General features: G+C 46.1%; 2 protein-coding genes across 2 annotated transcripts; one reads left to right on the top strand and one right to left on the bottom strand.

Annotated features, from left to right (window-relative positions):
* Nucleotides 1–32637: 32637 nt before the first annotated feature.
* Nucleotides 32638–78566, bottom strand: CYB5R3 (cytochrome b5 reductase 3). The gene is made up of 9 exons (XM_082256150.1): nt 78432–78566; nt 55958–56089; nt 51551–51623; nt 48351–48457; nt 35832–35961; nt 35466–35549; nt 34914–34999; nt 34525–34624; nt 32638–32955 (listed from the first exon to the last, which is right to left on the bottom strand). Exons 1-9 carry the CDS (start codon nt 78450–78452, stop codon nt 32783–32785), a joined length of 906 nt encoding a protein of 301 aa, XP_082112276.1. The 5' UTR covers nt 78453–78566; the 3' UTR covers nt 32638–32782.
* Nucleotides 78567–78696: 130 nt separating this feature from the next.
* On the top strand, nt 78697–121250 carry LOC309554430 (poly(U)-specific endoribonuclease-A-like). Its single transcript, XM_082256151.1, has 7 exons — nt 78697–78816; nt 91774–91873; nt 91968–92079; nt 109388–109509; nt 109596–109708; nt 111136–111289; nt 120837–121250. The coding sequence occupies exons 1-7, from the start codon at nt 78797–78799 to the stop codon at nt 121098–121100; spliced, it is 885 nt and encodes a 294-aa protein (XP_082112277.1). The 5' UTR covers nt 78697–78796; the 3' UTR covers nt 121101–121250.
* The last annotated feature ends 22929 nt before the right edge of the window (nt 121251–144179 follow it).

Raw genomic sequence — 144179 nt, 5'->3', positions numbered from 1 at the left:
TGATTTGAATCTGCCACTACTAGGAGGTCATCCAGGTAGGGGATGATCAGAATCGACTTCTGTCTTAGCGGGGCTAAAGCTTCCCCTAAGACTTTGGTGAAGATGCGTGGGGCTGAGGATAACCCGAAGGGCAGCACCTGAAATTTAAAATTTCGGACTTCCAACCCTAGCTTTACCGCCAGTCGTAAAAACTTTTGGAAAGCTAGGAGAATGGGGATGTGAAAATAGGCATCCTTTAGGTCCAGTGTTGCCATGAAACATTCCGGGTATAGTAGATTTCTTATGAAATTAACCGATTCCATGCGAAAATGCTTGTATTTTATCGAGCGGTTTAGAGTGCGTAGATTCAGTATCAAACGATAACTCCCTGAGGGCTTTTTTACCACAAAAAAGTGGGAGTAAAACCCCCTGCCCTGTTCTGCTTTAGGAACCGGGACCAATACTTTCTGATCTACTCTCTGATTTGGAGACTTAAGGTAGCTGCTTTCACTCAATCTTTGGGCAGACTGGTAATTAAAATTCTTTCTCAAGGCCAGAAGTTGAATTCCAGTCTGTGACCCTTGGACACCAAGTATAAAAAAAAAAGGGGCTTGACGTAATTTCCCTCCACTGTGGTAGGAAGACCCTTAATCTTCCTCCCACCCTGCGAAGGGAGTCATTGCAGCTTGGCGGGGTGCTGAGGAGGGTTAAACAAGATGTCCCCCCCCCTACCCCTGCCTTTGTGGCCAGTCCAATGCTTCTTGGGTCCGGTGTCACGCGGATCCTGCTGTCTGCCCATCCCTTGAAAAAACCTCCGGGGATATGAGGCTTTTCTTTTATCTGGAAACTTCTTTTTGTCAGCAGGACATTCCAGTGCTTCTGCTAATCCAGGACCAAATAGATGGTCACCTGTAAAAGGAAGACCGCACAGGCGAAATTTGGAGGTAAAGTCTCCTGACCATGTCTTAAGCCAGAGACTTCTTCTGGCTGAATTTACCAAGGCCAAGGTTCTGGCCGTCATTATAACTGATTCAGCAGAAGTATCAGCCAAATACCCTACTGCCGGAAATAAAAGAGGGAAATATTTAATAATCTAATCCCTTGGAGTCCCGGCAGAAAAGTGATACTGAATTTGTGAAAGCCATAACTCAAGATGTCTGGCTAGACAAGTAGAGGCTAAGGCTTGTTTTAGACTCGTGACTGAGGCTTCCCAGGCTCTATGCAGCAAAAAATCTCCTCTCTTGTCCATTGGGTCTTTAAGTGTACCCATATCATCAAAGACTAAATCCGTATTTTTGGAAATCTTTGAAAGAGGGGCATCTAATTTAAGAATCTTGTTTCATGGTTGTGCTGCATCTTCATCAAAAGGAAACCTCCTTTTCAAATTGTTTGAAAAAAATGGTTTCCTTTCAGGATTCTCCTATTCTAATTTTATTGCATCTAGAAGGAAACTGTGCACAGGAAAAACCCTGGCCTTCTTCTTATGCGTTGCATACATAAGGTCATGTTTAGATAATTGAACCTTCTCCTCAATTTCTAAAGTGACATAGACGGCTTTAATTTATCCACATCTTCGAGTGACAATTTAAAACTGGAGCCTCAGCTAGATTCCTTATCCTTAGGCTCTTCCCCTGAACCTGATTTCTCAAATGAGGAATGGGGGACTCCGGCTCCTCCCTCTTGTCATCACTACACACACTCTGTGTTGGAACTTTGTACAGGAGTCTGCAATTTATCTATGAGGGTTTTAAAGGAGCTAAAAGGTAGAGGTTAACTCATCCCTAACGGAAGACAGCATCCTCTGGGAGGATATAGCTGGATCACCCTTAACCAAGCTGTCTATGAATGTGCGGCACACTGTTTTGCTCCATGTGAAACTTAGCTTTGTTCCGCAAATGGCACATTTCTTTTTGGAGGGCTGTGTCTGGACCTTGTCCTGAGACATGGTCTATAATAACAAAGAGAAATCATTTTTCTGATTAAGACCCCCTGTAAAACAGGCCCCCAAAATAAACACCCCTGTGTTAAAGAGTGAAAAAAGTTCCCCCCTTTACCGTCCCCCCAAACAGTCTATGGAGGAAAAGGAAATAAGGAAACCCCTACAGGCTTTGCAAGAGGGAAGACTCCCCAGGCTTACCTGAGAGGTGCCGGTGCCAGAGCCCGCTTCCACCGCCTGAGCGGTTACTGCAGAGGGATCCATCCCGCTCTGTTGGTGTCCTGCAGCCTCCGCTGGGTTTCACCTGAACACTGGCTGCCCAGTAAATCTCCTGTTCGTGCCTCTGGAAACCGGAACCAGCGTTTCCGGTGCCGGATGTCACTGCAACCAGAAGTGACCCTGTCACAACCTTAGGCCAGAGTGGAACGCAGGAGTTCCGCCCCTTCCGCCCTGCGTGGCGCTAATTTTAATCAGGAGCGATCACGGGAACACAGCCTGTGCTGCTCCAAGGACGCTGCCACTGAGGTGGAAAGGACACCTCCTGCCTTCCTGACATCAGCAACGGTTGTAACCCTCCCTGGGCTTTAAGGACAGGAGAAAAGCGCCCCCCCCCCCCCCCCCGCCTGACTTGTAAAGCAGAGGTACCACACATGGGCGAGGAGAGGTAAGTAAATTCTTTCCCAAGTCTTCAAAAGGACAGACCATGAGACCTGGAAAAAGGTTACCCCCTGTCCGGAGGAAACACTAATACTGAAGTGTGAAGACTGGGGGACCGCCTTATACCTGATTGGTTTTTAACGTGTTTCTTGTCCTGGTAGGAGGAGCCCTAGGTCTCATGGGCTGTCCTGTAAAACGACTTGAGAAAAAATGTTTTTTAAATGGAACCCGCCAGTACATGAAGATGGCGGGAAAGGGATTCCACCCGCCTCTCCACTGAATCCGTAAAAATTGGGGAATCCTCCACAGGCACCAGGGTAGATTTGTTCAATCTGGAAGCTAGATGGTCCACCCTAGGTGGCACCGTCCAACGGTTGGAGACCTTTTCAGTAAAAGGATACCGGCGTTAAAAGGGTTTAGGCACCACTAACACGTGCTTAAAGCGCCACCACTGGTCATTCACAATATCTTGAAAGGAGTGTGGACAAGGGAAAACCCTGCCAGATTTCTGAGACTTTTGGGAGCCAAAAGCGAACCGTGTCCCTGCCGGCGTAGGCTCATCAGCCAATTTTAAAGTTTCCCGCACTGAAATAAGCAGGGCTTACACTTATGTTCCCGCCCTGCAGCTGAAGACGACAGGTCCTCTTCACCTTCTGACTGCGAGGACAGCGACCCCTCAGGTAGGGGGGCGGCCAGGGCAACCCCATCAGCCTCTGAATCAGAAGACACCTCCATAGAAGGAGAAGGCAGCGGCCGTTTTCAGCTATCAACTTTTTTCATGACTAAATCAACTTTAGTCGCCAGGCTTTCCAGGGCAGCTGAAATAGCGGCCAGAGACTACGATACGGACTGTCTGGGAGTTGCACAGAGTGGATCTGAGGGCGATTTTCCAGTTTGGGACTCCATAGTGCTGTCGCTTTAAAAGCGCCGATCACAGCGGTCTCCAGGGAACCCGCTTTAAGCCAAACTGATAGCAGAAAGTGAAAGGATATGCCCGCAGAGACTCCCAATACATTACCATCTCAGACACACTTCCTCCTGAATCTATCCCAGCATGGAGAAAGGCAGGAAGTGACCTCTGCACAGCAACAGGAAATGACTACACAGGAAGTGATGTCGTCCGCCAGAGAAACACTGCCAAGTATAGCACCAGGGCTACACAAAGATGGACACCCATAGAAAGCAATAGGAAGCTGCAGGAAAATGGCTGCCCCAAACAAGTCTATAGGGAAAAAAAAAATCTCATTGCCCACATCTAAGACGGCGGCCCCCCACCATGCAGCTAGGGACTGACACATGAATGCCTCAGGAACCACAACAGGGACCAGCAAGCCCAAGGTACCATGTCACCCGCCCTCCCCCATAGCGCCAGAGCACACCCACAAGGACAGGGAAGGATACACAGACCAGGCAGGCCAGGGGGGGATCTCTTGGGAGGCACAAATTCCCATTATCCCCAGGCAAGCAGGGGCAAACAGGGGGGGGATATTTACTCACCATACCATGGCCTGGGTGGGCTCCACTCTGGGCAGACTGCCTCCGACCCGAAGTGGGGGTGCTGCCAGCCAATGGGCACGCTGTGACACAGGGCATGCCAGGTCGATGAGTCTCGGCAAGGCATCCGCTTGCAGGCTCTTCCCCCTCCGGACCAGGGGGCACCGTCGTGGCTAGGCCTAGGTCGGAACTATAACCTGCTCACGCTCGTAGGCCAGACTGGGGGAACCATAAGGATCTAGATAATCCAGTACGAAGCCCCAGCCGGCATCGTTGCTTGCAGATCGCCAGGAAATTCTTCAATGAACACTAGCTAGCAAGTGAGTAAAGATAAATAATAGAAAATAAACGGAGACAGCAGGAAACCTAGGTCCTACTCCTTCTCCAGGCAGAAACAAACTGATGTGCTGAATAGTGCAGTGGGGGTTTATGCCTAGAGGGACAGCCCCCTGGGTGTGTGTATTCAAATTTTACTGCGTAGACTACTCCTGATAGGAAGAGCATAAACCACTCAGCTCATGGAGATGAGGCTTTGTCTGTCAAAAGACAATAGAGAAAAGTAAATTTCCCGAAACTTGTGGAAAAATATAAAATATTCCATGAACTCATACCTCTCAGCAAATAGCGTGGAGTGTATACCTTGCAAAATGGGGTCCTTTTGGGGGGTTTTATGCTATCTTGACATTTCAGAGCCTCCGAAACTGTGATAGGTAGTAAGTAAAATGAGCAATTTGCAACCTTAGAAAGCCTGAAGGCGGTGATTGGTTTTCAGGGTCCTGTACAAGGCTGGGCTCCCAAAAAGTCTCACACGTGTGATGTCCCTGTACTCAGGAGAAGGAGCAGAATGTATTTTGAGGTGTAACTCCACATATGTCCATGGCATGTGAGCAATATATCATTTAGTGACAACTTTGTGTTTAAAAAAAAAAATAATTGTAATTTTCCCAAAACTTGTGGCAAAATATAGAATATTCCATGGACTCCCAAATAGTGATGAACGAACATCAGCCGGGGGCAGTTCGAACGTTAACCGCAAACTTTCTCAAATGTCCGCGAACAGCAAGTTTGCGGCGGGCCCCATTGACTTTAATGGGAGGCAAACTTTAAAAACCTTTAGGTCATATTTGCTGCCACAAAGGACTTACTAGCTGTGCACAAATAGTCCCACATGGACAATGTCATAACAGAAGTATTGCAATTGGAAAAGCTGCCCTAAAAAAAAATATTTTTTTGTTTTACAGCAAAAATTTTTTTTTTCCTAAATCAGCCAGAACTGACAGCAACCGGTAAATACATGTCAAATACATATAGGGTCCATTCACACATCTGTAAAATGGGTCTGCATCCATTCCACAATTTGGCGGAACGTTTACAGACCCATTGATTTTCAATTCCAGTCTGAAAAATTAGGCATTCACAGGATAAAAAAGTGTCGGCCATTCCAGGCCCCAAAAATTAGCCCACATGCGTTTACCTGACAGCTAAGAACGTAGTATTCTGTGGCTGAAGGTACATTAGGCATTCACAGGATAAATAAGTGTCGGCCAGTATAGGCCCCAAAAATTAGCCCACATGGGTTAACCTGAAAGCTAAGAACGTTGTATTCTGTGGCTGAAGGCACATTAGGCATACACAGGATACAGAAGTTAGTGTCGGCCATAAAAGGCCCCAAAAATTAGGCATTCAGTGGACATGAAATGCCTTTTATGCCGCTGTATTTGTCGAAGACAAGGACCATGAATTGTTGTGGGTGGATGGCAGTCTGGCGGATATTTGTGGCCTGTCATGAGGAATTTAAATGAAACATGGTCTACTGGTCACATGTGTTGAATTCCTCAGAGATCCATGCTTCATTCATTTTTATAAATGTGAGGTAGTCTACACTGTCATGAGCTAGGCGAGTTCGCTTATCGGTCACGATCCCCCCTGCTGCGCTGAACGCCCTTTCGGACAGGACACTGGACGGGGGGCAAGCCAACAGTTCCATTGCAAAATGTGTAAGCTCTGGCTAGAGGTCAAGCCTGTCCACCCAGTAGTTCAGGGGTTCATCACTCCTCAGAGCGTCCACATCGGCCGTTAACCCGATGTAGTCGGACACCTGTCGGTCTAGGCATTCCCTGATGCTGGATTCAGAGTACAGCTGTCGATGGGTCGGCTGAAAGAAGGATCTCATATCTGAAGTGACCAAGACCTCTTCAAACCGCCCTCTTCTTGCAGGCGCTGTTGGATTGCTAACCACAACTGTCTCTCTGTGACTGGAAATTCCTCTGCCAGCGCACGCAAAAGCAGAATGCAGCATTTCTCGCAGCAAGGCCTGGAAGTGATGCATTCCGACTGCCCTCTGTGATGGTGGTAACATTTCCGCCATTTTTTGTTTGTACCGGGGGTCGAAGTACGTTGCCACCCAGTACTGGTCCTTGCCCTTTATGCTTTTTTAAGCGGGGGTCCCCCATGCGCATGAAGGCCCCCATTCACACTAAACTGGACGCGGTGTAGTGGCCTGGCTCCAGCTCATCATCCAGGATAATCTCGTCCTCGTTCTCCTCTCCCCATCCACGGACAACACCAGGGATCCCGGACAGGTTTAAAGCATGCTCTTCTTGCTCCTCCTCATCTGCCCCGCCACCATCCTCCTCTGACTGCTCTTCAGACTCCTGTTGTTGACTTGCCTCAGATGGAGTAGCACCCCCTGGGAATTCATCCAACATTGCGACTTCCTCATCTTCCTGCTCCTCGATGGCTTGATCAATGACACGACGCAATGCACGCTCCAGAAAGAAGGTACGATGTCACTGATGGCGCCCTGGCCGTGACTGACCAGTTTGGTGATCTCATCAAATGGCCGCAAAAGTTTGCATGCGTTGCGCATGAGCAGCCACTGGTGAGGTGAAAAAAAGCCAAGCTCCCCAGAACCTGTCCTGCCGCAGAGTTCGTACAGGTAGTCGTTAACTGCACGTTTCTGCTGGAGCAGCCTATCAAGCATATGCAACTTTGAGTTCCATTGCGTTGGGCAGTCACAAATAAGACGCCTGATGGGCAGGTTGTGTCAGCATGTCAGCAAGGCGAGCCATGGCTGTGTAAGATCTTCTGAAATGGCTCGAGATTTTCCTGGCCTGCCGCAAGACGTCCTGGACCCCAGAGTATTTGGCAACGAATCGCTGTACGGCCAAGTTTAGGACATGTGCCATGCATGGCATGTGTTATTTTGCCCTGTTCCAGTGCACTTAGCAGATTGGCACCGTTGTCGCACACCACTTTACCAACTATCAAATTGTGCGGTGTCAGCCACTGATCTGCCTGTAAACACAAAGCTGAAAGGAGTGCAGGGCCAGTGTGGCTCTTGGCTTCCAGGCACAACAGACGCAGCACAGCATGGCAACGTTTCACGTGGCATGTGGAATAGGTTCTGGGGATCTTGGGCGGCGCAGCAGAAGAGATGGTAGCAGCGGAAAAGAAGGAGTCAGCTGAGGAGGAGAGGGAGGATGGAGTAGTAGGAGGAGAAGAAGAGGCAGGCCTGCATGCAATCCGTGGCGGTAAAACCAAATCTACACGGGTGCCACAATTTACATGCTTGACGGCCATCAGAAGGTTCACCCAGTGGGCAGTAAAAGTGATATACCTTCCCTGCTCGTGTTTGCTAGACCACGTGTCTGTGGTCAGATGCATCTTGGCACCAACACTGTGTGCCAGAGATACATTCACTTGCCATACAGTTCTGTAATGCCCTTCTGCGAGAATTTTTTCCTGCCTGGGACCTTCCATTGTGGTGTTCCAATGACCACAAATTTCTCGAAAGGCCTCCGAGTCCACCAGCTGATATGGCAGTAGTTGGCGGGCTATCAGTTATGACAAGCCAGCAGTCAAACGTTGGGCAAGAGGGTTATCTGGCATCATTTTTTTTTACGCTCCAACATTTGGACCATGAAAGCCTGACTTTTTCCAGAACAACGTGAGGACGGCATGATGGAAGGTGGAGTGGAGGACAATTGTGAGGAAAGAGGAGAAAAGGCTGGACGGTGAGAGCCTGGAGTGTGGCTTTGTGGGTTCTGACGGCGTTGCTCCCACTGGGGTCAGAGATGGGAGTTCAGGTGCCTTAAGGCGGTCGTCCCTAGGCGAGCGTTGGGCTTACCGCGACTCACGCGTTGACTGCAAAGGCTGCAGATGGCAACACTGTTGTCAGCAGCGGACACATTAAAAAAAAAGCCCACACTGCGGAGCCATGTGCTGGCATCCTAGGAGCGCCAGATGTGGCTATACATGATTGATGGCTCGCTCCTGATAGATTTAGTCTGCTTTGTCCCTCCTATGCAATGCAAGTTCCGCCTGCTTCTCCTCCCAATCTGCTGGTCCGTCTCTCCCTCTGAACTCCCCTCCTCTTCCTCTCTTGTGGGCACCCATGTGACGTCCATAGACACGTCATCATCCACGTCACCTTCCCCACCACTAACATTCGAGATCTTGGAGTAGGCAGCAACAGTGGGGACCAACCTCCTTGGGCTGATCTGGGTACTGTCCGTCAGACTGCTGAGTGGCGGCTGTTGCTACCTCCTCTTCCTGATCCGATGCCAACAATGGCTGCGCATCATAAATGTCTTGTGATGGATCGGAAAATAATTCCAGTGACTCAAGCGGAGGGTATATGGTAGTGGTGTCTTTGGGGGTGCACACAGCAGAGAGTGAAGAGGGTGCACATAGAGAGGATGAGGAGGGTGCAGAAGAGGAAGGCTGAGTGAGCCACTCAACCAAGTCTGGTGCGTCCTTTGACGTAATCGAACGCACCTTCTGAAACTTCACACTTTGGCTCCGGCCTACTGCTCCTGCCCTACCCCTACCACCCCTGCGGAAGGGCCTGCCTCTTCCTCTGCCTGTTATTTTTTAAATTACCCTGTGACAAAAGTCTCTAGAGAAGCGCAGTATATGTGGAACAAGGTATATAACACCCGCTTCAATCTGTGGTATTGGGGGGGCCACAGGTTTATCACACCAGTTATACAAATAATTGGCCAGTAACTTGTCACTGTGTGTAGCACATTTAACGCAGCAAAAGAGGCCACATTTTTGCAGGACTAAAATATACTGTTAAATTTAACACCCCACTTCAATATGTGGTATTGGGGGGCCACTGATCTATCACACCAGTTGTACAAAAAATGGCCAGTGAGTTTGGCACTGTGTGTAGCAGAGTAAACTCAGCAAAAGAGGCAATATTGTTGCAGGACACAAATACACTTATACAAGTATACTCAGATAACACCCCAGTTCAATATGTGGTATTGGGGGGCCACTGGTCTATCACACCAGGTAGAATACTTTAAAAGTGCTTTTGTCACTGTTTGTAGTATTGCTGCAGAAACGCTCAACACACCAGTCACAATGCTGCACAGTGCACAATACTAATCCACTATCATATGCTTTCCATATTACAAAGTATATTATAAGTGGATTACACCCCTATATAGTGCACTGCACACCTATAACAAATACCAGTCCTTAAAATTACTTTTGTGGACCTTAACAGAGCGATTTGTGTCACTGACGAATCTGTCCCTGGTGCACACAGCAGACCTCTCCCTACACTGACAAAAAGGACTGTACATCTATACCAAATAACAGCCCTTAACCACCGGAAGATTTTTACCCCCTTCCTGACTAGGGCCTATTTTGCGATTCGGCACTGCGTGACTTTAATGGACAATTGCGCGGCCGTGCAACGCTGTACCTAAACGAATTTGACGTCCTTTTTTTCCCACAAACAGAGCTTTCTTTTGGTGGTATTTGATCACCTGTGCGATTTTTTGATCATGCGCTATAAACAAAAAAAGTGTAAATTTTGCAAAAATAACAATATTTTTCAAATTTTTTTATATGAAATTCCCCCCCCCAAAAAAAAAAGTAAAAATCAAAATTTTTCAACATTTTAGGCCAATTTGTTTTATGCTACATATGTTTCGTTTTTTTGCCGGACTGCGACATTGCGGCTGACAGATCGGACCCTTGACTGAAATTTGACACTTTTGGGGTTACCAGTGACATTGCTACAGTAATCAGTGCTATACATATGCACTGTTACTGTAAAAATGACACTGGCAGTGAAGGGGTTAACTTTTTTTGAGAGGGAGGGGTTAAGTGTGTCCCTAGGGGCGTGTTTCTAACTGTGATTGGATGTGGCTTGATGTGTAAGAACAGAGATCAACAGTCCTACATAGCAGAACCAAATGATCTCCATTCTTACACAGGGAAGAATGACAGGCGGCTTTGTTTGCATTAGCCGCCTGCCTTTCTCCCGGTGTAACGGACGATCACGAGTGCCTGGCGGACGTCGGGTCCGCCGGGCACACGCGGGGGGGGGGGTCCGTGACCAAGCGGGAGCGCTTGCTCCCTAGAGCCTCACAGGCTAGCGACGTAGCCCTACGTCGCTTTGCCTGTGAGGGGCTGACCGCAGCCGTAAATAGTCGTGTGGCGGTCGGCAAGTGGTTAAAATTACTTTTGTGGACTTTAACAGAGCGATTTGTGTCACTGAAGTTCTGTCCCTGGTGCACACAGCAAACCTCTCCCTACACTGACAAAAGAGACAGTACACCTATACCAAATACCAGCCCTTAAAAAGGACTTTTGTGGACTTTAACAGAGCGATTTGTGTCACTAAAGTTCTGTCCCTGGTGCACACAGCAAACCTCTCCCTACACTGACAAAAGAGACAGTACACCTATACCAAATACCAGCCCTTAAAAAGGACTTTTGTGGACTTTAACAGAGCGATTTGTGTCACTAAAGTTCTGTCCCTGGTGCACACAGCAAACCTCTCCCTACACTGACAAAAGAGACAGTACACCTATACCAAATACCAGCCCTTAAAAAGGACTTTTGTGGACTTTAACAGAGCGATTTGTGTCACTGATGTTCTGTCCCTGGTGCACACAGCAGACCTCTCCCTACACTGACAAAAAGCAGAATGTGAAATGGCCACCCGCTCAGGTCGATTTATAGGGTAGGGGGTATGTGCATGTGCTGCAATGTTTCAATTGGCTGTCCCGTTCCACCTGATGGCTGTGTCATGGGTCAAAGTTCTCCCCAATGTAAACTAATATGGCCGCCACGAACAACGGCATGTGTTCGCAAAATCGGCAGGCTGTGAACAAGCAAAGTTTGCTGCGAACCGCAAGGCCATCCCTACTCCCAAATAGCTCAGGTGTCTACTTTCCAAAAAAGGAATTTTGAGAGGGAGATTTTGAACTGTTCTGGCATTTTATGCCAAATATTAGAAGCTTACGCCACACATCACCCACTCTTCTAACCAATTGAATCCCAAGACTTTTCAAACACTTTTTGTTTACATGAAAAACTGATTTTTTGTAAAATCTTACCTGTAATTCCTTTCTCTGAGTCCTCCGACAGTCGCCGCCTCCTCTAAGTCATCACTGTTGGGTATTGACTTCCACTCCGCAGGAGTAGCTAGGCATAAAGACTTAGTCAAAAGAACAAAGGCATTTGCATATACACACCCATGGGGGCTGTCCCATCTGGTCAATACCCCCCTGCAGTGACCACTCCCAACTCAGTTTGGTAGCATAGCAGTAGGTAATAAGAACCCCAAAAGAGGGGCGGGGGGCGGCGACTGTCTGAGGACTCAGAGAAAGGAATTTTACAGGTAAGATTTTACAAAAATTCAGTTTTCTCTTACATCCTCCGAAGTCGCCGCCTCCTCCAAGTCATCACTGTTGGGATGTCCCAAAGCAGTATAGACATGAGGGGTGGGAGACGCAACCGTAGAAAAGGCAACGCAGTACCCGCATCAGAGAAAGGAACCTTACATGCACACTAAGAGAACCTCTGGGCAACAGAAAACAATGCTCAACAGGAGCAACAGCCCAGGAAAGAAAATACCAACAGCCAGGGACCCAGAAAACAAGGAGGCCAGAACATCTACCTTGTAGAATTTGGAAAAAGTGTGCACCGACGACCAAGTCGCAGTCTTGCACACCTGGGCCACCGAGGCCCGATGCCAATAGGCCCAGGACGCACTCACCAATCTGGTAGAGTGCGCCTTAACAGGGAAGAGTGGAACCCGTTCCTTCAAAGCATAAGCCTGTTCAATGGTCTGTCTGATCCATTTGGCAATAGTCGCTGAGGATGCAGCCATGCCCTTCCGAGGTCCCTCGGGAAGGACAAAGAGGGAATCTGTTTTTCGAAAAGATTCCGTAGACAGGTAAACCCTGATCGCCCTGACAACATCCAAGGAATGCAGAGCAACCTCCTTAGGATGCTTAGGCTTCGTACAAAGCGAAGGCAGGACAATGTCCTCATTAATGTGGAACTCAGAGACCACCTTAGGAAGAAAGGAGGGATGCGGACGCAAAACCACCTTATCCCGGTGAATCACCAAGTACGGAGAACGGCAATATACGCTGCCAGTTCTGACACCCTGCGAGCCGAAGTGATCGCCACCAAAAAGGCAACCTTCTTAGACAGCAGAGGCAACGATATTTCCCGAATGTTTTCAAAGGGAGCATGCTGTAACACGGACAGAACCAAGTTCAAGTCCCATGGAGGTAAGGGCTCCTTCCTGGGAGGAGCCAAATGTCGCACACCTTGAATGAAGGTGCGAACCAGGGAATGAGACGCCACAGGGCGTTGGAAAAGAATAGCCAGTGCGGACACCTGGCCCTTGATCGTGGCCAGCGCCAGGCGCTGGTCCACACCAGACTGGAGGAAGGCCAACACTCTCGACACCGAGTATGAGCGAGGGGAGAACCGCTTGGACTCACACCAGGCGAAATAAGCCTTCCAGGTACGGTAATAGATTTTACCAGAGGAGGTTTTCCTAGCCTTGACAAGTAGGGTTGAGCGAACACGGACTGTATTATTCGTGTTCGTACCGAATAATTGGATTTTTGCTACCCGAACACGGACCCGAAAACTTTACTGTATATTCGGGTAAAAATCCGTGTTCGGTCGTTTTATTTCCGGGTTTTGCATGCTTTGGCGCGCTTTTCATGGCGGGCTTTCAACAGCCAATCAACAAGCGTTTAACTGGTGTGCCTAAGCCATCCCAGCCATGCCTACAAATGTATCAGTAGCTGTGATTGGCCGTCTGAAGCATGTGACCAAGTCTTTATAAGTTCGAGGCAGCGCTGCTGCGGCGTCATTCTGCTGTTTAGTTCAGGGAGAGAGCACACATCAACGTGCTGGCTGCTGATTAGGGACAGACAGGAAAAAAAAAACATTTGTGTCCGGATAGAATTGAGGGACAGGTCGGAGTGTGTTAGGCAGGGCGAGTTGTAGGCATTTTAGGGAGAGAGTCTGCTGATTTTTAGGGTCAGTGTGTTCTACAAACTACAATCCATATTGCTGTGTGGGGTGGGGTTTGCAGTGACCGATCTACGATCTTAGCAATCCTTTTAGGGACAGAGTCTGCTGATTTTTAGGGTCAGACAGTGCGTTCTACAAACTACAATCAATATTGCTGTGTGGGGTGGGGTTTGCAGTGACCGATCTACGATCTTAGCAATCCTTTTAGGGACAGAGTCTGCTGATTTTTAGGGTCAGACAGTGTGTTCTACAAACTACAATCTATATTGCTTTGTGGGGTGGGGTTTGCAGTGACCGATCTACGATCTTAGCAATCCTTTTAGGGACAGAGTCTGCTGATTTTTAGGGTCAGTGTGTTCTACAAACTACAATCGATATTGCTGTGTGGGGTGGGATAGGAGATAGGCAGGTGTCAGTGGTCCACATCCATTTTGCTGTGTGTGGGCTGCAGTGAACACAATCTTTTTTGGGCTGCAGTAAACACAATCTTTTTGGGGTGTACTGAACACAATTTTTTTGGGGTACAGTGAACACAATCTTTTTGGGGTGCTGGCTGCTAATTAGGGACAGACAGGAAAAAAAAAACATTTGTGTCCGGATAGAATTGAGGGACAGGTCGGAGTGTGTTAGGCAGGGCGAGTTGTAGGCATTTTAGGGAGAGAGTCTGCTGATTTTTAGGGTCAGTGTGTTCTACAAACTACAATCGATATTGCTGTGTGGGGTGGGGTTTGCAGTCACCCGATCTACGATCTTATCAATCCTTTTAGGGACAGAGTCTGCTGATTTTTTAGGGTCAGACAGTGTGTTCTACAAACTACAATCAATATTGCTGTGTGGTGTGGGATAGGAGATAGGCAGGTGTCAGTGGTCCACATCCATTTTGCTGTGTGTGGGCTGCAGTGAACACAATCTTTTTGGGGTGCAGTGAACACAATCTTTTTTGCCCACTGAGGAGGAGGGAGAAAAGTATTTTTCTATCAGGCACTGTGTGCAGCATTTTTCCTTCAGCTGTGCTGTGCTGAGTGACTGATCATACACTGCTGTGTTCAGTTCACATGTGCTAATATTGAGAGGTTTCAGAAATCATACACTTTTTTTCTATTCCACTATTCAATATACAGCCTTGGGTTAAAAAAAAATAAATTGTGGCCTGCAGCAGAGCTGAATGATATTTGGGGTTTTTGGGGTTCATCTCATACTTCTGAAGATTTGAGGGTGCTGCCTGTTCCATACTCCTCCTACTCCTCATTCAGCCTTTTAGGGGTACAAACAATAGTAATTGGGGCCTAGTGTGCTTTTGTACGTGTGAGATACATACACTTTTTTTGATCATATTTTCTATTCCGCTATTTAATCAAAACCTTTGGGTATAAACAATTAAATTGCGGGATAGTCTGTGTCGGTACGTGTGAGATACACCTTTCCAATTTTTGGGGCGCATCTCATACTGCCGAGGATTTGAGGGTGCTTCAGTCTGCCTCCTGCCTGTTCTGAACTCCTCCTACTCCTCATCCTGCCTTTAGGGTACAAAAAATTGTAATCGGGGCCTAGATTGTGTTTGTACGTGTGAGATACACCATTTTGTAAAATTTGTCCTATTCCGCTATTCAATATAGACCCTGTTTGAGTGTAAAAAATTAAATTGCGGGATAGTCTGTACCGGTACATGTGAGATACACCTTTTTAAATTTGTTTGGCGCATCTCCTTCTACCGCCGAGGATTGCAGGGCGCTTCAGTTTGGCTCCTGTTCCCAACTCCTCCTACTCCTCTTCCTCATCCTGCCTTTAGGGTACAAAAAAATGTAATCGGGGCCTAGTCTGTGTTTGTACGTGTGAGATACACCGTATTATAACATTTTTCCTATTCCCCCATTCAATATACGCCCTTTTGGAGTGTAAGAAAATTAAATTACGGCATAGTCTGTATCGGTACGTGTGAGATACACCGTTTTTTATCCTTTTTCCTATTCCGCTATTCAATATACACCCTTTTGGGGTAAAAAACATTAAATTGCGGCATAGTTTGCATATTTGACTGTCAGATACACCCGTGCGATACTGTTGTTGTTTTGTTCCGCTATTCAATAAACACCTTTCTAGGGCAAGATCATAAATTACAGAAATATGAGGAGACCGTCAAATAGGGGCCGTGGCCTGGGTCGTGGTGGTGCTGCTGGTAGAGCTCCTGTTGCAAGGAGAGGACGTGGTCGATCTGTGCCAGCTACAGGCACAAGTGAAACACCTTCCACAAGTGTGAGTAGGCGACAGAACCTGCAGCAGTATTTGGTAGGGCATAATGCGCCTCTAGACGTGATGAGGCCTGAAGTAGTACAGGCGATAGTAGATTAGGTTGCTGACAGTGCCTCCAGTTCCTTCACATTGTCTCCCACCCAGTCTACTGCAGAAAGGTCAGAGTTGGCACCTGCAGCCAATGTCCAACCGTCTTTCACCTCACCCCCTTGGAAATCAGGCAAGCAGTCTGAGCCCCAATCCATACAGCAGTCTCTTGTTCTTTTTGAGGACTCTGTCAGCAGGGTTTCCCAGGACCATCCACCTAGCCCTGCCCCAGAAATTGAAGAGATTGAGTGCAGCAATGCCCAACCACTTATTTCTCAAGATGAGTACATGCAAGGACCATCGCAGCACGTCTCCGATGATGACGAAACGCAGGTGCCAACTGCTGCGGTGTTCAGCATTGTGGAGACCGACAAGGAGGGCAGGGGTGAAGACTGGGTGGAAGATGATGTGGAGGACGATGAGGTCCTCGACCCCACATGGAATGAACGTCATGCAGGTGACCTGAGTAGTTTGAAGGAAGAGGCGGTGGTCGCACAGAGCCACCAGCATAGCAGAAGAGGGAGCAGGGTGCAGCAGCGGAGCGGCCGTGCCCTAGACACTACGCCCGCTACTGCCCAATGCAGCAAGGGAACGAGCGCACCAAAGTCAGCTCAAAGGAGTTCTCTAGCGTGGAAGTTCTTTAGAAAATGTGCTGAAGACAGGACACGAGTGGTTTGCACCCTGTGCAATCAGAGCCTGAAGCGAGGCATAAACCTTCTCAACCTGAGCACAACCTGCATGATCAGGCATCTAAGTGCAAAGCACGAGCTGCAGTGGAGTAGACACCTTCAAAACCAAGAAATGTCTCTGGCTCATCCTGCTTCCTCTTCTGCTGCAGTCTCGGCCGCTCCAGCCACATCTGTAGTGATACCGGCACCTGCCACCCCGCAAACAGAGGATCTGTCAGCAACACCACCACCTGGGTCACCAACCATCTCCACAATGTCCCGTGGAAGCGTTCAGCTTTCCATCTCCCAAACACTTGAGAGGAAGAGGAAGTACCCCCCTACCCACCCGCGATCCCTGGCCCTGAATGCCAGCATTTCAAAATTCTTGGCCCTTGAAATGCTGTCATTCCGTCTGGTGGAGACGCACAGTTTTAAAAACCTTATGTCGGTGGCTGTCCCACAGTACGTCGTGCCCAGCCACCACTACTTTTCCAGGCAAGCCATCCCTTCCCTGCACAACCAAGTGAGGGAAAAAAATCAGGTGTGCACTGCGCAACGCCATCTCTGGCAAGGTCCACCTAACTACCGATACGTGGACCAGTAAGCACGGTCAGGGGCGTTATATCTCCCTAACGGCACACTGGGTAAATGCAGTGGCGGATGGGCCTGAGGCGGATAGCAATTTGGCGCATGTCCTTCCACCACCGAGGATTGCAGGGCACTTCAGTTTGCCTCCTGTTCCTAACTCCTCCTACTCCGCTTCCTCATCCTCTACCGCCTCCTCATCCGGACAGCGTAACACCTTCACCACCAACTTCAGCACGGCCAGGGGTAAACGACAGCAGGCAGTTTTAAAACTTGCCTGTTTGGGGGACAAACCACACACCGCGCAGGAGTTGTGGAGGAGCATGGAACAGCAGACAAATGAGTGGTTGCTGCCAGCGAGCCTCAAGCCCGGCCTGGTGGTGTGCGATAACGGGCGAAATCTCATAGCAGCTCTGGGCCTAGCCGGTTTGACGCACATCCCTTGCCTGGCGCATGTGCTGAATTTGGTGGTGCAGAGGTTCCTTAAAAACTACCCGATATGTCAGAGCTGCTGCAGAAAGTGCGGACCGTCTGTGCGCACTTTCGGCGTTCTCACCCTGCTGCTGCTCGCCTGTCAGCGCTGCAGCGTAACTTCGGCCTTCCCGCTCACCGCCTCATATGGGACGTGCCCACAAGGTGGAACTCCACCTTGCACATGCTGCAAAGACTGTGCGAGCAGCAGCAGGCCATAGTGGAGTTTCAGCTGCAGCACGCACGCGTGAGTCGCTCTGCGGAACAGCACCACTTCACCACCAAGAACTGGGCCTCCATGCGAGACCTGTATGCCTTGTTGCGCTGTTTTAAATACTCCACCAACATGGCCAGTGCCGATGACGCTGTTCTCAGCTTAACTATCCCACTTCTATGCCTCCTTGAAAAAACAATTCGGGCGATGATGGAAGAGGATGTGGCACAGGATGAGGAGGAGAAGGAGGATGAAGAGGTAACATTTCCAAGGCTTTCAGGGCAGTCATTTGCAAGGGGCTTCGAAGGGTGGGTTCCTGCACACACAAACGCCAGGGACACAATTGTCCAGCAGGGGCACAGTTCTGGAGGAGGAGATGGAAGCATGTTCACAGCAGGGTGGCACCCAGGCCAGCTCATGGCCATCACTGGTGCGTGGCTGGGGGGATACAGAGGACACGGACGATACACCTCCCACAGAGGACAGCCTTTCTTTGCCTCTGGGCAGCCTGGCACACATGAGCGATTACATGCTGCAGTGTCTCCACAACGACCGCCGAGTTGCCCACATTCTAACTTGTGCTGATTACTAGGTGGCCACACTGCTGGATCCCCGTTACAAGGACAATGTACCATCCTTAATTCACTCACTGGAGCGCGATCGCAAGATGCGCGCGTACAAGCGCACGCTGGTAGACGCCATGCTGCTGGCATTCCCACCTGACAGCAGGGCCACAGTGGAAGCACAAGGCGAAGGAGGAAGAGGTCGCTAACGCAACCAGGGCACCGCCAGTACCTCAGAAGGCAGGGTTAGCATGGCCGAAATGTGGAAAAGCTTTGTCAGCACGCCACAACAAACAGCAGCACCAGCAGCTCATATGGAACGTCTTAGCAGGAGGCAGCATTTCACCAACATGGTGGAGCAGTATGTGTGCACATGCCTAGACGTACTGAATGAGGGGTCTGCCCCCTTCAACTTCTGGGTCTCCAAGTTGGACACATGGCCTGAGCTTGCCCTTTACGCCTTGGAGGTGCTGGCGTGCCCTGCAGCCAGTGTATTATCTGAACGGGTATTTAGCACGGCTGGGGGCGTTATCACAGACAAGCGCAGCCGCCTGTCCAGAGACAATGTGGACAAGCTCACGTTCATTAAAATGAACCAGGCATGGATCCCACGGGACTTTTCTGTACCTTGTGCAGAATAGCGATGGATACCGACCTTACCCAGCCATTGTTCCATTTTTGCTCTTATTTCACTCTTTTGGGGTGTACCCTCATTTAAAATTTGTGAAAAGTAGCAGTGTTGGCTACCTCGTCCTCCTCAGGGCCAGATTAACGTAGGGGCTATTGGAGCTGCAGCTCCAGGCCCCTACCTTTATATAGGCCCCAGGTTGGCCATATTCACTGTTACCACTCTTCTGTCACTTGTAAACACAGAAGTCTGGCTTCTATGCTCGGTTCCCCAGGCAGCTCCCTCAGAACCTCCCCACACAGCACGAAGGCCGGACAAGGAGGGACAGTTGCCGATGCATGGATGTGTTTATGGGCTTCAGAGACAGCATCCCATGTGGAATTAGGCATGCATGGCTGCACCCTTCCTCCTCTGGGTGCATGCCAAGGCACGGCCCTTAAGGCCCTTCAAAATCCTCAGCACCAAGCCCATGATGCTCTTAATCCGGCCCTGGTCCTCCTCCACCGCCGCTTCCACCTACACCGCCCATAGGTGTGCGCAGCCTATTGCATTAGGGTGTGCACCCCAAAGTCCTGCATGTGTTTGCCTACATGTACATGGCCCCGATACATTACTCTCCCTGCTGGCAAAGTGAAAGAGCAGAGCAGGTCCGAGGGAGATCTTTCCCATCTCCTCACTGGCAAACAGAGCGATAATGCTATGTGCCCTAAGTGATTAGGGTGTGCCCAGGCACATCCGGCACACCCTGTGCGCACACCTATGACACCGCCACATCCACCACCACCTCAACCTCCCTCCTACTCCATAGGGGCCTCGTCCTTCAGAGATGAAGAAGAACATTGTTTTATTTTTCTGTTTTTTTTTTTTTTGTTGTTTTAAGTTATTTCCCTATCCACATTTGTTTGCAGAGCACTTGCCATGCTCTTAACTACGTTTTGCTGCCATTTGCAGCACTCTAGCCCTTTCCATTGGTGTTTTAGAGCCATTTTAGTGCCTGAAAGTTCAGGTCCCCATTGACTTCAATGGGGTTCGGTGTCCGGGAAAAGTTCGGCAGCAAAAGTCTGGGACACGGACCCGGACTTTTTTTTAAAGTTTGGCCGAACCCGCCGAACACGGACATCCAGGTGTCCGCTCAACTCTATTGACAAGGCTAGGGATGACCTCAGAGGAGAGACCCCTGTCCTTCAGGACCTGGGTCTCAACAGCCAGGCTGTTAAAGCCAGCGACTGTAAAGCAGGATGGAAGATCGGACCCTGAGACAGGAGATCTTCCCGCAGAGGCAGACGCCACTGCCAGGTGAACAACGTCGGCGTACCAGGACCGGCGTGGCCAGTCCGGAGCCACCAGAATCACCAGGTGCGGTTCCGAGGTTAACCTGCGGAGGAACCTGGATAGCAACTGAATCGGGGGAAAGGCATACATCAGACGATACTGATGCCAAGGGGCTACCAACGCATCCGAGGCGTCCGCCAGCGAATCGCACGTTCTTGCCACATAACTTTCCACCTTTTGATTTAGCCGGGATGCGAACAGATCCACGTCCGGGGATCCCCACCTCGCACACAGCATTTGGAAGACCTCCGGGTGCAGGGACCATCCCCCCTGGTCCAGGGTCTGGCGGCTCAGAGTCTGCCTGCCAATGCTCCACACCTGGAATGTGAACTGCCGAGATCGCTGGGACATGAGTCTCGGCCCAAGATAGAATGTCGGTCACCTCCCGGGCCCTCCTGGTGCCCCCTTGGTGGTTGATGTAAACCACCGCGGTAGCATTGTCCGTCTGTACCCAGACAGGACGGCCCCGAAGACGGTCCGACCACTGGAAGCAACAGGGTTTTTTTTCGCTCGCAATTCCAGCACATTTATAGGGAGGGAGGACTCCTCCTCCGACCAAGTGCCCTGGGCAGACAGGTTGCCCAGGACTCCACCTCAGCCCGACAGGCTGGCATCCGTGGTAATCACCGTCCACACCAACGGACGGAAGAACTTGCCTTCCACCACCGATGGGGACTGGAGCCACCACAGAAGAGCCAATCTGGTGTGACGACTCAAGGAGACACTCAGATCCAGGGACTGAGGTAGTCTGTCCCACCTGTGCAGGATCTCCGCTTGGAGAGCCCGCGTGTGAAACTGAGCAAAAAGGTATCGCCTCGAAGGCCGAAACCATCAGCCCCAGGCCCTGAGTGACGAGGACGGGCTGTCCCTGAGGGACCCGATCTCGTCCCGCAAAGTCTGGAGCTTGTCCTCCGGCAAGAACACCTTTGCCTGAGCAGAGTCCAGAATCATTCCCAGGTAGGGAAGACGAAGCAACGGAGATGTCGATTTCTGAACGTTGATGGTCCATCCGAACTCCTGGAGCGCCTGTACCGTGGTGACAGATCGCGCACTAGGTCCTGGCTGGCACGCAATCTCAGAAGTAGATCGTCCAGGTAACCCAAGACCGCAATGCCCTGAGCACTCAGCAGGCCCAGAACCAGCACCAACACTTTGGTAAACACCCTTGGTGCCGAAGCAAGACCGAAAGGTAACGCCACAAACTGGTAGTGCTCCTCTGCGATAGCAAAACGAAGGTACCGCTGATGACCCTCGAAAATGGGGATGTGCAGGTATGCATCTTTCAGATCTATCGAGGCCAGGAATTCTCCTGGACTCAAGGAGTCCACTACCGAACGGAGAGACTCCATACGGAACTTCCGAACACGCACGAAGCGGTTCAGTGCTTTCAGGTCCAGAATAGGACGTACCTTGCCCTCCTTTCTGGGCACAGTGAACAGATTTGAATAAAATCCCCGAAACTTGTCCCGATGAGACACCAGGACAATCCCCCCCCTGAACAAGAAGGTCCTGCACCGCTTGATGCAGGTCCTGCAGACGCCCCGGAGGCAAATGAAGATTTGAGGGAAAGAATCTGTCCGCCGGCTGGGAAAGGAATTCGATCTTGTATCCCGATGGAACAATTTCCAGAACCCACCTGTCCGATATCCGGAGCCAAGGTTGGAGCAAACATCCCTCCACCCCTGAAATGGGTGAGGGCGCCCCTTCAGGCAGAGGTGGATTGACCCACTAAGCCGGCATTGCCGGACTCCTGCTTACCCGCCCAGGGCTTCTTCTGACTGCCCTGGGCCTTGAAGGGCTTGCCCTTGGATTGGTTCCGAAAGGACCCCTGAGTGGATCTGGGCGCAGAACCCTGCTTGCCTCAAAAGGACTTGTTCTTCGGGTTCTGGGGCAGCATGGTGCTCTTGCCCCGTGACGCCTTTTACCAGGGTATCCAACGCCTCGCCAAAAAGGCGAGAGCCAGCATAGGGAAAATCAGCAACTGTTTTCCGCGAGGACTGGTCAGCCGACCAGCTCTTCAGCCATATCAGTCGCCGGTTAAGTACTGAAACACTAGAGAGGCGTGCTACTAAAGGGACCTCAATTTGATCCACCATTTCCAGCCGGGCAGGCGGAACATCATCAGACACGAGGTTGCTCCTAAGCACCTTAGTCCAATCAGCCACCGCCTGAGCCACCAAAATGGACGCGAAAACAGGTCTGAGCAACGAGCCTGCCACCGTATAGGAATGGCGGGCTAGAGACTCCAACCGCTGGTCCGTGGGATCCCGGAAAAACCAGGGCATCCTCAGAAGGAACCAAGGTAGCCTTGTTTAACATGGCCACAGTGTGATCTACCTGTGGAGGCACACACCATCGCTATTCCGTAGCCGGTGCAAAAGGATAAAGCAATTTGAACCGACTAGGTACCAGGAATGGACGTTTTAACGTGCGCCACATTTAATTAACCGTGTAATAAAACTCAGGTGGGCAGGGAAAAACCTGCGCCGACTTGCGGGTCCTGTGCGTCCCAAATGAGGACACAACGCCCGGAGGACTGGGCTCATCCTCCAATGTAGTGTTTCCTTAACAGAAACAATTCATCCATGGTCGCCCACTCTTCAGGCGACCCCGGGGAAGAGGTATCAACCCCTTCCACCTCTGCCTCCCCCTCAGACCCCAGCAGGTCCAAGGATGAGCGAGACCCTGAAAAGGGCACGCTCGCAGCAGCAGCCATATCACCATCTGAATCAGAGGAGAGAGACAATCTGGGCCTCTTTAGCAGCACGTTCAGCCATCAGCATTTCTATGTTGGACACCAAGGTCACCTCTACAGCGGCCAAATCAGGTCTCAGAGGGGCCACAGGAGAGCTGGGGGGAATTTGCTGTTCGGAGAATCCATTGCTCAAGGTGACAAAAAATAACAGTGCAATAAGATAGTACTGTCCCTTTAAGAGCGCCGCGGAGTGCGCAGCCCACCGCTTCAGCTACAGTGACAAAGACCCCCCCAACAGGAGAGAACAAAACTGAGCCAGAAATGACAATACAGAAAGATATTGAGAGCAACAACCTGCAGAGCCCCGCAGAGTGTTGCCACCGAGTGTCCTGCTTCAGAGGAAAAGGAAGTGCTGTTAAAGTAGGCTGAACTTATAGGCTGCATGACCCAGGGAAAATGGCTGTCCCATAGGATTGCATGGGAGGCTCCGCCAAAATGGCCACCGGACATGCAGTCGGAACGGTCATTAGGCTACCGCAAAATGGCAGCGGATGGCGCCAAAAACAGCATGTAGATTGCCCATAGAGAAGCCAAACATGCCTGCCCATACCTAAAATGGCGGACTCACCCCGCTGCGGCTGCCACACACAGTTTGTGCCCCCAACAAGCACCGAAGTGACAGGGAAGGGGACCCCCAAAAACATATAGCACCGCAGCGCATGCACAAGCGATCCCCGCAGGGACCGCATCAGGGAGTCACACAGGCAGAGACATGGGGGACACACAGCAACACAGGACTGCCACCCCAGACAGAGGCCCCACACAGAAGTACTTACCTGTACCAGATGGCGTGGGGTGCCTCTATGAACGGAAAGCCGCTGTCCTCTCTGACAGGGAGTGCCGTTTGCCAGGGACATGACACTACAGCATCGCAGATGTGTCCTGTGAGGTAGCCACCTCACGGCTGCATCCCTGCTGCGAACAGGGATGGGTCGTTCATAGTGCCAGGGCGAACCATAGCTGAACGCTCGATGGCGGGCTGGGGGTCCATCTGACCCTCTGCCCTGGAGAACCAGGGCGGTCAGTCCGAATCCCAGCACCGCATGATCCATCTTCATCCGAAGAAACTACTAAAACTAAAGCTGACAAAATAAACAGCTAGTAAAGTAAGAGAAAACTGACATTTTCAAAAGAAAATCAAATAAAAGAAAAAAAAAAAAATTAGATAAGCTGAGACTGTAGCCCCAGCACAGGGAAGCCTAACTACTCCTGACGCTAGGCAGATTAAACTGAGTTGGGAGTGGTCACTGCAGGGGGGTATTGACCAGATGGGACAGCCCCCATGGGTGTGTATATGCAAATGCCTTTGTTCTTTTGACTAAGTCTTAATGCCTAGCTACTCCTGCGGAGCGGAAGTCAATACCCAACAGTGATGACTTAGGAGGCGGCGACTGTCGGAGGACGTAAGAGAAAAGTTTTTTTTTTTTTAACTAGAAAATTAACTTGAACCTCCAAACATTATATATTTATTTTAACGCAGAGGCCCTACAGATTAAGATGGTGGGTGTTGCAATTTTTTTTTTCCATCACAGTATTTGCGCAACGGTTTTTTAAACGCAATTGCTTTGGAAAAAAAAAAAAACACTTTTTTGAAATTTAACGCACAAAACACTATGTTGCCCAAATGTTTGGTAAAATATAAATGATCTTATCCCGAGTACATAGATACATGCTTTAAAAAACTGTGCATGCCCATGCAGCGGCAACAAACTACATACATTTTTAAAAACCTTTACAGGTTACCACTTTAGATTTACAGAGGAGGTCTACGGCTAAAATGTTGCCGTTTGTGGGGATACCTCACATGCAAGGTGCAATTGCTGTTTACATGACACGAGACTGATGCTTGTGTTTGACCTTTGCGTGTGAGTTGGGGGGACAAGAGTGCTTTAATTCTTTGTTATTTATTTGGCATTAAAAAAATGAAAGATACAGTGCAAAAATAAAATAGCAATCACAGGAAATGTAAACATCCCCTATGATAGCAATAGGTAGTGACAGGTAATCTTTTTTTGAAAAATTTGTGGTCTATCAGACTAAAGATTCCTCCTCTGCCCTTAAAGCATTTGACCACACCAAGATCGGTGTGATAAGATGCTTTCCCAATGGCACGGTTTATATCTGGCAAAACGGAAGTCACGAAATGCTCATAGTTTCCGGTTACTTAGGCCATAGAGATGGTTGGAGCCATTCTGGTCTCCGCTCTATGGTCAGCTGGCAGAACCACAGCTGCATTCTCGGGTCCCCCGTGGGACAGGAGAGCCCAGGAAAACCATGAAAGGCAGGGGGTGTCCCCTCCCACTGCTTGTAAAAGCCATTTAGCAGCTACTTAACTGCTAGGATTGCTTTTACATGAAAGCCGAGAGCTAGCTGCAAAAACACGATACCAAAATGATGTCTAAACCTGCAGGCATCATTCCAGTATAACCACTAAAAATCCAGCAACATACTGGTACTTTGCTGGTCCTTGTTTGGCATATATTGTAATGCTCTTTTTTGTAATGCAGCCTGTGGGCTGAATAAAAAAAAAAAAGACCAACAGATTCCTCCATTCACATCGATCCGTGGTATGCCCACCATTAGAATACCACCCCGCACCCACCCACTTCTAATGATGGACATACATGCACTGTTTTTTTTCATTCAGCCCAGAACATATTCACATTGATCAATATGATATGAAGAAACCTCTGCCAAGAAAAGTGAATAAAAATATATTCGAAAGCATAGGGGAGATCCACCCTCTGTGTCCACCCCATTCCCTATGCTTCGGCATGTGTTTGTTTTTTGTTTTTTTAACTGTGGTGGTAAAATGAACTCCTTGTTCTGTTCTCACTACACGTATGCCCCAGGCGTGTGCAGCTCAACATACAGCTAAACCTTTAATCCTATAATAACCAGTCCTTTTGTAACTTAAGGCTTTATTCCAGTGAAAGAATGGTGGTCACATGAAACAGGTTACAAGTCAGATGGATATGCAAATAGGATTGTTATGTCAGGTGAAACTGTAAATAAACAGATAAAGGCATATAATCAGTATACAAATATAAACAATATATGCACTGAGTATATAACTAACAGTTCTGAGCATACCAGCGATGCTTCCAAGAGGAGTTCAGGAATCTTCCCACAGGAACCTCAGATGCTGTCTGGCTGTGTCCATGAGGTAAATCTAAAATGGAGATTTTCTCAGAGAGGGGTGGAACTAATATCCAGCAATAGAGAGCAGGAAATACAATAAAGTGCTGTCCAACAACAGTCTATGTCACAGTGGCATCTTGTGGACAATATTGGTATTGCAAGTTCCACTAAATTATTTCTAAGCTGAAGGCATGACACTCCTACAGTGCTGAAGGCGCTGATTTTACCCATTGTGAGTGAAGGCGCTGATTTTACCCATTGTGAGAGCAAACCCTTTTGCTGTCAAAATAAACAAATGAGTGCTGCAGCTAAATGGCGTATCTGCAAAGCAGACAATGGTTAACAATAAAACACAATAACAGTACAGCAAAACCGTAGAATGACATACCTGCAAAGCAAATAATGGTTAACAAAAAAAAAAAAAAAAAACGCATTACAGTATAGCATAAAAAACAGTAAACAATAAAACAACTATTTTTGCCTTTAGGTTTGGTCTTTTTTTACACTTTTATTGTAAATATAAACGTTACAGGTTAGGGTCTCATAATGTGATAGCCATCTAACATCTTCCGAGACCCTGTGAGAAAGTGCGCCCTAGACTTTGCCATGTCATACCCTATACTAATACTCCACTAGTGTGTGGTAGCGGTGGAAATAGTCACCGATGCAGAGACCACGTTCGCCGGGAAAGGAGGGACAAAAATAGTGGGTGTCATGCCTATATCCGTACTTTCGACAGACCTGGGAGGACATCTGTAAAATGCCTCTCGTGCAGCCGGCTCACTGCAGCTTGATTGGGAAATGGAGCCACAGCACCTTCTGGATACAGAAGGGCTGTAATGATTTCTTCCTGGAATTTTAGGAAGGATTCACTTCTTCATGATGCTTTGTCTAGTACATAAGCGTTGACAAGAGCCAGTTGGATACAGACACACTTGTACCAGCGTCTGGCCTTACGGGCAACTAAGTACAGCCCCATCTGGTCGTTGAAGCCACCCTTCCTATTTTACAGTTGTAGTCGTGGACAGAGGGCTTCAACAACACCAGTCGCCGATGTAATTTGAACTGAAGTAGCTGTGTGAATGGAAGACGGAACTAAAAATGTTCAGTCTGTCCTTCCACCTCAAGCAATTCGTTGCACCTCAAGCAGGCTCTTGCTCCCTATGTGGGACATTTACAAGCTGTTGGGGGGGAGCCGCGGCGATTAGATCACATGGTGCCACATGCGGCAATTCCCAATTGAAAGATGGGTCTAAAAAGCAGGATGCTTGTAGAGAAATGGTCCATGTATAAATGGTACCACTTTCTGAATAAGGGTGACACCGAGTCCCAAACAATCTTTCATGCTGCACACGGCTAGCTTTTCCCTTGTAAACCAGGAAAGGACATGTGTAGCCTGTTGCCCTATCACAGAGTTTATAAATCTTGACCCCATAGCTGGCATGCTTGCTGGGGAAAAACGGATTGAAAGCAAGGCGGCCAGAAAACTTAATCAGGGACTTGTCACACACATCTTGTTGTTGGATAAACAAGGCTGCAAATTTTTGGTTGAAGTGGTTTACGAGAGGCCGAATTTTGTGGAGCTGGTCATATTAACAGTCACCCCGAGGAGTTCATTGTCGAAGTGCATGAACAGCAATATTTGCACCTCTCTAGCCCTGGCAGCAGAGAACACAGGCATGATGAATTGGGTCAGTGGACCAATATGACTGCAACTCACTTTTTTGTATTGCCCATGTTGGGGAATAGGCCCAAAATGTCAAAATTCAGGAACCCTTAAAAGGGTTCCAGCCAAATTATCTGGCAAGGGTCAAATTTGGGTTTGCAGCAACAAATTGATTAGCATACAAGTTGTTTGGTCCACAAGAGATCCGTACAGATATGTGAAAAACCGCAAAAAAAAAAAAAAAAAAAAAAAAAAAAAAAAAAAAAATCAATGGCAGTAATATTGTCCGTTTCCATCTTAAATCCAGGTTGGCTAGTGAATGGGGGGGGGGGGGGGGGTAATCGGAGTCACTGACTTACAGGTTCATATACTGATCCTGATAGTGAAGACTCCCCATTGCCCTCATCTGTCATGCCCAGTATCATGTAGGCCTCTTCACTAGTGTACCTTTCGTTTGACATTTTGGCCACAAAACTTACAGGTACCTAGTGTGACTCACAGGTAAAAAAAGCACCTGGTTGTCGAGGACTGTTTGAACCACTACAAAAAAAAAAAAAAATGAACTGCCAGTGCTAGCAGAGATTAGGCCTGACTGCCTGACTTGAACGCTGCAGTTTTGTGTGCTGTGTATTGGAAGTGACAGTGATCTGTTGATACTGCACTTGTTTGTTTCTGGGCAGAGGGGCTAAACGCAGGAGCTGGCAGGTGTCAAGGCGGATTCCTGCTAATACTGTGTTTTTTGGGGAACACTAAACTATTGGGGACCAAATAGATCAAAGATATTGGTCTGTTCAGACACTATACTAGTAACGGAGGTATTGTGTGTGTGTGTGTGTGTGTGTGTGTGTGTGTGTGTGTGTTAGTGTTACTGGCAAAGGGTTAAAATCTGATGGTGTCTGGGATTGACCCAGACGCTGATCAGAAAAAAAGGTCTGTACACTTTACTAGGGACACTGACAGGGAGAGAAAGGGTTACCTGGGGGCGATCAGGAGGTTAAAACTAGTTTTGAAAATGTGGTGGGACCTTGACGGTATATCAAGACTGACGCTAACTAGCGTCACCCGTGACACTAATACAGTGATCAGAAAAATAAATCTGTACACCGCTAATGAAACTGACAGAGAGTGAAAGGGGTAACTGGGGGGTGATCAGGGGGTTAAACCTTCATTAGCAAATATATGGCCTTTATTAGCAAATATATGGGGCAGATGCAAACTTTGGCTGGTGCTCACTGGCATCACCAGTGACACCAATACAGTGATCAGTAAATGATCTGTACACTGTATATAGTGACAGACAGGGAGTGAGAGGGTTAACGGGGGGGGGGGGGTGTGAAATGTGTGCCTATGTAAACTGGTTTCAGTTTAGTGCTTGTGTACTCTGATGCTCTCCTCTCATGCTTGAACTGATAAGGGCTCCAGGAGGGGAGATTACATTACACAGGCACAGGAGGTTCTTCCATTGGTCAGAACCGATCACCAGGTCCATTGGCCTGGACCTGATGACTGATTGTTTCTGAACCGAATCAGACTGCCACGGCGACGGCGGGCGAAAATCAAGTACCTGCACATGATTTCGCGCAGCCAGGCCGCCCTGCTGCAGTAAATGTACGCGAGGTGGTTCGGAACTGGTTAACTTTATAGAATTTACTTTCCTTCCCAAGTTCCTTTATATTTTCTGACACTTCCTGTTTAGATTGCTAAAACATTCTGTAATAAAATGGAGCAGATTGTGATCTCTTTATTTACATCTAGGATTGCCAAGACTACTCTTCAATTGCCGCTTACCATTGGGAGCTTGGTCCTCCAGTGTTTTCAGAAATATTATTGGGCTGTAGTGCTGGTTACCATTTGTTGGTGGTTCTCCCAGGTGAATGACAATTCGGCAGTTACCCTGGTGGTTACTCTGGTCAGTTCCTACTCCAAACAATGTAACTTGGATACAGATTTACGAAGGCTGGTACACTCAGAATGCAGCTGTGCATAGTAGCCAATCTGCTTTTAACCTTAGCTTGTTCAACCCAACTTTGTGGGAACTACTGGACCCAATCATGGCATCAAAACACTACACGATTATTTCTCAAGGACAACTACTAACGTCTGATAGGCTTTGATACTTTTACCACCTGCCAAACAAGATATGCTTCCGATAAAACCCCAAATTAGGGTTCTTACGGTATTAGCCTGTGGTTGAACACCTTCTGATAGCAGAGAAAGTGGATAAACCCATTTCTTCTGCATACCATGGCCTAGCTCAAATTGATACCTCTAAAAGGTTACCCAATGGTTTCCAGACATGGTACCCTAACAGAGGGTGACTGGGAAGAAGGTATCCCAACAATATTTATGATAATCGGCTAGAGATCGATGGATACAACTAAAATTCCTACACAGAGCTGCTGGGGTACCGCCTGACTGCCTAACAACCAATCACCTGCAAGTTACTGTGGACAGTTAACTCCATCCAGTGCAGCTGCGCCTCTTGCTCTCCATACATTGCCATCCTGCCTCCTGCTCTTCACACTGCCTTGAGAATGACAGCAGCAGAGACCAGGGGGGGAAAAAAAAAAAAAAAAAAACCCTAAATGGCACAACTGTGGGTCTGGATAGGACGGTGGCTCTGTCTGGAATAATCCCCAGCTTGTCTGGTCCGAATAATCTGTCCTCAGGCCAAACCTTCACTCCCCCCTCCCTTACCCTTCATCCTCCTTTCTCCCGACCCCATTTTTTTCCTCCCCTGGTGGATTGCGGAATCTGGATTCTACCCAGTTTTTAATTGGCTGATTTTATAATTAACCTGTAGAGCTGTATGTTTATCCCACTATATCAGTGTTGTATAATAAATTTTAATTTCTTTGTCCTATGAATATGTATGCCACCTTCAAATTATTGTATTTGTACAACTTCAAAAAAAAAAAAAAAAAAAATATATGAGGGAAGGAGACTACAACCTGTTAAGTATATCAGTCCTCACTTCCTGCATCAATAATACAGGTCACTGACAGGAAGTGAAGGAAACTCTTCCACAGGGGTCCCATGTGGCTGTGACACACCTCCCCCTCTTGTAGGGCAGACAAAATTGGTCACATGATGCAACTGTTGGAGCTTAGAGAATTCAATATTCAAGGGGCAGTGAGCCTACATGTCTGTACTCCCTCTAAGGTCTATAGCAGCCTCTTGCACTATGAGATAACCCTGAATGGATAGAATGTGAATAGATGGTTTAGTCCTTCACTCCATACAACTGTTAGTCAATTGTTTATCTGTGAAATTAGCCCGAATTTCCTGTTTGGTCAGCTTAATTTCTTGATTCTCACAGCCACTGCAAACTAAAAAGAACCACAAGACTCAAATTAAATCTCAAAACAGGTTTATATTTATGAGAAGATAAAAAAATACATTGTACACAGGCTTCCAGAAAGACAAAGTTATACTGCAAAGAGGATGTCCAAGGGGGCCGCAAGCTGGACAGGAGAAATTTCATAGTGCAAATAGAAAGACGGCTTCTTAGTGCTGAGAGATCTGACCTCAGGTTTGTTAAATATGAACGGTTTGTGTTACCCACAGCTTTAAACATTCAGATATCAATAGCTGGAATGTAGTTGATGAAGCCCGATTAGTGGCTCTGGGTAAGACAGACCGTTGAGAATTGAATAAAGGAGGCCAAGCGTAGTGTACACTTTGGGGTACACAGCAAAAAACACCACCACAATAAAAAGGTAAAAATTTCCTGCCTGAACAGGGAAACCCACTAAATTAACTCTGACCCCAAAAAATTTCAGCTATTTCAGAACCATCGCTAGTGTTAACACTTTAGAGAATAGACTGTCAGTAAGATCCAACACATTTAGACAATGTCAGTAAGATCCAACACATTTAGACAATTCCAGAATATAGGTGCAGCCTAGATCTCTCCTAGGGTGGAATTACAAGTCCCAGCATGCCATGCTGCCTGCCTGATAAAGCATGCAAGCCTAATTAATTCTGAGAGAAAAAGAGCACACTATGAAGGAACCCAAACTTTGCGACTCAAACAATTTGTATGCGTTCAAAAATAGAACTTTAAACCAAAATTGTGACTAAAAAACAAGTGTAAGAAAACCCAAAATGTATTTTGGAGTTTACCATCATGTCTCACTGTGTACAGTTTTTCTAAGCAAATATTTTTTTTGTGATTCTGTTGCAACGTTTCTTACTTGAGATTCTGCCAGTAACAACACTTCCCGTAGCAACCTAATAATGCTAAGCCAAGGTCTCGCAATTAGCAGTGTTGTCAGTTTGTGCTCCTTCAGCGGTTTGGGTTGCTTATTAGAGTTATCAGATAGATAGCCCAATTGCCAACTGAAGGCCCTTGTACAACAGGCTGACAACGCTGCTGCAAATTTCAAGGCAGTGACTCAGCATTGTCGGTCTAAAACAGGAAATCCTGGAATTGACAGATCTCCAGGTAAGAAATTGATAGATTCACAAAAAATAAAAATATTTGCTAAAGGGTTTGTGAGGCCTGCCGCCAAACATACTGAAAAGTAAATTTAGGGTTCACATACACTTTAAGATCCCAAACTGACTAGGGGTTGAAATGTAACATGAAACTGAAATTGTGACTTCAATACAAGATTTCACAAACCTTTACCCTTTTAGTTCATTCCAACTCATTACATAGCTCACATTGAGTTGTTTTAACCCACCAAAATGACAAAAAAAGGTAGTCTAGACTTGCCAATCCGTGCTTAAAACCTGGACATGTATCCAAACTGATGCCCAACCTCTCCCTTGTGCCTCCCATAAAATTTACCCCTTCTTTTTTTCACCATGTTACCATCTGGGATCAGACTGCTAACTTTGCCCTGGTGTCTGTGTTTCATACCAAGAAGAAAAAATAATAATAAGCAATACAAACAACGTTGAATACGCAGATACAATGACAAGGCAGAAGATTGCAAAAGGCTTCTGATGAAACACTTGCTCTTTGCTCCAGGTCTGACGCTGGCGTTGCCTTTCCCATATATTTCTCAGAGTAGCAACCTCAGGGCTGGACATTGAAGGGCTAATAGGCAAACCTCCTGTCCTGGGGGTAGCCCAGCTTGTCCAGGCTAGGGTTAATGGCATACTGGACCATTGGCGGGGGACCGCACATCAAGATCAGAACATCGTCCCCAGGAGGTGGCATAAAGGACTTAATCATGTCCTCATTTACGAATCCCTGGCTGTAATCCCATTCTGAAACAAGAAGCAATAGCAGTGATGTTACACTAAAGAAGACCCCGGTCACCAACCTAAAAAGATTACTGGTAACAAAAAAAAAAAAAAAACCATCACAGAAATCAAGTCTTCTAAAATTATGACTTGCAGGTGCAGGGTTTTCCCTTTCAATAAATCATACATACATACATACATACATACATGGGTTTCATTATGGTAAGCCTAACAGCTCCATTTACACTGAATAGGGTTATCCTTATATTCCAAAAGCCAGTCTCAAGTGAAATGATAAAATGAAAAAAAAAATAAAAAAATGGAACACACACACACGGGGCCAATCAAAAAGGTAACTGCAGACCTAACGTGTGCATTCGATCTAGAAAAAAACAAAAAAAACAAACACATTTATAAAAGTGTAATCAGGAGTAGGCAACCTTGCAGATGAGGAGATCTAGCTGAACAACAAAGAAAACATTTAAAAAATCACCAAAGGTAATAGGTCTGTAGTAATACAGGGTTCTGAGGTTCATAGTACTGCAGAGTGTAGGGGTCAGTAGTAATAACACAGAGTTCCAATGGTGACAGGGTGTGCAGGGGTCAATTGCATGTAATACAAAAGGCTTGTGCAAGGGTCATAAATAATGCAGAGTGCAGAAGCAAGTAAAGCAGTGTTCAGAAATATGTAATGCAGAGTACAGAGGTCAGTAGTAACGTGGAGTGCAAAGATCGGTTTGCACTCCACGTTACTAATGTGCAGTGCACTGGTCAGTAGTGAGCAACAAAGAGTTCAGAGATCAGCATCAAATAACTAATTTTGCAGGGTTTAGGAGTAATGCAGAGTCCAAAATGTCAATAATATGAGAATCACAGTGCAGGAGCCAGTAGTAAGAGTTCAGAGGTCCGCAATAACACAAAGTTCAAAAGTAAGTAGTAACTAACAGTTCAGAAGTCAGTAGTGAGAGTGCAGGGGTCGGCAGGGCCGGCGCTACTTGTAAGGCGACCTAGGCACCCGCCTATGGCGCAACTTAGCAGGGGGTGCCGGCATCCTGCACCCGGAAACAGGATGAGGAACGCCAGCATCACCGGAATCCCCATAGGAAAGCATTGAAATATATGCACGCGGCCATTTCCGCGCATGTGCATTCGGTTGGCGGGGGAGGAGAGTAGGCGGAGCCTGACCCAGCACCGAGGCAAGTCACTGAAGGAGATTTAACCCCTACAGCAACTTGGGATGGGGGGGGGGGCACTTACAGGGTCCTGCAGTGCCAGAAAAACGAATAGGTTTTCCAGGGGGCGGCAATTTTTTTGCCTAGAGCGGCAAAAAATCCATGCACCGGCCCTGGGGGCCGGTAGTATATGATGCAGATTTCAGATCTTCCATTGACTGTCATATGACATGTCAGATACAAGAAGGAGCCTAGAAAGAGCCTAGAAATTCCCAACAACTCTGCATTCACATTGCTGCTCCATCCCAAGATCTGAGCAGGATCGGTCCCGATCTACCCATTACTTGGCAAGGATTGATGAGTTTCCAACCTTTGGTGTATACAGTATACATAGAGAGTATATGAGGTGAAGGAGTCTTACTCTCAGGAGCGCGGTCCAGTGTGTACCATAATTTGAAGCGGGAGCCGTGATTGACCCGGATTTCTTCTAACTCATCCCGTAACAGGATATCCTTCTCAGTCTGCAAAACAACACAAAACGTAGTCAGACAAAATTATAATTACTATAAAAAAAAAAAATCAGTGCTTATACCAAAGCCAGAATAGCACAAACTCAGCAAGCATAAGGTGAACTATAAGGACTTTCCAAAAGTCAGACAGTCTCCCCATAATTCACCCGGGGGCCAGGTGGCACGCATTGTGGGATATAATGTGGGTGTGTCTATACGCTGGATGCTTTCAGGAAGTCATCTAATGCACAGGACTGACAGCTAGTCACTGATGGGGGCCCAAATCATGTACTTTACAAACCTGGTTAGCAAAAAGCAGATAGCACACTGTAGGGTCTGCTTTGTCCTTCATGATGGCACGGACGAGCTGTAACATTGGAGTTATTCCTGAGAACAAAAAATGAGAGATCAGAGAGAAATTGAAAAGGAAAAAAGTCAGGAGGATAGAAAGGGAAAGGATATGTCCAAATATGGAAAGGAAAAGTATAGGAAGAGGTCAGAGACTAAGCTAAGAGAAAAAGAGGTAGGTCAGAAGAAAGAAAAGACAGATGAGGGCCAATAAGATAAATGGAGAGAACAGGGAAGGTGGCAGTAAAATAATGAAGGGATGACCAGAGCAGAGGATGATCAGATGAGAGGAGAGGACAGTCAGGGAAACCCTTACACAGAACTTGGCTCCCAGCACTGAATAAAGCACAGTAGTCACAGGTCTCATGTAAAAATATATATAAAAAAAAAAAAAAAAAAAAAAAAAAAAAAAAAAAACATAATTGGCTATTCCACATAATTGGCTATTCGTTTCAATGGGAATACATGAAATTCAGGTACTGAATGTAAACCCCCCTGGGTGTACCTGTTCCCCCAGCGATCATTCCCAGGTGTTTTGCTTTCTTTGTAACTGGTGCAGATTTCTTGTCCGCTCGGATGTGGAAGCTTCCTGAAAAATTCCAAATCATCATATTTTTTTAAAAAGAAATGATCAGCATTCCCAAATAGAAGGCCATTGACAAAACCTTACATGACAGCTAAACCAAATAAAAAATGTATAAGATGCAATAGGGGGGATTTTTTTTAATGACAAAAACACAGGCTGGAAATGTGTATATGGTTTACTGTGAAAGGCACAAAAAAACAGTTTTAGTGTCCAAGATGAAAAAAGAAAAAGAAAAAGAAAAAAAAAAAAAAAAAAAAAAAAAAAAAGCAACGAAATGCATTTTACCTTTCTCTCCATAGGTCAGAAGACCACTGGGTCCGCGGAAGTCAATGGTGTCCCCTATTTGCAACGACTCCAAATACTGTGACATTTTACCTCCTTCAGGGAATTTGGGGTGGACATTTTTGAAGTAGATCTGGAATATAAAAGAACTTAATTTATAGATTGAAAAGCGTGCGCACACACACACACACACACACACACACACGCACACGCTCCTGCATCTAAGAGTTAAATAGTTTCCAAACTTTTTGACAGATTGATAATGGGCTTGCAACTGTTCAATAGGGTGCCGATTACATGATCTGCAAAACCCTTAGGATTTCAACATCTGTTCCTAGCGGAAACCATGCTGCCAGCTTCAGGGAGGATATAGGGACAGCAAATCCAGTCTCATTGGTAACATGAATGGCGGAAACGAGGAAAGAGAGAATGGAGATGTGAAAACAAACGGTCTCTTGGCCCAGTAATGAGTCACTAGAATGAAATTCATTATTTCCTGAACAAACTTCTTTAGAACCTCCGGCAGAAGCCTGATCGGGGGAAAGGCATACCGGAGCTTGTAGGTCCATGGCTTGGCCAGAGCATCCACTGCTATTGCCAGGTCCGGAGGGATTAGTGAGAACGCTCCATATTTTTACTTTCCTGCGAAGGAAACCAGTATGTCTCCAATTGATCTCAGAAAGCGTTATGGCAGAAATAAAATTAAACAAAAAAAAAAAAACCAAACAAAAAACACAAACATTCCCAATTCAATAACTTCTCCTGCCTTATCTGTCGACTGGGTGGGGGAAAAAAAAATCTGGCTAAGGAATTCTGAGTCCCCTTCAGATGTACTACTGATCTTGAGGCCAGATTGCCCTCTGCCCAAGAGGAAATCTGCCGCTGTACTCTGCAAAGCTGACTCCTTGTGCCTACCTGCTTATATCAGCCACGGTTGTGATATTGTTGGAGAGAACCTGAAGATGGTGGCCTCTGACATTCCTCAAAGACTCCCAGTGCTCGGTTCACAGCCATAAGTTCTCTCCAGTTCGTGGAGGCTCTGGCCTCCAGCTTAGACCACTGACCCTGGGCAACGAGGTCCCCTAGATGGAGCTCCGTAACCCCAGGACCTTGCATCTGTGGTCATCCTCAGAAACTGGCCAGGCCTGACCCTGTGTCAGGCGAACCTGGGACCGCCGCCACTGGAGGGAATGTCTCACCCTGGTCGGAAACCGAACCAGGCCATCTAAAAAGTCTTGAAGTCGTCCCAAATTCTCAGCAGGAATTACTGAAGAGGCCTCTGGTGAAAGTGTGCCCAGGGCACGGCTGGGATGCATGAAGTTATGAGGCCCACAACTGACAGGATCTTCTTTATTGAGAGCAAACTGTTGCAGAGCTGCTGTCTCCTGGGCTACCTTGCATATCTTTCTCTGGAAAAAAGGACCTTCTATACAGTGGAATTTATGGTATAGCCCAGAAACTTCATCACTTGGGATGGGACCAGGATTGATTTTTTCAGATCTATAAGCCAGCCCAGGCTGCAAAGCCAATCCTGGGTGACCTGAATGTCCACAAAGAGCCAATCCCTGGAAGGTGCGAACAAGAGGAGATCGTCGAGGTAAGATACGATAAAAAGGTTCTTCGGCTGCAATGGAGCCAATGCTTCCCCCAAAACCTTTAAAAGATTCTTGGGACAGAGTAAAGCAATAAGGAAAGTGCTCTGCAATGGAAGTGCTGAACTCCTGACTCCCATCTCCTCTGCTATTCACAAAAATTTTCTAAAAACCTGTTGATCAGGACATGCAGGTATCCTTCCCTTAGATCCAGCCAGAGTAGCCATAAAACACTGAAATTGAATTTTTGTAAGAACTTACCGTAAAAAATTCTATTTTCTCTTACGTCCTCTGACAGTCGCCGCCCGATGGTATTAGCCTTCACTAATGGGACGTCCCAAAGCAGCGCAGGTATGAGGGGTGGGAAAACAAACGCAACCAACTCAGAATGTAACACAAACAGCCGGGCCAGTAACCACCTGAGCCCACAGGAAAAAACTGGAAACAAACCCAGAACATCTCCCCCCCCCCGCCCCCAAGGAGGGACAGTAAAAAAATAACGTCCCCTGAAAACAACCGCCGCACTTAATCGGCCAAAAGAAGCATCCGAAGATGCCAAAAACATCACGTTTGCAAAAACTTTGTGAAAGCGAGCACGGGCGATCAAGTCGCCGCCTTGCACACCTGAGCCACAGAAGCCTGATGGCGAAAAGCCCAAGAGGCACTAACGGCTCGAGTATAACGGGCCTTTTTACCGGAAAAGGAGAAATCCTACCCTTCATGGCATAGGAACAATCGTCTGTCTGATCCACTTAGAAAAGGTTGCCGCGGGAGGCAGCTGATCCCTTCCGAGGTCCATCAGGAAAAAAAAAAAAAAAATTGGGAATCAGACTGTCAAACAGACTCCGTGGTGGACAGGTAAATCTTGACCACCCCGGCCACATCCAAGGAATGCAAGGCAAATCCCTTAGGATGCTTGGGCCGTGCACACAGCAAAGGCAACACAATAGCTTCAGTGAGGTTGAACGAAGAAACCACCTTGGGAAGAAAAGACTGGTTCGGTCGCAGAACCACATCTCTATGAAATACCAGAGACGGAGAGCGGCAGGGCAAGGCCGCCAACTCATACACTCTGCAAACCGACATGGCCACCGAAAAAAGGCAACATTTGGGACAACACAGACAGAGGAATCTATCTGATGTTCTGGAAGGGAGGTTAATGTAACACAGACTCCAAATTCAGATCCTAGAGAGGTAAGGGAGCTCTCCTCGGGAGAGCCAAATGCCGCACCCCTTGAATAAAGGTGAGGACCAAGGAATGCAACGCCAAAGGTCGTAGAAAAATAGACGGCCAAGGCCGACAACTGACCCTTGACCACAGTCAGCGCCAGACGCTGATCCACGCCCTTCTGCAGGAAGGCCAAGACCTTCGCCACCGAGAAGGAGCGAGGATGAAAACCATGCGCTTTGCACCAATCGATATACGCGTTCCAGGTGCGGTGATAAAAACTTCCTAGAAGTCGCTTTTCGAGCCTCTAACAAGTTAGGGATAACCACCTGTGGAAGACCTCTATCCCTCAAGACCCGGCTTTTATCCACCTTACTGTTGAGACTGGACGCAAACAGATCCACGTCCGGGGTCCCCCACCGGGGCGCACAGGAGGCAAAAAAAACCTCCGGATGCAGGGACCATTCCCTTTGGTCCAAGGTCTGGCGACTCAGATAGGCCGCCTGCCAGTTGCTCACACCCGGAATGTGAACAGCTGAGATCGCCGTACATGCGATTCGGCCCATGATAGAATCTCGGCCACTTCCTTGGCCACCCAGGCACTCCTGGTGCCCCCTTGGTAATTGATACAAGCCACAGCTGTGGCATTGTCAGTCTGTACCCAGACCGGACACCCCTGAAGTAGAGCTGACCACCAGGACAGACAAAGTATGATCGCTTGGAGCTCTAAGACATTTATAGGCAGCGAAGTCTCCGCCGACCACGTCCCCTGGGCACAAAGTGCGCCCAGAACTTCGCCCCAGCCTGACAGGCTGGCAAACGTGGTGAGAATTGACCGCAACAGAGGCCGGAAGGTCTGGCCCTGCTCCAAGGACGGTGACCGGAGCCACCACAAGAGAGCCGACCACACCGGGCGACTCAATGACATCCGCCTCTCCAAGGACTGAGGCGTCCTGTTCCACCTGTCCAGGGTCTCTGCTTGCAGAGTCCTGGGTGAAATTGAACAAATAAAACTGTTTTGAAGGCCGAAACCATCAGGCCCAGAACCTGCATGCAGGACCGTTGTCCCTGAGAGAACTGATCTCATCCCCCAGAGTCCCGAGTTTGTCCTCCAGAAGGAAGACCCAAGCTTGAGCAGAGTCCAGGACCATCCCTAGGTACTGAAGACGAGTTGAGGGAGTCAGAGCCAACTGCTGAAAATTGATGGTCCACCCGAACTCCTGGAGTGTCTGAACTAACACGGCCAGAGCGCTCTCCAAGGTAAATGCCGCAATGCCCCGTAAACTCAGCAAGGCTAGAACAGGAGCCAATACCTTGGTAAAAAACCTGGGAACCGAAGCGAGACCGAAAGTTAACGCCACGAACTTGAAGTGCTCCCCAGCCAGCACCGTAAAGCGGAGATATCACTGATGACCCCCAAAAATAGGGATGAGTAGATGCGCATCCTGCAAGGCGATGGAAGCCAGGAAGACCACGGGCCTCAACGATGCCACCACCGACCGGATGGAGTCCATCCTGAACTTCTGTACCTGCAGAAAGCGGTTCAGAGACATCAAATCCAGAATCGGACGCACCGTGCCTTCTTTTCTGGGCACCGTGAACAGGTTGGAGTAAAAACTTGCAAAAACTTATCCCGTGGAGGAACGGGTACAAAGACGCCTTGGGCAAGCATATCCTGCACTGCTCCCATAAGATCCCCCAGACAATGGTTTCGGGGAACAGCTGGAGATTGGACGAAAAAAACCTGTCTGCGGGGCGAGATCGAACTTGATCTTGTACCCTGAACGAATCCGCTCGGGAACCCACCTGTCCTGAATGCTGGACAATGAGGGCTCCCAAAAGCAACGCAGACGTCCCCCCTACCCCCACAAAGGGGGTGGCCGTCCCTTCAGGAAGAGGTAGACTGGGCAGCCGAGCCAGACTGACCGGCTTTTGGCTTACTCGTCCACGGCTTCTTGTGGCCACCGGGAGGTCGGCAGGGTCTACCCTTCTGCTGCGTCCCAAGGCACGAAAGGAATTACGTTGAGTCTTAAAGGAGGGCCCCTGCTGCATGCGGGCGGGGGGGGGGGGGGCCTTACCCTTCGAGACCTGAGGCAACAGAGTACTCTTACCTACCAGTGAGCCCCTTAATTAACTCATCTAGAGTTCTCCCAAAAAGACGACCCCCCCACATAGGGGACCTCAGAAACCGTCTTTTTGGACGTGTGGTCAGCCGACCAGCTCTTCAACCAGGTAATGCAGCGGAGCACGGCCCCTACCGCGGACAACCGGGTGACCAACGGGGCCTTGTCCAAGGACATCCCAGTCTGGGTGCAATCCACCATAGCAAGGGCAGGCGGAAAGGTCGACTCCGCCACCAGAGTGCTGCGAAGCACCTTGGATCATGCCGCGAGAGCCTGATAGGCCATCACCGAGGCCAAAAAACAGGGTTTAACCACTTTACCACCGGAGGATTTTGCTGTCTTATGTCCAGGCCACTTATTGCGATTCGGCACTGTGCGAATTTAACTGACAATTGCGCAGTCTTGCGACGCTGTACCCAAACAAAATTTTTACTTTTTACGCTATAAACAAAAAAAAAAAAAAAAAAAAAAAAAAACACACAATAAGCGTATTTTGATTGGTTTGCACAAAAGTTATTGCGTTTACTAAGGGAAAGATTTGTCGTTTTTGGTGTTTTTTTTTTTTTTAACGAGTAATGGCGGCGATCTGCGATTTTTTTTTGCGGGACTGCGACATTGCAGCGGACAGATCGGACCCTTGACTGACATTTTTGACACTTTTGGGGGTACCAGTGACATTACTACAGTAATCAGTGCTATAAATATGCACTGTTACTGTAAAAATTACACTGGCAGGGAAGGGGTTAATGTATGCCTGGTGCTTACTAACGTGTGTGGGGGGAGGTGACTGAGTGACACAGGGACAGATCGCAGGTTCAGCTACGCTGAACCCTGCAATCTGTCACTGCCTGTCACTTAGGAGATCCGCCCGCTTTGTTTACACAAGCGGGCGGATCTCCAAATTCGATTCCCCGACGTTCGGGGAAGAGCGGCGGTGATCACTGCCGCTCCTCCCCTGGCCCGACTCCCGCTGTGACTGAATACAGCGGGAGAGAGCCTCCGGCGGCGCGCATGCGCCGCCCAAAAGGGGAGGAGTCCAGCGACGTAGGTCTACGCCGCTGGACGGGAACTAACCACTTTGCCGCAGTAGAGCTCGAGTGAGCGGTCGGCAAGTGGTTAACAGGGAAACCTCCACCAGAGAAAGGTGGCGGGTGAGTGCTTGCACACGCCCATCTGCCTGGATCCCTGAATATAGAGGAATCCTCTACTGGCATCAAAGTGGACTTATACAGCGTGATCCACATTTTTGGGGACACCGTTCAACATTTGTCCCCCGCCCCAAAAATTGGATAGGGGAAAAAAAAAAAAACGCTTAGGCACCACCAACATGTGCCTATGCACCACCACTGGTCATTCACACTCCAGTGAAATTCCACAGGGCAGGGGAAAAAACCTGACTTCTGAGCCCTTCGGAACCCCAAAAGTGGACCGCTGACTTGACTGAGACGGCTAATCGTCAAGATAGCAACGTTAAAAATAAACTCTAAAGGGGAACAGCCATCGTAGCGCGTGTACCCTCGCTACCGAGGAGGAAGATGCCGCCTCCTCCTCCTCTCCCTCATAAGCAGAGGCCCGGGACCCCTCAGGGGGACCATTGTCCGTGGCAACCAATTTTTGGCTCAGAGTCCGAGGACTGGGAGGGCACAGGTCGTTTTTTGGAGGAGCGTTCCAACATCAGCAGATCCACCTGGGACACCAAAGTCGCAAGTACAGCAGATATAGAGGTCATGGAAGAGGCTTCAGGGTGGACCCGGAACCCCCACCAGGCCTGCAGGGGATTTGCCCCCACCAGGCTTGCAGGGGATTTTTGCCATAAAAATTAAAAAAGGGACGCTGGCCCTTTAAATCGGCGGTTCCCTCGCCACCCCCGCCCGCAATCTGCACTAACTGAAAGTGCCCCCTCAGAAAACACACCAGCAACAAGTAAAAAACATTTTGGTTGAAAAAGGACAGGATTAACAAAAATCCCCCAGCCTGTCAGCACATTTTTACACAGATGTGTGAAGGAGGAAGTGACCTCATACCGCTAGAGGCCCAGACACAAAAGGTGCCTATTGAAACTCAATGTAAAAAAAGTCACAGGGAAAATGGCCGCTTGCCCTTACTAGGCATTTGCCCACACCCAAGATGGCGCCGGATCGGGAGCATGTGCAGAATCCCAAGATGGCTGCTGTCCTCACAGAGCTTAGAATCTGCTCACCATAAAACGGCGGTCGCTCCAAACGGTGGCAAAAAAAAAAAAAAAAAAGTGTACAAACACATTCTGACTATCATCGTGGACCCCAGGGAGACCCCTACAGCACCCCACACAGCACCCCCAGCGAGAACAGGGAGGAAGGGAGGACCAACAACCTGGCCAGAAGACAGAGACGACCAGCCCTGCTATCCCGAGTGGGCCCACAACCCCCCCAACGTCCCCAGGGACAAGGGGGTAACAGTACTCACCAGTCTAGGAAGCGGGCACCGCTCAGAGACCTCCCACCCTAAATGGGGATGCAGTCAGCCAAGAAGGGATGCTTGCAACACGTGGGCCATCCAGGTTGAGACACCCTCAGCGAAGGCGCAGCTCCGCAGGCTCATCCCCTATCGGAGGGGCACTGTCGTTGCAAGGCCTGGGCGTACCAGTAACCTGCAACGCTCGTTGGCAGGCTGGGACTCCATAAGGATCTATAATACCCAGTCCGAGGCCCAGCTCTGCAGTCACTTGTAATCCTTCAGGAAAGGAATCCCTGACTAACTAGTGATAGCGAGAAGAAAAAAAAAAAAAAAAAAAAAAAACCACACAGAACTGAGACCCAAAGTCCCAGTCAGAAAACACCTAACCAGCTCCTGAGCTAGGCAGCGTAAAACTGAGGTAATATCAGATTGGGTTCAGGATAATGGCTGAGGGATGGCCCCCTAGTGGCGTGCCGAGGTATAAAAGTTTTTAGTATTAACCCGATTATCAATCTGCCTAGCCTTGCTCCTGCAGAGGGCGCCATTACCCATTAGTGAAGGCTAATACCATCGGGTGGCGACTGTCAGAGGACGTAAGAGAAATGTTTATTTTATGGCCCTGTTGAAAGGTCAGAGATTCAAGATCAGGTGCAGTTTCCGAGGGCTTCTTCACCAAGACAACATGGGGAAAAAAAATCCCTGTCTCTGCTCCAGGACTGGAACTAAGACATTCTGATTGACTAATTGGCCTACCAAGAGACATAAGGTTATGGCCTTTAAAGGATCCCTGGGAAACCTTGTGACTAAGGTGGTTGAAGACAGAGGGGATAAAAACTCCAGCCTGTAACCGCTCTTGATCAGCTCTAAGATGTAACTGTTAGTCCATTCCCATTGTAGAAGGAACCCTCCTAGCCTTCCTCCCACTGGGGTTAAGAAGTCATCGGGACTCGATGGGCTGCTGAGGAAGGTTAATCAGGATACCCCCCTTGCATCCGCTCCAGTTCTTATTCCAGCTTGTCAAGCTACTCCAGACAAAAAAAAAAAAAAAAAAAAAAAATGGTAGCACTGCATTTATCAGACCTTTCCAATGTAGTAGGGAAGGCAATGCGATGGGGTATAGGTACAGCGCCCGCACTCCACAGATAAAGGACTGGTAGGCCACTTTAGCTGGTGTAAAGTATGTGTGGTAGAGGAACTTTTATGAATCTATCCTTGGCTGACACCAATTGCTGAAATGGATAGTCCCATAGGTCCTCCTAGTCATCCCCTTGTAGGTCCAGAACATGAGCAATCCACCTTTCTACAACGCTCCAAAACTGACATAAAAGGATGTCGAAATTGCAGGTACTGAAATGGGTACCAGCTGGAAGGGCATACTTAGTTCAGAGCTCATCATAAGTCATAAATTTGTCTGCCGAGACTAGGAGGTTTATTTACTACAACTGGAGAGTGCATAATCTGCTGCAGCTCTGCATAGAAACCAATCCACTTCCAGGTTTTTTTTTTTTGTCAAAGCTTAATTGAACAAGCTGAAAGTTAAAAGCAGATTGGCTACCATGCACAGCTGCACCAGTTTTAGTAAATAAACCTTTAGGTCTCCAAAAATTTTGACCCCTTTATTGGCCCATATGGCCAGGTCCAGAAGCTTGAGAAGTGGGGCAGTTGCGGATTCAGCCAAAGTGGAGAACTAGGCAATACATAGGTTCCCCTTGAATAGAGTATTTTCAGGGTTTGCCCCCATGCTCTCATTGTCAGTTTCATGGTACCAGTAATGTGATAGGGTGTTTGGGGACCTCTAAAAAGCAGATCTCACACCCTCATATAAACCTACCATGGCTGTATCCTCATCATCCCCCAGTAACCACCTGTGGGCAAAGACATTTGTCCAGCGAAGAAGTACTTCAAGAAATCAGGCAGTGTCAGGCTGCCCTGACTCAGGGGTTCCTGCAGTGCTGAGTCTGATTCTAGGGTGCAAGATGACCAGATAAAGAAGCGGACTAACCCATTAAGTATTTTGAAGTATCCATACTGTGGATATGATGCAGGAAGTAGAGGAAAACTGGGACAACCTTCATTTTTTGTATATTTATTTTACCAATTAAAGAGCAGGCCCCTTCCAAGAATCTATCTTTTGTTTCACCATGTTAAGCAAAGGCATCAAGTTTAGGGCCCTATAATCTGAGACATTAGCCAATATATGAACCTCCCAGATAGGTGACTGAGCTGACCCATTTCAAAAGCAGATTAGGGTCCACTGCTATATGCAAATCGGGGTCTAATGGGAGAAAAGGTGACCTAGCCCAATTCACCTTTAACCCAGAGTAGCTAGTGAAATGATCAAAAATTATGGAGCTGCATATGCAGAAATCGGCCGATGTCACTTAAGTGCAGGTTTCCTTTTTTCTTATTGCGAATCCCTATGAGCTGTTAGTATCTACCAATCTTTTCTGCCCTCTGAAAAGTGCACCATTTCAGTTAAAATAGCGTAACTACCTGTGGGAGGGGCTACAGACTTTACTGGAGTGTCATACCGACAATGGGGGTCTGGATCCACCCCCTTCCTTCTCTGAGGTCCTCAGCTCCAGGCTCTCTGCTTGCTCCAGATACTTCACACAACACAAAGCTGCTCTCCTCCTCCCCCTTCCTCCTCCCTGTTGCAGGCAGAATGATCTAAGCACACATTCGGTAAAGCAGAAGACTTCAATGACTGAAGAAGTCACTGAAAGAGCTCTTTAAAAATTATATTCTACTTTCCTGGTAAAAGAATGCAAAGAATACATTTTTTTTTTTTTTTTTTTTTTAAGTAGAATACAACACTGATTTTTGTAAGCATTGCCTACATTTACTGTAATAAAAATTAGAGCCAATATTGTGAATTTAGCATTTTATTGGCTATTCAGATTGTTTTGAGGCCATGGAGCCTTCCATGCACATATGCATATGGGATTTGGAAGACACCAGAACATCAAAGCGCAGAGGATAAGGGGAGGAGAGGGGAAGAGAACAGCCAGGGAAAGATCGGCCAGAACACAAGACAAGCAGAGCTGCAGGAGGCGAGGAGACTGCACTGCTTGTGTCACACTGCCTCTGCTTCCGGGTTTTAGCTGGAGACATGCTGCCATAGAAAGGAGATAGGAGCTAGTGTGTCTCTTTACTAAGCGTGGCCATATGTCCAAGAGAGGGAGGGACTGAAAGAGGGGCTGGATTGTGGAGCTGTATCCACTACATGTAAACTTTTAAACAGAGAACCCTTAGAGGCTGCTTCTTGACAGTTCAAAAGCCTATACTGCAAAAACCTAAAGAACTGAGGAAAGAAATGTAACGGAAGTATGAGGGTAATGTGTGAATACAAATTCACTCGCGCCAAGCAGTGAAATAAAATAAGATTAGAACTGCTGCTGCTTCAAATCAAAGGGCATAAGGTATGTATATAAAAAAAATTTAACCGCAATAGATTTTGCAATCAGCAGCGCATGCTCAAAAAAACATCAATAATTAAAATGCCACATCATAAAAAATATATTGATAAATATGATAATATAATAAAGTGCTCTGTGCAAATAAACAAAATGAATAGTATGCGAGTATCAAAATTGTGCAACTTCAGTCCATATAACAGTTGAACATTTACAGTGTGCTGGTTCCTCTAAATATCCCACCAAGTGAGCACACTCTTTCCAAAGTGCAATCATTTCTAGGTTGTAGTGATGGTGACACCCTCCATGCTGGGAAAAAAAAAAATGGCAGAAAATTCACACTCACCAGATGTTGACCCCTATTACCTTATGGTAAGTAGAGATCCAGATGGGCTTGTCAGATCTCCTTGATCTAAATAGGATACTCAGTTTATCCTCCTAGAAGTCCTTTCCACATGATGGATGCTTTTAAAGATGGATCTCGGAAAGCACAAATACAGAGAGAGGCAGACTCATAGTGTAGTATCAAAAGACTATCAGTTTTATTAAAAAAAAAAAAAAAATTACCCCAGTAGGGCAGATACAGTACATTCATAAGGCATAAAATGAAATTAATAATCCCATCAGGGCTCCCGTGCGGTTTCCTGCACTGTACTGGGGAGCCACAGCAGTGTGCATTGCGGGCTGGTGCGCAGAACAAGGCGACGTGCATGTCAGCTTGACGCATTTCATCATAGAATTGACATCGGAAGCATGGTGAGTATGAATTTTCTGCCATTTTATTCCCTGCACGGAGGGTGTCACCATCACTACAACCCAGAAAAGATTACACTTTGGAAAGAGAGTACTCACTGGGATATTAATAAGGAACCAGCACAATGTAAAATGTTGGACTGTTCTATGGACTGAAGTTGTACAATTTTGAAACTCCCATAATATTACTTTTGGTTTTTATTTATTTATTTGCACAGAGCACATTTCTGCCTGACTGACAAGCTACTGACAGCGAGTTGTTCATTGCATGTGTGCTGCAAAAAGAAAAAAAAAAAACATTTTTTTCCACTGTACGAGACAAACTGTCCGTGCATGATCCCCAAGGATAACTCTCCATAGGGTAAACATTACTAGTAAACTGAAATTATACAATAAATAGCAATAACCCTGTGGAACCATCACAGCTACAGAGATTTGTTGGACATACCATTCCAAAACCAGGATTTGCCCACAACAGCCTCCTCTCTCTTCTGGGCAGGAATTCCACAAGATTTTGGAGTGTGTCTGAGGAACTTTTTGTCCATTCAGCCAAAAACATTTGTGATGTAGGTGCTGAATGAGAAGACCTGGTTCACAATTGGCATTCTAATTTATCCCAAATGTGTTCAGCAGAGTTGAGGTCAGGGCTATGTGGAGGCCACTCAATCAAGTTCCTCCATACCAAATTGGTCAAACCACATCTTTATGAAGCTGGCTTTTTGCAACGAGACTCAGTGATGCTGGAATAGAAAAGGGCCTTCCTTAAACTGTGGCAAAATGTTGGTAAAGCATAATAATTGCCCAAAATGAGTTTGTATGATGTAGCATTTGCAGCACCCTTCACTTGAAACTCCTTGACTTTTCATCAATGGGAGGGGCATCAAAATACTTTTCTCCATATTGTGTGTGAGGTTACATTTATTTGAAGGTTGTTTTTTAGCCATCAGCTGCTGCATCACTTCATATACTGTCTGCTCCCCACTAGTTGCCTTCAGCAAAGCCTCACAACAACCAGATGCACAGCAGGTTCTCACCTTAACAACAAGATCAACAAAGCCCTTGTCATCATCACTGGACACTGGAGTGTAGGGTCGCACCACTAGATTCCCCTCTATCCTGGCAGACAGGTAAATGTGTTGGCCTAAAGATCAAGTAAAAAAAAAAAAAAAAAAAAAAAAAAAAGGTTAATAAAAAGACATACTATTCTAATGCAATGCAGAAAGTGAAGTCTGGATTTTGGTTGTTCTAGACAATGTTTTAGTAGTTTCACTATATACACAGTGGAATGTGTTGTACTTATTTGAATGCACTTCTGCAGGGCAAAATAATAGTCACAAGTTCCAGGTAACATCTGAATATAAATTTAAAGGCATAAAAAAAAAAAAAAAAAAAAAAAAAACACTTTCCTACCTGCACCTTGTGTTTTTCACCTGCAAAAGATTTGCATTGATCATGTAGTTTCATGTTGTTGGCTGCCCTGTTTACATAGCTTATAGTTCACTAAATCTTCCAATGTCAGAAGTTTCTGTTCCAAGTATGAGGCATGTGGCATGGCACTGCCAGGTTTACGCGTGACCTCGGTCTGTACTGAGACCTGACACTTCCTGTAAAGAAACTACATATCCCACAATCCCAGGGTCTAGTGTTCTGTAGGTGAAAGCTAAACGGCAAACTAGGCAACCTTTGGGAAAGGGTCACCAAATGGAAGGCCCCAACATTTTCAAAGGGAGGCTGCTGCAGGACTAACAGAACCAAGTTAAAGCCCCAATGAATTGCCTGCAGCAATGGAGAATGCATCTGAAGAGCTACATGTCGAACCCCTTGAATGAAAGTATAATGGTACGCAAAGCAAAAACATCCTATTAACTTCTTGATAGGGGGGGGGGGGTGGAGAAGGATCCTAATCACCGAAGAAGCACTAGAGTAAAAACCTGTAGGCCTAGCACCATGAAATGTAGGCCTTCCAGGTACAATGTTAGATCTTCCTAGGAGACAGCCAATGAGATGAGATTTCAGGATAGTAGGTATCACCAAGGCTGACGATACCATCTCTCAGTACCTGGCTTTCAAGAGCCATGTCCATAAAGCACAGTGGAAGACTGGTCTTTGGGACAGAAGATCCTCCTGAGGAAGACACAGAGGAGTGTCTGCAATTGCACCACATTGACGTCCCAGGGATGACTAGGCCAATCCGGAATCACTAGTCTAACTGGAATCCCCTCTGCTGCCATCTTTTGTAAAAGACATGGGAGAAGTTTTAGAAGTGTGAAGGCCTATATGAGACTGTATTGGCTCCACTACACAACCAGGGCATCTGTGGCATCTGCCCAAAGAAACCTCCTTGTTGCCACAAACTTTGGTACGATCATCCTTTAAGATGTGAGGCCAGGAGCTCCACATCCAAGAATGTAGACCACAAAAAAAGCAGGAATGGGAAGCTCTGTCCACAGAAGAATGTAAGACTTCCAGCACCGCCAAACTCCTTGTTCTGCCCTGGTGATTGACACAGGCTACAGGCAGCTCAGGCTGTGTCCTTAAGTGAATGTAAGGGAAATCATATTGGTTTGAAAAACCTTCAGTCTTTTGTGAATTCGTGCTGACTATTGCCTAAAATATTGTTTTCTAGCAAAAACGCTTCTATGTGGTGTTTTTTTAAACACGCAAGTATCTTACGGATTACAGAAGTTACATTTTCTGATCTGTAGTTACTTGGTAAAGACTTTAATCCCTTTTTAAAAAACTAGGCACTGCATTGGCCTTGCACCAATCCAGTGGTATCACACCTGTCGCCATTATGGAATCTCTAAAAATTAGAAACAATGGCTTTGAAATAACCAAGCTCAACTCTGAGGACATGTGGGTGTAAGCCATTTATTCACCTTTATTATTTTGTCTAAATGTTTTCTAGACCATATCAATTTTAAACCATTGTGGATCATTTGGGGCTATGTCAATACCATCACAATTATTGACTTGAGCCCCCTTATTTTCCTTACACGTATACGACTGTGGCAATCAATGGGTAGAGATGTAATATTTGGATCTAGGAGGGTTTCTCCGGGGACTTTTCAAAGATTAATCAGCCAGAATATTCAGCAGGTGTAAACCCTTATCCATAAAAACTGTGAACCTTAGAGCAGGACCACCATAGGTACTTCAGGTAACCTGGCTCAGCAGCCTCTAAAGAAAATGTTTTGGTTTTTAACCACAAAGTCCCAGCATCCTATGCGGGCATTACCTGCCAGCCCCTCCCACTAGGAGCCTGTCAGCCCCACCCACTAGCCATGATCTGCCTGCACTGCATAGAGGCGTAGAGACAGATCCAGTAATGACATCACTGGGTGTAATATAAAATATATAAAAAAAAAAAATGGAAAGTATGCCCCAAATTGCCCAAAAATTGTGTAGAAATCAGTGGTTGGATCAACCCTGGCTTTTTGTTACAAAAAGCCCCGTGTTTTTTTTTTTTGATTGTACAGCACTACAATTCTGGGCACTGCCGAAGTCCTAACAACCGATAACGTCACCAGTTGATGAGGATATTTGGCGCCTGCACAGCATCCTTGTTTGCCCCTCCCTGTTAAAACTGGGGTCACATTAGCCGAGTGAGGGAGAAGAATACACTAATCAGTACCAGTGTGCAAAGGTATTTGTAAATAAGGCTTTGTAAGACTAAATCACCTCTAAATTTTGGGTGGTTTTTTTTGGGTGCGAGCATGCATGCTACTGTGATAAGTAAAAAAAAGTTTAGTTTTTTACATTTTTAGAATGAGAAGATTGTGCAGAATTTTAAAGGGTGCCTTGACTAAAAAAAAGACTGAGAAACACTGGAGAAAGGACTAGTTTGGGAAAAAAAAAAAAAACACTTTTTTGGAACATCTATTCCCATCCTGTCTAGGAGAAGACCGGAAGCGAGAGGAAATCTCTCAAAATCACAGGAACGCCTCTTAGATTGTGGCCACCAGAACATGTACATGTACCTTTAAGGTTGCATAGAGTAAATGTGAGCAATATAGGAGTTGCCTGACTTATATAAAAAGCTATTTTCATACAAAGAAATCTCACACCCACAGGCAGGGATATCTGATCAGTAGAGGACTACAAGAAGTGTCACTTCTTCAATCTGCTAATCACATGGCACTTGTTCATTTCCTCGAGCAGGCAAAAGTGAAAAAAAAAAAAAAGAAGTTGAAGAGTTTGTGTATATCAGAGTGTAAAAGGTTCTGTAACTCACCAATGGGGAGACCCAGAATGTGCTCGGGAGATGGCAGAGCGAAGCGGAACTTCCTCGTGTCATGGCTGATATTCTGGGAATAAAAAAACAAAAAAACTAACTATTCAAAATACACTATATAGAAGAACTGAACAAATGTATCGTCTACAGGATATCTGCATGTGTATGGTGAGCCCTAAAATGCTCAAGAAATGCTATAAATCCAAGGCCTCATGCACACAGGGCGTTTTTGCAGCTGCTTTTAGGAGCGTCAAAGCGTTTTTATGCCGCTTAAAAAAGCCCCCCCCAATTTTATCTTTTGGCCTCATACACACACACACACACACACACACGTGAAGCTGTGAGTAGCATAGGCGGTTTCAAGCTGCAAAAAAAAAAAAAAAAAACCCCAGGCCCAGTGCGGTCTGAGGACCAGCGTTACAGCTGTAAAAACGTCTGACGCTGCTAAAGACTGCTTAACATTGCTTATACAGAGTTAAGCCACGTCACTTTTTTTTTCCCCCCTATGGGAGCCCAATGATTTGAATGGAAGTGGCATCCAAGTTGGATCAGGATGATCAGACTTGTGGTGCGACTTGCACTGAGGATCTCGAGGGGGAACTCTATGCCAAAATAGAAAAAAAAAAAAAAAAAACCAGCGTGGGCCCCCCCCCCCCCCCAGGTTCCATATGAGGCCCTTTGGATCTGGTATGGATTTTGAGGGGGAGGGGGGGGGGAATCTATTGTACATTATACCCCTACCCATTTACCCCAAAAAAGGTCGTGTAGTGTAAATAATGACAAGACACGGTTTTGAGAAATCCTTTATAAAAAATCTGCCTCTGGTCTTCTGCACTGCCAACCCGGTCCTCCTCCGACGATGTCTCCCATGATTATGCCGCCTCCGCTCTTTGCAACTTCTTATATAGCCATGGGGTGAGGCCAACCGGTGACTGAGACCCCGCCCCATTGTGTCGTCACCTGACGATGCGTGACCACACAAGGGGGGCGGGTCTCCAAGTCATGTCACCGGGTGGCCACACCCCATGACTATATAAGAAGCCGCAAAGAGCGGAGTCGGCATAATCACGGCAGACATCGGAGGACCGGGTTGGCAGTGAAGAAGACCAGAGGGAGAAGACCGGGTATGTATCCTATACTCATTCACATTGGGGGGGGGGGTCCGGGATCTGGGGGGCCCCCCTTGTTACAGGGGGCATCCAGATTCTGATAAGCCCCCTGCCCACAGACCCCCATAACCACCGCTGAAGGTTGTCAGGAAGAGGCCCTTGTCCTCATTAGCATGGGGACAAAGTGCTTTGGGGCTGCTCAAAAGCACCCCCCTACTCCCGCCCCCCCCCCCCCCTGTTGAGGACGTGTGACCTGGTATGGTCCAGGAAGGGGGTGGGGCCGCTCACTCGTCCCCTCACCTTTCCTGAGCTGCATGCTCGGATAAGAATCTGGTATGAGTTTAGGGGGGGGCGCCACACCATTTTTTTGCCTATTTTGGCAAAGGGCCTGGTATGGAACCTGGGGGGGACCCCCACTGCTTCCCCCCCCCCCATTTTGGCATGGAGTTCCCCCTTAATATCCTCAGAGCGCAAGTCGCACCACAAGTTGGATCATCCTGATCTGTCTTGCATACGACTTCCATTCAAATCAATGGGCTTAAAGCCGTATCAGAGACGGCTTATAGGCAACCACTGATTTTGAATAGAGGCAGAAAAACGCTGCTAAAAGCGAACATGGCTAAACATGCATTAATGCCAATGGAAAAAGCTACTAAAAGCACGTTTTTACAGCTGCTTTTTCCTGGCGTTGGTAGTGGCTCTGCAGCTCGTTTTTTCTAACTCCCTGTGTGCATGAGGCCTAAATAGTCTCTGTTTAGACCAAGCTGGCCTAAACAAACTATTTCCTTTAAGCGAGGTCAATGCTGTATAAACTGTATGTAGCTAAGGCTACATACAATATACCGCACTGTGCTCTGGCAGCAGTATGGGAAGAACCTTCCTGTTTGGATGGACACAAAATAGAGTCTGGTTGGGTTTTCATCCTTTCATAAGTATTTAAGGCTTCCTATGAAAGAATACAAGGCTTCTTCTGATTGGCTGAAGTGGAGAATTGACATCACAATCCCCCCCCCCCTCAGCCAATTAGAGAAAGCCTTGTATCCATGCAAAAATGTAAATGGCTGCTTTATTTATTAATGGAGGAATTTGTTAGTTTGGACCAGTTGGTCCAAACACCCTTATTTAAAGATAAATGAAAGCTGGTGTATATAAACCCCCAAACAAAAAATACTAATAAATTGCATCTTACCAGTCCTTAGTTTTCCCTTTTACCCCCTTTAATTTTCACCCGGTGGTCAACTGTATCCTTTGGAGAAGCAGCGCTTTCAGTCTAGGACAGGACAACAGAAAATCGCCCCCTCTCCATAATAGAGGGAAGGAGTTCTGTAGTCTATACAGAGAACATACTGTAGCTGATAAGGCTCCATTCACACAGGTGTTTAGCCATGCTGCAAGAATCTACTAACTCCTGTGGCTGTAAATGACAGGTGTGCGTGAATAGCTGTGGCTGCTGAGCCCACACACTGCAACGACAGGCTGCGTGGCCTGCGGTGATCATAGTTGGATGCCAAAATCCCCACAGGAATCAGTAGATACTTTGCCACTAGGATCTGTGTGTCCGAGTGACTGGAGCCTATGCTTGCAGTACAGGAAGAGTTAAGTTAGCCTATAAGGTTTCTGGCAGCATCTACATGTAATTCTTGCACTTATCGAACATATATAAAACTAAACACTTTCAAAATGGTATGTATAAAGTGGTTCTAAAGGCTTTTTACCTTCATGCGTTCTCAGCACGCTTCCTTATACTCATCTGAGCCTGATCCATCAATGTGCACAAGCTCCCTAGCCTGTCCCTCCAAATTAATCGGAGACACAGCCATTGGCTTTCGCTGCTGTCAAGCACAGCTAGTGAGGAGGGAGCAGGGCCGAGCTTCACTCTGTAAACCTTTATGCCTCGTACACACGCACCGATTGTTGGCCGACCGATCAGCCATCTTTTGTCCAGTGTTGTTGTTGTGTTGGTTGAAATGTGCTCTAGACTGCACACGAATTTTAATCGGCCAACAAAAACCAACTTCAGAAGTGATGTCATGTTCTGGTTTACTTTTCGTATGTTTTTTCCTCTGAGCATGCCCAGTCTTGCTCATCACATTTTTGTCTGCCGAAATCTGTACTGACTGACGAACAAATCGGCCGTTCTGTTGACGGCCAACAAAAATTTTATAGCATGCACACCAGATTTTGTTCGGCTGAAAAGTCGCAGTCGGTTGTCGGAAGCATCATACTAACAAGCCGACAATCGGCCGATCGGACGTTGGCCAAAAATTCACGGCCAACAATCGTTGCGTGTGTACGAGGCATTACAATCACTTTGATAGGCCAAAAGGGAGCCAATAAGTTCATTTTTGAGGTTTACGCATTTAAAACACGTATGCGTTGCCGGAGCACACGCACTGGTAATCATTTTGAATGGCATCCCAACCCATATTTCAGTGTGCTACTTCGACATAATGCATGTTAATGCACTGCAAGAATGTAAACCGGCACTTGGCTCCTTACCAGCACCACACACTTGCCTTTTGCATTTTCCCCTGCAGCTCTGGTCAGCAGCTGAGAGTGAAGGAGGCATCTGTGTAACCGATGAGTGACACAAGGCTATGGATCTTCTCCTGTGACAGTACCAATTGGCCTTACACAGCTTCAGCCATACCCAAAGTTTTTTGTTTTTGGCTCCCAGAACTGAATGGGGGGAGCAAAGGGGGGGAAGGGAGGAATAAATACACGTTGCTTTGCAATGGATGGGTAAAGCACAGGTTTGCTTTCAGCTGACCATACATAATGCAACCTGCAGTTTCTGATCTAGCAAAAAACACACAACAACCCTAATGCAATTGCCTTCTGATTAGATAGTTTATTCTTCTACATGTTTGACAATTACGCAGTGCTTTACATATTTACATTGGTCCTGGCCCTTAAGGAGCTTACAGGTAAAAGCCCCATCTCACATACATTCATACACCTACTAGAGAAAAATAAGCCTGTCTCTATATGATGCAAGGAAACTTGAGTATCAGAAGGTAACCCACCAAAGCAATTACAGAACATACAAAATCCATGCTGATGGTGTCCTAGTTGGGGATTTGAATTGAGAACCCCAGTGCCGCCTCTGCGCTTCCATCCTCTAAAATCTATAGTCACCTTTATACATCCTGTAGTACTTCTCTAGAGGATGCTAAAAGCACAGCTTCACCCATAAAGGACTGTTTTTATTATGAATGTAAAAAGATGCAAATAAAAAAAAATATCAGCGCTAAATAAAAACGATACAAAGCAAACAATTTGGTGGTTGGGTACTCACATCTTTGAGGATAAGTCTCAGCGGATATTTGATATCGGGGCTTTCCAAGGTGATTGCAGGAGCAGACGTTCCAAAAAGCCTCTTGAATATGGCAAAGACGAGGTAGAAGGGGTACCCCACGATCCTCCCCAACTGCAAAACACATTCACAGGGTTTACACTCCATCATCCACAGTCAAATAGAAGATTGCTGCTCACACTAATTTATGATGGGGGAAGTGACACTTTTCATAACTTCCCCCTGTGCTTGTGACACAGCATTGTGATAAAAATGTGTGATAACATGACTGAACCGACAGATCATGGCCTTTAATCCAAACCCGTTGTGGCTTCAGGTTCACAGCCAAATGCAAAAAGGGTGTAATCATTTTACTGCCAAAATGTTTTTTTTTGTACACATTAAAATGCTCATTTTTAGACCTGATGATTACTTGAAAACCCCAAAATACATATTTTCTAAAAGCGGCATCCCTGTAAAATAAAACGATGGCAGTTGTAATGCTTTATGCCACAAGATATTATTCCCATTTTATATCGAATCTGTATTTTCAAAAATTTTTTAGAAAAATACACCTAGAACAAACGCTTACTAAAATGTGTTCACTTTTAAAAGAGGTTCTTTAAAGTTTTTTTTAAAATTATACAAGTTATAATATAAAAGAAGCAGGCACATGTGACCAATGCACAAGTTACATGTCAAGGATATAGTCACCGAAAATTTTGAGTCAAGAGTCCAGAATTGTGCAGGATGATGGCTAATGCTGCAAAGGTGGTTTATAGCTGCAAAGGTGGTTTATAGCCATCTGGAAAAGAGTAAGGTCACTGGCAAGACGCTGGCCAGAATGTGCTGCTGGAGCCGGTCAGTAGATTTATTTTGCCTCAGTAAGAACAGAGAAGTTAAAGAACCTCCACATTAGGGAGGTGTCAAGAGGCATCAGGAAAAAAAAAAAAAAAAAGATAGGAAATGGAGGGGAGATGGAAAAAGGAGGGGAGCTGGACTTTGAAGGGCATCAAAAACATCCCAGTCAGGACCCCAAGTACGGCACCTACAGGGATGAATAACTTGCTATGAGCCTGACTTAATGCCCAACTCTCGATTACAATTCTAAATGTCAGCTTTTACATAAAACTGCCAGACGTTGGAATGTAGAAAACTACTGAACATACATTATACAATTTCCTGGTTTAATCTTCCTTTTTTTTTTTGTAAATCTAAAGAGTTCAAACCTAAAACCCTTTCAATTTGTATGCTAGGGCTCGACAAACTCCAGGCCTCAGGACGCCATGGCGACAAGAAATTGCTTCCTGGCGACCTGGCTGCCGCCCGAATGTTCTGCATCCCACGCCACCCCCACTATGTTTACCGGGCTCCCATTGCTATCTGCGGGCCCACGACAGGCATAGCAGGTGCCGCCGGGTGGGAGGGGGGAGAGCAGATACACATCCACTCTCCTCCCCTTCTTGTTTCTGACCCAGGAGTGACATCACTTCCGGGTCCATGCAAGAGAAGTAGTGGAACCGCACTCAGGTGAATTAAAGCAATGAAATATCTTTATTCTTCAAAATCATAGGCAGACAGACAGTGTAGGGAACAGGTAATCCAAGGTTGACGCGTTTCACGGCACACACGGCCGCTTACTCATAACCATAGTGGTTATGAGTAAGCGGCCGTGTGTGCCGTGAAACGCGTCAACCTTGGATTACCTGTTCCCTACACTGTCTGTCTGCCTATGATTTTGAAGAATAAAGAAATTTCATTGCTTTCATTCACCTGAGTGCGGTTCCACTACTTCTCTTGCATTAATCCAGATGACGAGTCTTACCAGCACCAGGTTGGACTGACACACCTGAGCGGCTTTCCTTTCCCAAATTATCGTCACTTCCGGGTCCACATTGACTGTTTTCCCGGTCATATTATATATTTTAGGACTGACGCTTAAATAAACCCCTAAAAATTTTAGATTTCCTGAAAGCAGACACCCTAGACTAGAGAATAAAATGGTGGTAGTTCCAATTTTTTATGTCACAAGGTATTATGGCAATGGTCTAAAACTAGGGATGCACCGAAATAAAAATTTTGGACCGAAACCGAAAAGGACTTTTACCCCCAAAATTTTTTTAAAATAGATAGAAGAGGGGCATACACCAAAAACAGGCAGCAACGTACACCTGTCGCTGCCACCCTGTCACAGTATATGTACTGTGATGGGTTGGCAAGAGGTTAATTTAATTACCAATGGTATTTGTATTATGCAGCATGAGGGGGTTAATGTATTGCCACTGCTGGTTACTCATCTATTAGTGACTGACCAGTGGCAGTTAATTAACCCCTTGGTGCTGCATTAGTGCAACCAGTATCAGCGAATTAACACTGGTTGCACTGATACTGGTTGCACTAATGCAGCACAAAGGGGTTTAACTGCCACTGGTCGGTCACTAATAGATGAGTGACCAGCAGTGGCAATACATTAACCCCCTCATGCTGCATAATACTAATACCATTGGTAAGCTGCCTCAGCTCTCCCCCCCCCCCCACTGCCTCAGTGTCCCCCTCAGCAGTACACCCTCCCCCCCCCCCCCCCTCTGCCTCAGCGTCCCTCCCCATCCCAACGATTCAATCTCCTTACTGTCTCTCACTCCTCCGGTGTCCTTCATTCGGGGGAGCAGCCGCTAATAACTATAACTATGTGAGCCTTCACTTCCCTGTCAGTGGAGATACATGCCTGACAGGGAAGTGAAGGCTCACATAGTTACAGCTATTAGCGGCCGCTCCCCCCGCCCGGTATGACACTTCATTCATACCCACATCGTAGTAGTAGGGACGTCATTGAGAGGCGGGCTGCCGGCCAGAGGCGGGACTTTTAAAACCTGCTCTGCGCCCTCCTCCTTCCTCACGGCGGCCATTAATTTTGGCATTGTTAACCCATTATCGGCCGAAATGGGATAGGCTCATTTTCGGCCGATAATGTCGGTGCCCGAAATTTCGGTGCATCCCTATCTAAAAACACAAAATTTCAGAAAAAAAAAAAAAACCACACAATAAAATCACCAAATTTTTTGGTAAAATATAAAAGCCGAGGTTCCACTGTGTAAATAGATCCCGAATACGTTAAACCCTAAATTTGAGTGTGGCTGTGAAATGACAAACTTCAGTAGCCTATATTTTCCATAGGCGATGCTTTAAAAGCCCCCAATAGGTCATACATTTAGCGTTATGAAGGAGGTCTGGTGCTAGAATTTTCACTCACTCTTCTCTCAATCGCAATCAATGTTTTCAGGCATAGGGGCCCCGCCATGTGTGTTTACGTTTGTACGTGTGGCGGTAGGGGGCCTCAGTTTTCGCTTTTTTTTGGGGGGGGGGGGCAGGGAGAATTTTGTGTGCTTGGGTGTAACTTTCATTTATTACAATGGGGGAAAGGTTTTATATAATAAGCACATAAAATCCTCCCCGCCACCCCCCCCCAAAAGAAAAAACAACAAAAACTGAGGCCCCCTACTGCCACACGTACAAACGTAAACACATATGGCGGGGCCCCTATGCCTGAAAATGTTGCGACACATGTTGCATATCGCTGTGCAAGCTGGAATGAGAGCAATAATCCTAGCACCAGACCTCCTTCATAACACTAAACCGATGACCTATTGGGGGGCTTTTAAAGCATCGCCTATAGAAAATATAGGCTACTGAAGTTGTCATTTCACAGCCACATTCAAACTTAGGGTTTAACATGCTAGGTATCTATTTACCCAGTGCAACCTCGGCTTTTATATTTTCCCAAAACATTGTGATTTATTGTGGGTTTTTTTGCCCCTTAAAATTAACTTAAAAAAAAAAAAATATATATTTTTTTTTTGTTTTTTTTTTTTTTACTAAAATTGTGTTTTAGACCTTTGCGGTAATACCTTGTGACAATAAAAATTGGAACCACCACCATTTTATGCTCTAGTCTAGTGTGTCTGCTTTATGGAAGTGTCAGTCCTAAAAAGGATTTATTTATTTATTTATTTATTTTTTTAAATAAAAAAAAGGCAAAAACTGCTCTGGCTGTGAAATGGTTAAGGCTCCGTTCACATCTAGGCGTTTTAGGGCGTTTTTCTGCTCTAGGATCAGCTCTCAAAACGCCCAACAAGACAAATCCTATTCATTTCAATGGCCCCTGTTCACATCTGAGCGTTTTGACGCTGTTTACAAAACGCCCAACGCTCAAAAAAGTACATGAGCTTCTTTTTGGGCAGATTACAGGCGTTTTCCATTGATCTCTATTCAATCTAAAAACGCCTGCACAAAAATCGCGGTAAAAATCGCGGTAAAATCGCGGTAAAAAACGCCGGTAAAATCGCGGTAAAAAACGCGCGAAAAACGCTACGCTCAGGTGTGAATGTAGCCTTAAGGATAGGTTCACCTGCGGGTACACGTTACATGTTCTACACGTAAGCTTTGTTAGTTGAAAAATAATAATTGGCTCCTAGATCCAAAGCAAATTTGTCAAGCCCTGTTGTATGCAATCAGGCAGGCCCTTGCACTACAAAGTTGAAGTTAAATCCAAAGGAAAATTAACTAGAATATTGTAGAATGTATGGCTGACCAGCCTAGAAATATTTAGAAACTGAAAGTGCCACCTAGATATTTCAGTGTTTGGAGGATGCCGAGAGTAAAACCCCATCCCTAACATATATTACTCTATCTTTTACTCTATCTTTTGGAGACCTTAAAAAAGGTGGGATTTCTGTGCAGAGTTTTTGGGTCTGCATACCTACTGTGGCCATTATGAGGGGCTCCCACCATCCCTGTGTTGACTTCCTAGGTCTGTACACCTGCAGTGCCTGTTATGAGGGGCAACCGTCATCCTTGTGCCGAACTTCCGAGGTCTAAACACCTGATGTACTCATGAGAGGTTATCATCCCTAAACCGAGTTGCCGGCTCTGCACACCTGCTGTGCCCATTGTGATTCCCATCATCCCTACACCGAGTCCCTGGCTCTGCACACCTGCTGTGCCCATTACGAGGAGTTCCCATGATTTCTTCACTGGTTCTGCACACCTGCTGTGTTCATTATGAGTGGTTCCCACCACCCCTGCTGAGTTTGTATTTATTCTATATAAAGAACATAACAGGAGCGGCAACACAAAAGGTGGAGGAGAACAACCCAAAAATCAAGCACAGAATTTTTGGCAGGGAAATCTCACAAGGCTACGTCAACCAATCACATTCCCAATTTTACTCAGAAGATAGATCCTTAGACTGCTTTGGGTAAAGCTCTAGCTTTGCTCTGTCATGAAAGGTGTCCCCAAACCAGGCCATCGCTGGCAAGTCTTTAGGGGGTGACATCACTGGGATTTGTGCATTTGTCAAATGGAAAGATAGAGTCGCATCTGTTTTACAGCATGAGTATTGGGATGAATATAACCTTCCTTCCCAGCAACAGGAGCACCCATCCAGATTTAGATGGGACTTTCCACCTACATACAATGGGTATATTTAGCCTCGCTACATGACATACACACAATATATTGGAGACAGCCGAGGCTCAGCCAATTAAAGTGAACATGTCTATGCTCAAATGCATGTACTGACTAGTGGCAAGTCTCCTCTGTGTACCCAGAGCCCCCCCCCCCCCCAAGAAAAAGAAAAAATCCAGACCCACGCTTTGGGAATCCTCTGACCCAATATCCAAAGCCAAACCATTCTCCCAAGTTTTGAAAGAAGTGTGGAAGAATCAAAGCCCTGGTCAGGTTTCTACTACTGAACGTGTCTCCTTGGGGAGATTCACCTTCCTGATTTCCCCTAGTAACTGTTGTCACCGGTACAGAAGTGTATGGAAAAATCCAAAAGTTTTACTGTTGTCACCAGAACAGGAGTGAGAATATTCCAAATGGGGACACTTTTTTTCACTGGCAACTGTACCCTAAAGCCTCTCACAATTCAACACAGTTCAAGGGGATTGTCTAAGTGACTGAACAAGTGTTTGCTCCCTCTAGTGGCCAATCTACAAATCTTTATTTAATAAAATATGATGAAAGACAAAGATGTAAAAATGCAACAAACATTACCTTCATTAGCATACTACATTGGCATGCCCATTTAATGGCACCCCAACGCACTAACAAGGCAGCACAGACACATATGCATTGCAGTGCACCATGATGGACAGAAATGCAGTGTTAGAGAAAAAAAAAAAAAAAAAAAAAAAAAAAAAAAAAGATCAATGTTGGTTTTTTCATCCCTTTCCCTGTGATGGCTGCCCGTTAAAAAATAGGCTGCCTTAACAAAAAAAAAAAAACGCATGTTAACGTGTGCTTTATTTAAAGAGACAGACCACACTTTGCAAAAAGTAATAAATACAGCAACACTGATCGATATGCATTTAGTACTTTTTTACATTAAAGACTGCACCCATGATCAGTGCATCGCGAGTTCAATACACAGGCTCTTGCAGCGTTTACCCATCTGCCTCTGATAGATCCCGGGGGAAAACTTCTCAAAACAGAAACCCACAGTGAAGAGACAACTCCCCACAGCTGGCATCTGACAAACACAGAAGTTTATACATGTATTGAAGCCAAATATTTTCATAACTGCCAGTCTGTTCTTAATGCACTTCGGTAAACACGGTCAATGTACATGGGCAAAATTAAAATCTACTAATAAGCTTACTTTATAGTAGGGTTGCACCAATACCACTTTAAGACCTATCCCCTCAGTACTCGCCAATACTGATTACCGATACTTTTTTTTTTTAAATGTAATTTGACAGTTTTCAAAGCACAATACAGACCAATAAGATCTTCTTATGCAGCACTGATGGGCATTAATGAGGCGGCACTGAAGGACACTTATGGGGTGGCATTGATGAGGAGGCACTAATATGCAGCACTGATGGGCACAGATTGGCCTCACTGCAACTTCTGAAATACATTTTTATTATGTTGTTTTCCCAGGACAAATAGTTCCGTCAGAATCGGCGACCTGTCCGATTCAGTAACAGAAGGGACATTCCGTCAGAACACCGTGACGCCCATCTTGGTACACTCTGCACTCGGCTGCAGTCAGAAGGCAGCAGTGAACATCTCGTTACACCCAGCCCATTCACTATATGGGCTGGGTGTACCAGGATGGGCATCGCAGTGTTTTGACAGAACATCCCTGCCTTTACCAAATCTGATAATTCTAAAGGAACTATTTGTCTTGGAAAACCTAGCGATTGCGCTCCTGACAGTGCGCCGACTCCCTCTGTCTTCCGGGAGGTACTGATTAAGCATTGGAGCATTTGCACGAGTACAAGTACTCGTGCAAATCCTTGATATCAGCATCAAAACTATAACAGTGCAACCCTGTTTTATAGGGCTGCAAATGCCAGTTTTTTTGGTGGAAGGGGTCATTGCTGGGTGGAACTGCAATGCTTGTAATGGATAGTTTACAGTCCAAACCTAAAGAGTAGGATGTTGTGGCATTATCTCGTTGTTTCGATAAGGCTTACTCCGAAGAGGAGAGGAGAGTTTGAAGGAGAGCAGAGTATTTCAGGAGCCGAGAGTTGAGCCTGGTACACATGGCCTGGCTGGCTTCTGTCGAACAGGCATGCTGGAAAACCCAGCATCCAATCAGCACTGGCAGTGCTGACCGGTGTGTACTGGCTAGAGGGGAAGGGGGGGTAGTTTGTTTGGGCAGCCCCCCTGTCAGAACACAATAGCTCGGCCGGGAGACTGCTGTACTAACATCCCATAGTGAATACAGGGAGCTCCTCAGTTTTCTTTTCATTCAGCCCGCTGGGTTGAATGGAAAAACAAAAGAAAAAAAAAAAAAAAAAAACACACACACAACACAATCGTGTGTACCGGGCATTAGAGGAAGGAGCAGCAGTCCGTGTTCATTTAGTCAACTAAACATTTTTCATTAGCACCCTTTTTACGGTGACGAAAATGAAATGAAAAAGTGCACCACATTTTGTCCACTGGCAAAAACTGACAAAAATCAACTGCATATTCGTTAACCACTTGCCTTCTGTGCACTTAAACGCCCTTCCCATCCAGGCCAATTTTCAGCTTTCAGCGCTGTCACACTTTGAATGACAATTGCGCGGTCATGCTACACTGTACCCATATGAAATTTTTATCATTTTTTTCACACAAATAGAGCTTTCTTTTGGTGGTATTTAATCATCTCTGGGTTTTTTATTTTTTACAAAAAAAAAAAAAAAAAGAAAAAAAAGACAGAAAATTTTGAAAAAAGTTTATTTTCTGCGAGTAAATTTTGAAAATAAATTTTTCTCCTTCACTGATGTGCGCTGATGAGGCGGCACTGATAGGCTGCACTGATGAGGTGGCACTTATGGGCACTGATGAGGCGGTACTAATATGCTGCACTGATAGGCGGCACTGCTGGGCACTGAGAGGCGGCACTGCTGGGCACTGAGAGGCGGCACTGCTGGGCACTGAGAGGCGGCACTGCTGGGCACTGAGAGGCGGCACTGGACACTGACTGGTGGCACTGATGGGCAGCACCATCAGTGCCCACACTCAGTGCCCATAGTGCTGCCAGTCAGTGCTCATCAGTGCTTAGATGAGCAGGCACTGATGGGCACTGACTAGCAGCACTATGGGCACTGATTGTGGGAATTGATGGGGGGCACTGATGGCGGGCACTGATGGGGGGGCACTGTGTGTGTTTTTACCTCTAGTAATCAGGGCACTGGTGATCAGTGCCCTGATTACATTCTCCTGTGTCCCCGGCGCTGTGAGGCTCCCCCTCCTTCCACACACTGCAGGCTCCGTGTGAGGAAGGAGCGCCGGCGATGAGAGATGATCTCATATGTTTACATATGAGATCATCGCTCATTGGACGGCCCGATCACATGGTGAATGGCCGCTGTGATTGGCCATTCACCACGATATGTAATCGGCCGTGTCCAAGGGAGCGCGCGGGGGGGCGTGTCACTGGGAGGCAGTTTAAAAACGGCCTCCCGAAAATAGAGTCCGCGCTGCAGCCGTATATAGGCTGTAGCGCGGATGGGGGGGAAGGTTAATGACTGAAACTAAATTGTGAGGCAGGGATGTTTACCCTCGTGAACTTCCAGTTTCCACAGAGCTCCGTCTGCTTCCGCTCCCAGCAAGCAAGCGACTAATGCTAAGCGAAGCCCGCTACAGACTCAAGTTAGCAAGCTGTGCAGCCAGCGTTAAAGGCCTCAGAGTCATTACATGACCGTCCAGAGCACTGTGTGCATTATAGGCCTCTCTTCAGACTGCCGTCCAGAGCAGTGTGCATTACAGGTCTCTCTTCAGACTACCGTCCAGAGCACTGTGTGCATTACAGGCCTCTCTTCAGACTACCGTCCAGAGCACTGTGTGCATTACAGGCCTCTCTTCAGACTGCCGTCCAGAGCACTGTGTGCATTACAGGCCTCTTTTCAGACTACCGTCCAGAGCACTGTGTGCATTAAAGGCCTCTCTTCAAACTATCCATGTCCAGAGCACTGTGTGCATTACAGGCCTCTCTTCAGACTATCATGTCCAGAGCACTGTGTGCATTACAGGCCTCTCTTCAGACTATCCATGTCCAGAGCACTGTGTGCATTACAGGCCTCTCTTCAGACTATCCTGTCCAGAGGACTGTGCAGCACTACAGGCCTCCTCAGACCATCCAGAGAGGCTAAATCTGTATCTGAGTTAGTTCAAACCGTAATGCCATAATTAATAACATTTGATTTCTTTACTCCAGGAGTATATAAGGAGTTTGTTAAATTGTAATGCATTATTTAAGCATTTCTATAAAATTTCCAGATTAGATTTTAGTTGACTAAAAAAGGATTTTATTTGACAAAATGTACTGGAGATTTTAGTAGACTAAAATACAACTAAAACAATTGCAGATGACTATTAAAAAAAAAAAAAAAAAAAAAAAAAAAAAAAACTAAAAATGGCATTTTAGTCAAAAGACTAACTAAAATACATCAAAATGAAATGCCAAAATGAACACTGCCAGCAGTGCAGAGTATTTCAGCACAGGTGAACTCGATAGCGGAAGGAGCAGATTCCCCCAGCCGTACAGAGCATTTCACAAGACAGTTAGAGAAAGGAGCAGAGTCCTCCAGCAGTGCAGAGTATTTCATTAGAGAAAGGAGCAGAGTCCTCCAGCAGTGCAGAGAATTCTATTAGAGGAAGGAGCAGAGTCCTCCAGCAGTGCAGAGTATTCTATTAGAGGAAGGAGCAGAGTCCTCCAGCAGTGCAGAGTATTCCATTAGAGGAAGGAGCGGAGTCCTCCAGCAGTGCAGAGTATTTCAGGAGAGAAGAGAATTTCCTCATCTGCATACCTGTTGCAGGTTAATAATCAAGAGCTAGAGACAACTAAGCAAATAGATTTTCAGGAGGCCAGGAACTGCCCCCTCCATTCTCGCCTCAGTAAATATTTCCTTTAAGACGGGGACCAGGCCTGGTAGGAAATTCCTGGTTGCAATTCCAGCTTTATGACTCATTGCTCGGCTCCCACTCGGCATCTTTCCGTTGTATGTTCTGTGCACTAGCAGTGCCAGTGTGGAGGCGATTACTGGTGCCTCCCGGAAAGTGGTTTTCACATGCTGCATGCAATGGTTTACAATTGTAAACAGAACAACAGAGCTGCAAACCAATCAGCTTTTGCTGAGACTCAATACAGCGCTCTAATAGACATCGTGGCTTCTTCTAACTGACGTAATTGATGATTCAAAAAAAAAAAAAAACCATGTTGTGAGTAGTTAAAGAAAACCTGTCATAAGGGAAATGTTAGGGTTATCAGTGTATGTATTGATGCACATAAGGGATTGGTGACAATGGCAGAGCATTATCACTAATGTCCATTTTGTATACTAAAAAGGGTAACAAGTGTGCATAAACATGTATATACCTTAGAAAGGTTTAAATCCAACTTTAGGCTTCATGCATGCTGTACTTCTTTGGAAGTCTTTTCTCTTTTACAAGAAAACGTCATAACAGGAGTTTGAGCTGCACTGTGCATGAGGTCTAAGGCAGGCCATACAGTTTGAATCTCAGCCGGTTCCTGCTGAACCAGCCGAGATTCAAACAGTGTATGGGCAGGCTAAATGTACCAAGTTGTACCTTAGCTAGCGGTAATTGCAGATAAAAGTAGGTTTTACCTGCGATTACCGCTAGCGGCTGCTATAACTTCCTCCCCTCCCAGGAGAAGACAATGGCCTGGCCGGAGGGATTCTGGTATCAACACGGTCTAGGGAAGAAGTGAAAAAACCAGAGCAAATTTCTTTCCTGCAACCAATTTGCTCTGGGTATGACTGGCCTTAATGGCTATTCACAATTGTCAGTATTTTTTCATTGAAATCTATACAACACATCAAAACACGTCCTTGGCGCTTGTTTTTTGTTGTTTTTAAAATGGGCTTTGTTATGCACACACAAGACGACTTCTGGCCCCTTTCACACGGGAGATCCGATCCGCCAGTCAGTTTTTCAGGCGGACCTGATCGGATGCAACATGCATCCCTATGGGGCAGCGGGTGTCAGCGGAGACATCTCCGCTGACACCCGTTGCTATCCGATCCGTGAACTCCGGACAGATGGAAACCCTATTTCTCTTTCGTCCACTGACAGACGTAGCTGCTGCTTTAAAATCAGACAGATGAGCAATAAACCCCTCCCACTAGGAGTGACCAGGTAGAGCCAAAGGCTTTGACACGCCCAGGGGGGCGGGGTCCCTAGGTTATTACCCCTGGCCTCACCGTTGCATCTTCAGTTTTAGCTGCCAGGTCTTAGGAGTGGCCAGCTGGGTTTCGGACTGGCTATTTGAGAGCCTTACGGTCTCCCAGTTTGTGCCAGCGAGTGCTTGCAGACCGTTAGCTCCGTGCAGGGTCTCCATAGCGACTATAGTCCCACAGACGGGGACTGGCCTGCGGGTGAAACACCCCGCCAGGACGCACACAACTGGCATGCCAGTGTCGCAGCGTGCCCCTTGGCTGACAGTGCCCTCACTGCGGTGCAGAGGCGGTCTGCCATCTTATGCGAGTTACATACACACAGGCCACTTTATTAGTGACTTACCGTAAAATCCTTTTCTCTGAACACAGTCTCCCGATTCATATTAGTAGATTTTGCTGCACCCTACAAGAGTAGGACACTAAGCAGAAAAAAAAGTTCTGGCTATGCCTATGAGCAGTCCCAGGGGGTATGCCCTCTCTTCCTGCATAGGATGTCAGTTTTGTATCAAAGCAGTGTCAGAGAAAATACCAACCCAAACTCAAAATAGAGGGGTGGGTACTGCGTCCGTCAATGAACTTAAGAGAAAAGGATTTTACGGCGAGTCAAAAATCCAGTTCCCTCCATCGTTAATTGACAGACACAGTCTCTGATGCATATCAGTAGGGATGTCCCAAAGCAGTACCATAAAATGAGGGGTGGGAACAGCAGAAGAAAAAAACAAGTCCCCAAAACTAAACATAGCCATCCAGGCAACAGGACTCATAAGAACAAAAAGATGAGGCCCACCTGAAAACAAACATTAAACACCCTCAAGGAAAGCCAATAGGCCCCCTTAAACCGCAGCCTGGAAAACTTTGCAGGCCAAAAGAGGCATCTGCAGATGCCAGCACATCCACCTTATAAAATGTTGTGAAGGTATGAACAGACGACCACGTAGCCGCTTTGTAAACCTGAAGCACAGATGCCCGATGGCGAAAAGCCCAGAAAGCACCAAGTGCCCGAGTAGAATGCGCCTTAACAGGGAAAGGAGGAACCTGACCCTTAATTGAATAAGCCTGCACCACTGTCTGATCCATCTGGAAATAGTCGCAGCAGACGCAGGCAGCCCATTCTTTGGACCATCCGTGAGTACAGAGAGCGAACCAGACTTCCAAAAAGACTCAGTAGAAACCACCTTCAGAAGAAAGGACGGATCCGATCCGGATGAAGTACCACCAGATAGGGAGAACGACAGGACAATGCCGCCAGTTATGACACCCTGCATGCAGAAGTAATAGTCACCAAGGAGGCCACCTTCTGGGATAAGGTATGCAGGGGAATCTTCCGAATACTTTCAAAAGGAGGTTTCTGAACTGACCACACCAAATTAAGGTCCCAAGGTGGTAACAGAGGTCGCACCGGAGGTGCCAAATGTCACACCCCCTGGATGAAGTTATGCACCAGGGAATGGGTGGCTAATGGCCTTTCGGAGGAAAATTGTCAAAGCGAAACCTGACCCTTGATAGTACTCAAAGCCAACCTTTGATCAACTCCCCTTTGAAGGAAGGCAAAAATCCGAGCCACCGAGTTAGCATGATGGGGAGCCCCCAAAGACTCTCACCATGCAATATACGACTTCCACGTACAATGATAAATCTTCCTAGAAGTCCATGTCCTCGCTTTAAGCAAAGTGGAAATCCCTGAAATAGACAATCCCCTGTCATTCAGCACCTGGCTGTCAACAGCCAAGCCCTCTGCCAGAGGGTCCCAGGCCACAAACCTATGCACTTTTCTGTTGATCCGAGATGCCAACAGATCCACATCTGGAGTGCCCCAACAAAGGCACAACTGCCGCAAACACCTCTTGATGGAGAGATGATTCCCCTGCAGCCAAAGCCTGTCGGCTGAGGTAATCTGCCTGCCAATTTTCCACTCCTGGAATGTGAACAGCGGAGAGAGCCGGAACATAGCATTCGGCCCACCGAAGGATGTCTGCCACTTTCAAAGCCGCAAGGACACTTTTGGTGCCCCCTTGGTGATTGACATAGGCCACGGCTGTGGCATTGTGCGATTGATTGCGCACCGGACAACCCTGCAGGTGCTCGGTCCAGTGAACTAGGCAAATCCTGATCGCTCTCAGCTCCAGAACATTGATTGGTAACCTGGACTCTTCCAGGGACCAGACTCCCTGAGCAGACAACCTGCTGAGAACCCCTCCCCACCCAGACAGACTAGCATCCGTGGTGACAATTGTCCAATACACAGGCAGGAAGGATTTTCCTAGCTTGAGCATTGGGGTCCGAAGCCACCATACCAGGGACTCTCTGGTCACCTGACTCAGCTAGATCTCGTTGTCCAGGGAACTTGGATTCTTGTTCCATTTGAGAAGGATTTCCTTCTGGAGGATCCTGGTATGGAATTGAGCGGAGACCGCCTCGAAGGATGACCCCTTTAATCCTAGAACTGTCATACAGGTCCAAAGGGATGACCATTTGCTGGACAGCAACAGCTAAATCATGGTCTGCAGTTTTTGACGTTTTTTTGAAGAAACACACTGGCTGAGGACGAGTCCAAAGTCAGGCCCAGATAGTCCAGTCTCATGGAAGGGACCAAGGATGACTTCTGAAGGTTCAGAATCCACCCGAATGCCTTCCAGAGTTCTCATGATGATCTCCAAATTTATTTCCAGCACTGTAGGAGACTCCACACGTAGAAGCAGATCGTCCAGGTAACCCAGGACCCATATCCCCCGCTGCCACAACAGCGCCAGGACCGGAGCTCACACTTTTGTGAAGACCCAAGGAGCAGAGGCGAGACCAAAAGGTTAACACCACAAACTGATAGTGATCCTCTCCCACTGCAAAACGGAGAAAAGGTTGGGTGTCCTGCACATATAGGGATGTGAAGGCAGGCATCTTTGATGTCTATGGAGGCCAGGAAATCCCCCTGATGTAGGGAAGCCACCACCGTGTGAACTGATTCCATCTTGAATTTTTGAACTCGCACAAAGCAATTCAGTGCCTTTAGGTCTAGGATCAGACGCACCTTGCCTTCCTTCCTGAAAACAGGTTTGAATAAAAACCCTGAAAACGTTTTGCGCATGGAACCGGAACCATTACACCCTGTTGTACCAGGTCCTGGACTGCCCCAAAGACGATCCAGAGACAGTCGCACATTGGAAGGAAAAAAAAAAAAAAAAAAAAAAAAAAAAAAAAAAAAAACTTACCGGTGGTACGGATCGAAAACGCGATCTTGTAACCAGACCGTATGACCTCCTGAACCCATTTGTCAGGTATCCGGGATAGCTACAGGTCCGGAAACTGGCAACAAGACAGAGGAGAACCCAGGATTGTGAGGGTCCGACCGTTCCAGGAGGGGGCCCACGTCCACCCCAAAAATCTACCAGGGGAAGAGGGGGGGGGGGGAATATTTACAATCATACCGGAACAGGCAGACGCCATCTCCTGACAGAACCCCTCTCCGCCGAAGTGGGGGCTGTCGGCCAAATAGGAACACTGCTACTCGGGCTAGATGCCTGCCTCCAAAGACGCCCAAAAAATGCCCGCAACAAAAACGCCCAGGTGGAGAGGAGCCACTACCCTGCTCTATTAATAATTATAAGAAAAATTCTTTTTTTTTTTTCTGGTTCTGGACATGCTAGAGAGCTGAAACTTCACAGGTACACTTTTTAGACCCCCCAGACACTAAATCCAAAGAAATCTATTTTTTTTTTTCAATAATTATTCCAATAATTGGCTCTCTATCAAAAACAACAATTTTTAAGAACTTTTTTTGTGTGATTGAGCATGACCCAGAACCATCATATTCTGATTGGCCAAATACAAAGTCGTCTATCGTACAAGTCGCGCTGAATATGCGCAAAGTCGCGCTAACAAGTCGCCCCTTATGAGGCGACTTAGAGGTCGCGGCAGTGTGAACCGTCTCTTAAAAGCATGATTTTGTGAAATGCATTTATGTAGCACATGAAAAGTCCCAGTATATTCCCAACACATTCAGTCATTTTGCTTTCACTTTCACCTTCACCTTCACCACACCTGTCCTGCTGAGGTATGTGCAAGTTTACAGCACAGATTGTGAAAGGCAGAACAAGTGTGACTCACAGGAGAAGAATGCAGTCTGCCATGATTCGGTTATCTCCCTAAGCCTTGAGGAGAGCTCCGATGATCACGGGTGCTGACAGGATTCAGCAACACAAGCCTGGTGGAGATGAGTTTCACTTTCTGGACATACCTCTGCTTATGGACCTGAGGGGTGTCTTATCTTAACAGTGGCAATGTCCAGGCTCCCCGGGTGGTGCGCTCCTCCCTCCTCCCTCAGTCAGTCCTGCGACAGCTCAGTGTCCAATCCACAATAGTTGTCAGCGCTAACATTTCCCCCTCCTTACACCAGATCGCTCCTCTCCGGCTCAGGACCCAGAAATGGCGCCACAAATGGCAGAGCTTCTTCAGGGCCAATGAGAGAGGAGGGGTGTGGGGATTGGTATGCCACTGAGAAGAACGGCTAATTTATTTTTAAACACAGACACCTTGAATGACAGGGTCACTGTGGAACGGGCACACACACTGAATAAATAAACAGATAGGACTTTAATGGGGAAGGAAGTTGAGATCCCAGGAGGGGGCACTTGCCCCCCGTTGCGGACGCCCATGCACACAGCCACTATTGTCTAAACCGCTGGGAAAAAAGGGAGTACATCCCTAGGGGAAAAATGTGCACATTGGGCCCAATTAGCCATTTTCCCTTCGCCAATGTCATGTGACTTGTTAGTGTTACAAGGTCTCAGGTGTGAATGGGAGCAGGTGTGTTAAATGTGGTGTTATCGCTCTCACTCTCCCATACTGGTCACTGTAAGTTCAAAGTGGCACCTCATGGCAAAGAACTCTGAGGATCTGAAAAAAATAAAATTGTTGCGGACTTGCACTACATAAAGATGGCCTAGGGCTATAAGAAGATTGCCAAGACCCTTAAAATTGAGCTGCAGAGGTTTAAGGGGTGGTCAGCCTGCCAGTGCTCAGACCATACGCTGCAACACTGCATTACATTCGTCTGCATGGCTGTCATCCCAGAAGGAAGCCTCTTCTAAAGAGGATGCACAAAAAAGCCTGCAAACAGTTTGCTGAAGACAAGCAGACTAAGGACATGGATTACTAGAGCCATGTCCTGTGGTCTGATGAGACAAATATAAAGTTATTTGGTTCAGATGGTGTCAGGCGTGTGTAGCAGCAGCCAGGTGAGGAGTACAAAGAGAAGTGTGTCTTGCCTACAGTCAAGCATGGTGGGAGTGTCGTGGTCTGAGGCTGCATGAGTGCTGCCGGCACTGGGGTGCTACAGTTCATTGACCTTCTTAGTGGTATTCCCGAACGTGGCTCGGGGTTAAATTTCAGAGCCAAAAGTGGTAACCCCGAGCCACACTCGGGGTACCGCCAGAAGCATCGCTGGACCCTGTAAGCAGGGTTACTTACCTTGTCACCGGGATCCAGCGATGTGTCCCGGCGGTGTTTCGCGGCGGTTCTTCCTCCAGATCGTCTCAGTGCCCCCAGCTTCCGTCTCCTGCGATGTGACGTTCGCAGGGGGGTGGAACCGGTGCAAAATTCAAATGTAAAAAACACACCAAACACACTGATACAATTAAAAAAAAAAAAAAAAAAAAAAATCATTAGTTGGCCCCCCAGTGCCCTTTCCTGCACTAATATATATATATATATATATATATATATATATATATATATATATATATATATATATATATATATATATATATACATACACACATACATATATACAGATACATACATAATAAATGTATACAGTTGGTTTGGGCTGCTCATTCACAAGAATTACATGCAAAATAATGGTACCGCTTTCAGCACCTAAATTCCAAAAGAATCATACCGCCAGGGAGGTTAAGGGAACCATGAATGCCAACATGTACTGTGATATACTGAAGCAGAGGATGATCCCCTCCCTTCGGAGACTGGGCCGCAGGGTAGTATTCCAACATCGTAACGACCCCAAACACCTCCAAGATGACCACTGCCTTGCTAAAAAAGCTGAGGGTAAAGGTGATGGACTGGCCAAGCATGTCTCCAGACCTAAACCCTATTGAGCATCTGTGGGGCACCCTCAAATGGAAGGTGGAGGAGCGCAAGGTCTCCAACATCCACCAACTCTGTGATGTTGTCATGGAGAAGTGAGGGAGGACTCCAGTGGCAACCTGTGAAGCTCTGGTGAACTCCATGCCCAAGAGGGTTAAGGCAGTGCTGGAAAATAATGGTGGCCACACAAAATATTGAAACTTTGGGCCCAATTTGGACATTTTCACTTAGCGATGTACTTACTTTTGTTGCCAGCGGTTTAGACATTAATGGCTGTGTGTTGAGTTATTTTGAGGGGAAAGCAAATTTACACTGTTTGGGTCCTTTCACACGGCCGCTCCGTGTGTCCGCAAATCATCCTATTTTTTTGCGGATGATTTGCAGACTTTAATGTAAGTGAATGGCACTGCGGATGTTAGCGGAATACCATCCGCTGACATCCGATTTTCCTCCTTTCAGTTCTGTTCCGTTTTTTGGAACGGAACAGAACCCTATTTTTTCATCCGTGTAAAAAAACGGAAAGGAAGGAAAATCTGATGTCAGCGGTGTCATCCGCAATGCCATATACTTACATTATGTCCGCATATCATCCGCAAATGGATGGGATGATATGCGGGCACACGGAGCGGATGACACAAATGTCATCCGCTCCGTGAAAAAAAAAAAAAAAGTCCCGCAGCGGACTAAAGCAGCGGAGCGGCCATGTGAAAGAAGCCTTATACAAGCTGTACACTCAGTACTTTACATTGTAGCAAAGTGTCATTTCTTCAGTGTTGTCACATGAAAAGATATAATAAAATATTTACAAAAATGTAAGGGCTGTACCCACTTTTGTGAGATACTGTATGACTAAGCAAACCAGGTGAATTGAGGGGCGAGACTTTGGCATCGTCACCTTTGTTTATAGAGGACCTTGTTGCTGCATTGAGGTTCTAACCATGACCTTCTGCATCCAAAGAAAAAAAAAAAAAAAAAAAAAAAAGTTCTGGCTGCAGAATCTGACAATGGTGTACAAACATTTCACCTCAAGAGACTAAGGCAGCATAAAACCGCATAAAATAAGGTCAAAGCTAAACACTTTCACAGGTAAATTTCAAGAAAATTGTACAGAAAATTGTAAGAAATAATGTACGGTCAGCCTAAGGCTACATGTACACAGGACGTTTTAAAAAGTCCCTTGAACGCTGGAATTTAAAGGACGTTTAAAACATCTGTTGTGTCGCGTTTGCAGCCGTGTTTAGCGGGCGTTTGCGTTTAGAACCGTTTCTAGAGGTCAAAAAATCATTCCCCTTTAAAATGGAAAAATGCGAGCGCTAAACGCGGGTGATCGCGTTCTTGCATTTGAAGCGCCGGTAAACGCACGTTCTGAACATCCTGAACGCAAATAATGGCTTTCCAAAAAAACGACACTGAACTCAACTGCCTCTAAATGACTAAACGACCCGGTGTACATGGACAGACATTGAAGAGGGTTCAGGGGCTTCTGAAAAAAACACCCAACTGCTCCTAAACGTCCATTTACAAGTTGCAGTTTACATGAGGCCTTAGGGTGATAGGTGAGAGTGGAATGCCAATACACATACCCACACCTAACATTATTATTACAAACATGAAAACAATGAAAGCTATGTCATCACAGGGCACAGGTTAGACAAGCTGTCATCACAGTCCCATATGTCATATGATGACCCTTTATACACACACCAGAACCCTATCTACACAATGCCTGGGCACAGGATTGTGGGTTATGGCCTGCTTGTGACCATGATTTAACAAGGGCATCAGCGACTCTATACACAGGAGGACACTTTTTTTAACCCTTACTTTAACGATGGTGGGATCAGCACAATTTAGATTCTCACCCACCCAGCGGATCCTGTAGTCTGAAGGGAAGATCCTCCTCTCTTCTGGCAGCACTCGGTCTCACACCGCCACATTTTGCCGTGACGTCATAAAGAGGCTGCTGGCTGTCTGGGTTCAGCCGGCATGCCTCTGACACCCTGCTAGGCCCAACCCCTCCTCTTTTACTAAATGAAAGGCTTTGCCCACTGGGATGTGAAGTTCATATCCCAAGAGGCAATGGGTTATAGTGTTCGCCTAGAGCGAAGGACGTGCAAGGAGGGTGGGGCCAGACAAATTAATTAGCCAACAAAAAAAAAAGGGATCAGACAGAGGAGGGATGATGATATGGTGAAGATCCACTAATCGTAATTCAGGAATTACAGTACACCATTCTTTGCAGAAAGGACAAACCACTATAAATAAATTTCAGTGATTAAAAATAAACCAATAATTTTCAGAAGAGGACAGCTATGCTAGAATGCAAAGCAGCCAATGGTCAGAATGGACAGACAAGGGCTTCCATGTCTATACACCATAGACAGATCAGATCGCTTCTGCAGAACCTCTTACAAAATAGACGTGTTGTAGATCTGATTGCACAGGGTGTTGTGGTGTACCTGTACTATAGATCAGTGGAGTGCGATCAGATTAGGCCCCTTTCACACAGGCGAACCGTTCAGATCCGCCTGTCAGTTTTTTTTGGCGGATCTCAACGTTTACCCCATGCATCTCTATGGGGCATCGGATGTCAGCGGAGACATGTCCGCTGACATCCGATCCGTCAAATCTGGACGGATGGATACCCTACTTTCCATCCGCCCAGCGAATCGGATGAGAACGGACAGGTGGTCCGTTGCCATCCTATTCCCCCATAGAGATGCATGGGGACCTGACAGCTCTGTCTCTGCACACAGCACGGAGACAGAGCTGTCATCCTCCGTTTTTTCTCAGCAGGGGATCGATCCGCCGATCCCCCGCTGAGAAAAAACGGAGTCCATCTGACGCACTCCATGTGTGAAAGAGCCCTTAAGCTCACCACAAACACTACAATCTGATTGTATAATCTCTTTTAGATATACCAACAATTATGTAGTGCAAGGGCCTGCCTGATCCCTAACAACTCTGACAATCCTTCTATCCATACTCGTGTCATAGCTTTGAAAGAGGCTTCCTAAACGTTATTTATAATTATATTATCCACATAGATGTGTGAACAGTCACTTTACCATAATACACTGTGCTGGCAGAGTGCTCGGGGCCCCATAGCAGTCACATGGTCTGCCATTCCTTGTGTGTGACCAGCAAGCTGCTACAAATCCTCTGACAATATAGATCTGTCCATTAGGGTGAGGAGGAGTAAGTAGCAAACTAGGATAGCTGCTGCAGAACATCCTACCGACCAGACCTGTCAATCACCTGAAGCTGCGCCCAGGGAGCTAAATGTATCACTGATGGGCCAGGGGTGATAAAGAACTGATGGGGTGGGATGGGGAGGGTTAATACAGCACTGATAAGGGGATACAGCACTAATGGGGTGATGTGGGCGATATGGCCCTGATGGGATGAGCAGAGGGGGGAAGACAGCATTGAAAGGGTAGGGAGGGGGAGAGTGGAGACAGCACAGGTGGGGTGGGGAAGATGGCACTGATGGGGTGGGGAGGGGGGAGACGGCACTGATGGGGCGGGGAGGGAGGAGACGGCACTGATGGGGCAGGGAGGGAGGAGACGGCACTGATGGGGCAGGGAGGGAGGAGACGGCACTGATGGGGCAGGGAGGGAGGAGACGGCACTGATGGGGCAGGGAGGGAGGAGACGGCACTGATGGGGCAGGGAGGGAGGAGACGGCACTGATGGGGCAGGGAGGGAGGAGACGGCACTGATGGGGCAGGGAGGGGAAAAGTGGATATGGCACTGATGGGGAGAGGGAAACAGCACAGATGGGCTTGGGGGGGGAGATGGCACTGATGGGGAGGGAGAGTGGATACGGCACTGATGGGGAGGGGGAAACAGCACAGATGGGGTGGGGGAAGAGTTGATACAGCACTAATGGGGGGACAGCACTGGTTGCGGGGGGTGTGGAAGGCACTGATGGGGGGTGGGAAGAGATGGCCCTGATAAGGTGATGTCAGGGGAGCTGGCCCTGATGGGGTGGGGAAGAAGAGCGATACAGCACTGATGCAGTGGGTGGGAAGCAGGTTGGCACTGAAGGGTGCAATGACAGGGTGCACAGGGCACTGAAAGGGGGGGGGGGGGTGAGCAGGGCACTGACGGGGTGAGCAGGGCACTGACGGGGTGTAATGATGGGGGGTGCACAGGGCACTGACAGGGTGAACAGGGCACTGAAAGGGGGGGGGGGGTGAGCAGGGTACTGACAGGGTGTAATGATGAGGGGTGCCCAGGGCACTGACAGGGGGTGCCCAGGGCACTGACAGGGTAACTGCTCTTGAAGCTGTCAATCTTGCAGGAATGGAATGACAGTCAGGCCCAGGATATTGGAGGAGTCCAGCTGCTGCAGAACCTCCTATAGATCAGAGCTATCAGTCACATGACTATTACTGTGGGTCTAGGGGTACAGCAATTCATAGGGCAGCTGCTGCAGAACCTCCCAGCCCTCAGAACTGGATCTGGAAGCTCTTGTGCCCAGCTAGCCATGTCTCGGGTATGAGGGGGAAGACTGGGGTAAAGGGCGAACCCTGTGTGGTAAAGTTCTCCAGAGTTCCTGACAGGAGCCACGCCCATCCCAGGCCCGGTGGTTGGAGAAGCCCCACCATGCTGTGTCACCCAGCTCCCCTAAAGCCCCTGCACACCTCCCCCTACCCCCAGTGATACCCCCGTCTTACCGTACTGACTTGAGCCCCCATATGGACGGTGACTGCAGTTCTCTGTCTACCTTCACCTATAAGACGTACTCTGCAAACGTTCTACGACAAGCGCACTCTCGAATGCCTGTTTGCCCCGCCCACCTTACGCCTATTCTTTACCGCAACACCAATCAAATCACGGGGGCGTGCACGTCAACATTGGACCACGCCCTGTTAAAGACCGAATTTTGACCAGATCAATGATTCGCTAGGTTGGGTGTCTATCATAGCCTCTCCCTGTTTCTGGGCGGGTCCAGGATGTGGGCTGTAATTGGCTGGATGAGTTGGCATCGTACTCGAGTGTCTTACAGCTGTGATTATTCCGGAGCTATCAGCGGAGCAGAATGGCAACAGATACAGCCAGGTGAGTGGCCGGGGTGGTCTGATCATCCCTGTAACTGATGGTTTCATGTCTGTGCTGTATACTGACCATACACCTTACAATCTGATTCTACAATCTCCTATTGATCTCCCAACTGTGCAATAGTGCAAGGACTTGCCTGATTTATTTTACAATTTAATTGGAGTGTTTAGATCCACATTGATATTGCAGAGTTTTATGTAATGTGAAATAGATTGTACAATTGGATTGTAGAGTGTATGGCCAGCTTAAAGCAGGACTTTAGTCTGCCTCCTTAAGTGGCACTGCCCCGCCCTGTGTGCCAAGTGCAGATGTGCCCACAGGCAGGTCCTGATGGAGCCCATGCATGTGCTGTGAAAATGCTGCACATGCACAAACACAGGGGAAGTTTCCTTCTCCCCCACTAGTGGTCTTTGCACATGCGTAAATAGCGGGTACCCCAATACATACACAGGTGTGCCACAGGGCGCTCTTGGGAGCGTGCGTTGGTGACAAAGTCCCACCTAGGCAAGAAGAGCTAAAAAAAAAAAAAACATTAATTGGTAACAGAGGGAGGAGGGGTAGAGGAGGACAACTTCATATCAGCGCATTCCCGGTACATGAGAAAAACGCATGAAAATTCTTAATGGCACCCTAGAAGCAGCCAGCAGATTCGCAAAACGCACGTCAAACACACCAGAAACATGCGGTGAAAAACCGCAAGAAACTCTGTGGCCGAAAAGGTGCAGGAGGAGCTTCTTTGGCGTGATTGTGCATTGCGTGTAAAACGCTTAAAACTCGCACATCCCCTTTACACTAGATGTGAATGGGGCCTTAGGGTTAGGGCCCGCTTTAAGGACCTGGTTCACACCTAGGCATTTTGAAGTGCATTTTCAGTTTTGCATAAACTCACCATAGTCCATTTTAACATGAATCCCTTTGGGTCACGTTCAAATCTGTGCGTTTTCCACCGGTGCGTTATTTTGGAAAGGGTCAGAGACTTTTTTTTCCCGCAGCAGGTTGCAATTTTGGTTCTAAAAACTTCAATGGAAGCGAAGAGGAAACGCATCAAAAAGAACGTGCTAAAAGAGGCACATCTAAGTATGCAGCCAATCCGCAGTAAAGCTGTCCACATAGACCATCCTCCTCTCCGCCGGCTCTCACCGCCGTCAGTCTGCAGTCGTGACCGGGAAGACTACCCTGCAGTGGAGTGATCTGAAAGCGAGGCTTGAACCGCTGTGGAGCGCAGCGTGGAAGGGATGACCTCAATGGCGGTGCGGAGGACGGTCTATGTGGACAGCTTTACCCTAGATGCCTACATACTTAGATGTACCTCTTTTAATCGTCACCCATGTGAGTTTCTAAATGTTGTACCTTCATTAAATGTAACCATATTGCTACACTTAGAGGCGCCTCTCTTCTCTTTTATACTCAGTTGTATCATGACACTACTTGTATATCAAAACATCGCTTGTTTATCAAGTCAAAATTAATTTAAAATATTTTGCTTGCCTTGCAAAATGCTCTCAGACCAAGTTACTCTCAATCCAAGGTTTTACTGTATGTCTACACATACTGTATATGTTTCTGTATTGGTTTCAAACATCTAAGTGCAAGCTCTTGGGACAAGCAGAGCAGGACTTTATACCTGAACTGGTCCTCGTGCCAGCCAGCCAGGGCTTTTAGGTGTAACATTGGGGATTGTGAAAGGGGACATTACAATTGGAGCGTGTCCTCAGCGCAGTCCTGGCGGATTGTTTAATAAAGGTGGAGATGACGGGTTTATTATTGAACTAACAGTCTAGGATCACTCGCCAGAAACCTATCTTCCTCATGTGCCATCCGGGTACTGTATAGTCAATACTGGTCTTTCCGGTTTTTCCATGACTGCTGTTGACTTGGGTGAAAATCCATTTTCATACATCGTTCTCATACATTTCATACTTTATATGGCATATTTGATGCTGCAGACAGTGTAGCGACTACATGCTTAAAGGGCCAGTCCACTCATAGCTTATATTTAAAGAGGTAAAGTGTACGTCAAAGCAAAAAATATTATCTAGTGTTGGATAGAGTGAGGAAAGGTTAGAACTCTTGTTGGGTTTTTTTTTTTGCTCTCCAGGGCTCCATAAGAGAGATTTTCCATCACTTCCTGTCCTAGTGAAAACATCTTAGCAGACAGGAAGTAATTGCAAACCTGCAGCAGGGACAAAGACAAAAATATCTGAGAGGGGTTGTAACTTTCCCCTCCTCTACTAAAGAAAATACTTTAATTGATATCCATGTTATGTACATTTGTGCTCCAAAAGTTTTCATACCCTGGCAGAAAACGTTAAATGTTGGTATTGATATTGAAAATTTGACTGATCATGCCAAAAAAAAAAAATGATTTTTATGTAAGGATAGTTATAATATGAAGCCAATTTTTATCACATAGTTGTTTGGCTCCTTTTTAAATCATAACAGAAATCACCCAAATGGCCCTCCTCAAAAGTCTACATACCCTGTAATGTTTGGCCTTGGTACAGAAACACAAGGTGACACACACAGGTTAAAATGGCAATTAAAGTTTATTTTCCCACTGCTGTGGCTTTTTAAATTGCAATTAATGTCTGTGTATAAATGAGTTTGTTAGCTCTCACATGAATGCACTGAGCAGACTAGATACTGAACCATGGGGAGAAAAAGTGTGTGGTTATGAGTAAGCGATCTACATCGTGAAACGCGTCAAACCGACACGTCTGTTATGTGCATTGTATTGTCTGTCTGCTGTACCGAAGAAGAATAAAGGAGTTTTGATTGTTTTCATCTTACATTTCCTGAGTGCGGTCTACTTTCTTGGATTTTCGAGAAAAAGAGAACTGTCAAGAGACCTGCGTAACAAGGCAATTGAACTTTATAAAGATGGAAAAGACATAAAAAGATATCCAAAGCCTTGAATATGCCAGTCAGTACTGTCTAATCACTTATTAAGAAGTGAAAATTTGGGGATCACCTTAAACAACTGTTCATATGTTCGGAATACAAGGAAAACCCCACAGGTAACCTCAGGAGAAATACAGGCTGCTCTGGGAAAATACGGCGTGGTTGTTTCAAGGAGCACAATATGACAAAAAATGAGCTGCAAGTTTGAGTAGCCAGAAAGAAGCCTTTAATGCCACAAAAATGCCAGGGTACAATATGCCCGACAATACCTTGACACACCTCACAGCTTCTGACACACTTTAATCTGGAGTGAAAAGACCAAAATGGAGCTGCATGGTCACAACCATAAGCACTTTGTTTGGAGAGGGGTCAACCAGGCCTATAGCGATAAGAATCCCATCCTTGCTGTAAAGCATGGTGGTGGCTCACTGATGTTTTGGAGGTGAGCTTTAAAGCGGTAGTATCCCGCTTTTTGACACTTTTACCTACAGGTAAGCCTATAATAAGGCTTACCTGTAGGTACAAATAATATCTCCTAAACCGGCACGGTTTAGGAGATATTTACAGTGCATGCAGCCGCTCGCGCGAGCGGCGCATGCGCTCTGAAGGTCCGGGGGACCTTCAATTAAGTTGCCGGGAGCTTGCCGGAAAAATCACTCCCGCGCGCATGTGCGGGAATGACGTCATAGCGGCTCCGGCCAATCATCGCGCCGGAGCCGTCTCTTCCGGCCAATCAGCGCGCCGGACCCGCCGAACCCGGAAGAGACGACGAGGGACCATGGCAGCGCCCGCAGCGATGTCCGGGGGTCCGTGTCGGGGCTTCGTTTTAAGGTAAGTTACACATAATGGGATATTATGTGTGTGTGTGTATATATATATTATACATTTTTTTTTTTCTGGCTCAAAAATGTCATAACTGGTTTTCAATTTGTTCCCATTAACTGGATGAAAATTGAACAGACTGTCCAAATGACAGATTTTCGAAGGATTTTTCATCTAGTGTTTGGGCACTATGAGAATGTGCAGGTCTTTTTTTGCTTGGAGTTTCTCTTCTCTAATAAGACACAGACCAGCCCCAGCTGATCACAGGCCTTCATCTTGCATCTCTCTTTATTCCGCTGCCTGAAAACCGCAGAGCCCCCTCCTAATGGCTGCACAGTGTGGAGGGGGTCACATGATCGGAGCTCTTGGCACTCTTATGTGGTTTCTGAGGGTTTTTTTTACTTTTTAGAGCTCTTGAAACCACCCTGGCACTTCCTGTCTTCTCTACAGATGTGTGTTGTGGCATTGTTTGTCATTTTTATTTAGGTTTCTTACTTGGTTACATTTCTTTACGGCTCCTGTTCTCTGTTCTCTGAAGATCTTTGTTTTCTGAGCTGTAAAGACAAGAAACGCCCTTCGTACTTTCAGAACTCTTCAAGTGAAGCTGTCATCAGATGTCATTTGTTTTACTTGCATGCAGGAGAAATTGATCTGGAAAGTATAGTGTTTGTTCAGAGCATATTGTCCATCTGTCTGTCCACATTCCAAATACAATTAAAATGAATATACCTGAACACGGGGAGATTTAGGGCTCTTTCACACAGGCGGACCTCAGATCCGCCTGTACGTTTTTTTGGAGGATCTGAACGGCCCCCCCATGCATCTCTATGGGGGATCGGATGTCAGCAGAGACATGTCCACTGACACCCGATCCGATCTGTCAAATCTGGACGGATGGAAACCCTATTTTCCATCCGTCCAGCGGATGGGATAGGATGAGAACGGACCGACGGTCCGTTCCCATCCGATTTCCCCCATAGAGATGCATGGGGAACCGCACACAGCGCGTAGACACAGCTGTCATCCTGCTGCTCGGCGGGTCGATCCCCCGCTGAGAAAAACAGAATCCGTCCGACGGACGGATAGTGTGAAAGGTGCCCTACTAAAACCGGCGAACACAGAATCTGGTGCAGCTGTGCATGGTAGCCAATCGGCTTCTAACTTCAGCTTGTTTAATCAAGCGTTGACAATATTAAATATGTGACAATAAGCTCCCGTTCACATTGGTGCGACCTGTCATGTGATTTGACAGTTCCTAATTGCATGATCGCACCCTATTGTCAGCAATGGAGCTGTTCAAATCGGTGCGACCCTGGCTTTGCGGTGCTGCACCGATTAAAAAAAAAAAAAAAGTTACTGCACAATTTCTTGCGATTTCAGGTGTGTCTTGCATAGACATTTGTGCATGAAGTGGCACAGATGTCAGCCAAGTAACCCCTGAAATCGCGCCGATCTGCTTTTGCTACTTCAAGTGAAGTAGCATGATTTTAAAGTATCAATGTGAACCAGGGCTAAGCCTAGGTTCACACTGGTGAGTGGAAAACACCATATGTGATTTGCACTGGAATCACACCGAATTCCTGTGTACATCACATGTGATGTCTGTGCAGTGCGATTTTAAGCCATTGGCTCAACTTGGATTGCAAACATACTAAAATGGTGCAGGACCCTCCCCCCCCCCCTGCACCTGTGTGAACGCTCATGCGATGCGATTCTGGCAGTCACATTCTGTTTTGCAATCTGTGTTGGGGTGTCATCACCCGCAGCAGATTGCATGGATGCTGTGCGATTGTTAACCAGTGCTATGTGGGGAAACGCAGTGAATCTTGTGCGTTTCCCACATCGCATCAGTGTGAACCAGGGCTAAAACCTAGAAGATGATTGCTTACTATGCATAGCTACATCAGATTCTGTGTGACCACTTTTAGTAAATCTCCCCCACAAGCAGAGTAACTAAGTAGAACTACTTCACTACTGTACTTAAGTACCGAAAGGCGGTATCTCTACTTTCCTAGAGTAGAATTTTTTTCTCCTACTTCCACTTTTACTTCACTACATTTTTTCAATGATTTCAATACTTCTACTCTGACATTTTTTTTTTTGTGCTGCATAGTTACTCGTTACTATTATAAAAATTACCACTGCCAGAACAGTAGATGGCAGCTTTCATGAAGCTCAAAACATGTGTATTATCAGCGCATACGAAAATAAATGCTACTGTATGTATAAATAAAAGCTGCATTTGAAATAATAAAAAACAATATGATGTTCAAACTTTTGACTTCTTTCTTTAATAACCACATAACACAGTACTTGTACTTTTACTTTCAGTACTTGAGTAGCAATTTTTTTTTCAAAACTACTGGTACTTTTACTTTCAGTACTTGAGTAGCAACATTTTAAAAAGAAAACTACTTGCAATACTTAAGTACAAAAAATGTTGAATACTTTAGTACTTCTACTCAAGTCACTTTTTGATCGAGCACTTGTACTTTTACTCAAGTATGGGTTTCGAGTACTTTATACAACTCTGCCCACAAGTGTGAAGTCTTCTTAATAAATACATATAATCCTGTGTATGTCATTGGCTGTGCAAATAAAGCTTAAAATGTAGTAATAAAAAAAAAAAAGCTTTGGGCATGAGTTCTACTTTGATACGTTGTCCCTGGCAGCCTCGGGACTTTGATAACTCTGATAAGTATGGGGCCATCAGCCCCCCCTGACTGTGCTTTTGACTAGCTGTCATTGACATCAGGATGGTCCTGGACCCGTGTGAATAGCATGCTTAGGACTGTATAAAAGAGGCAGACACAAACCCATTGCAGAACACACTGGAAGTAGCAGCGTGTCATCAGGGAGAGGATACTGATGTTCTTCCTATCTTTGTTTAGTCCCATTGAGTCCCAGTTCCATTTTTTAGGAGAATAGGATTAGTGACCCAGCAACATTTTACAAAAGAGTCCATCAGACTGTCTACTTCTAGGTTGGGTCAGCAGTCTGCTGTGAAGGCACCATTTCATTTCATCTTATGTGCAGAAAAAGCCCTTTGGGGCTTAGTTCTTTTTCTTGCTGTGTGATTTTCTTATTGGTGTGTCTATATTTTGCTTTCTAAATCTCCTAATGTACTTTGTTTTGTTATCCCAAAGTGTATTTTATGTTCCTTTCTCTTCCTTTGTTGTAATTTCTCTGTGTTCAACAAAGCCTAACCTGTGGTCCCATGTCCATCGTCCTTTGATCTCTGTTCTGTTCTTTCCTTCATCTTTCTGCTCATCTACTCCTTCGCCCTTCCTCTTCTGCACTCCTTCCAGCTTTGTTTTTTATCTTTTTTCTTTTTTTGTCTCCCTTAGGCTCCATTCACACTTGTGCTACTTGCAGTGCAACTTTAGACACGCAAAGTCGCATGACAAGTCGCAGTCCATGTATGTCAATGAAAGCCGTTCAAATCTATGTGACTTCAAGTAGGTTCCTGCAGTACTTTGATGCTACTTTCATGCGACTTATGTGCCATTAACTCCAGTGTAAACTCATGAAAGCCGCATCCTAATGTTATCAGTGTGACATTTATGACACAGTCAAAGTCAACCTCCAAAAGCATCACTCGCACCCATCCAAAGTTGCATGAAAGTCCCAATTTAAAATCGCAATGGAAATTACATGACTTTGGAGTCACACAAGTGAATGGAGCCTTACTGTGCATTTTCTTCTTCTCCCTTCCCTTCTTCCTTTTTTTAATAGCATTTTTTTTCTTCTGCTATTATTTCCTCTCCTTTTCTTTCCAGCCCTTTATCCAGTTTTGCTTCCTTTTACCTCATTCTCCTCCTCTGTTGTTCCCTTTTTTTCTATGCTATTCCTTGCCATCTATTCTTTAGTTTTGGTTGTCTTCCTTTGCTTCCCATTTCATATTCTTTCTTGCTCCTGTGCTCTTATTTCCTCCTCTGATCTCTGTTCCTCTATGCTGTACAGTCCTCTTCTCTGCTTTCAGGTCCCCTTCTCTGCCCTCTGATGTTCTCTCTGTTCCCCCTTGCTGCCAGCCCTCCTCTGCCCTCTGGTCCCCTTCACTGCCCTCTGATGTTTTTCTCTCTGTTCCCCCTTCCTGCCAGCCCTTCTCTGCCTTCTGGTCCCCTTCTCTGCCCTTGGGTCCCCTTCACTGCCCTCTTATGTTCTCTCTGTTCCCCCTTGCTGCCAGCCCTCCTCTGCCCTCTGGTCCCCTTCACTGCCCTCTGATGTTCTTCTCTCTGTTCCCCCTTGCTGCCAGCCCTCCTCTGCCCTCTGGTCCCCTTCACTGCCCTCTGATGTTCTTCTCTCTGTTCCCCCTTGCTGCCAGCCCTCCTCTGCCCTCTGGTCCACTTCTCTGCCCTCGGGTCCCCTTCACTGTCCTCTGATGTTCTTCTCTCTGTTCCCCCTTGCTGCCAGCCCTCCTCTGCCCTCTGGTCCTATTCTCTGCTCTCTGCTTCTCTTCTCCTTCTCTGCTCTCTTCTCTGTTCCTCCTTGCTGCAAGCCCTCCTCTCCTTCCTAGTGCCTATCTCTGCCCTCCTGTCCTCTTCTGCTCCCTATTCCTCCTCCTGTTCTTTGTTTCCCTTTTGTCTTTCCTCTGCTATCTGATCCTCCTCAGCATCACAGTTCTCTGCTTTGGTTTCTGGTCCTCTTGTCTGCTTTCCTTTCCATCTCTGGTACCCATTTCTGTTCTCTGTTCTCCCTTTTCCTCTGCTTCCTCATCTATCATTCTTTCCATCCATTTTTCTCAACTCTCCCCCCCCCTCCCCTCCTTTTTATTTAATTTTTTTTAAACCTGAAAACCGCTTTATTAAGAAAATGCACACAGAACAAATATCAAAGGAGAAAGCAAGAAATAAGCAATGCATATTAAGCCACCATAACTCAAAACATTAAGGACTGTGTTCTATCATTAGGCATGGGTATGGTCACGAGAAGCATACCAATTAGTGACATAAAGAAGGCATGATGGGCACATTAAAAGTGTACTAAATAAATGCACAACAGTCAAAATCAGTCTCTATATGCAGTAAAGCATGCTGGTTATACTCACTGTGGAACCTAAGGGGTTAATCCTCCGCATTGTGTAAAATAGCTGTTTGATACACTCTTCTCTGATCCTCCCCTTATTTTACTATCCCCAATCTGTGTGCTGATAGAACTGAGCCTTGGAGGCACTCTGCACATTTTTTCAGGGATGTTGTATGTGATTAGCACAGGGCCAATCAGCACTGTCCAGGCAGAGGGTCAGGGGTCCTGCAGCCTCATAGGACAGTCAGAGGAGAATGAAAACTCCATCTACATGCTTTAAGCAGTATTCGCCAGAAACTGATAGAAGTCATAAGACTGCTATATACTGCTGATGAGAAATGGTATTTAGCAGTTTATATTTACTAAAATAATTGCATTTCCATGTTCTGTGTGCTGTGGGAGACCAGATATAGTGAATGCAGGCTCCTGGGTAACACTTTAAGCTGATAGCAACCAACAATGTAGTCAAATTGAACAGAAAACTTACAATCAAGTACATGTACCAGCATGTGGTGTATTTAGGTTTTGTGCTGCCCTAGGCCTGACTAAACTTGTGCACCCCCTAATTGAAATATGACCCACCCCTTCCTGTAAAGGCCACACTCCTTCCTGTTTATGACCTGCCCTTTCATCTGTAAACAGGACCACAACCAGTCTATCAGTGCCCATCAGTGCTGCCTTACCAGTGCCCATCAGTACAGCCTCATTACTGCCCATCAGTGCAGCATATCAGTACAGCCCCATCAGTGGCCATCAGTACAGCCCCATCAGTGGCCATCAGTACAGCCCCTCAGTGGCCTCCAGTGCAGCCTATCAGTACAGCTTATCAGTGCCGCCTCATCAGTGGCCATCAGAGCAGCCTATTGTTGCCCATCGGTGCAACATATCAGTGCCCATCGGGGCACCATATCAGTGCAGCCCCATCAGTGAAGCTTATCAGTGCCGCCTCGTGCCCATCAGTGTAGCCTCATCAGTGCTGCCTTATCAATGCAGCCTCATTAGTGCCCATCAGTGCAGTTTATCAGTACCCACCATTGGCAACTCATTAGTGGCCATCAGAGCAGCATATTAGTGCCCATCAGTGCAGCATATTAGCAACCATCAGTGCCCATCAGTGCAGCATATAAGTGCAGCTCCATCAGTTCTTTTAAGATATTTGGACTTGTGTTTGCTGCCACTGATTGTAATCATAGGATTAGGTCACTTATTTGTATAATAAATAGGAAGTCCAGAGTCATTATACAAATAAGTGAAATAATCAGTGGCAGCAAACACAAGTCCAAATTTTTTGCTGCCCCCCCCCCCCCCCCTACAAAGTGCTGCCCTAGGCCTGGGCCTTGTTGGCCTAGGCCAAGATACAGCACTGCATAGGACTGCCATCTATCCCACATCTTTTGTAAATTTGTGTGGGTGTCCCCTGTGTTCATAGATACAGTAGATTAGATAGATTTTTTTTATATGGGAGTGTGGCATTGACTTTCCTCTTCAAAGCCTGGATTAAGGGGGCATGGCTTGCTTCCAATTCCTTGCCATTGTTTTTCTGGCCACGAAGAGCGTTCCATGCAAGAATATAGCAAGGAATTTGTCAATGTCTAGGTCTGTATGTAAGCCACGTAGGCATTGTTTTAGGATCTAGGGCAATCAGTGAGCCAATTTCATTGTGTGGGAAGCAGATCCCCCCCTCTTCATTTTTCATAGGGTCATAACCACTATAAATTAATTTTTTTGCCACTTGTGTCCCATTAGGGTGAATTCACTTCCTATCCCATAGCCAAAACAGGAAGTAAGAGGACATCCTGCAATTTAAGGGAATCCCTTGGGGGTCCTCCAGGTCACCAGAACAAATTTGTCCACATTGGAAGATTTCCCCTCTATTACTTTTCTGGGGACAACCCAAAATTTGGAATTTTCTTTACTGTCACTTTCATTGATAATGGTAAACAGAACAAATAGAGAGCGTGAATAGCTCTCCACTCTTATCGAAAACCAAAAAAAAAAAAAAGTTTGGCCTTTTAGTTATACTTTAACTGTTTGACTGGAGACCCTCTTTGCATGACAAGCCTTGGTGGTATGAGGGTCATAGGGTTCCTGCATGTCAGATTTTGATTGTAGGCTACAAAATGAATCTGTTTAAGTCAATTATGCCCCACAGTATCTGTGATGGTACTTTTACACAAAGGAAATAGACTTTTGAACTGAACTGTATATTAAAGCAGGAATCCAGCTTATACAGCAGCTTTACTGTACACATCTTGCCAACTAAGCACGATTTGCCTCTTGTAATATAGAAGCTGCACAAAGACCCTCTGGGTGAGCGTGTGGCCTCCTGCCACTCAGTCGTCCCTCTATGAGAATACAGAGGCTGGTGCTGAAACCTGGCCATTGTTCGATGCCATCTAGAAAATTAGGATCTTTGCAGCCTTAAAGTGTAAGTCCACCCTAGCCCTAAAATCCCTGCATCTACAGACCTCCACCAACCAACCTATCTAGCCCCGTAAAGAAGAAGAAATCTGGATACATACCTTTTTTTTTTTTTTTTTTTTTTTTAATCCGATCCAGTCTCCAGCGGCTGCAGAGGACACAGCCGGGGGCTATGGGGCTTCCATTTTCAGTTGTGTTCTCTGCATCCACCTCCACAGCGAAGCCGCGGCTGACAGATTAGTGTGGGATCGGGTCGGATTGGCTTCAAAAAAGGTAAACCGATTTCTTCTTTACAGGGCTAGATAGGTTAGTGTTAGATCATGGATGTCTATAGATGTAGAGATTTTGGTGATAGGGTGGACTTTTAAGAATTTAGAGAGAGGGGGAGCCAACTGCACAATAGCAGGATAAAAGGTAGAAATGTAAAACAGATGCTGGACCAGCGCTATTAAACCCACAGTGTTAGGGGAAAATTATAAAAACGAATGTAAACAATAGATATAAAAGCAGATATAGAGAATCAAAAAATATTGATAAAAAACACAATAATGGTAAATGTTTCAGGTGTATATAGATACAAAGTCCATGGAGTAGAGTCTATGTAGAGATGGATGGCTGGGTGGCCGCCAGGTCTATCAGAGTTAGGAGGGGACTCTGTGCATGGTAGATTAATAAAAGAGAGAGAACAGAGCAGCCCCACCTGAGTGTAGTATTAAAACAATCCTTTATTGGCATAAAAGGTAATGCACTCACATGAGTGATAGGAAAGCAGGGTTTACTGCATCCGATCCACTGCAGGGGAGGCAGGAGAGGTGTAGACAGCCCTGGGTCCTGGCTGTGTCAGTGGCTTCTGACCGGATGTGATGAGGGAGAAGCTGTGACCCCGACAGGACTCCAGGAAGTGCCAGAAGCCACTGACACAGTCAGGACCCAGGGCTGTCTACACCTCTCCTGCCTCCCCTGCAGTGGATCGGATGACTTGCAGTAAACCCTGCTTTCCTATCACTCATGTGAGTGCATTACCTTTTATGCCAATAAAGGATTGTTTTAATACTACACTCAGGTGGCGCTGCTCTGTTCTCTCTCTCTTTTATTTTGGATAAAAGGTAGAGTCCGCTTTTGATTTTGAGTCCATTTAACTGCTGCCACAAGTATTCGAGGCCCACAGTGTTAGTAGTGAGTTTACTGGTGTGTACCATAATGAGCCTCAACTATTAACCAGGGACCAGGTGTAAGTTTTTCAGCTTGACACTTCTAGGCCATCGCCCTTGAGCTTGTCCCACAGTAGGCAATAGGCATATAACCAAACTGACTACTAAGTTGGCTTACAGGAGCATAGTATATAAAGCTGTAAGCCAGGCAGGCAGAGTTGTAAACAGGTCATCAAAGACACTATCAGTCCATATGTCCCAGGTTTGTCCTGCTGTAGTTTAGGGGTATGAACAATGGAGTACTTCATGAACTTCCAAGAGCATAGTTGGCAAAAATGTAGTCTGGGTGGGCAGAATTGTAAAAAAGGTCAAGGCGGGTAGCAATACACAACAGAATCCACAGACTAGGGTCTGAATAAGAATGGCAGTCGTAATCGCAGAACTGGATGCCAGGACACTCCCACTGTTGCACTGAGTAGGATTTCCATTTGCTCCTTGGTGAAATCAGAAGCTCAATTGTGCAGTTTGTGTTTAGTACAGCAGAAGGAGTTGCGTTGGCGTTTTTGGTCAAAGTTACATCCGCCTGGTTTACTTGTCATCATCCAACTCCTGTGACTTTCTCTTTTTTTCTTTCTAGAGGTAGTTTAAATCATGAGCTTTCTAAATTTTTCAACCAACTCTGGGATGCCGATGAGAATCGCATGAATCCTGGGAAAGATTATCGCATCTCAGTGCAGGTATGTTGATGGCAGAATGTAGAATAAAGGTAACACACCTACACCACATTTGTTGTATAAAATATTGTTGATATCCATATTGTTACTGCTACAGGGGAAAGCTGGATATGTACCAGCTGGGAGCAAACAGGCCAGAGACAGCGCCCACCACCCGCTCTTCCAGTATGTGGATGAAGAAAAGCTGAAAAGCAGGAAAACATTTGCCAGTAAGTCTCTCTGTTCTTGTAGGCTTTCAGACCTATTCAAGTGGCATAAGGTAAATATGTGAATGGTTACTATGTTAAAATTTCTTGGACTGTCTGATTGGTCATTGGTTTGTCAATAAGGCAGGTTCAGTTCAGTGCTGTTCAATGTTCTACATCGGTGGTCTGCCCAGGGTCCAGATACTGCCCTTTCCTTGCTTTTATCCGACCCTTGGGGCACTATTTCATCCACTAATACCAACAATGGGGCATAATTCCCCCTCCTCTGACCCCAATGAAGGGGCACAATTCCTCCCAATGACACCAATAATGGGGCAAAGTCCCATCTAATGACACCAATGATAGGGCACAATTCTTGCTACTGATGCCAAAGACGGGGCATTGGTTTTTTCCACTGACATCGGGACCTTTTCTACTGCCAATGGCTATAGTCTGGCCCCCAAAAGTCTTAAGGACAGTAAATTGGCCCTTTGTTTAGAATGTTTAAAGACCCCCTGTTCTACATGTTCCATTCAAACCAACATTTGGTTGGATATCATCTTTAAATTAATATTTAATTCTTTGTGCAAGAGCTGTTTTACATTCTTAAAGTTGGACTCCAGGCAGATACAAAACCAAAATGCAGATCTGTTATCATTAATACATCCTTAAATGTATATTTCTAAATGCATGCAGTGTAGGTTCTGGATTTAACCTGGTATCAGCTGTTCTGCAATGCCCATGTGCTAACAAGGGATATGCTGTTAGGATGAGAGAGTAGCGTGACAGAAAGATGAGCTCATCACTGTGCTGCTTCTCATTTCACTGTCCAGTCATGGCTGGGGGAGGGACAAGACCTGTAAAGGTTGCTGAACTGCAGGAGAGAAAAAACAGGTCTCTTTCTCTGCCATGTTAATCTTAAGAATGGATGAACAGAAATACAAATAATTTGGCAGCTGACACAACCCCTCTGTATGTATTTAATCTGTGTACTTAGCAGTTTGCCTTGAGTTCAGCTTTAATCCTTCTGTGGGATCCTTACATATTTGTTAAAGTGATACTAAACGCATGTTTAATTTACATTGTCTCTTCTATTTCTGTACATGGACAATGGCACTGTAATTATTTTAATTAAAAAAACATCCAAGTACCCTTTTTCTAATCGATATACAGCTGTCACATGACCCAGATCTTTCCCAGCCTGTCTGTAGGGAAACATACGCAGAGGGGGCTTCTAGTCCTCTGCTGCTGGTCACATGCCTTTGGTCACCAAAAAAAACAAAAACAAAAGCAGCATTTGGAATAATAATAAATAATAAAAAAACTGCTTTAAATTATCATAAAAAATATATATATATTTGAAATGAAATCTTATTTTTGGCAATAACATGGTGTGAGTGGATTTCTGCCAGTCACAGGCTGTCACACCACTTCAGTCTGTGTCTTGGAATAACAAGGAGGTAAAGCCTCAATCAATCTACATGTAATATCCCGCCCCCATGGTGCTTAGCTAGTTAGTGGGCATGAAGGAGGAGGGAGGGAGTGGACTGTCATTTACAACTGTGTATAAGCCCACATGTATGACTCTATAGTCACATGGGCTGCTCAGATGTGATAGGGAAGAAATGCTCAGCATAGAAACTCACTGAAAACTGGGCATGTACAGAGCTGCCAACACTGCTCTGCAAAATCACTAGCTGAATTGGAGAAAAGGACCAAAGCAACTAGATCACCAGGTTTTTTTTTTTTTTTTTTTGCAAAATACAGAAAAGGCATCTCATAGTGAATGAGTGAATATGAGCAGCTTGTATTACAGCATTTATTGCTAGTTTGTTATGATGTGGGGTTAGTGATACTTTAAGCTTTGTAGTTGCCTACTAGGTAGAGTAACTGATGGAGGTCTGTGATCTGCTTGTACCTGGTAACTTCTGTTTATGATTTTTTTTTCTTCATATGCCTTTTTTTCCATTTGCCATCATTTTAACAGGTTCACTTTACAGGGAGTGCAGAATTATTAGGCAAATTAGTATTTTGACCACATCATCTTGCATGTTGCATGTGGTCTTACTCCAAGCTGTATAGGCTCGAAAGCCTACTACCAATTAAGCATATTAGGTGACGTACATCTCTGTAATGAGAAGGGGTGTGGTCTAATGACATCAACACCCTATATCAGGTATGCATAATTATTAGGCAACTTCCTTTCCTTGGGCAAAATGGGTCAAAAGAAGGACTTGACAGGCTCAGAAAAGTCAAAAATAGTGAGATATCTTGCAGAGGGATGCAGCACTCTTAAAATTGCAAAGCTTCTGAAGCGTGATCATCGAACAATCAAGCATTTCATTCAAAATAGTCAACAGGGTCGCAAGAAGCGTGTGGAAAAACCAAGGCGCAAAAAAGTCAAGCGTGCAGCTGCCAAGATGCCACTTGCCACCAGTTTGGCCATATTTCAGAGCTGCAACATCACTGGAGTGCCCAAAAGCACAAGGTGTGCAATACTCAGAGACATGGCCAAGGTAAGAAAGGCTGAAAGACGACCACCACTGAACAAGACACACAAGCTGAAACGTCAAGACTGGGCCAAGAAATATCTCAAGACTGATTTTTCAATGGTTTTATGGACTGATGAAATGAGAGTGAGTCTTGATGGGCCAGATGGATGGGCCCGTGGTTGGATTGGTAAAGGGCAGAGAGCTCCAGTCCGACTCAGACGCCAGCAAGGTGGAGGTGGAGTACTGGTTTGGGCTGGTATCATCAAAGATGAGCTTGTGGGGCCTTTTCGGGTTGAGGATGGAGTCAAGCTCAACTCCCAGTCCTACTGCCAGTTTCTGGAAGACACCTTCTTCAAGCAGTGGTACAGGAAGAAGTCTGCATCCTTCAAGAAAAACATGATTTTCATGCAGGACAATGCTCCATCACATGCGTCCAAGTACTCCACAGCGTGGCTGGCAAGAAAGGGTATAAAAAAAGAAAAGCTAATGACATGGCCTCCTTGTTCACCTGATCTGAACCCCATTGAGAACCTGTGGTCCATCATCAAATGTGAGATTTACAAGGAGGGAAAACAGTACACCTCTCTGAACAGTGTTTGGGAGGCTGTGGTTGCTGCTGCACGCAATGTTGATGGTGAACAGATCAAAACACTGACAGAATCCATGGATGGCAGGCTTTTGAGTGCCCTTGCAAAGAAAGGTGGCTATATTGGTCACTGATTTGTTTTTGTTTTGTTTTTGAATATCAGAAATGTATATTTGTGAATGTTGAGATGTTATATTGGTTTCACTGGTAAAAATAAATAATTGAAATGGGTATACTGTATATTTGATTTTTGTTAAGTTGCCTAATAATTATGCACAGTAATAGTCACCTGCACACACAGATATCCCCCTAAAATAGCTAAAACTAAAAACAAACTAAAAACTACTTCCAAAAATAGTCAGCTTTGATATTAATGAGTTTTTTGGGTTCATTGAGAACATGGTTGTTGTTCAATAATAAAATTAATCCTCAAAAAACTGAATTTTTGTAAAATCTTACCTGTAAAATTCCTTTCTCTGAGTCCTCCGACAGTCGCCGCCATCTTCATATTCGTCACAATGGGGTATTAGACTTTGCTCCGTAGGAGTAGCTAGGCAATAGAATATGTTAATATTAAAGCTTTTAACATATCCCACCCCCAGGGGGTGGTCCCCTCAGTCAATACCCTCCTACTTCCTGCATCCATACCTCAGTTTCAGTGGAATAGCAGTAGAGTATACAACCAAACCCCAAAGAGGGGCGGGGGCGGCGACTGTCGGAGGACTCAGAGAAAGGAATTTTACAGGTAAGATTTTACAAAAATTCAGTTTTCTCTTACGTCCTCCAACAGTCGCCGCCATCTTCATATTCGTCACAATGGGGACGTCCCAAAGCAGTGCAAACATGAGGGGTGGGAAACGCAGCGGCGCCTAAGGCAACGCAGTCTCCACATCAAAGAAAGGAACCTTACCAAAGGAAGGAAACCAGCTGGGCAACATGAGAAAAAACTTGCTCAACAGGAGCAATAACCCAGGAAAAAAACAAATAATCATAGGGACAAAAAGAAAACATATCCCAAACAGCCAAGGAGCCCAAAACAAGGGGCTCTAAGGAACCGCCGCACTAAGAACCTTGCGGCCAAAGGAAGCATCTGCCGATGCCTGAACATCCACTCTGTAGAATTTTATGAAGGTGTGCACGGTCGACCAAGTCGCCGCCTTACACACCTGGGCCACAGAAGCCCCATGACGACAGGCCCAAGACGTACTCAGAGATCTGGTAGAGTACGCCTTCACAGGCACAGGGGTAACTTTCCCTTTCAAAGCATAGGCCTGTTCAATGGTCTGTCTGATCCATTTGGCGATGGTAGAAGCCGACGCCGCCATGCCCTTCCGAGGACCCTCCGGAAGGACAAACAAGGAATCCGACTTGCGAAAGGATTCAGTCGATTTCAGGTAAACCCTAATCGCCCGAACAACATCCACGGAGTGCAACTCCACCTCCTTCGGATGTTTAGGCTTCGCGCAGAGCGAAGGCAAGACAATGTCCTCATTGAGGTGAAATTCCGAAACCCTCTTCGGAAGAAAATAAGGGTTAGGTCGCAAGACCACCTTGTCCAAGTGAATGATCAGATACGGAGACTTGCAGGACAAAGCTGCCAGCTCCGACACTCTGCGAGCCGAAGTGATCGCCACCAAAAAGGCGACCTTCTTGGACAACATAGACAACGAGATCTTCCTGATCTGTTCAAAAGGAGCATGTTGTAACACGGACAGAACAAGGTTCAAGTCCCAAGGGGGCAGAGGTTCCCTCCTCGGAGGGACCAGATGTCGCACCCCTTGAACAAAAGTGCTAACCAAGGAGTTAGATGCCACAGGACGTTGAAAAAGAACGGCCAGTGCAGACACCTGACCCTTGATCGTAGCCAGCGCCAAACGCTGGTCAACACCCGTTTGAAGGAAGGACAACACCCTAGACACCGAGTATGTGTGAGGTGAAAACCCCCTGGACTCGCACCAGGCAAAATAGGCCTTCCAAGTACGGTAATAGACCTTCCCCGAGGAAGACTTCCTCGCGTTGATCAAAGTGTGAATGACCTCAGGGGAGAGACCCCTGTTCATCAGGACCTCGGTTTCAACAGCCAGGCCATTAAAGCCAGCGACTGTAAAGCAGGATGGAATATCGGCCCTTGAGACAGGAGATCTTCTTCTCGTGGCGTCGACCGCCAGATTCACGAGATCTGCGTACCAGGACCGGCGAGGCGAATCACCGCGTTTGGTTCCGAGTTCAACCTGCGAAGGAACCTGGACAGCAATTGAATCGGTGGGAACGCATACATCAGTCGGTACTGATGCCACGGAGCTACCAATGCGTCTGCCCGAGGATCGCGCGTCCTTGCCACGAACCGTTTCACCTTGTTGTTCAGACGAGACGCGAACAGGTCCACCTCCGGAAGACCCCACTTCGCGCACAACATCTGGAAGACATCCGGGTGGAGGGACCATTGTAACGCTCCTGCGTTTTCTGAAACAAGATGGATTTGCAGCTGCAGAAAAACTCCACTCAGTAGTCATGTAGAGATACGTTGAAATACCAATTCCAACTCCCAAGACTCATCACTGTGGTCTGTCTGATTCAGCATACAAATATACACACTCAATAAGATGTTCCTGGAGTGATAGATGTATATAGCAGTATAGTGGTGATGAGTTGAAGAGACAGGTATGAACAGTGACAAATAGGTGAACAGCACTTGAGAGAAATGTTCATGAGAGTACAGATGGTAACAGGTAGGATGCAGATAGGTTAGCAATCCTGTATGGTAGTAGGTGGTAGGACAGCAGATGACATACAGGAGAGACTAACCCAGTGCAAGGATAGATGTTAGTAGGCTCAAGAGCTAGCAATCTAAAACAACAGTGCAGATGATAGTTACAGTCCTTAATATGCAGAGCTAGATAGTGTAAGCTTAGTAGGAAGGTTATGGAGGATTCCCCTGCGGGGTACTTATCACTAATAGCAAGCAGTAGTAGAGAGGTTCGGTATGAACGAGTGATCCGGTAGCGGGATACAGGGATCAGCAGCGAGGTTCCGACAGCGAGGTATGCTTGTAAGCATATGAGCTTCAAGGCAGGTTGAACGAACATGTGAGTGAGAACGCCGGCGGTTGAAATAGCCGCTCTGCGGCGCTCAGTGATGACAGCATCGGTCTTAAAGGTGTATGCGCACCTACCAGAAGAGAATGGTGGGATGCATACACTGAAGTGGAAAGTGGAATAAGGGTACCAGAGGTACCAGAACATTACAGTACCCCCCCCCCCTTAAGGCCGGCTCCGGAAGGCCTCTAGAACTGGTTTTTCCGGGTATTTCGCGTGAAAATTGCGAATCAGCCTAGGGGCATGTATATCAGAGGTATCCAGCCAGGTGTCGTCTTGGGGCCCATAGTTCTTCCATCGTACTAGATATTGGAGTCTTCTTCTGTGGATACGAGAATCCAGAATCTCCTTTATCTCATATTCTTCTCCGCCTTCAACTTGTACAGGAGGTGGAGGTGGGATGGTAGGCCTTATTCCTTGGTCTGGAACGTGGGGCTTCAGTAGCGACACATGGAAGATGGGATGTATCTTGTGGTCTGTTGGTAAGGTGAGCTGTACTGCAGCTTTTCCAATAAGTTTCCTGATTGGGAAGGGTCCCAAGAATAGAGGCCCAAGCTTTTTGCTAGGGATCTTTAATCTTAAGTTTTTTGTTGATAGCCAAACGAGGTCCCCAATAGCATACTGAGGAGAAGGTCTTCTACGAAGGTCATAGTACTTTTTTTGTTGACTATGAGCGTGTGAGATGGTAGTATTAAGTAAACCCAGAGAGTCTTTTATTTGGGTAAGATAGTCTGAGGCTACTGGGTTACTTGATGGAAGGATGCGTGGTGGAAGAATAGTGGGATGAAACCCATAGTTCAAATAGAACGGACTCTGTTTGGTCGTACTGTGGGTTGTGTTGTAGGCAAATTCTGCCAGAGGGAGGAGATCCACCCAATCATCCTGTAGGTATGATGTATGGCAACTTAAATATTGCTCGATGCACTGGTTGACTCTTTCAGTCTGTCCGTTGGTCTGAGGATGGTAGGGAGAAGTGAGCTTTCGCTCAATTCGTAGTATGTGGCATAGTTCTTGCCAAAACTTGGAGATGAATTGTGATCCACGGTCAGACAAAAGAGTTTTTGGAATACCATGTAACTTAAAGACATGTTTCATCAGTAGTTCCGCTGTTTGTTTGGACGAAGGTAGTCTGCGAATAGCAACGAAATGTGCCATCTTTGTCAGATGGTCCACTGACACTAAAATGGTATTAAATCCTTTGGAAGGTGGTAGTTCTACTATAAAGTCCAAGGACACAACTTCCCATGGAGTCTGGGGTATTGGTAGACTGCATAGTAGACCGGATGGTTTTGTAGTGTCAATTTTGGACCTGGCACAGACGTTGCATGAAGAGACACATTTTTGTATAGATGTCTTCATATCAGGCCACCAAAACTGCCTGGTAAGCAAATTAAGGGTCTTTGTCATACCCATATGTCCTGCCATAGGCACATCATGTGACAATTCCAAGATCTTGGTGCGCATAGTAGGGGGTATGTAGAGTTTGTCGTTGTAGTAGAGGAAGCCTTCTGCATCAGCAGTTAGTTGTGGTGGAGGTGAATCCAAACCTATACTGTGCAGAATCTCTTCCTTCAAGGAACGGACAACCCCAATAATACGCTTGTAGGGTATTATAGGAACGGAAGGGATTTCGGAGCAATTATCTTCAGTTAATCGTGATAGCACATCCGCTTTTTTATTCTTGTCTGCAGGTGTGTAGGTCACTAGGAAGTTAAATCTTAGGAAGAATAGTGACCATCGTACCTGCCGGTGGGAGAGGGTTTTGTTAGTCTGAAGATATTGAAGATTTTTATGGTCTGTATATATGAGTATTGGTAATCGGGTGCCTTCAAGTAGATGTCGCCAATTCTCCAGAGCCAGTTTTATAGCAAGCAGTTCCTTTTCACCCACTGGGTAATTCACCTCTGGGCTGCTTAGAGATTTAGAGAAGAAGGCGACTGGATGGAGTGGTGAAGTATTCGTCGGTCGTTGGGAGAGTACTGCTCCTACTGCCATATTTGACGCATCTACTTCCAGAATGTATTGGAGGGATGCGTCTGGATGGCGTAGTATGGGAGCAGAGGTAAAGCTTGTTTTTAACAAGCGAAAAGCTTCATTTGCTTCATCTGACCATTTAAATGGTTTCTTAATACTTGTGAGTTGTGTGAGAGGTCTCACAATAGCAGAGAAGTTCTTGATGAACTTCCTATAGAAGTTTGAAAATCCAAGGAATCGCTGTAGTGCTTTGCGGGTGGTTGGTATAGGCCAATCCTGAATACAGGATATCTTACTTATATCCATCTTGATTCCTGTTTTGGATATGATGTATCCTAGGAATAATACTTCTTCTTTATGAAATAAGCATTTTTTTAGTTTCACGTATAGATTGTGTGTGAGTAATCTGGATAACAAAAGTCTTACATGTTTTATATGTTCAGACAAGGATCGTGAATAAAAAAGTATATCGTCCAGATATACCACAACACAGACATCAAGTAAAGGCCCGTACACACGTACCGATCGTCGGCATACAAACGTCGGCGGACGAAAGATCTGCCGATTGTACGCGTGTTAGTATGGTGCCTCCGACAGATGTCTGCGCACAATCCGCGGACAAAAGTCTTTCGTGCAAACATGAAAATTTTTGTCTGCGGACACCAGAACGGACGATTGTTCGCCTGTCCGTACAGAATTCGGCCGACAGACCGCAGATTTGCAAGACTGGGCATGCTCAGAAAATTAAAAACACAGGGAAAGTTAACCATTACATGACATCACTTCTGCAGTCAGCTGAAGTCTGCAGACAAAATTCTTGTGCTGTCCTTGTGCTGTCTTTGCACTTTTCAACAGACACCGACATCCCGGGGAGAAAAGACGAACATTTGTATGCCGACGATCGGTACGTGTGTACGGGGCTTTAGTCTCTAAGGATATAGTTTATGAATCGTTGGAAGGCTGCGGGAGCGTTACATAGCCCAAATGGCATTACAAGATATTCGAACAATCCGTATCTGGTTCTGAATGCTGTCTTCCACTCATCTCCATCACGGATTCGGATTAGATTGTATGCCCCTTTCAGGTCCAATTTTGAAAAGTAGGTAGCTCCACGCACTTGTTCAATGAGTTCAGGGATAAGCGGCAAAGGATTACGATCTTTTACTGTAATGGCGTTCAATTGCCTATAGTCGATAATAGGCCTGAGACTTGAGTCTTTATTGCGGACAAAAAAAAGTCCTGCAGCTGTGGAAGAAGTGGAAGGTCTAATAAAACCTTTTGTCAAATTCTCATCCAAGTATTCCTTGAGATGGGAAAGTTCATCCTGCGAAAGAGGATAAACATGACCAAAAGGCAATTTAGAATTAGGGAGTAGATCAATAGTGCAATCATAATCCCTATGGGGAGGCAGTATTTGAGCATTTTTCTCAAGAAAAACTTCGGACAGATCCTGATAGCATAGTGGTGCAATCTCATCTGACACCACAGACAGGATCTTTCCATAAGACGGGAGGTTACACGTACTCTCGCAATAGTAAGAGAGGAAGGTTAGGGTCCGTTTCTTCCAATCTATGGTTGGTTGATGTGTGTGTAACCAGGGAAGTCCCAAAACAATGGGAAAGTGGGGCGAAGACAATAGGTCGAAGGTAGTGGTCTCCGTATGAGACTCGTTAGTGGTGACTAGGAGTGCTTGTGTCTGATTAGTGATTGGGTCAGAAGATAACGGAATACCGTTAATAAGACTCACAGAGACAGGCTTAGGTTTTGAAATAATAGGTACTTTATTTAAAGTAGCAAAACGTATATCGATATAATTTCCGCAAGATCCTGTGTCGATCATGGCCTTAGTGGTAATCCTAGTCTGGTCCCACTGCAATGTCAAACGAACAAAAAGATAAGGGTTAGTAAATGAAGTTGTCAATCCCCCTAGGAGGACATGTGAACACTCGCCCTCTAATTTGCGGACAAGGGGACAGACGCTTATCATGTGATCCGGGGATGCGCAGTACAAGCAAAGATTACTGGATCGTCTCCTGGCTCTTTCAGCAGTTGATAAAGGTGGGTGTATGGTTCCTACCTCCATAGGAGTAGGGTCAAAGGCCGAAATCCGAGAAGGACTGGACAATGGCATTCCCATTTTTTAAGCCTTTCTTTCTCGCAGCCTCCTGTCTATGTTGATACTGAGTTGTATCAAAGCATCCAGGGTGTCCGGTAAATCCGCTCGGGCGAGCTCGTCTTTAACGGCTTCTGATAGGCCGAGTCTAAATTGAGTTCTCAGAGATGTATCATTCCACCCTGAATCAAGGGTCCATCTTTTGAACTCTGCTACAAAGTCTTCTACAGGTCTCCTACCTTGTTTCAAGGACCTAAATTGAATATCGGCAGTACTCTGCCTATTGGGGTCATCATATAGACTAGCGAGTTCCGCTAGGAATAAAGCATAAGAGTTGAGAAACTGATCATTTTTCTCAAAAAGAGAGTCTGCCCAGGCCCGTGGATCACCCGTTAGGTATGAAATAATAGTACAGACTTTGATATGATCAGTAAGGTAGGTACGAGGTCTTAGCAAGAAAAGTAACTGACAGGCGTTTTTGAATTTCCAAAATTTTTTGCGATCACCTGTAAACACTGGAGGAGGATTTATTTTGGGTTCAGGGGGCTGAGCAGCGGCAAGTTGTGATAGACGGGTTACCTGCTTCTTCAGAGCCTGATTGTCTTCTTTTAATTCAGTAAGAGCGTGTATTAACGCAGTCACTTGTTGTTTTAATTGTGTCACTTGAGTGGGTAAATCTGCTGAATCCATTTTTGGTTCGCTCAATCTGTAACGCTCCTGCGTTTTCTGAAACAAGATGGATTTGCAGCTGCAGAAAAACTCCACTCAGTAGTCATGTAGAGATACGTTGAAATACCAATTCCAACTCCCAAGACTCATCACTGTGGTCTGTCTGATTCGGCATACAAATATACACACTCAATAAGATGTTCCTGGAGTGATAGATGTATATAGCAGTATAGTGGTGATGAGTTGAAGAGACAGGTATGAACAGTGACAAATAGGTGAACAGCACTTAAGAGAAATGTTCATGAGAGTACAGATGGTAACAGGTAGGATGCAGATAGGTTAGCAATCATGTATGGTAGTAGGTGGTAGGACAGCAGATGACATACAGGAGAGACTAACCCAGTGCAAGGATAGATGTTAGTAGGCTCAAGAGCTAGCAATCTAAAACAACAGTGCAGATGATAGTTACAGTCCTTAATATGCAGAGCTAGATAGTGTAAGCTTAGTAGGAAGGTTATGGAGGATTCCCCTGCGGGGTACTTATCACTAATAGCAAGCAGTAGTAGAGAGGTTCGGTATGAGCGAGTGATCCGGTAGCGGGATACAGGGATCAGCAGCGAGGTTCTGACAGCGAGGTACGCTTGTAAGCATATGAGCTTCAAGGCAGGTTGAACGAACATGTGAGTGAGAACGCCGGCGGTTGAAATAGCCTCTCTGCGGCGCTCAGTGATGACAGCATCGGTCTTAAAGGTGTATGCACACCTACCAGAAGAGAATGGTGGGACGCATACACTGAAGTGGAAAGTGGAATAAGGGTACCAGAGGTACCAGAACATTACAACCATTCCCCCTGGTCCAGGGTCTGGCGGCTCATATAATCCGCCTGCCAGTTCTCCACCCCCGGAATGTGAACCGTCGATATTGCCGGGACGTGTGTCTCGGCCCAAGACAGAATTTCGGCCACTTCCCGAGCCGCTCGGGCACTCCTGGTGCCCCCTTGGTGATTGATGTAAGCCACCGCCGTGGCATTGTCCGTCTGCACCCGAACCGGACAGCCCTGCAGCCTGTCCGTCCAACATCGAAGGCAGAGATTTATCGCTCGCAATTCCAGAATGTTGATCGGAAGGGAGGATTCCTCCTCCGACCAAGTACCCTGGGCGGACAGAACGCCCAGAACACCACCCCAGCCCTACAGGCTGGCATCCGTGGTGATCACCGTCCATGAAAGAGGACGAAAAGACTTGCCCCCCGACACCGACGGGGACTGGAGCCACCACAGAAGATCCCTTCTGGTGCGATGACTCAACGAAATCTGGAGATCCAGAGATTGCGGCCGCCCGTCCCAGCTGGACAGGATCTCCGCTTGGAGACCCCGCGTGTGAAACTGGGCGAAAGGAATCGCCTCGAAAGCCGAGACCATCAATCCCAGACACCGCATGCACGTCCGGAGGGACGAGCACGGAGCGTCCCTGAGGGACCTGACTTCTTCCTGAAGAGTCCTGAGTTTGTCGTCCGGAAGGAAGACCTTCGCCTGGACCGAGTCCAGGATCATTCCCAGGTAGGGAAGACGAATCGACGGACACAGCGTTGACTTTGGAAAATTTATCGTCCAACCAAACTCCTGCAGAGTCTGCATCGTGACGGACAGGGCCTCCACCAGACCGAACCAGAATGTCGTCCAGATACCCCAGGACAGAGATGCCCTGGGCTCTCAACAAAGCCAGAACGGGTGCAAGCACCTTGGTGAAAACCCGTGGAGCCGAAGCGAGACCAAAAGGTAACGCCACGAATTGGTAGTGATCCTCCGCAATGGCGAATCGAAGGTACCTCTGGTGACCCTCGAAAATCGGGATGTGAAGGTACGCATCCTTCAAATCGATGGAGGCCATGAATTCCCCCGGATTCCATGCGGAACTTGCGAACCCGCACAAAGCGGTTCAGAGCCTTCAAGTCCAGAATTGGACGTACCTTGCCCTCCTTCCTGGGCACGGTGAACAGATTGGAATAGAACCCCCGAAATCTGTCCCGATGAGGCACCGGAACCACCACTCCCTGAGCCCACAGGTCCCGCACCGCTAGGTGCAGATCCCGCAAACGCTCCGGAGACAGTTGAAGATTTGAAGGAAAAAATCTGCTCTCCGGCCGAGAGAGAAACTCGATCTTGTAGCCAGACCGAACGATTTCCTGAACCCGTGGTGGGTAGGAAAGTGCGCTGATTCAATATAGGGTGTGCTGCTACCTTAGAGTGTATGTTGTAAAATAGGTAAAGAAATCAGGTGCGCTGCCCTAGTGCCTATGTGCAACATACAAAATGATGTAAACAAATAAACCAAAAATGCAATAATAATGCAAAAAAAATGAAAACGTATGCAAATCGTGTAAAACAAAAAATGTCCAGAAGGTGACTAGTGATACACCAATGTGCAATAAACGTCCATATTATAAGTCCATAATTAAAGTGCAAAAAATGGTGACAAAAACTTCCAGCTTGGGGAAAGGTGAGCTATGATTGGAAGGTGCAAAGTCCCACCACCAGCTTGGCCTCTTACCAGAAGTTAAACGTTAAGGGCATATATGAATATGACCGCTCCAAAGGTCATGCAGCCAGGTAGAAAAGTTCCCAGAAATACAGAAGGCACTCTGACACACTCGTGCTCCCTAGACTCTTACCGGACAAAAGCCAAACAAGAAGCCTGGTTCTATGGTGATGAGTGGTCCTGCCGGGGGTTACTGGACTCTAGGATGGCTGATGTAGTTGCTTGTGTCCAAGAGGAACAGACCCAGTCAGAAAGCCTGACGAAAGAAGATCCTGCCAAAGGTGGCTAGACTCTGATTGGCTGCTGTAACTCCTTAGTCTGGTCGACCTCAATAATAGGGGACACAACAGAGGGGACCGCAATAGTGCATTACCAACAGTAGATTTTTATTAAAACAAATGGTTGCACTTACAGTTGTGAAGACAATAATAGCGAGTTCCCTCACGGAGGAGCTGTATGGCGGGGTCCGCCTGCAGTGCGGACCGCTGCCTGGTCTAGATGTGATGACGCGGCGCCTCCTCCCTGACGCGTTTCTCCCGATAGGGCATCCTATCTAAGTGGAACACGGGCCAGCCAGGGTTGAAGAAAACCGAGCAAGCGTCCCCTCACCCCAGAACTGGGTGAGGGCGCCCCTTCAGGCCGCATTGTTATGGGCAGCGGGTCCGGACTGGCCGGACTTCTGCTTACCTGACCACGGCTTCTTTTGGGAGCCTTGACCCTTAAATGGCTTGCCCTTATAGTGCGACCGAAAGGCACAAAAGGACCCCTGAGAGGGCCGAAAGGAAGCATGCTTCTTACCAGGAGCCGCCTTAGCCTTGTGGGATTGGGGCAAGAGCGTGCTCTTACCACCCGTGATCCCCTTTTTATCAGTGTATCCAAGGAGTCGCCAAAAAGGCGAGATCCATCATAGAGCAGATTGGCTAAGGTCTTGCGCGAAGATTGGTCCACAGACCAACACTTCAACCAAACCAGGTGGCGAGACAATACCGCCACACTGTGTACACGTGCAGCCAACGGTACTATATCCAAGTCCGCATCACACAAATACATGACAACCTGATGGATTTGATCCACCATATCCAATGTCGCCGGTGAGGCAGAATCAGCCACCAGGACGCGTCTAAGCACCTGCGTCCAACTCGCGACAGCCTGGGCTGCCATAAGTGAAGCAAATAGAGCTTTTAGCATAGAACCCGTAATAGAATAAGTATGACGGGCAAGAGACTCCAGCCTCCTGTCTGTGGCATCCCGGAACACCGGGGCATCCTCTGCAGGAATCGCAGTGGACTTATTCAAAACCGCTATCGCGTGATCCACCGGGGGCGGTACACACCAACGCTCATCAGTAGTGGGCGTGAAAGGATAACGCAGCTTGAACCTACTTGGCACAGCAAAAGGCTTGCGTAAATTGCGCCATTGTTCCTTAACAGCGCGCTGAAAATCATCAGTGCAGGGAAAGACCTGCGATGTCTTGCGTCTTTTCTGCGTCCCATAAGCTGCCAGGGCAGCAGGAGGACATGGTTCATCCTGTAATCGCAGTGTTTGTTTGATAGAAGCAATCAATTCATCCATGAGTGCAAGCTCTTCAGACGAGCCAGGGGGAGAATTATCAACCCCTTCAACCTCAGCCGCCACCTCGGACCCCACAAGATCCAGGGAGGAACGGGACCCTGATAAGGAGACCCCAGCCATAGCAGCCCCATCACCATCACCCTCTGAATCAGAGGAAATTGAAACTCTGGGCCGTTTAGTGGATTGAGCAGCCACAAGCATTTGCACCTGAGCAGCAAGGTTAGCCACAACTGTAGCCAAATCCCCCCCCCCCCCGCGGGGGAAACAGCAGTCCCCTGGCCTCCCACCAATGTGGTAGGAAATTTGCTTTCCTGAGAATCCATGCCCCAAAGTATGTGGAAGAATAAAGGGTTAACTGCCCCTTTAAAAAGCGCGGCGAGCGCAGCCCACCGCACACACACACCAGCACAAGCCGACCCCCACAGGGAAAAAGTACAACTCAGGCAAGGATACAGGGATGGGGAGGTAAAAACCTGGAGAGACCGCCGCTGCTGCTGCCTCGATCGGTGCGCCCAGGGAAAAGGAAGTGATGTCACGCAGGGCGCTCTATGAAAGCCTATGGAAGGCTACAAGAAAATGGCCGCCTGCAGTGCTACCATGCGGCCGGAGCGAGCGCCGCCAAAATGGCGGCATTTGGCGCCGAAACGCCGCTCCTCCACCACAGCGAAACCGCCAAAAACGCATGCAGCAAATAAAAATAATGGCGGACCGCCGCAGCGGTCGCCGCAATGTGCATAACACGATACAATCATGCCCCTCAGCACACAGCCTGTCACACATTAAGACACAGCACATAAAACTGACACAGAACAGTGCAGCATAGCCCCCCTCCTTGCAGCCCACAGAATGCAGCCAGCAGACAGGGAGTCCAACAGTGTGACCAGAGGCAGGGTTACACAGTCCCAGACTGACACCCCCCAAACAGACAGGTCCCCACACAGATACACTTACCTCCTAAATGGCGTGGGGAACCCGCACAGGCGAACAAGCCACTGCACATGTGACAGGGAGAGTCGCATCCAGGACGCAGAAGAACTGGGGTTGAGAAACCGCACAGCGTCCAGTGAGGTAGCCACCTCACCATAGCATCCCTGCACCGAACAGGGATGGGTCATTCAGAATGCCAGGAGAAGTACCTGACTGAACGCTCGATGGCAGGCTGGGAAGCCACTGACCCACAACCTGCGACCAGGGGGATCAGCCCGAGACCCAGCCCGCATGATCCTCTTCATCAGAAGACCTAACTAATGCTGACAAAAGTAACAGCTAAGTAAAACTCAAATAAAATCAAAAAAGAAGAGAAAGGCTGAGACAAAATGCCCCAGCGTAGAGACATCCAGCTACTCCTGACAAGCTAGACATTAAAACTGAGGTATGGATGCAGGAAGTAGGAGGGTATTGACTGAGGGGACCACCCCCTGGGGGTGGGATATGTTAAAAGCTTTAATATTAACATATTCTGTTGCCTAGCTACTCCTACGGAGCAAAGTCTAATACCCCATTGTGACGAATATGAAGATGGCGGCGACTGTCGGAGGACGTAAGAGAAATACTAATTTGCCTAATAATTCTGCACTCCCTGTAAAGCCTAAGTAAACCCATCGTTTTAACAATTTTAAAAAAACCTTACATTTCCAGCAAGTGCCGGAAATATACATTGATTGTGTTCTCAAAGAAACTGTCAAACCATTCAATGGCTGCTGTCATAACTGATAACATGTGCAGCATCATGACAGTTTGGGCTCTTTCACACGGCCGCTCCGATTTCTTCTTCCGCTGCGGCACTTTTTTTTTTTTCACAGACACGGGTGACACTTGTGTCATCCGCTCCGTATGTCCGCATATCATCCCATCCGTTTGCGGATTATATACGGACATAATGTATGTCTATGGGGATTGCGGATGTCAGCGGATGACACCGCTGACATCCGATTTTGCATCCGTTCCGTTTTTTTAATGGAAGAAAAATAGGGTTCTGTTCTGTTCCAAAAAACGGAACAGAACTGAAAGGACGCAAATCGGATGTCAGCGGATGGTCATCCGCTGACATCCGCAATCCCATTGACATGCATTATGTCCGTATATCTCCCGCAAACGGATGGGGTGATATACGGACATACGGGAGGCCCGTGTGAAGAGCCCTTAGAGATCAAACAGAGGCCAAGATGGCAGCTGCCCTGGCTAAAACCGATAGGAGGGTTTACTTCCACTTCAACCTGAACCCTGATTGTCTATCTGAGATAAACAAATGATAATTATGGTCTAAAATCTTCCCTTTTTACTTTCACCTTCAGCGTTCATCTCTCTTTTGGACAATTACGAGATGTCCACCGGGGTGGCAGAAGTGGTCACAGCAGAAGAAGTGGCAGAAATAAATAGTTTTCTGGACGCCATTTTGGAAACGAAGGTGATGAAGGTAAACGAGCAAGGCGCACCTTTCTTTGTTAGTGCAGCCTTCTTCTATGGCAGAGGTGACTCCAACTTGTTTTCTTGGCCTTTCAGCTTACTCATGAATATCTGGTTAAGAAGAATTTGGCAAAACCAAGCCAAAAAGAGTTCAGATCTCAGCTGTACAACATTTGGTTTCAGCTGTACAGCCGGGAGCCGGGGAGAAGGTGAGCCACAATTTACCGCATGCTATACACAATACTGAACAATGTATATAACTCTGCAATATTATCACTATTGACTATGTGGACTTCCCAAAACTCACAATCGGTATACTAAATTATATTAGTATCGGAGAATTGCGTTCTGTTAAAATGCAACCAATACAGTTTACATTTACATACAATATTGCAATTGTATCCTCAGCACAGGTTTACGATAATAAACAACACAGGTATATAATCAAAGTGTCACAGTGGGGGAGAATTACTAAAACTGGAGCACACAGAACCTGGTGCAGCTGTGCATAGTAACCAATCGGCTTCTAACTTCAGCTTGTTCAATTACGCTTTGACAATAAAACCAGTTGCATGAGATTCTGTGTCAACGATTTTACTAAATTCCCCCCCGGTGTATTTTGAGGGAGCACACATTCAGGCTTATTGTTGCAGTGCTCTATATCAGTGTTTTTCAATCTTTTGTCAGTCAAGGCACCCTTTAAAAAGGATGGTCACTCCCGAGGCACCCTTAAAAAATTAGACAGTTTCAAGGCACCCTATTCTAAAATGTAAAAGCTTTTCAAACAGTTTTACATAAGGCAGCAACATCCTCAAGTCCAAGTAGGACACCCAACATTAGAGGTGATTTATTCTTCTAAAGCAAATACACTTTTACAAACTGGCACTGACTAGTACTCCAATGTTTCTCTTCTCCCTCAGTTTTTCTCCCATCACTCTAATGCTGCTAACAGCTAATGTGACCCCAATGCTGATGGAGAGGGGCAGGGAAGGGTCAAACAATGATACTATGCTACAATAATCCTGATTATGTCATTGGTCGTTCGGATTCTGGCAGCTATAAGGTTGTAATGGTACACAATGAAAACCTGTGATTAGTGTAACTTAAAAGGCAGCCTTCATTCACACGCTGACTTGTATAAAATTTTTGGCAATTTTTAGGCATTTTGTGAAGGCACCCTGGTTAAAAAAGGCTTCTCTATATTACTCACATTTTCAGAAAACTCTTTACCACATTTTTGATACTGTATTGTAAATGGAGATATGAAATTAAGTCACTAGAGGGAGCTCTTGTTGCGGTCACATTACCTCTGTAGAGATTAGTTATAAACTGCAAAGGGAGCGCATTGTATTCAGTGACTCCGCTGACTCGTAAACTTGCATTGAAAGAAAGAGCCTTAGAGCACAGCCGTTGTGGTTAATTTATAAACCTGTAGATTTAACGCAGTAACAAAAATCTAAAAGAACATACATGTAAAAATGTAAAGTTTATATCATTACGTTTTTTATTACCTTTAAGAATGTATGTATGTATACATTGCTATGAGAAAATAGCCTATAAATTCACTTTTTTTTTTTTTACCAGGAATTTCAAACATGAATTTCAAACATTATTGCTTTTTCTATGTTTACTGCAGAAACGACTCTTGCGGGTTTGAACACGTGTTTGTGGGCGAGTCGAAGCGAGGTCAGGAAATCATGGGCCTTCACAACTGGGTTCAGTTCTACCTGCAAGAGAAGAGAAACAACATAGACTACAAGGGTTTTGTGGCCCGACAGCACAAAAACCGGGTAAGAATATAAAAAAAAAAAGGGAGCAGATTTTTATGGTATGTGTGCCAAAAGCTGAACCAGTATGAACAAATTCTATTCTAATGGGATTAGGTGGTAATGTTTGTATTTGAGCAAAATCAAAATAAATATGCAGTGCATCTCTGTAATAGACACAGATTTTCCCATATTTTCTCCCTTTAAAAAACTACAGTACAGGAAAATAGCTGGTGATCTGCCAAAAATCCAGTGAGCTTCTTACTTCCTGTAGTCAGCTGACAACACTTAAGCTGCTGTAAAATCCCATGCAATGTTCTCCACCTTTCCTTGCCCTTTTGTGTACAACCACACATGCATACATTGATTCCTTTCCCAGTAAAGCAATACTTCACTCCTAAGAGCCTGTCCACACACTGTATGTAGGGAAAGGGCTTCTGGGAGCTCTTGAGAAATGTAGTTCTGGAGGCAAGCATACGTCAATTGAAACTGAACTAACCGCAACTGTCCCTGCAAGGACATGGGGAGAAATAAAAGATTATTTCTCTTACGTCCTCCGACAGTCGCCGCCTCTTCATATTCGTCACATATGGGGGTATTAGACTTTGCTCCGAAGGAGTAGCTAGGCAACAGAATATGTTAACATTAAAGCTTTTAACATATCCCACCCTCAAGGGGTGGTCCCCTCAGTCAATACCCTCCTACTTCCTGCAACCATATCTCAGTTTTAATGTCTAGCTTGTCAGGAGTGGCTGGCTCTCTCTGTGCTGGGGCTTTGTGCCCCAGACTCTTTCTTCTTTTTTGATTTTTTGTTTGAGTTTTCTCTCTACCTTTTACTTAGCTGTTCTTTTTGTCAGCATTAGTTAGTTCTTCGGATGAAGAGGATCATGCGGGCTGGGTCTCGGGCTGATCCCCCTGGTCGCAGGTCGTGGGTCAGTGGCTTCCCAGCCTGCCATCGAGCGTTCAGCCAGGTAACGCTCCTGGCACAGTGAACGACCCATCCCTGTTCGGTGCAGGGATGATTGGTGAGGTGGCTACCTCACTGGACGCTGTGCGGTTTCTTAACCCCCATTCTGTGCGTCTTGTATGCGACTCTCCCTGCCTCATGTGCAGCGGCTTGTTCGCCTGTGCGGGTCCCCCACGCCACTGTGAGGTAAGTGTATTTATGTGGGGACCTGTCTGTCTGGGGGGGTGTCAGTCTGGGACTGTGTAACCTGCCTCTATTCACACTGTTTGTCTCCCTATCTCTCGGCTGCATGCTGTGGGCTGCAGGGGGGGGGGGGGGGAGCTGTGTGACACTGTGTGTGTCAGCCTTGTCAGTGTGAGAAGCTGTGTGCTGTGGGGCATGTTTTGTGGCATGTTTGGGCATTATACAGCGATCGCTGCGGTGATCTGACATGTTTTTTTATATACAGACATGTGTGCATTACTGTACTGTGGAGCGGCGGTTTCGGCGCCAAACGGCGCCATTTTGCCTACACTCGCTCCGGCCGCATGTTCTACATGCATGGCGGCCATTTTCTTGTAGCCTCCCATAGGCTTTCATAGAGCGCCCTGGCAGCATCACTTCCTCTTCTCCAGGAACACCAATCGAGGCAGCAGCAGCGGCGAGGGTCTCCTCAGGTTATATCCTTCCTATCCATTGCCTGTGTCAGTTTTATTGTCCCTGTGGGGGTCTCATTGTGCTTGTGTGTGGTGCGGTGGGCTGCGCTCGCCGCGCGTGTTAAAGGGGCAGTTAATCCTTTATTATCCGGCATTTGTTGTAGGGGCAATGGATTCTCAGGAGGGCAAATTTCCTACCGCCTTGGTGGAAAGCCAGGGGACCGCTGTTTCCCCCCCAGGGGGGGATTTAGCCACTATTGTGGCTGGCCTTGCTGCTCAGGTGCAGATGCTGGTGGCTGCTCAATCTACTAAAAGACCCAGAGTTGCTCTTTCCTCTGATTCTGAGGGTGAAGGTGATGGGGTTGTTATGGCGGGGGCCTCCTTATCGGGGTCCCGCTCCTCCCTGGATCTAGTGGGGTCCGAGGTGGAGGCTGAAGTTGAAGGGGTTGATAATTCTCCCCCTGGCTCGCCTGAAGAGCTTGCAATCATGGATGAATTGATTGCTTCCATAAAACAAACGCTGCGTTTGCAGGATGAAGTGTGTCCCCCCGCTGCCTTGGCGGCTTATGGGACGCAGAGAAAACGCAGGACGCCGCAGGTTTTTCCCTGCAATGATGATTTTCAGCGCGCTGTTAAGGAACAATGGCGCAATCTGCGCAAACCTTTTGCTGTACCAAGTAGGTTCAAGCTGCGTTATCCTTTCTCGCCTTCCACTGATGAAAGGTGGTGTGTGCCACCCCCAGTGGATCACGCAATTGCGGTTTTAAACAAATCCACTGAGATTCCTGCAGAGGATTCCCCTGTGTTCCGTGATGCCACGGATAGGAGATTGGAGTCTCTTGCCCGTCATACTTATTCTGTTACGGGTTCTATGCTTAAGGCTCTGTTTGCCTCTCTCATGGCAGCCCAGGCGGTCGCAAGTTGGACGCAGATGCTTAGGCGCGTCCTAGTGGCCGATTCGGCCTCGCCGGCGACCCTGGATATGGTGGATCAAATCCGGATCCGCAGCCCATAACAGTGCGGCCTGAAGGGGCGCCCTCACCCAGTTTTGGGGTGGGGGGACGCTTGCTCGGTTTTCTTCAGCCCTGGTTGGCCCGCGTGCGGGACAGATGGGTTCAGGAGATCGTTCGATCTGGTTACAAGATCGAGTTTCTCTCTCGGCCGGAGAGCAGATTTTTTCCCTCAAATCTTCAACTGTCTCCAGAGCGTTTACGGGACCTGCACCTGGCGGTGCGGGACCTGAGGGCTCAGGGAGTGGTAGTTCCGGTGCCTCATCGGGACAGATTTCGGGGGTTTTATTCCAATCTGTTCACCGTGCCCAGAAAGGAGGGCAAGGTTCGTCCAATTCTGGACTTGAAGGCTCTGAACCGCTCTGTGCGGGTTCGCAAGTTCCGCATGGAATCCCTGCGGTCGGTGGTGGCTGCCCTGGTTCCGGGGGAATTCATGGCCTCCATCGATTTGAAGGATGCGTATCTTCACATCCCCATTTTCGAGGGTCACCAGAGGTTCCTTCGATTTGCCATTGCGGAGGATCACTACCAGTTCGTGGCGTTGCCTTTTGGTCTCGCCTCGGCTCCGCGGGTCTTCACCAAGGTGCTTGCACCGGTTCTGGCATTATTGAGGGCCCAGGGCATTTCTGTCCTGGGGTATCTGGACGACATTCTGGTTCGGTCTGCGACCAGCCAGGGTCTGGAGAAGGACCTGTCTGTCACGATGCAAACTCTGCAGGAGTTTGGTTGGACGATAAATTTTCCAAAGTCGACACTGAGTCCGTCGGTTCGTCTTCCCTACCTGGGAATGATTCTGGACTCGGTGCAGGCGAAGGTCTTCCTGCCGGAAGACAATCTCAGAACTCTTCAGGAGGAAGTCAGGTCCCTCAGGGACGTTCCGCACTCGTCTCTGCGGACATGCATGAGATGTCTGGGATTGATGGTCTCGGCCTTCGGGGCAATTCCCTTCGCCCAGTTTCACACGCGGGGTCTCCAAGCGGAGATCCTGTCCATGTGGGACGGGCGACCTCAATCTCTGGATCTTCAAATCTCGTTGAGTCATCGCACCAGACGAGACCTTCTGTGGTGGCTCCAGTCCCCGATGGTGTCCGGGGGCAAGTCGTTTCGTCCTATCTCGTGGACGGTGATCACCACGGATGCCAGCCTGTCGGGCTGGGGTGGTGTTCTGGGCGTTCTGTCCGCCCAGGGAACTTGGTCGGAGGGGGAGTCTTCCCTTCCGATCAACATTCTGGAATTGCGTGCGATAAATCTCTGTCTTCATCGCTGGACGGACCGGCTGCAGGGCTGCCCGGTTCGGGTGCAGACGGACAATGCCACGGCGGTGGCCTACATCAACCACCAAGGGGGCACCAGGAGTGCCCGAGCGGCTCGAGAAGTGGCCGACATTCTGTCTTGGGCCGAGACTCATGTCCCGGCGATAACGGCGGTTCACATTCCGGGGGTGGAGAACTGGCAGGCGGACTATCTGAGTCGCCAGACCCTGGATCAGGGGGAATGGTCTCTCCACCCGGCTGTCTTCCAGATGTTGTGCGCGAAGTGGGGTCTTCCAGATGTGGACCTGTTCGCGTCTCGTCTCAAAAACAAGGTGAGAAGGTTCGTGGCAAGGACGCGCGACCCTCGGGCAGACGCGTCGGACGCGTTAGTGGCCCCGTGGCATCAGTACAGGCTGATGTACGCGTTTCCACCGATTCAGTTGCTGTCCAGGTTCCTTCGCAGGTTACACTCGGAACGCAGCACGGTGATTCTTGTGGCACCGGACTGGCCTCGCCGGTCCTGGTACGCAGACCTCGTGAATCTGGCGGTCGACGCCCCGTGGCGTCTGCCTCTTCGAGACGATCTCCTGTCTCAAGGACCGATATACCATCCTGCTTTACAGTCACTGGCTTTGACGGCCTGGCTGTTGAGACCGAGGTCCTGAAGGAGAAGGGTCTCTCCCCAGAGGTCGTTCATACTTTGATCAACGCGAGGAAGTCTTCCTCGGGGAAGGTTTATTACCGTACTTGGAAGGCTTATTTTGCCTGGTGTGAGTCCAGGGGGTTTTCACCCCGCACGTACTCGGTTTCCCGAGTGCTGTCCTTCCTTCAAACGGGTGTCGATCAGCGTTTGGCGCTGGCTACGATAAAGGGTCAGGTGTCTGCGCTGGCCGTTCTGTTTCAACGTCCCGTGGCTTCCAACTCCTTGGTTGGCACTTTTGTTCAGGGTGTGCGGCATCTGGTTCCTCCTAGGAGGGATCCTTTGCCCCCTTGGGACTTGAATCTCGTTCTGTCTGTGTTGCAACGTGCTCCTTTTGAACAGATCAGGGAGATCTCGTTGTCTATGTTGTCCAAAAAGGTCGCCTTTTTGGTGGCGATCACTTCGGCTCGCAGAGTGTCGGAGCTGGCAGCTTTGTCCTGCAAGTCTCCGTATCTGGTTGTTCATTTGGATAAGGTGGTCTTGCGACCTAATCCTTCTTTTCTTCCGAAACGAGTTTCGGAATTCCATCTTAATGAGGATATTGTCTTGCCTTCGCTGTGCGCGAAGCCTATACATCCAAAGGAGGTGAGATTACATTCTCTGGATGTTGTTCGGGCGATAAGGGTTTACCTTAAATCGACTGAGTCTTTTCGAAAGACGGATTCCTTGTTTGTTCTTCCAGAGGGTCCTCGGAAGGGCATGGCAGCGTCGGCCTCTACCATCGCAAAATGGATCAGGCAGACCATTGAACAGGCCTATGCTTTGCAGGGGAAGGCTCCCCCTGTGCCTGTGAAGGCGCACTCTACTAGATCTCTGAGTACGTCTTGGGCCTGTCGTCATGGGGCTTCTGTAGCCCAGGTGTGTAAGGCGGCGACTTGGTCGACCGTGCACACTTTCACGAAATTCTACAAAGTAGATGTTCAGGCATCTGCGGATGCTTCCTTTGGCCGCAAGGTTCTTAGTGCGGCGTTGCCCTAGGGTCCCTTGTGGGGACCACTGGCTGTTGGGATAAGTTTTTTATCCCCTGGTTATTTGTCTTTTCCTGGGTTGTTGCTCCTGTTGAACACTTGTTTTTCCTGTTGCCCAGCTGGTTTCCTTCCTTTGGTAAGGTTCCTTTCTTTGATGCGGAGACTGCGTTGCCTTTTCGGCGCGGATGCGTTTCCCACCCCTCATGTTTGCACTGCTTTGGGACGTCCCCATATGTGACGAATATGAAGAGGCGGCGACTGTCGGAGGACGTAAGAGAAAACGGAATTTTTGTAAAATCTTACCTGTAAAATTCCTTTCTCTGAGTCCTCCGACAGTCGCCGCCCCCGCCCCTCTTTTGGGGTTTGGTTGTATACTCTACTGCTATTCCACTAAAACTGAGATATGGTTGCAGGAAGTAGGAGGGTATTGACTGAGGGGACCACCCCTTGAGGGTGGGATATGTTAAAAGCTTTAATGTTAACATATTCTGTTGCCTAGCTACTCCTTCGGAGCAAAGTCTAATACCCCCATATGTGACGAATATGAAGAGGCGGCGACTGTCGGAGGACTCAGAGAAAGGAATTTTACAGGTAAGATTTTACAAAAATTCCGTTTTTTACTAAAGGTTAAAGGAGGTACAAGATCAATGTAGAAAAAAATAATGCTGGGACATGATTGAGGCAGGTTTAGGGGTAAGTTTTTGGGTAATCCCTGGACATACACTGGATTTACCTTCTCAATGTTGATGGCTAAGCTAAGCATTGTGATAATGCTAAAAGGTGAAGACAGCCCAGCTCCATCAAAGAACTGCTGGTCGTTGGATGTGTGAGATCAGCAATCTTTCCCTAGGCTAGGGAGGCACCACAAATCTCTGAACTTTTGAAAAATATTATAAGCAGGGAGGGAGGAAGATATTAGAATGCAGGCTATTGTAACTGGTAGGATTTAAAGCTATGACATCAGCACTGCAAGGCTAAATTCCTAAACACTAAGCCACTTTACTGCTCTGTAGACCTGTAATATATCCTAATATACCAAACTGCTGTTCATGCTTGACACCTAACTCCTAAACAGAAAAGATGAAGCAGTATCTAAAGAAAGCTGCTGAAGAAAGTAAAGGAGCCAAACAGGCTTACGCTGTCCAGTGGCAAGCTCCCTGTGACCTGAACAACCACGTAAGCTCCAGGATTTTAAGTGGTTATACCAGGATAACTGCAGCTTCAGGCATTAGCCCGGTATCGTTTTTTTTTGGAGCCGACGGTCGGCTTTCTTGTAAAAGCAATCCAAGCGCCTAATTAGCCACTGGATTGCTTTTACAAGCAGTGGGAGGGGTGATGCCCCCTCCCACCGCCTTCCATGACTTTCTTGAGCTCTCCCATCCCACAGGGTGCCCCGAGCGACCAGCCAGCACTTCCCCCGGCTGATTTTAAAGGTAATAAGAGACCAGAATGGCTTTGACCGCCTCTATGATTTAGAAAACCGGAAGCAATGAGCATACCGCACTTCAGGTTTGCCTGGATGTAAACAGTGCAATTTTTAAATAAGGAAAAGCATTTACTTACACCAATCTTAGTGTGATCAAATGCATTAAAAAAAAAAAAAATTAAAGCTCCCCCATGCTTGCGCAGAAAGGCGAACGCATATGTTGGTCCGGCATGCACGCAAACAGCAATCTTCCTATACACGTATCACTGCAAACATCAGGGCAGTAATTCTAGCACCAGACCTCCTGTGTAAATCTAAAGTGGTAACCTGTGAAGTCTTTTAAAGCATTGCCAAAAAGTCAAATTATGTGTAGTTTTTTTTTGCCTTGCAGTTTTAAAGCATGACAGGTTTGGTATCTACTTACTCGGTGTAACATCATCTTTTATATTTATATTTTATATAAACAAAAGGTGCCAGAAAAGGTCTGGTCTTAAAGTGTTACTAAACCCAGGACCCTGCATTTAATATCTGGTCTCCCACAGTACACAGAACATGGAAATGCAATAACGTTAGTAAATATAAACTGCTAAATACCTTTTCTCATTAGCAGTATATAGCAGTCTTGTGGCTGCTATCAGTGTCCGGACGAGCAATGGTTAAAGCTTGTAGGAGGAGTATTAATTATCCTATAACTGTCCTATGATGCTGCATGACCCCTGTGAGGGGTGTTGCCAGGTGGGTAAAAGACCAGGGGCTTCAGCCTGAAGATAAATTTTGATCCCGCAATGCCCCCTTCTGCCATCAGAAGGGGGCGTGAAGATCAGAGCGGAGGAGCTTTGCCCGGTGCTGGATTAAAGGTGAGTTTAACACCAATTATAGCATTCTGATGGGGCGACACCCCTGGACCCATTTACAATAAACAGTGAACCCCCCCCCCCCGCCCACACCCCTCTGGACCCCTTTACATTACACAGCAAAATGGGTGTGGCTAAATGCTTAAGAGTGGGAGGGGCTGATGGGGCATGGTTAAAAAGAACAAAAAAAAAACACGCTGCCTTGCACTTAAAAAAAAACTTTGATTGCTGTGCCACAAGCTGGCGTCTCAAGGACACAACCTCAGTACAAGAATTAAAAAAAAAAAACAAGGAAAAGCTTTCATTACAAATGGGTTTGCACAAACTGCGGAAGAGTGCGCTATGCTGAGCGTGCAAGGATTCAATAGTGCATTATGTACAGGGTGCAAGGTTCAGGAGTGCGTTATGTACAGGGTGCAAGGTTCAGGAGTGCGTTATGTACAGGGTGCAAGGTTCAGGAGTGCGTTGTGTACAGGTGCAAGGTTCAGGAGTGCGTTACGTACAGGGTGCAAGGTTCAGGAATGCGTTGTACGGATTTCAAGGTTCAGGAGTGCGTTACGTACAGAGTGCAAGGTTCAGGAATACATTACGTACAGAGTGCAAAATTCAGGAATTAAACTGAAAAGACACCAATTAAACATGGCACACTTATCTTAAAATCTTGATTAGCAGCATACAGGAGCCCAGGCAAGAATGCAGGCATCAGATCACAAATGAGTGCAGCCTATAGCAGGAAATGCAGCAGTGTAAACCTCTATCCAGCACAGATTGATGGGCAAGCCGGGGGGGGGGGGGGGCGTATGGCCACAACGAGAGTGATTGGAGCTGTCAAAATTGAGGCTCTGAATTTGGGTTTGGACGGGGCCGATATGCAGGGCTCCACCTCTTTCTTCTGTGCATAGACAAACAACCGGCATGTATACATTGCTGACCAGGGAGGAAGGTGGCAGGGGGACGGGACCAATTGTAACTACTGCATGTGTACCCGTAGCAATGTTTAATAAGTCTGAATTATAATAAACCTGAATTCTGTACAGCGGTATGTGCACATACAGTATTTACATTATTTACAATTGGTCCCGCCACCTTCCTCTCTGCCAGCAATGTATAAAAACACCCGCTGTTTGTCTATGCATGTCTGACAAAGGGAGCGGAGCCCCGCATATTGTCCTGCCCATCCCCGACATCAGAGCTTCGATTTGGCAGTTCCACTCGCTCTCATTGCGGCCGTACGCCCCGACTTGCCCACCAATTACTGGATGTGCTGGAAAGATGTCTACACAGTTCTGAGGTATGTAGCCCTGAGTTTCCAGCCAACCCCAGGCCTTGGGACTTGGGTCTAATAATTCTAAATAAGAAATACAAGACCCGGGGCTTTTTGGGGGGCCCACTCGGTGCTACAGTGCTGATTGGCCCTGTGCTGATCCCATGCAACCTCCCTAAGAGAAGAAAAAACCTCTCTAGCAATACACACTAAACCGAGCATGTGCAGAGTGCCCCCAACGCTCTGTACTATCAGGAGATGGATTGGGGACTGTGGAAGAAGGGGAGGATCAGAGAAGACAGAAGCAAACAGCCTTTTTACAATGCGGAGGATTAACCCCTTAGGTTCCACTGAGTATAACAAGCAGGCTTTACTGCATATACAGACTGATTTTACTGTTGTGGGTTTAGTAACACTTTAAAATGGATAAGAGGGTTATGTCAGGGTCCTCTTTACTCATTGTTGGGTCCTTTTTCTTGTCTTTCTTCTATTAGCCTGATGAAGACGACCAAGTGTTGAACCTGCAGTTCAGCTGGAAAGACATGGTAAAACCGGTGGGCAGCAGCTTCATTGGAGTCAGTCCTGAATTTGAATTCGCTGTCTACACCATTGTGTTCCTGATGTCTCAGGAGAAGGTCACTAAAGAGATCGTTCGGGTGGAGGAGTACGAGCTGCAGATTGTTGTCAACCGCCATGGCCGATACATTGGAACAGCCTACCCGGCCCTGCTAAGCAGTAACAATCCAGACTTGTACTGAAAACCTGTGTCCTGCCCTTTAGTGGCCATTCTCAGGAAACGCAAAATTATGTAGCATAGCATATCTCAAGACTGTTACATGTTATTACTGTCACCTGAACTAAATGATGGGAGTCATGATTGTGTTCCGACTTTATATTATAAAAAATTGAGAATTCACTAGGAACTAGGGATATTATTGAGGTGTTTCAGGTCAAACACCTTGGTGGTGGCATGTGGTTCCTGGACATTATTCAGGTGACAGTACTATTCAAGATGTACCCTCCTAATCAAGGAGAAAAGTGAGGCCAGTTACTATATTTTATCAGGGTGCTGTAATGGGGGCCACATGTAGGCCTGTTTACAGAATGGCATGAAACATTTCATTTTTTTCGCACTGGCACTGATTCATTGAGCTGCAGTAGTGTCTAACCCCTTTCCACCCACACTTTATATATAAACCTCTCCCAGCATTATGCTCCATGCTGGCGATATGTTTTATGACATCCTTTTGAGAGCCACAAGCTGACAGTGCAGCTGGTGGCTCTCAATGACATTTGTCACCAGCAGCTGGGGTCCTCAGTGATCGTTGGGGACCAATCAATGTGATTCGTAATCTCCTAAACACTTTGTCAGCTCTGACAGTGTAATAACATGATGGCTGCAGGTTTGATTGCAAAAATAAAAATTATGAACAGATGAACACTTTCAGTGCCGTCTGTTTACTATTGTAATGATCAGATTACAGTATTAAAAAAATCGGAAATAATTCAAAGAGGTCTTTCAACCAACATTATTGTCTAGCATTTTAGAATGCCCCAAGGGCAGTTTGACACCCTTATAAATCGCATGATGCGTCACTGCCAGTGTGTATCTTTTTAAATCTATATTTCTTATTGTTTTTTTTTTTTTTTTTTTGAAGACTTTCTTTACAGACCAAAGATTTTTACCTCGTGCCTTGTACACATTTCAGAAAGTTTGTGAATGCTAATGAAGAAATTCCCATGAATCAGATATGTAATGTGAAGTGTTGGATTTTATTGCAAAGTGGTTATTTGTAGAAGACAAAATGCATTTCAAAAACATTAAAGTATTTCAAATGTTTTCATTGAGTTGGTATAGTTGAAAACCTTCCTATATCTTTTGCTTTATTTAAAGGAATCAACAATACAACATGACAATGATGGTCATAGAATCATGAATGGTCTCCTATAAGGACATAGCATGGTAGAAAATGGTTGATCATAGGAAGATATGGTTGTAGTACACTCATGGTACCATGTCTTCACGTCAAAAGAACCTATAGACCGAACTTACAGGAGACCGTTGAAAAGAAAACCTTCTTAAAGGTTCCACCCAAAACTGGAACTTCCACTGATCTGCTTCCTCCCTCCCTCACTCCAGTGACACATTTGGCACCTTTCAGGAAGGGGGGGAACGGGTACCTGTTTGAGATATGTACCCTTCCCCACTTCCGGGAGATGGCACTGCGGCCCCATCTTCGGAAGTTCGGCCCCCCTTTCTCCCTCCCCTGCCGCCTGGCCAATTAGAAAGCGCAGCATGCTTCTTTGCATGCACAGTAGGGAACTTGCTGTGAAGCCCAAAGGCTTCACTGTCGACTTTCCTTATGACGAATAGCGGCGGCAGCACCTGACAGCCGATCCGAAAATCGGCTGGGGTGCCAGAATTGTGGGCTCCCTGGACAGGTAAGTGTCTTTATACTTAAAAGTCAGCAGCTACAGTATTTGTAGCTGCCGATTTTTAATGTTTTAATTTATTTTCCCCAGGCGGAGCTCCTCTTCAAGCCAGCCTTACATGAATCGAAATTTCCTGCTTAAATAGCCAAATTTCAATCCTTGTATGAGTGAGGAGGTTGTACAGTAGTCAATCCAACGGCTGTACAGCTGCCCTGTTAGATTTTCCCCACTCAGTGCCACTGGCAGTGCTGATCAGCTTATTCTGACGAAGGTAAGTTCCCCCGCTATCACACTACTAAATCGGGAGCATTCCCTGATCCACATTAAAAGAGAATTATGGGTTTGGCATTTTTCCTGAATTGGGTCCGATGCTGCATCTGTCCCCAAGCACCTCTGCACTGAGAACCTAGTGAATGAACACTGACGATCACTCGGTTCTGACAGCTCCCCGAGCAGAGAGCTGCTGACTGACAGTCAGCAGCTCTCTGCTCTGCCCCCTCCTCGCTCATTGGAGCGCCTGGCTGTGGAGGGGTGAGGAGCGGCCGGCTCAGGCTCTCATCGGCTCACTGAGAGGCTTAGCTGGGTGTCGGTCCAGGCACCTGGTGGATCCTGACTCTGTGGTCCTGATGACGCGGTGCCTGGACCAACATCTGGACGTCAGCTGAGAGGGGACCGCTCTCTGCTTAAACCGGGTCCCAGGAGTGCAGAACGAACTGCATGCCTTTGATCCATAGGAGATGTACAGCCAAACAAGCTTTGGCTGTACATTTTAAGTGTGTGGATGGGGTGAACGAGTCATTGGGATAACTTGTCAATGGGCTGCTATACTGTGTAAAAAGTTGATATGTGGTGTAAAAGTATTAGCCGCATTATTTGGCAGAAGGGGTAAGAGACTGCCATACAATTTAATAACCCTAACCATAAACATCTCCTATTTGCTCCCTTTTGGTTTGGTAAATCTACCATTGAAAGGGTTTTGTTTTATCTGTTCGATAAGGGAAAAAATTACCCGTTGACCATGTCAGAAATCCAGTGAGCTGTGCATTCTGCTTCTGCTGCACTTTTCTTGTTCAATACATTCTTTATTGAGTTTTACAATACAAAAATATAACGTGAACTAATGTGTGTACAGTAGAAAATCACACTACATTACATAGTTTGGAGGACCATGGCTGAAGAAAAGGGTTGAGAACCGTAAAGGCCCACAAGAAAAATAAAACATGCGCATAGTAGGCATAATAAAGTGAGATGCTATAGAACACCTCCCCTGTTGTCCCATCCCTAGGGTAACAACACTGCAGCTTCACAAATACAGTACCGTGCGTGAATTTTGTCACCCAAAAAGAAAAGGGTCAATTCACTAGAGGTTACCGCATGCAATATGAAGCTCATGTGAGTCATTTTTCAGAAGGATCGCATGAGATAATGAGTTAAAGTGGAGTTCCGGCCACAAAATTATTTTTTCAATAAAAATACCCCCGGGACAGTCAGGGCTAGTACAGCCACAATATCCACAATGGATAGCCTCTGTACTGTCCCGGGTTGCACTTGCCTTTTAAAAGAAATACTTACCTTGAAAATTTCTTCTCCAGCGCTGCCATCTCGGATGTGGGCAGCTGAAGCCAGCGCGTCCTCTTCTGCATCCTTTTCCGTGTCCTCTTCTCCCAGAATGCGCCTGTACCGGCCCCGCTCGTCACTTCCGGTGCGGGCGCATCATCCCTCCACAGCTTCTGGGCATGCCCAGAAGCTGTTTAGCAGGGAATGAGGTGCCGCACCGGAAGTGACGAGCGGGGCTGGTGCAGGCACATTGATTCCTGGGAGCGATGACGCTCAGCTCCCAGGAATCAATGCAAAGAGGAAGTGACGGCGCGGGCCGCGGCCGCAGAGGGAGAAAGTGGAAGAAAGGTGAGTATATTTTTCTTCAATAACAAGGTAAGTAAACAAAAAAAAAATCATAAATATCCATTTCTTTTGCAGGTGACCAAAAGCAAGCGGATGACCCAGAATCGATTTGTCGATTTTGTGGCCGGAACTCCGCTTTAATTCATCAAAGTAAAATATCAGATAAGATGTGAGATACAGTGCCTTATGAAAGTATTCGGCCCCCTTGAACTTTTCGACCTTTTGCCACATTTCAGGCTTCAAACATAAAGATATAAAACTGTAATTTTTTGTGAAGAATCAACAAATGGGACACAATCATGAAGTGAAACAAAATTTATTGGATATTTCAAACTTTGTTAACAAATAAAAAACTGAAAAATTGGGCATGCAAAATTATTCAGCCCCTTTACTTTCAGTGCAGCAAACTCTCTCCAGAAGTTCAGTGAGGATCTCTGAATGATCCAATGTTGACCTAAATGACTAATGATGATAAATAGAATCCACCTGTGTGTAATCAAATCTCCGTATAAATGCACCTGCACTGTGATAGTCTCAGAGGTCCGTTTAAAGCGCAGAGAGCATCATGAAGAACAAGGAACACACCAGGCAGGTCCGAGATACTGTTGTGGAGAAGTTTAAAGCCGGATTTGGATACAAAAAGATTTCCAAAGCTTTAAACATCCCAATAAGCACTGTGCAAGCGATAATATTGAAATGGAAGGAGTATCAGACCACTGAAAATCTACGGAGACCTGGCCGTCCCTCTAAACTTTCAGCTCATACAAGGAGAAGACTGATCAGAGATGCAGCCAAGAGGCCCATGATCACTCTTGATGAACTGCAGAGATCTACAGCTGAGGTGGGAGACTCTGTCCATAGGACAACAATCAGTCGTATACTGCACAAATCTGGCCTTTATGGAAGAGTGGCAAGAAGAAAGCCATTTCTTAAAGATATCCATAAAAATGTTGTTTAAAGTTTGCCACAAGCCACCTGGGAGACACACCAAACATGTGGAAGAAGGTGCTCTGGTCAGATGAAACCAAAATCGAACTTTTTGGCAACCATGCAAAACGTTATGTTTGGCGTAAAAGCAACACAGCTCATCACCCTGAATACACCATCCCCACTGTCAAACATGGTGGTGGCAGCATCATGGTTTGGGCCTGCTTTTCTTCAGCAGGGACAGGGAAGATGGTTAAAATTGATGGGAAGATGGATGGAGCAAAATACAGGACCATTCTGGAAGAAAACCTGATAGAGTCTGCTAAAGACCTGAGACTGGGACATAGATTTGTCTTCCAACAAGACAATGATCCAAAACATAAAGCAAAATCTACAATGGAATGGTTCACAAATAAACATATCCAAGTGTTAGTATGGCCAAGTCAAAGTCCAGACCTGAATCCAAACGAGAATCTGTGGAAAGAACTGAAAACTGCTGTTCACAAACGCTCTCCATCCAACCTCACTGAGCTTGAGCTGTTTAGCAAGGAGGAATGGGCAAAAATGTCAGTCTCTCGATGTGCAAAACTGATAGAGACATACCCCAAGCAACTTACAGCTGTAATCGCAGCAAAAGGTGGCGCTACAAAGTATTAACTTAAGGGGGCTGAATAATTTTGCACGCCCAAATTTTCAGTTTTTTATTTGTTAAAGTTTGAAATATCCAATAAATTTCGTTCCACTTCATGATTGTGTCCCACTTGTTGATTCTTCACAAAAAATTACAGTTTTATATCTTTATGTTTGAAGCCTGAAATGTGGCAAAAGGTCGCAAAGTTCAAGGGAGCCAAATACTTTCGCAAGGCATTGTAAGTACCACTCATTTGTTAAAATAGTGAGATAAATACCACAAAATAACATGAGCTAAATCATTAAAGTCAGTTTTCTAAAAAAAGAAAACACAAATTTTTATTTATTTCCTGGTGTTTGCTGGTGGTATTTTAGAAATGTACATTATTCAAAAATAACAATTCGAGGAACTCTGCACTGGCCAGGAAATGAAAAGTTTAAAATGTATCAGTGTGAAAATGTTCTCTGAGCTCAGGAATGAACATAAATTGTAACATTTCATCAGAGGGAGATCATTTTTTAATAAAAGCACCCTATAATGTTTTCATAGTTTCACAATATTGCTGTGCCTTCTGGTGCAGTGTTAGCATTAAAAAAAACCAATGCCAAAAATAACGCAAAGTTTAAGCACTAAAGATCGCTAAACATATATTTAACGCATTCGGTAAATAACAAATGTTTTTTTTAGCTAATTGACTCCGTTTGAGATAAATACTGCATAAGATATTTTAACTCAAAACTTCCCGCGGTGTTTATCTCTTAGTGAATTGACCCCAAAGTGTGTTATTGGAAGGATCACCAGGTAAAAAAAAAAAAAAAAAAGGAAACTAATGCGGCCACTACATCTAAAGACTGGCGAGCTGAAGTGAGCTGCCACCTAGATAAAGGTAAGCCTGTGGTGTGGTGTATCTGGACTTTGCAAAGGCCTTTGACACCGTTCCCCACAAATGCTTATTGTTCAAACTAAGGAAGGTAGGTATGGACCATAAGGTGAGTACCTGGATAGAGAACTGGCTCCAGGGGAGAGTCCAGAGGGTGGTGATTAATGGGGAGTACTCGGATTGGGCGGGTGTGGAAAGTGGGGTCCCCCAGGGTTCTGTCCTGGGGCCAATCCTGTTTAATTTATTCATAAATGATCTAGAGGAGGGGATATCTAGTACAATCTCAGTATTTGCGGATGATGCTAAACTAAGCATGCCAATATCTTCTATGCAGGAAACCTTACAAGCGGACCTGAACAAAATAATGGGGTGGGCAACTACATGGCAGATCAGGTTTAATGTTGAAAAATGAAAAGTAATGCACTTGGGTACCAGAAAGCAAGCTACTCACTAGGGGGGGGAACCTCTGGGTGAGTCTAGGATGGAAAAGGACTTGGGGTTACTGGTAGACAACAGGCTTGGCAGTGGCATGCAATGCCAAGCCGCTGCAAGCAAAGCCAACAGAATACTGGGATGTATAAAAAAAGGGATTCACTCCAGAAATAAAGAGATTATTCTCCCACTCTACAAGACTCTGGTCCGGCCACATCTGGAGTATGCTGTCCAGTTCTGGGCACCAGTCCTCAGGAAGGATGTGCTGGAACTGGAGAGAGTCCAGAGAAGGGCAACAAAAATAATTAGGGGAATGGAGGATCTCAGCTATGAGGAAAGACTACAAGCACTGAACTTATTCTCTCTGGAGAAGAGACGATTGAGGGGGGGATAGGATATCAATGTACAAATACTGTACTGGCGACCCTAGCATAAGGAACAAACTATTCAGAGAAAGGGAATACAATAAGATACGTGGCCACTCACTAAAACTAGAGGAAAGGCGGTTTAACCTTAAAGTGCGTAAGGGGTTCTTCACTGTAAGAGCACTAAAGATGTGGAATTCTCTTCCCGCAAACAGTCGTATCAGCAGGGAGCATCGATAGCTTAAAAAAACTATTAGATGGGCACCTTAAAGACCACAACATACAGGGGTATACAATGTACGGTTAACAGCAAACACACACACACATCATAGGTTAAACTGGATGGACTGATGTCTTTTTTCAACCTCACTAACTATGTAACTATGTAATCCATACAAAACATAATAGAACATACATTACATGCAAACATACATGTAATGTTCTACTTTAATTAAACTTAATGTGCATGTTCAGCCAAGTCTTAGTTATGGATAGAAGAGGGAAGGCTTAGAAATAATTTTCTATCAGTCAACATAAAAATGAGCATTTCGAGAATGAGTTGCAGTGGTTATCAGACATTATCATTGACAAGAATTAAAGGGTAACTCCACTTTTTGGGGGGGGGGGATGAAATATCAAATAAAGAAAAAACATTATAGTGTATACAATTGCAACACAAATCATATTTTAATTGAATGTTATTAAAAAATACCTTTCCCTTTTAATCTGCAGCTCTGTAATTTTCTGAAAATGCAATGCAATATGGCTACCTGGAGGTGTTCTATACACATGTGTTAGTTTCGGGCATCCCTGCAACAAAAATGTCATTTTTGGTGAGACATATTCTAATTGAAAATCACAGCAAAAGGGATGCAGGCCCTGCAGCTTTCCTCATTAGTGCCTCGCAGGTACACAGCTGATTGATAATTATAAAACCACAACCACTCCACTACCAAAACTCATATTAAACTCATATGACTCACTTTCCCACATGAATATGTACAAACACACAGGGATTTCTACAGAATAACTAAAGGTAGGAATCTGCAACAAAGTTTGTTAAAATCCTTGTAATGTAGGTAAAATGTTTTTTTTTTTTTCTCTCAACCAAAGTGGAGTTACGCTTTAAGGATTCAATATTGACACTTTTTCCGGATAACTGATAAACTCGTTCATTAAATAAAGTACGAAACTGCAGTCATAAATAAGATAAAAATAGTTAGCCCCTTAAAAATAAAATAAGAAAACCAGCTTTTATCTGATAAATTTGCCCTCAGTACTTTTTTTTTTGCTTCTAGATGTCCTTGGTCTGATGGCCAGCATAAAACACTTTTTCTGAGCCCAGGTCACCCTGGACCCTCCCCAGCCTGTGACTGGACTGTGAAAGGAAAAGCAGCACAGTAATGAACTCCTCTCTCTCTCTCACTCTGCTCTCTCCTTCTATCAGCATGCTTTTTGTAATCTCATTAACTAATCAGCCTTTTAGGCCTTGTTCATGAGGGCGTACTTAAGCATACGCCTGGCCTGCATTTGCCTGCACAAGAATGCACAGATGTTCAGTACATACACATGCAGGCAGTCCCATTCATGTCAGTTGGGAGGCAGCAGGTACATGGACACAGCCACTGCTCCCATTTTGACGGCTGTGCGGGTGCATGACTCGGGGAGATTTACTAAAACTGGAACACACAGAATCTGGTGCAAATGTGCATAGTAGCTAATCAGCTTCTAACTTCAGCTTGTTCAATTAAGCTTTGAGAATAAAACCTGGAAGCTTATTAACTACTATGCACAGCTGCACCAGATTCTGAGTGCTCCGGTTTTTGTAAATCTCCACCACAACCTGCACAGCTGTCGAATTGGTAGCAGTGGTTGTGTTCATGCAGCCGCTGCATCCCAGTTGATCTGAATAGAACGGGATGCACAAAACACCTGAGCATCCCTGTGCACTCAAACATGGCTTTTTCCTTCTCTCTAACTGCTTCTTCCTTCTCTCACACTCCAGCCCTGCTGTACAGGGACTGGATAAGGCTGATTAACATTCAGATACGTACACTGCTTATATTAAAAAATACATTTAGTAATACATTAATGAATACAGAGCTGCATTAATGTGCCTGTTAAATCTTTTTACAGCATTATTAAACCCAAAACCAAAAATATTATATATTGTAGCTTACCAATCACTAGATGTGGTGACTGCATTTTTTCTTTTTTTTAGGGCCCTTTTACACAGGCGGACCGTTCAGATCCCCCTGTTCGTTTTTTTTTTGGCGGATCTGAACGGTCCCCCCATGCATCTCTATAGGGCATCGGATGTCAGGGGAGACATGTCCACTGACATCCGATCCGTCAAATCTGGAACCCTATTTTCCATCCGTCCAGCGGATCGGAGGGGATCGGATGAGAACGGACTGATGGTCCATTCCCATCCGATTCCCCCATAGAGATGCATATGGACCTGACAGCTGTGTCTCCGGGGGGGATCCTCCTGCTCAGCGGGGGGGATAGGCAGATCGATCCCCCGCTGAGATAAACGGAGTCTGTCTAATGGACGGACTGTGTGAAAGGGCCCTTAGGCTTTTTTTCCGCTGTTTTTTCACCTGGTGATCTGACCAGCTACACATCTCCTGTATTAGGATGCCTCCACTCTGGATGAACGGGCAACAGAGACCCCTTTGGACAGTCTGGGGACAGGGGAGTGTTAGATGGACGAGCAGATTTAAATACTCTAATAAACTGAAGCCAAACTCTAGCTAACACTCTATAAGCAGGTACAGCAAACAGTTTTACTCCTTTAGGGATATAGGTTATACATATGGAGCACCCTCCTAGGTAGGTAGGTGCTAGCAAAAATCATCTATTGCTCCTTCTGCTCATCAGGGGAGCCTGATCTGCTAGGTTGCCTGTTGCGTGTCTCCAGGTGTGATTCATTGGTTCTGAGGAAGTGTCCCCACTGTATCCAATGCGGGAGCTTGTGGGACAGTGGAGGAAACCCAGCCAGTGACACATTCACTTTTGTGGCAGTCCCAGTGGGAGGGCATTCTTGCAATGCATCCTGGGATTGCTCATAAAAGTGTAGGGGGCATGTGACAGGGCGTCTTTGGCAGGAAGCAGAGTCCCAGGAGGAGGCAGATGGCTGTCTCTCCTCCTGCTGTGTATGAGGAAGGTGGTCTTAGGTGGTCGGCCTATTGAACCAGGTGTGGAGCTGAGCTGCAGAGCATCCAGTGTAGCTGCTGGCAGAGTCTCTTGAGAAAAACAGTGTCCGTAAGTACTGAGGGATCTGCCAAAAGGTCTGACCCAGGATTCAGGAAGGGGACCACTCCAGTGAAGTCAGGGGATCAAGGAGCTAGCTCACACAGAGAGAATTACAGTAAAGGGGGTGCCGTGTAGAACCCTGAAGAATAGGGATAAAGGGGGTGCCTAGTTGGGCCCTGAAGAGCGATTCATAGAGTAATAAAAGTCCAGTCAATTTCTTCTGCTCTGTAAGTGACAAGGTGAAGCAGTGGCCTCGCCACACTCAGTTATCTTTAGAAGTCCCAGCAAATTGTGCATAGTTTATTCAAGTTGGAGTATCCCACTCATTCCCTTCTCCTATCCAAGTTCCCAATAAAACCACAAAAACTAAAACTCCTAGACTGTTTCTTGACTGAGCCAGGCAATTTGAAGTCCCTGAACTATTGTGCTGTTGCTATGGGTAACCTGTCACCAGCAGCTCCCAAGGTGCTACACTTAAATAAATAAAAGCTGACCAATGTAAGCACTCTTTTCTGTGTTAAATGCGTTAAATGTCTTGTCTCAACTTTTGCAACTGCTACATCTGCAGGATAGCTTGTTCTGTTGAAAAACCGATTTACGGATCACCAGGTGAAAATAAAAGAAAAAGAAAACTAATACAGCCATCAATGTTCCCTTTAAGGTGCGCGCGTACGCGGACGCGCAGTGTAAATGACGGTCCCGCGCAAGCACCTATTTAGACCGCGCAGCCGCAGACGTGGCGGCCAGGGAGCAGAGCGTGCGCCCCGAGAGCATGCCCATTGTGTGACAATAGCGAATGAAAATTCGCTATTGTCACACGGATCCTCCTCCTGGCCAATCAGGGAGCAGGTCCTCCCGCTTCCTGATTGGCCGAAAGGCCAACTTCATGCCATTGGCCGAGGAGGAGGCGCCGGGACTCGGGAGGATGGAGACGGGGGAAGCCGGAGACAAGAGTGACCGTGACCGTCCGACCGTGAGGTAAGTGCGGGGGGGGGGGGGGGGGACGCTGGCAATTGGCATCTCTGCATTGATTTGGGGGGAATGATGTTAGGACTCAGGAGGCCTAAATAAAGTAATAAGTAACTCACTCACGATCAATGTGCCAGAAGTTACAGCAGTATCCTTTCCACAAACAACATTTGTCAGATAGGAGCTTCACAAAGCTTTGGGGTGTTATTTATTGGTATTGCTTATTTATGTGGTCAGTTCTCAGTTGTGGCTTTTTTGTTTTGTACTAGAGATTAATCCAATATTCTGCAGCCCCCTCTCAAATCTAGCTACGCAAATGCAAACCTGGATCTGCCTGTTTGTGCTGACTGGTGAGCAAACGGTGGAAGGTAAAAGTTAGGCCTTTCGTATGTTTTGGGGGCTGTCATAATTGACCTTTTAAAATTCTAGTTTGCTGGCTGTCATGCTGTCCCTCTGTCTCCAATACTTTGAGCTGTAACAATATGCAGATCGTTTAGGTTCGAGGAAAAAAAGTCAGAAGTCCTTATGTGTATACATGTTCCAGGTAAGTGATTGAGTACTGAAATAAGAGGATCATTAGAGCAGCCAGAAAACTAGTATTTTAAAAAAGGAAAAGATAAAGCCTAACTCTGGGCAGCTAAAAAATCCTAAATGCTGTATTCTCCCCAGCTGATGCAGAAGATATTATTTGATTTGTCACAGGGATGATATGTGATTGAAAAAGCTTACTGTACCCTCTTGCACAGCAGTTCCTGGTGGAAGCAAAGAGGATAGAAGGAGAAAGGTAAAAGGGAAAGGTTTTAGATCCTCCCCTAGACAAAACGAGTGCTATATGCTGCATCATTGGCATGCGGGGGATAATGTTTAGGATTTTCTTGCCATAATTCAGCTTACAGCTAGTGCTGCAACTTTAGATGCGGTTGAGATGCAAATTTTTAGAGCCATCGTAGACTGAGCAATTTCATCAAAAATCGTATATTGTCACAAAAAGTGCATGTTGCCATTAACTAATGGGCTATATAGTTTGATAGAATATTAGTAAATCGTATTAACTGTTCAACCAATTTTACAGTATATTATACTGTAAAATTGGTTGAACAGTTAATACGATTTACTAATATTCTATCAAACTATATAGCCCATTAGTTAATGGCAACATGCACTTTTTGTGACAATATACGATTTTTGATGAAATTGCTCAGTCTAAAGGTTTGCCCTCAGAAATTTTTTTATTTGCTCAGCACAGTAAAAAATTAGAGGGAACATTGACAGCCATCACATCTAAGAATTGGTAAACTGTAATATAATAAAGGTATGCTTTTTGTGTTTAATATTGCTTTAATACACCTCTTACCTGGGTCAGCTAATAGCCTTCAATATCATTTATATGCTGACGACACCCAAATGTGTCTCTCTACCCCTCTGCTCACTCTATCAGTCTCCTCACACATCACTAATTTACTAACAGACCTTTAATACATATAAAAGAAAAAGTTCTACCTCGGATCAACCACCTAATGCCCCGTACACACGTACCGATTGTCGGCCGTAAATATTCGGCCGACAACCGATCGGCCGATTGTAGGCTTGTTAGTATGATGCTTCCGACAGCCAACAGCGCATTTTCGTGTGCAGTCTTTTGCAGTTTTCAACAGACACGACAGCCCTGGACAAAAGACGGCCGATCGTTCGGCCGACGATCGGTACGTGTGTACGAGGCTTAAATCAAAATGATGGATGGCAGACAAAAATGAGATAAATCTGCTCCAGTTGCATCTACCTTTCACCACAGCCTATTAGGACATTCTGGGTGGTGCAGTCCTCGTGAACTTGGCAAGCATAAACTAAAGAGGAAAGGAATCCACTAAGTAGGTGACAAAGGAGAACACTTATGGTAATAAAATCAGCTTTATTGAAATTTCCCATGTAAAATTGATTGCAACAAGTTCCAATTGTCTTCACCCAAACAATTACACTTGTGAAATTTCAATAAAGCTGCTTTTATTACCATAAGTGTCCTACTTAGTGGATTCCTTTCCTCTTTAGTTTATAACAGATCTTTAAGCCTGGATGTCATACCACTTTCTCAAACGCAATCTATTCTTTCCTGCCCCATGTGTCCCTTCCCCTGATTTCGAGATTGAAGGCTCAATTATCAACTCGTTCCCACCTGCCAAAATGCTTGGTGTAATCCTTGACTCTGCACTATCCTTTCGGCCCCACATCCAATCACTGTCTAAAGCTTGCCACCTTAACCTCTGCAACATCACCAAAATACACCCCTTCCCAACCAATGACATCACTAAGCTCCCAATTCACTCCCTGGTTATCTCTCGCCTCAACTACTGCAACTCCCTTCTCATTGACTTACCTTTACATAGGCCATACCCTATTCAGTCCATCATGAATGCTTCTGCCAGACTCATCCAGCTTTCAATTCACTCAGCGTTTGCTACCCCCTCTCTGTCAATCCTTCCACTGGCTCCTGCTCCCCAAACAAGTTAAATTCAAAATACTAACAACTTACAAAGCTATCCACAACTTGCCCCCAGCTACATCACTAACCTGGTCTTAAAACACCAACCAAATCTTTTTCTATTCCTTCCTCCCAAGACCTTCTGCCTTCTAATTCCCTTGTTATCTCCTCCCATGCTTGCCTCAAGGATTTCTCCTGAGCCTCTCCCACCCTATGGAACTCCCTACCCCATTCTGCTCAACCATCTCCTACTCTGTCCACTTTTAGGAGATCCTTGAAAACCCTTCTCTTTAGAGAAGCCAATCCCTCCTCCACCTCACAACTGCACCTTCACTGTCTCCATCAACTCATCCCCCACAGTGATTACCTTTTGTATCACTTGACCCTCCCTCCTAGATTGTAAGCTTCAACAAGCAGGGCCCTCTGATTCCTCCTGCATTGAATTGTATTGTAACTGTACTGTCTGCCCTGTTGTAAAGCGCTGCACACACTGTTGATGCTATATAAATCCTGTATGATGATAGTAAAAATAATAATAATAAAATACATCACTGAAAATGACCAAGTGCAGGGGAAGCTTGGTAAGGTACCATAGCACTGTGTGAGGAGGAAAGGGAGAAATCCAGAAGCAGTCTGGGCCTCTCTCTCCCCAACACAGGAGTATGGTCACAGATATGTTTATGTGGCTTGAGCCACCAAGTGCTGCATGCAGGCAGCCCATGCAAGCACGTGGGGATGCAGCGGCTGCACAGACGTAATTTGATGGGTGAGCGGTTCTGAACATACACTGTCTGCATTTGTGGCGCATGTCTGTCATATTGGGATGAGTAGCTGTGTTTGTGCAGCAGCTGCGTCCCCAATTTACATGAGCTGTCTGCATCAACACTTGGCAGCTCAAGCCGCATAAACATACGGCACACTCAAGAATAACAGGCCTCGGCATCAAGTGAATGAGCTCTATGGTAGGGTGACCAGACGTCCCAGGTTTCCAGGGTCAGTCCCCGGATTCAGGGCCGGATTAATGTAGACAGGGCATCCCATGCTGGCTGAGAAACAGCCTGGTGGCTTGGATGCAGACGCCCCCTGCTGGACGATCTCACTGCCGCTCCTGCTGCTGTTCAGTGGAGGAGGAGAAAATTGACTGTGTGGAGGGATAAGAACAGGAGATGAGCAGATGGAGGGGGGTCTGTTTGTACACAGGTGAGGGCAGTGGGGGAGCAGGGGTCAGAGCTGATGCAGCTGCATAGAGAGATGGAGAGTTTAGCTGTTTGGGGGAAGGACTAAGAGGTGGCTGCAGAGATAATCTGTGAGAGAAGGGTGCAGAGGTAAGCTATGGAGGGGGCAGAAGTGTCCTCTGTGCATAGCAATCCTAAGAACCCTGCACTCTATGCCTAACACCCTCCTGTATATTATGTAGTCCTGTGCACAGCGCTATATGTATTATGCAGTCCTGTGCCCAGCGCTATGTGTATTATGCAGTCCTGTGCCCACCGCTCTGTGTATTATGCAGTCCTGTGCCCACCGCTCTGTGTATTATGCAGTCCTGTGCCATTTGCCAATAAAAAAAAAAATATATATATATGTCCCTGGATATCATTTTAAAAATCTGGTCACCTTACTCTATGGCCCATCGACAGATGTTTTCGATCTGTAGATCGTATTTCTGATTGGACAGTAAATCTATCTTCAATACATCCTTATATTAAATCGTTCCATGTATGGTCACCATAAAGGAGATTGTACAGGCAGATTGTAATGTGAATGGTGAGCTTAACAAGGATACAGGCAGCAATAAAAACTTAGAGCGGATCTTTACTGCATCACCACAAACAAAAAACATTATTTAATTCATTTTTATTATTTAAAGCAAACACCCCCATTCAACCATGTCTCCATGCTTTATTTTGGTGAGAAATCCCTCTGAAAAACAACCTCTAGCATTTCTGGCCGTGGCCATCTTGAGTAAGGGCAAATGATTCATGTAGCATTTACTTTCTGCACTTAGCTCAAGTATGCAGGCAGGAGAGTGTGCTGAGCTGTGAAAACCCCTCCTCCTCTCCTGAAGATTCCTGGGATGTATGACATCATTTGCCTAGGCATAAAACCAGGAAGTAACTAAATAAATGTAAAAGAAAAATGTTTAACACAAGTAAATACGATATACTTTCCTATCTATTTACTAATGCTAGAAGCATGATGATTAAAAATAATCCATGTTGATTGGGTGAGTGAAGTTCCACTTTAACAGGGGTTCTAACCTCTCTATCCAACTCTAAAAAAAAGTTTTTAAACTATTTTTTAATGTCTTTACATAACTTGCGCCCTAAATTCACACATTGAGGGAGATTTGCTAAAACTGGAGCACTCAGGATCTGCTGCAGCTGTGCATGGTAGCCAGTCATCTTCTAACTTTAGCTTTTTCAATTAGGTTTTGGCAATAAAAATTGGAAGCTGATTGGTTTCTATGCAGAAAATTTTTCACTCTCCAGTTTTAGTAAATCTCCCCCCCCCCCACCCCCCATTTTGCCAATTGAATCCAGTTAAGAAAATGTGTGAACCTTAGGTAAAAGTTGCATGAATCTTGGCTGAAAACTTTTACAAATAGAGGATGGAATTAACTAACCAGAAAAATGGAGCAGATCCTCATTAAAGGGGTTTGTTCATCACTAAATCAATTATTTATTCTGCGTGTCTGTGACTGGCAGCATAGAGAACAGGAGAGCCGGAGCTTCATGCTCTGATGTCTCTGCCCATCCCACCCCCTGTTTGGCTCAGAGTGGGGGGTTGTTAACCCTGAATCCTTGAGTACTGGAACCACTTCACAGGCAGAGAGAGAGATATGAGCTGTCTATAGACAGCTCGCATCCTATACAACCTGTCACACCTGCCGAAAAACTGCAGCTGGTTTCTGTTAATTAGGTATTTTGCCCTGCGCTAATATCTATTTTACTCCGAAATAAAAAACTGGTGTAGGTGGTGCAGATAGACCTGAAACAGGTCTATCTGCTTATGTGGTGCATGTCACATCTGACAGCTTCCTGCACCATGATGATGCAGAAAACATAGGTGATTCCCTGGAGGGTGTCTATCTTCGTCAAAAAAAGCATATAAAAAAGCTAGTTGATATGACTGCAAGTATCTATTCTTATATTGTTTTCTAGTTTGTGAATTTAGCTGTCATTACCTGATAAAAAAAGCTTATTCACTGAAATTATACTTCTTTTTATATAAAACAAACTTACATACACATAGTATGAGAGATAAATGGTCTTATAGAAAGGCCAAAAACAGCGCTTGCTATTAGGTCATTAATGGATAGCAATATCCATGCCAATCTCTGTGGTGAGTGTAAGTATTCAATCAAATAAATATGTTTAAAAATAAAATTGGAGTATCAAGTAAATAAATATACCTACGTGACGTGATGACGCTATGCGGTCCAAACTGACGCATTTAGTCACTTCCAGTGACGTCTTTAAACCTCCACCTCGAATTTTGAAGATTCACTTTCACTAAGGACTTTTAACATTTTTTGAGCACTAAAGTCACCGTTTTACTCTGGACTACTCTTAATTCATTCATAATTTAATACTGTTGATTGCATTCGTTTTATACCTATTTTATACCTATAAATTTATATATCAGTCACCAAGTCACATATGCACTTTATGGCACCTATTTAATTATTTATTGGGAGTTTTGATGATTTATATGTATATTTATTTACTTGATACTCCAATTTTATTTTTAAACATATTTATTTGATTAAATACTTGCACTCACCACATTGGCATGCATTGGCATGGATATTGCTATCCATTAATGAGCTAATAGCAAGCGCTGTATTTGGCCTTTCTATAAGACCATTTATCTCTCATTCTACCTTCTATTCTACAGCAGCTGCTTCTTCTTCTATTTATTTATTATTTTTTAGGCACATAGGTTATTTGCATACATAACTCATACTCTAATCACTTGGCGCGTGGAATATACTTTGTATATTTTTTACACATACACATAGTATGTTTATAAAACAGTGATTCTAACATTCACTGCAGATTAATCATCCAGGTTCTTGTGTTTACAGTGATTGTTTCCCCAACAGTGAATGTTTGATGATACATTTTACTGCTTTACAATACCCCACTGTTTTGTTCGGATCATATTGGTTTTTGGAAATGTTACTTGCATATACAGTCAGGTCCATAAATATTGGGACATCGACACAATTCTAATCTTTTTGGTTCTATACACCACCACAATGGATTTGAAATGAAACAAACAAGACGTGCCTTAACTGCAGACTTTCAGCTTTAATTTGAGGGTATTTACATCCAAATCAGGTGAAAGGTGTAGGAATTACAACAGTTTGCATATGGGCCTCCCACTTTTTAAGGGACCGAAAGTAATGGGACAATTGGCTGCTCAACTGTTCCATGGCCAGGTGTGTGTTACTCCCTCATTATCCCATTTACAAGGAGCAGATACAAGGTCCAGAGTTAATTTCAAGTGTGCTATTTGCATTTGGAATCTGTCGCTGTCAACTCTCAATACGAGATCCAAAGAGCTGTCACTATAAGTGAAGCAAGCCATCATTAACCACTTAAGCCCCGGAAGATTTTACCCCCTTCCTGACCAGGGGTTTTTTTGCGATTTGGCACTGCGTGATTTTAACGGACAATTGCGCGGTCGTGCGACGCTGTATCTAAACGAATTTGGCGTCCTTTTCTTTCCCACAAACAGAGCTTTCTTTTGGTGGTATTTGATCACCTGTGCGATTTTTTGATCATGCGCTATAAACAAAAAAAGAGCGTAAATTTTGAAAAAATAGCAATATTTTTCACATTTTTTTATATGAAATTCCCCCCCAAAAAAATGTAAAAATCTAAATTTTTTAACATTTTCGGCCAATTTGTTTTATGCTACCTATGTTTGGTAAAAAAAATCGCAAAAAGCGTATTTTGATTGGTTTGCGCAAAAGTTATCGCGTTTACTAACAAAGGGAAAGATTTTTGCCATTTTTGTTGTTTTTTTTTTAACGCGTAATGGCGGCGATCTGCGATTTTTTTTGCGGTACTGCGACATTGCGGCAGACAGATCGGACCCTTGACTGACATTTTTGACACTTTTGGGGTTACCAGTGACATTACTACAGTAATCAGTGCTATACATATGCACTGTTACTGTAAAAATACACTGGCAGTGAAGGGGTTAACTTTGTTTGAAAGGGAGGGGCTATGTGTGTCCCTAGGGGCGTGCTTTCTACTGTGATTGGCTGTGGCTTCAGATGTATGAACAGTGATCAACGGTTCTACATAGTAGAACCGTATGATTATCCTTCATACACAGGGGAGAATGACAGGCAGCTTGTTTACACAAGCCGCCTGACTTTCTCCCTCTCCCCCGACGATCGCAGAGTGACCGGCGGACATCGGGTCCGCCGGTCACACGCGCGGGGGGGTGCGTGACCGCGCGGGAGCGCGCCTCCGGCGGAGCGCGCTCGCTCCCTAGACCCTCACAAGCTTGCGATGTAGACCTACGTCGCTTTGCCTGTGAGGGGCTGACTGCCGACGTAGATCTGCGTTAGGCAGTCGGCAAGTGGTTAAGTTGAAAAAAAAAAAACAAACCCATAAGAGAGATAGAAAAAACATTAGGTGTGGCCAGATCAACTGTTTGGAACATCCTTAAAAGGAAAGAACGCACTGGTGAGCTCAGCAACACCAAAAGACCCAGAAGACCACGGAAAACAACTGTGGTGGATGACCGAAGAATTCTTTCCCTGATGAAGAAAACACCCTTCACAACAGTTGGCCAGATCAAGAACACTCTCCAGGAGGTAGGTGTATGTGTGTCAAAGTCAACAATCAAGAGAAGACTTCACCAGCATGAATAAAGAGGGTTCACCACTGTATTGTAAACCATCGGTGAGCCTCAAAAACAGGAAGGCCAGATTAGAGTTTGCCAAACAACATCTAAAAAGCCTTCACAGTTCTGGAACAACATCCTATGGACAGATGAGACCAAGATCAACTTGTACCACAGTGATGGGAAGAGAAGAGTATGGAGAAGGAAAGGAACTGCTCATGATCCAAAGCATACCACCTCATCAGTGAAGCATGGTGGTGGTAGTGTCATGGCGTGGGCATGTATGGCTGCCAATGGAACTGGTTCTCTTGTATTTATAGATGATGTGACTGCTGACAAAAGCAGCAGGGTGAATTCTGAAGTGTTTTGGCAATATTATCTGCTCATATTCAGCCAAATGCTTCAGAAATCATTGGACGGCGCTTCACAGTGCAGATGGACAATGACCTGAAGCATACTGCGAAAGCAACCAAAGCGTTTAAGGGAAAGAAGTGGAATGTTATGCAATAGCCAAGTCAATCACCTGACCTGAATCCGATTGAGCATGCATTTCACTTGCTGAAGACAAAACTGAAGGAAAAATGCCCCAAGAACAAGCAGGAACTGAAGACAGTTGCAGTAGAGGCCTGGCAGAGCATCACCAGGGATGAAACCCAGCGTCTGGTGATGTCTATGCGTTCCAGACTTGTAATTGACTGCAAAGGATTTGCAACCAAGTATTAAAAAGTGAAAGTTTGATTTATGATTGTTAATCTGTCCCATTACTTTTGGTCCCTTAAAAAGTTGGAGGCACATATACAAACTGTTTAATTCCTACACCGTTCACCTGATTTGGATGTAAATACCCTCAAATTAAAGCTGAAAATCTGCAGTTAAAACACATCTTGTTTGTTTCATTTCAAATCCATTGTGGTGGTGTATAGAGCCAAAAAGATTAGAAATGTGTTGATGTCCCAATATTTATGGACCTGACTGTATAAAGCAGCCCATAGATTAGTCTTTTTTTTTTTTTCTTTCAGCCCAGTGGGTTGAATGAAAAAAAAATGGATTTGATTCGTCCATCCACCACACACTTGATATGGATGGGAGGATCCTCCCCACTAAGCTATTGTATTATGACAGTGGGGAAACTTCCCCACTGTTGCAATACACTGATCAGTGCTACTGGCTGTAGCCTGCAGTGCTGATTGAGTGGGGAAAATGTGACAGGGTGGATGTACAGAAGTGGATCAGTAGATTGACATCTGTACTACCAGCCTGCCCATACATGGATGGAAATATGGGCAGTCCCTGCTAAACCAACTGAATTTCGATCCATGTCTGGCCGACTAAACACACAGATGTACGGCAAAGTGTAAAGATTTATTTGTCCCCTTATACTTTGCAAGAATGCAGCGTAAAGTCCAATTTCAAGTCAGGTGACTTTTATAAATGAAATCCTCAGAGCCGCTCCTCTATCACGTTCTCAAAGCGATGTCACAAAGTCCACTGAGGATTGGTATACACTAGCGTTACACTCACGAGGTAAAGAAAGGGGAAAGTGTCTTGTTTTTTTCCCTATGAGGAGTATTGACAGCAACTCCTATAGAGAAATGACCACAAAGCAATGCTGCACATCAAAAAAGAAACAATTAGCACAAATGTACATTGCTCCATAAACTTCAAAATTCAAATACTAAAGGTTTACTTAGCTTAGTAAATAAGGTAGTAGCTGAATCAAGGGAGCATAAATCCTTTTTTTTGTTTATTTTCCTTGCACGTTGTTGGGTTTTTTTTTTTTTCTTTTTAACCCGCAGTGGTGCACAAAAGCAGAAAACCTGTAAGTGAACAAAAGAATGCATGTGGAAATCACACATGCATTAAGATAAAATGTGTGCAACAGCCCCCCTAATACTTACCTAAGCCCATCTCTATCCAGCGATGTTGCATGAGAGCCTCAGCTGTCTAGGACTCTCCCTCCTAATTGGCTAAGGCACAGCAGCGGGAGCCATTGGCAAAGCCAGTCAGTGAGACAATGTGAGGAGGGGGCGGGGCGGGGCCGAGCCGCAGCTACATATCTGACTGGACACACAGAGCAGCGGCTTGGCTCGGGTGCCCCCATAGCAAGCTGCTTGCTTTGGGGGCACTCAGAAGGAGTGAGGGGCCAGGAGCTCCCATGAGGGACCCCCAGAAGAGGAGGATCTGGGCTGATCTGTGCAAAACCATTACGCAGAGCAGGTAGGTTTGACATGTTTGTTATTTTTAAACAAAAAAAAAAAAAAAACAAGACTTTAATATCACTTGATAAAGTGTTTGTTACCCCAACATTTTATATTCTTGATATGTGCCTGCTGTACCATGTACTTGTAGTAAAAAGTATACTGTTTTATTTGTATTGCTGCCTTTGTATGAAATCCCTGGTGTTCATGTCTGTCCCTCTGCTTTAGTATTTTTAAAACTGACCACACTAAGCAGGAGAGCACATCGTGGTCAGTTTTCTAGCTATGCTGGGAACTCATCCTCCTCTCCTCCAATGATCAGGCTTGTCCTGACATGCCTCCCTTGCACAGCCTTTCACTGGGAAGCTCAGTGTTCTGCTGTTTCTCCTCCACCCAGCTCGTATTCAGCTGAAAACAGAGGGAATGTATTCACTTAGAACAAAGAGGGAAAAGGTTATGTATAATGTTTTTTTTTTTTTTTTTAATATATCTATACACAAAGGTTTTGCCTTTCATTTCTATTTTAAACTGAATGGATTGTTTTACAAGGTGAGTAGGTGACCAATTACAATCACTTTAGGGTATGTCTCTAGTCCACCTCCCAACCATGTACATTGCCTTGCACAATTTGGGTATTAAAAATGAGCACAGCTTCACCCTATTTACTAACCTTAGTAGCAGTTCACTTTGCTACATAAAAAGCCTCCACTCCTTCAGTATAATAACTTATCTTGTTTCAGAATGAATTCATAAACACAACAGAAGCCAAATACAAAAGCCCATATATTTTATTTTTTAATGAATATTATTATCTCTAGTGACTGTATTTATTACTGTTTTCTGTAAACATTGAAAAAACAAATTTGTCATCGTAGGTGCACTGAGAGGTGAATAACTTGCCCAGCCTGTTACTTGCTGTTTTGCATACTTCTCAAATGAGTGTTATACTTTAGGTTGCCCAATAGGGGGCATCAGAGTTCAGACAAGAGGAATATGATAAGAAAGTTTCCTTTAGGGTCCATGCACACTAGGAGCAGAAAAAGCGGCAGGAAAAAAATGCTCCGATTGTCAGGCTCCGATTGCCGCCTGACACCCGCGATCGCTCCCCACTGAGAGCCAAGGACGGTCGGCTTTTGTAAACACAGCCGACCGCCCTCCCTGAAATGATCACAGAGCTTATGTGATCCTTCTATATAGGATCACATGTCTCTATGGTCATCTCAGAAGCCACGCCCCCCTCCCCCCACAGTTAGAATCATTCCCCTAGGGTCACATTTAACCCCTTGATCACCTATACTGTTAACCCCTTCCCTGCCAGTGTCATTTTTACAGTAACAGGGCATATTTTTAGCACTGATTACTGTAGTAATGTCACTGATACCCCCAAAAGTGTCAAAAATATCACTTAGGGGTCTGATCTGTCCACCGCAATGTCGCAAAAAAAAAAACGCAGATCATCGCCATTGCTAGTAAAAAATAAAAAAAAACAATAAAAATGACA

This window comes from Pelophylax lessonae, assembly GCF_965119305.1.
Source record: "Pelophylax lessonae genome assembly, chromosome: 4".
Taxonomy (NCBI): Eukaryota; Metazoa; Chordata; class Amphibia; order Anura; family Ranidae; genus Pelophylax; species Pelophylax lessonae.
The sequence above is the reverse complement of the archived record's forward strand: the minus strand, read 5'-3'. Positions and strand labels throughout refer to the sequence as shown.

Coding starts and splice junctions, on each gene's coding strand:
- LOC309554430 (XM_082256151.1), top strand. CDS start 78,797: ATGGCAACAGATACAGCCAG. Junction 78,817..91,773: donor ATGGCAACAGATACAGCCAG/GTGAGTGGCCGG, acceptor TTTTCTTTCTAG/AGGTAGTTTAAATCATGAGC. Junction 91,874..91,967: donor ATTATCGCATCTCAGTGCAG/GTATGTTGATGG, acceptor TTACTGCTACAG/GGGAAAGCTGGATATGTACC.
- CYB5R3 (XM_082256150.1), bottom strand. CDS start 78,452: ATGGGGGCTCAAGTCAGTACG. Junction 56,090..78,431: donor TGGGGGCTCAAGTCAGTACG/GTAAGACGGGGG, acceptor TGTGTTTTGCAG/TTGGGGAGGATCGTGGGGTA. Junction 35,550..35,831: donor TCTGACCTATGGAGAGAAAG/GTAAAATGCATT, acceptor GGAATTTTTCAG/GAAGCTTCCACATCCGAGCG.